Below are 144,179 nucleotides of genomic sequence, written 5' to 3'. Positions count from 1 at the left end.
CCCCATCAATAGGGACCTGTCATGATGGCCTTGCTGGTAGGACTGAAGGCCATTGAGGCCCTGTATGGGGGCAGTATGGTGCCCTTTGGGCACTGCCAGCCTGGCACTGCCCTGCAGCTCCCTGTCAGTGACCACTAAGCATCAAACCCTGAAAAAGGTGCAGAACCTGAAGGGAATAGGGCATAAGGTGGAGGCAGGTGGGGATGCTGCGCTCTCTGCAACTCTTGCGTGTGGGGGGTGGGGGGGATAATCGGTCTGTGTGGGTGTGATTGGCCAATCTGTGTGGGGGATGGTGGGGTGATCAGTCTGTGCGGCGGGAGGCATGGGGGTTCAGCCAGTCTATGCAAAGGGAGGAGTGATTCCCGTGGAGGGCAGCAAAAGCAAGGGCCGGGAGGGGAGAAATTGGCCAAGGAGCCCAGCTTTATCTGTGGGAAAGTGACAGAAAGATCTCTCAGAGAGATCTGCACATGTGCAATGGCACCCTCTGCTGCAGCTGCCAGCTTTCAGTGAGTTTAGGCCACGCCTCCTCCCCCTGCTAGCCAGAAACAGATCTTGCTTCACATTTCCTCAGTGAGGTAAGATTCAATTTTTAACTCACCCAAAATAACTGTACAATTCTATCCTGTTTTCCTGCTCGTTCAACACTTCGAATTTTTTGATAAGATTGCCCCATATGTTATTTCATTGGAGGAAGATTGCAGAACCTTGCAGTACATAGGGGTCTGGGTGTCCTGACTTTGCAAGGCAAGGGTTCAAGTTCCAACCCAGAGACCTGAACACACAATCCAGGGTCAACAGTGCAATGATGATGGAATGCTGCACTGTTGAAATGGTAAACTGTACCCCCCTAAGGATCTTTACCCACTCAGATGGACATCTTTTAAAGAAGGTCAGAGGAGTTCTCCTGGTGTGTGGCTAGTGTCAATAACCAATATCCTTAAAACTGATGATGTAGTCATTATCTCACGTTTGTTTGTAAAACTTTGGCATATGCAAATTGGTTACCTTGAACTCCTACATGAGAACAATGAGTACACTGCAAAGGTATTTCATTGGCTCTGAAGCTCTTTAGAATAATCCAATGATATGGTGGATGCTAGCTAAATGCAGATTCTTTCTTCCTTTCTTCTGAGTGATGAGCTACTATCACAAGAAATGTTTCATTTTCAGTAAGTGAAAAAGAATGCTGAAGCATCACTTGGAACCAGCAGAATATATAGCTGAATTTGCAGATAACTGTCTTCACTGTTTTCTGACTACAATCTTGTCACATGGTTGCTGTTGATTCAAAAGCAATAGTGAATCCATTGAGATGGAGCATCTGCTTGCAAGATTGCAAAGCACCCATTGAATGTTGGCATGATTCCCAAAGCAGGAATGTCAATGCACTGGCACACTAGAGAATGAACACAATGTCAGAGCATTCATGCCAACGGGACCATAGTCTAGTTGGGCCAATTGGAGGGTTCTATCATGAGATTTGTTTGACTTTGCAGGAAGGGAACTGAGTTGGTAATTAGGAAATGACAACTACCCCACACTGAAGGACAAGACAGGAAGTATGTGGAAATGCAGGTAGAAGCTTGAGACAAAGTCAGGTGATAAATGTTCCTGGCATTAGAATGGGGACAATTCTTCTCAAGTTCATTAGAAGATTGGCCCGGTTGAGATACCAGGACCAGCACTCAGATCCTGCGCAGACCAGTTGGAAGGGATATTCACAGACACCTTTAACCTCTCCTTATACCAACCTGAGGTCTCTATTTGTTTCAAGAAGACAACCATCATCCTAATACCATAGAAAATCTAGGCAGTGTACCTTAATGACTATCATCTGGTGGCTCTGACAACAATCAGTATGAAATGCTTTGGAAGGTTAGTCATGGCACGAATCAATTCTGGATTGCCTGGATCTACTACAGTTCGCCTATTGCCACAACAGGTCCACACTCAACAAAGACACCCATGTCAGACTCCTATTTATTGACTATAGCTCAGTCTTCAACACCATTATCCTGACAAAACTCATGTCCAAATTCCATGACCTGGGACTTGGCTCCTCCCTCTGTTTCAGACCGCAAACAATAAGGATGGGCAACAACACCTCCTCCACAATCAAACTCAACACCAGTGTCCCACAAGGCTGTGTCTTCACCCCTTTACTATACTCCTTATACACTTATGACTGTGAGGCCAAATGCTCTTCCAACTCGATTTTCAAGTTCGCTGATGACGCCACCCATTTGGTGCAGATCTTGAACAATGATGGGATGGAGTACAGAAAAGAGATAGAGAATCTGGTGAACTGGTGCGAGGGAGATAGTCTTCCTTCTATTGAGGGAGGACTATCTCCCTTAATGTCAACAAAATGAAGGAGATAGCCATCGACTTCAGGAAGCATTGTAGAGAACGTACCCTTGTCAACATCAACGGGAACAAAATGGAAATAGTCGAGAGCTTCAAATTTCTAGGTGTCCAGATCACCAACAACCTGTCCTAGTTCTTCCATGCCAATGCCATAGTTAAGAAAGCCCACAAATGCTCGACTTTCTCAGGAGACTAAGGAAATTTGGCATGTCCACTATGAATCTTACTAACTTTTACAGATGCACCATATAAAGCATTCTTTCTGGTTGTATCACAGCTTGGTGTGGCTCCTGGTCTCTCCAGGTCTGCAAGAAACTACAAAGAGTTGTGAACAAAGCCCAGTCCATCATGCAAACCAGCCTCTCATCCATTGACTATGCCTCGGAAAAACATTTCCCGCACACTTAGAAAAGCAGCCAGCATAATTAAGGACCACACGCACCCCAGACGTACTCTCTTCCACCTTCTTCAATTGGGAAAAAGGTACAAAAGGTCACTTACCAACCGACTCAAGAACAGCTTCTTCCCTGCTGCCGTCAGACTTTTGAATGGACTTACCTCATATAAGTTGATCTTTCTCTACACCCTTGCTAAGGCTGTAACAATACATTCTACACTCTCTCCTTTCCTTCTCTATGAACAGTATGCTTTTTCTATACAGCACACAAGAAATGATACTTTTCACTGCATATCAATACATGTCACAATAATAAATCAAATGAAAAAAATCAAAGACTCTGGGCAAAATCTCATCAAAAATGGCTGACCTACCTTACATTAAGTTGATCTTTCTCTACACCCTGGCTATGACTGCAACACTACATTCTGCACTCTTTTCTTTCCTTTTCTATGTACGGTATGCTTTGCCTGTATAGCGCGCAAGAAACAATACTTTTCACTGCACACCAACACATGTGACAAAAATAAATCAAATCAAAGAAAATGGGGCACTGGTTCAGCCATTGGGCGACACCCACGTATCAAATATGAAAGGGCAGGGTGACATGACAAAGTTAAAACTAACCAATTCAAACAACCTTCAAGGTCATAACAATTGCTTCCCAGAGTGGACGAGTTGTCTCATGTGGAAAGATTGGACAAGCTAGGCTTGTATCCACTGGGATTTAGCAGAGTAAGGGGCGACCTGGTTGAACCATACAAGATCCTGACAGGATGGGTGTGGACAGGATGTTTCTACTTACTGGAGCAAATAAAACTAGGGTCGCCATATAAAAATAAGAACTCACCCATTTAAAATAGGGATGAGGAGAACTGTTTTCTCATGGGGGATGTGAGTTTTTGGAACTCTTTCTGAACAGGTTAGGAAAGCAGAGTCTTTGAATATTTTAAGTCAGAGGTGGATAGATTATTGTTAAGCAAGGAGGTGATAGGTTATTGGGGGTAGGCAAGATGCAGATTTCAGATTACTATCAGGTCAACTATGATCCTATTAAATGGTGGAGCAGGCTCAGTGGGTCAAATGGCCTATTCCTGCTCCTTTTTTGCATGTTTGCACAAAAGGCACTAGTAGTTTCCAATAGTCTCTAGCTCCAGATTAAAGGATTGGAGGACTGCTAACCTTGCTGTATTGTTTAAAAAGGGAGATGGGATAGACTGAGTATTTATAGACCAGTTTGTCTAACATCAGCTGTGCACCAAATTATTGAAAAAAAATTCTGTGGGACAGTATTAATCATCATTTAGGTTAATCAAGAACAGTCAGTACAGAATTGTGAACGGAAGTTATTATCTGACAAATTTGATTGGATGTTTTGAGGAGGTAACAAGGTGAGTTCCATGACAGTGGTGTATTTAATGTAGTCTTCCATATGGAAAACTGGTCAGAAAATTTAAAAAACTCATGGAAGCCAAGGGGAAGTGTAAAGTTAGGTCTAAAATTAGTTCAACGTCGGTGTTTGCTCCTCATGGTACACATCGATAGTTAGGTTTAAATGTTGGGCACACAATTAGGAAGTTTCCAGATTGTATATAAAATTAGCTATATGTTGGATAGAGAAGAAAGCTGTAGACTGCAGGAAGGTATCAATGGATTGGTCAGAAAAATAGCAAATAAAATTCAGTTTGGAGACAATATGAGATAATGTTAGGGGCACAGCAAGTTCTGACCCAAGTCTGTCAGGGCCCATAGCCTTTGCCATATCCAGTGCTTTCAGCCATTTCTTGATATCATGTGGGGTGAATCGAATTGGTTGAGGACTGACATCTGTGATGCTCAGGACTTCAAGAGGAGGCTGAGATGGATCATCCACTCGGCACTTATGGCTAAAGATTGTTGCAAATGCACTGATGTGCTGGGTTTCTCCATCATTGAGGAACGGGATATTTCTGGAGCCTCCTCCTCCAGTGACTTGTTAACTGTCCACCACCATTCATGACTGGAGCTTAGATCTGGAATTGTTTAGCTTGCCCCTCTCTGCCCCTATATACTACCATTGTCCCTATTTACACTCAGGTAATTAAAGTCCCCCATTAAAACTACTCTATAATGTTGCATCTTTCTGTAACTTCCATGCAAATTTGTTGTTCCACACCCTTTGCAGTAGTTGCTGATCTACAGACCACACCAAGTAATGTAATTGCATCTTTTTGTTTTTTAGCCAATTTGATTCTGTTCTTGAACCCTCTGGGACATCCTCTTTTTGTCAGCATTGCAATGCTCTCCAAAACCATTTGGTTCCACTGGTCGGCGCAACATCGAGGGCCGAAGGGCCTGTACCGCGCTGTGATGTTCTATGTTCTATCTCCTCTCCTCCTTTTCTTTCTGCCCTAGCTTTCCTGACCACCTTTTATCCAGGAACATTTAACAACTAGTCTCGCCCTTTCTTGAGCCAGATCTCTGTTATCGCCACAGCACCTTAATTTCACATCGCAATCTGCACCTGTAACTCGCCTATGCTATTTCGACATCATTACTTTCTCTCTTACTCCGCCTCCACCTATTAACTTGCTATTCTCTATTTCTAGTGCTATTTGTCTCTCCCAGTATTATGTGCATTTGCTTTATCCTCTAATAATCTCTCCAGATTCCTACACCCCTGCTGAGTTAGTCAAAAGCCCCCACAATGAACATTTATCACTATTTATTGCTTATTTTATATGAACCTTAATCCCAGGAAAGCGGCTTTGGCAATATATACCTGACTACATTCTCCAAGGAGGATATGAATTTCTGCCTAGCTGATTTAAGTTTGGATAAGGAAAAATATAGTTTTGTATTGTTTCCATTTACTCATTATGGCTCAACCTCCTCACTAAACTAAGCCAGTTATTCAACTCAAAAGGTCTGACATCCCAAACTTTCTTTAACTTCAGAGATTTGAACTGACCCACTGTAATATTCCAGTATTTCTGCTTTAATTCCAGATTCCTAGTATCTTTGGGGGCTTTATTTATCTCATTATTGTCACTTTAGTAAATCTTGCCAGCAAACCTGCACTTGTTGACTTCATACAGTCTACAATAACCACTGCTATTAAAGCTGATGTATAAAGTATGATTTATTATGACTTATTGATTTTTGGGGAGGTTTGCATGTAAAATTATGTGTCAACAGGGATTCGGTTGCGTAGGCCCCTGCTGAAGACAACATTTACTGTTACAGTTCATTGAAAGGATCTCGTGCGGTCTCAGCATTCAGTAGGGCCAGACTCATCTTTATTTAACAGTCATAACTATGAAATGTGCAGCTTGAAAGATTTAAGTACAATGCAGCAGAGGGCAGTCTTCTCAGATTGCTGGCTTATTCTAGAATGTCGAGGAAAATCCCAAAGTTAACCACCATTTTGTTCGACTTGCATTATCCCTGGTCTAGAAATATTTAATGGCATGTGACATGACAGAAATGTTAAAAGGATACTCATACTGTTGCACTAAGACACAGTTTTGTTGTAAACATATCTTTAAAGAGCTCTAATTGTCTCCTCGAGCCAACACTACCAAGCGGAAACTTTCATAAGAATTGCTTGACTATCACCAGGGCTACACTAATGTTTGACACTGCCTCACTGTGAAAGGCACGCCGTAGCCAAAGACAAATTGTGGAGGGCGATGATTAATTATTGATGGCTGTGCGTTTTTTTTATCCCGCCATACAAATCAGTGGCGTTATATCATCGGCTCACAGATAAAATATGACATTGGGAAATGATGGAAAGACAGTTCTGTTATGGACTGACCCATTAATCGTCTCCCAGTGTGAAGGTCCTATTTGATTTATAAAGCTGAACTTGTGGTTTTTAAACGTTGAAACAGTTTGGAGACATTTAGCCGATACTGCTGAAGCAGAAGCATTGCAGGAGAGCAGTTTGTCATGGCCCTCCTACTCTTAATAGCAGAAAAATTGAGAGTTGATTCCTAAGGCACATGACACATAAATCATTGACATATAATGCTGTGAGCTAAATTGCTGTGTTTCCTGCAGGTGGACTCCGAAGGGGGAACATCAGGACTCCACAATATTTTTAGCTGAAGGATTTTGATTTAGCTTAAGAGATTACTTTCATACTGTGTACATTGGGATTTTTGTTGTCTCATTGATTCTGAAATTTTCCAATATTCCCAACTCAGATATTCTAAGGTAATTATCTTTTAACCTTGAAAGTACATGTAAGGCTCCAAGGTTTAGATATGCTTTTTGACTGGCTTTTTCCAGAGATTTCAGGTTACGTGAATAAGTAAAGTAATATGCATGAGATTTGTTCAATAAAACTAACAGTATAATGAAGCTTTTGCTACCCTCACTGAGGGAATTAGCCCTTTGGATATGAAATTTCCTCGTTCTTCGAACTAAATATAATTTTAGCAAATAAGTGACTTCTGAAGCAATCTAATGTGGCTGATTATAAAGCGGAATAATTTTAATACTGTTTGTATTGTGATTTGATGAAGAACTACTGCTGAGTTCTCTCAGATGATTAAAGTCAATCATTACAGATAAGACAATTGCATAAAAGATAAATCATTAAAGAATATCCTGGTGGTGATGGAGACACCGATTTCACAGTGACTTGGTCACTGGCTCAAATTCCACTCCTGGATGCCACTTGGATCAATCTTTGTTTATTCTGATTGTTCTATCTCCTTGGTCAATGATTTTTGCAGTGGGCAGGGTTGGACTGTGGGGTGGTGGAGCGGGAACGCGGATTATGTGGGATGTGAAATGAAGCAATTTGACACTTTTGGTAAATATGAGTCTGTTGCTTGAGCAGAGATCTGTTGGTGTCAGGAATCATAGAATCTCTATAGTGCAGAAGGAGGCCATTCAGCCCATTGAACCTGTACCACCAACAATCTCATCCAGGATCTATCCCTGTTATCCCTCATATTTACTTTGCTAATCCCCCTGACACTAAGGGACAATTTAGCATAGCCAATCAGCCTAACCCGCGCATCTTTTGAGTGTGAGAGGAAACTGGAGCACCTGAAGGAAAGCCACACAGACATGGGGAGAATCACACAAGGTTGGAATTGGACCCGGCTCCGTGATGCTGTGAGGCAGCAGTGCTAACCACCGTGTCGCCCATGGCGTGGATGAATTTGTCGATCACGTTCACCTTCTGAAGCTGATGTTTGGAAAGGTAAATCTTGGAACAATTTTGACAGTGATGGTGTTAAAAATATGTTTCATTAGATTTCGGCCACTTGGGACCAATTATTGCCTGAGTATGGGAAAACCTGACCTGCACACTTCCAGCTCTTGCAAGATGGCACACTCGACAAGTGTGATTTTACAATACAATTTTTGTCTTTTTACGTGGGGTCAGGTTCACAGCTCATTTTGCAAGCTGCAATGGAGTGTGTGAGGAATGTGGGTGTGCAGGCTGGCTGCTTCTCCAACACCCTGCCTATGTCATCTCCATGCCACCATGCCAGGCCCATACCACCTCACATTCCCCATGTCATCTCCCTGCACTGCCTCCACTCGACTTACCCGCCCCTCCCACCACACCCTCCACCATCATTACCATGCGCCACTCTGCCAGAATGAACTACTCACAGACGTCAGAAGCTAAACAGTAGCAATTGGAATTATTTTAAAGTAACTGGGAAACCATTAAGCTTCTAAAAATCTAAGAAAACCCTGAATTCAACTCTATTATTGCTAGTGGACCAAAAAAACCTAAGGGAAAAATGTTGTAATTCTTTAAATGCCTATTTGGAAGCAAACAAGAGACAACATCAAAGACAAATTGTTTTAACAGTTCTTGGATCAATAGGTCTACCTGTTAAGCTGAGGCTTTTGAAAGTCAGCCAACCATTCATATTGGAACAACTGTTACATCAAAAGCTTCCAGCTCCACTGACAGAACAGATATGCATTTCAATTTCAAAACAAAGTGTCTGTCAATCAAAGGAAGGAGAACAGGTGTCAACAATTTATTCAAGAGCAGGTTTAAAAAAAAGTCAGATCTTCCATTGCGCAATAACGTGGCAGCAGACTATAATTTTGCAAAACACGTTTTACTACCTTATGGTATTTTCTCAGTTGGAAAAATACTGTAATGCATGTGAACAATTAAACAATGCTGATCAATGTAAAGATTAGCTTATATAGAATCATAGAATCCTACGGTGCAGAAGGAGGCCATTTGGCCCATTGAGTCTGCACCAATCACAATCCCACCCAAGTCCTATCCCCACAACCCCATGCATTTACCCTAGCTAGTTCCCTTACACTAAAGGGCAATTTAGCATGACCAATCCACCTTCTCTGCATATCTTTGGATTACCTTGGCAGGATAGATCTTATGATGAATCATTGCATTAAAAACTCATCTACATTACAATGCAGCACTTTATGGTGACATTTGAAGATGTCAACACACTAACCTTTCAGAATGTTCCCTATTTCTCAGCAGGCTTTCTACTTTTTCCCTATTTCTCAGCAGGCTTTCGATTTTTTTCACAAACTCTCAAATCTGTTGTACTTTTTGGGCTACCAAGACCATGAGACAGAAATGGTATGTGGGAGGAAATTCAATTTTTTGCCCCCACACCTCTCCTACTTAAAATGGGGAACCCAATCTCAGTGAGGGAGGGTGTGTGTTTTGCGTACTAGGCTTTCCTGCCCCATAAACAGCCCAAATGACTGTGGTTTGGGTCGAGAATGTGAAGGAATGTTAAATTTCCTCCAAAGAGTGGCCATTCAGATGAAATTTGACCCTTGGGCTGGAATGCCAGTGGGATTTTCCCATCCCACTGCAGTGAATGGAGATTTGATTGGTGCCAAATTCTCCGACTTCACTGCAGGAGGAGTGTGGCGTGAATGGCCGCTAAAATCACGCTCATAGTCTTTGTCGGACAGCATGTTTTTTGGCTCACAAAATGGCATTTTATTAACGTGACTGTTTTAATAGTGAAATGAATATTGTCTTGCTTTGAACTTTTAGAAAGCTGCTGGCTTTTCTTTACCAAATACCACATACACCACATATGAAAAAGTAATAAAGTGTAATGCCAAACTTATCCATATGAATAAATGAAGAAGGGAAATTGCACTATAATATGGAGCACATCAGTATTTTCATGGCTCAAAGGTCTGATAAAATTTTAATAGCTCCAATTTGGTTCAGTCTGTTAAATTACACAAATCCATAACAATTCGTGCTAAGAAACGTGCTGGCTAATGAACCATGAACAATGCTTTGATGCAGGTTTTGTATCCTAGAAGATAAAACAGTAAAAGCTACTGTAGAGTTATTTGTAATCTAAATCGTTCCCAGCAATTAGCCTTCAAAAGCATGCCATGTTAGAATGATCTATGCTTCTTCATATTGTGCACCTGTAATAAGCAAAATCTGCATTGGAATTTTTATGTAAGCTTTTAACTGGCTTGTAAATATACTTTATGGGTCTCGGTGGATGTTGTCCCCCCCTCCCACCGTAACCTATAGCTCCATGGCCTCTACCCTCCTTATCCCGGTAGTGTCCTTCAGCCCTACAGCTCAAGAGATCTCTACGCTCCTCCAATTGTAGCCCCTTGCTCAGTTTTGATTTCCATTCTTTCCACCATTGCAGGCTATGGCTTCATCAGACAATCCCAAAGCTCTAGAATTCCTTCCCTAAACTTCTCCATCTCTCTGCCTCTTCCTTCTTCTTTTAAGGTGCTCCTGTCTGGTCAAACATTTGGACACTGTTCTAATATCACTTTATGAGATTCTGTGTCAAATGCCACCTGATAACGAACCTCTGGAGGACGTTAGAACATTTCACTGTATTACCGCACTATATAAACGTGAATTGGCACTGTTGTTGCGTTAAATTAAGAGTAGGAATGAACAGGAAGACCTTGCTATTAAACACCACAAGAAAGGTAGGAAGAGGTCATAATCTGGGAAAGGTGAGGATGTCCTTGGTATCTGCTGTTGTCCTGGGAGACATTGGCATACTGTTGCTGTGAGGCAGCAGTGCTAACCAGTATGCCACTGTGCCGCCCCGTATCCACTCTAACATTATTTTTCTTCCTTCTTGCTCCCTTGGTGATTGTCTCAGCAAACATTTCCAGATTTCTTTTACAGTTTGTCCTCACTGGAAGGGAATGCACAGTAACAACCTGACAAAAGAAGGTTCCACATGTGCAGTATTCTGCAGATCACCTCTGAACTTTGGAGACTGCAACAGTTTTCCAGTTTCAGCCAGAACCTATGCTGCTCATTCACATTAAAAGCTGGCGACCAGTCAGCTAAATGAACGTAACAGTCAATGAGCCCATCCAACTTCCATTTGCAAACATACCATTGGGAAAACCCTGAAATGTTTCCCTTCAATGAAGAAGCATCTCAATTCATGGCTGTGAACAAGGCTGGTATCACAATATATACTATTAGAATAAGAAATGCATGCTACTTCTACCAATATCTCACTAATAAACAGCAAGTCGAAACTAAGAAAGTACACAGTGTGCTATTGGGAACATTATTTAGGTCATTTAGTCTCTTACTGGTACACTCTGTGCACTTTTTTTTCAACTAGGCATCACCCACATCATTATGAAAACAGAGGCTACAAGGTTCGGATCTCCCCATTTTCAGTATGAAATCCAGCCAGTCACCACATTTAGGTGCATTTGTGACAGGCAATGCCACATAGGAAATTTCATGTTGTTGTTAAAAAAAAGCTGCTTGGGTAATTCTCTCTTGAATATAACTGGCTTTGAATGCACTCTAGCTGAAGGAACATTGTTCAGAAAACTTTTAAAAAATTACAAATCGATATGTGTTATTCAGCTTCAAGCCATTGCAAGATGGGGTGGCATGGTAGCACAGTGGTTAGCACTGCTGCTTCACAGCTGTAGGGATCTGGGTTCAATTCCTGGCTCGGGTCACTGTCTGTGTGGAGTTTGCACATTCTCCTCGTGTCTGCGTGGGTTTCCTCCAGGTGCTCCGGTTTACTCCCACAGTCCAAAGATGTGCAGGTTAGGTTGATTGGCCATGCTAAAAATTGTCCCTTAGTGTCCTGAGATGTATAGGTTAGAGGGATTAGTGGGTAAATGTGTGGGGATAGGGCCTGGGTGGGATTGTGGTCGGTGCAGACTCGATGGGCCAAAGGGCCAGTTTCTGCACTGTAGGGTTCTATGTTAAATCCTTGAGTTTGTGCGACAAACATTAGTAGGATAACTAGCAGCAAGTAGTGTGGATTCTTCTAAACAATATTTGTTTGATTCATTTTAGGCCTTGTACTTAAACCCCAAGGTCACTCGCTTCCCATACATTTTTTTAAGGTTGTTTACAGTTTTGAAGTCCATGTGCATAGCTTCAATAATTGGTTTCATAAAGGAAAGATTAAAAGAAAGCATGTTTTGCATGAATGAACCTAAATGCATTTGCAACAGCACTTGGCGATGCATGTCAAAAGATGTAACTATTTTAAAAGGTTATAAGCCAACTCCAAACTTAGCTGGCCAAGTTTGAATCAACTCCCTGAAATTCAGATGAGCTCATTTTTGGGTTATATTTGTTCTTTTAAAAAAATGTATTTAATGGCCCTGACCATGACCATACACTTTTCATTGCTCTAAGTACCCAGATTACAGGACTGCAGTTCTCTGTTGTTCATTACCTTATACATGGGCTAATGTTTCACTTAGTATTGGATGATGCATTCCATCTAAACACTTCTTACTAGAACATCAGTTCATTGCAGTGTTATAATCCCCAATTGGCACCATCGTAAGAAAGAATGTCATTAACTTTCAAATGGAAACATGTAATACTGCCAGTGCAATCTCTCCAAAATGGAGCACTGAATGAAGAAAGCAACACGACCCCAAAGAAATTACCACAATAAAATCCGCAAAAATGTGAAATAAGTCCAATCTTTACAAATGTGTGCCCCTTAAAAACAGTGTCCCTCCACTTAATAGCAGCACGAAGTATTAAAAGCTTCACGTTGCTCCACCAGGAGTTTGAGTGTTCCTGATAGAACAACCCAGCTGTTTCCAATAGCAACAGCAGCTTTTTGAAAAACAAGCTGCAATAGTCTGTGTTCATGTCAGTGTTCAGTGACAACATACATGCCTGTCTATTGTGACACATTTGCTTACAAGTAAGAAAATAAACTACTTTGGGACTTTGATGTGTTCTGATACTAAGATTAAGTTCTTTATCAAAGTAAGTGTTGATGCAATGAAACCTTTCTCCTTACATAATACTGTGCATGAAACATGCTGAAAACTTCAGTGATGTTGTAAATATATTATTTCTCGTAATGAAATTATTCTACATCAATTTATTTCATTGCACTCTCATCCCTGCTTCTGTCATATAATGATAACTTCAAAGATCTTAATCAACAGTTGAGGTATCAAGGAGAAATTCTTACTAGCTTGAGAAATGCACGTTGGCAGGATTTCTTACTCCAAGTGCAAATACACAAAATTAAAATGATAATACAGTTCTGTCTTCAATGAACATGTTTTGTGATGGCTTCAAAACAAGAGCTGACAAAAAGATGATAAAATTATACATAAAGATGATGCAGTAGAAAGAGCTGTCTAAAAACATTATCTTGATTCTTGAGTCCTGGTACATGAATCACTCATTTAGAGGAATATCTCTTCATTTACCAAGAGTATTTCCTCACACTGCAATTGACAGTTTGTTTTATAAGCATCCCTGCATCTAAGCATAACTGTGTGGATAAAACTAATGAAACTAGTTCACTGGAGGAGTACCTACAGCTGAGTAATATCCCCCTCAATCACTCCTTGTTCAGCATCCATCAGATTTTAGAATCTGATGTAGCAGATGAAATCCAACTGAAACACGTTACTTTGTTTTGAATAAACTTTTAAAAAGTTTTCAACTATATGTCCAATTCAGTCAGTTTGCAAGAAATGTTGATCATGAATTTGTTGATGCAACATCAAAAAATAATTGTGCCATTACATGCAGTTTTGTGTAACAAGCGCCTTAAAGTATAAGCCATCTGTATCTAAATGTATTAAAGCATGTTTAAAATCTATGTATATACAAGCTAAATTGGTGTAAATGAAACGTTATTCAATTTGCGTAAAGAAAAATAAGATGATGGAACCGTGCATGTCCAAAAGGATATTGACTATGTTTTATATCTATATTTAGAGTTGCCCACATTTTGTTTTTAAACTAAACATACTTCTTTCAAAAGACACTCACACATCATACTTTGATATAAATAGATTGCTACAAACCAAAATATATGGGTGGTTTCTCCTCTTCGGGGATGACAAACCTCAAGGGAAGAACTCATCCTATCAACCAAAGGAAAAACAAGGATTTAATTATGTTTGAGTAGATGCCTGAGGTGAAAGAAGTGCATGGCTAGATTGGACCATTTAACCAATAAACTCTAAACAAGTTTAAAAAATAGCCAGTTTACAACCACATGATGTGATAAAATAACTAAATTTAAGGTTGATTGATTATCATTCCCTGTTTTGACAACTGCCATGATCATAATTTTTAGAAGTGCATTGTTATTCATTCCATTTAAACTTTATAATAATGTTACTTAAATAACATAACTAGTATTGTGCTACCTACAAATGACTGTTTTTACAGTTAAAAATGTAAAGAATTATTGTCATGAAATAAAGAAATGATAAGTGTTGCAACAGAAGAAACAAGTTGCTATGCAAGGACTTGAAAATTATAGCTTTAAGCATGACCAGAAAAACACAACCTTTGAGTAAGAAAATCAGGGTATAAGCAATTTTTTTCACAAAATCTCTTGGAGCTGAAGTTCTCATTGGCACACAATCATCTTTTCCATCATGTAATTTTCCAAAATGATAGGCTATGAAAGTGAAATCTCAAATTTTAATTAAATAACTAGGCACAAATGATAGGGTACAGAGAATATCTCTGCTCGTCCTAATCGCTAGCAAAACAAATCACAAAAAATTGCTTAGGTGGTTGAAACACATTTAGTTAAATCCTAAAGAGTTAATTTTATTTAAAAACGAGGGCAAGTGCCAACTTTATCAGCTTTCAGGCACAGCATTTAAATACCACCACAGATGCTGAGGTGTTAAACCTAACAAACAGGCAGATGTGGTTTCCAACAAAGTATCCATCAGCCTTAAGCTTCCAGTTATCTTTCAAAGAAATGCCTGCTGAGAGGGTTAGCAAATCTGAACTCCATCTTTAACCTTTCCTACAGTGTGTTTAGCCTTTAGGAACTACTGTTCCAGAGGTGATGGTGTTAAGCACTCCCTCTGTATCTGCTGGCTCGCTATGATAACCTGGGGTTACAGCACAGTGTCTGACAAATATGTTTCTATTGTGGATAGCACCTGACAGCTGTTTAGTGGGTTTATTCATCACCTCACATCATGTTCCAGTCTGCGATTTTACCTATTTGCCCTTCTTTTGTGTAAAGTGCCTGTACGTTTATCTCCAAAAGCACAGAGTGAACAGTAAGCATTAAAAAAGTGCTTAAGTCCTGCGCCTTCAAAAATTTGTCCATATGCCTGCGAACATCACTTTGGTACTTCATTGATAAGACAAATGTTCTTCAAAGTGAAGATTTATATGTCTTGAGTGATGTTATACTTCATTGCAATTTCTGGTACGTTGCATTATGCAAAGTATATTTTAACTTTCTGGACACTAGTTTTCAGCTGGTTAGAATGTTATTTAAGTAACATTATTATAAAGTTTAAATGAAATGAATAACAATGCACTTCTAAAACTATGATCATGGCAGTTGTCAAAACAGGGATTGATAATCAATCAACATTAAATGTAGTTATTTTATCACATTATGTCACTGTAAACCGGCTAATTTTCCATCAAGTTTTCTTTTCAAGTTAACCAGCATAAAGATAAAAAGTAAATAGCTGATACTGAAGTATTTGAACCAAAATTATTGTCTATTCTGGAAAATTACAAGCATCTCATGTTATAAAATTTTATAATGGAGCTTTAAACATTGTTATTGCAAGCTACACATCTTTCACCCACAACTCCCCCTGCATGCCCCAACCATAAATAAACAACTCAAGTGTTCCGCATTACAATTATTTGACATTGGAACATGAACACAGAACTCTTTTATCAGCCAGACAAGACTTTTAAAATAAACTTTCATCTTTATGAGTAACTATGTAGTCAAAATGGTGTTTCTGGAAAATGGATGAAAAACTTCCAGACACTTGATCAAATGCTCCCCCTACCTCTTTGTGGAGTCAATTATCCAATACATGATAGTCAGAATCTATGTACTCCGTGATTTATGAGGCTTTTCCTCAGGTTTGGCTGCTCCTGTTGTTTGACGCTATCAGCTGATTTACCCTTGACCCACTAATGCTTCTTATAAACGGCTACATTCTTGTCCCTCAGGTTTTTTTTGCTAATGGTTCCAGGTCTCTCTCATCATTGGACTGCCATCAGACCTCAGGAATGGCTTGGCTTTCATCCTGCTATTTCTTAATGAACTATTCCCTAATGGCGACGAGGGGATTTTTCACAGTAACTTCATTGCAGTGTTAATATAAGCCTACTTGCGACATTAATAGATAAACTTAAACATAAACTTCAACTAATTGTTCCAACTCAAGTTTTCTCGGTATTATCCCTGAACCCATCGCTCTTCTTCATCAGTTTCTAGCTGCTGGTGTTATTCTCAGCTCAGAGCTTTGCACTAAGGGTGGTTGATTTTGTCCTGAAGTTTCTGAAAAACATTAGTTGATCTTGTCCTGCATTTTCTCACTAAGATTCAAACGCTGGTTGACATTGTTCTGTGATATTTTTGCTCAAAGTCACTCACTGATTGCTTTAATTCGGTACTTTAATTGTTTTCTAGCATCAGCTCCCTGAATAGTCTTAATCTTGAGAACAATTGTGGCAATGAAACCTGTAACAAGAGATCATTTTTTTAAAAGTTCTTGGTGGCATACAAGTTCAGGATGCTTGACGTGAAACAGTTGAACAGAACAGCAGACAGGAGCAAATATCAACTGGCCAACTGTCAGTGAATCACCATCCATACAAAAACAAGGCAGGAGATTTGCAATCGCTTTGCAGTCACGTAAATCAGGCATTGACAATTCTTCATGAAGTTAAACAAGGAAATTTGAGATATGCAGTCATAACCTAAGCTGATCTCATTTGTGATGTTTTAACACGGTGGTTCATTTGGGACAAATCCTAACAACTATAGAAACCAAACACTGGTACTTCGGACTGAAAACAGAAAATGCTGGAAAATCTCAGCAGGTCTGACAACTTCTGTGGAGAGAGAATGGAGCCAACATTTCAAGGGGCATCCTAACTCAAAGCATTAACTTTATTCTCTCGCCACTGATGCTGTTAGATTTGCTGAGATTTTCCCAGCATTTTCTGTTTTTGTTTCAGATTCCAGTAACCGCAGTATTTTGCCTTTAAGCCAATATTTAGCAGGTATTTGTCAGTAGGTAGTTCTGTGTAATGGTAACAAGTGTGTACTTGTATCAATCTTTTAATAACCCCTTCCTCTTTCCTGATTAGCAGTTCAATCAGTGATCTGTACTGTATATAACAAAATTATATCTGATAATATTTGGTGAGCACATACGAAATGCTAATTGAATACTGAGCTCTTTTTCTGCATGGGGAATTTGTCGACTTTTATTGTGTGCTAACTACTTGTGCAACTGAGGTACATTTGAAATAATCACCCCAACGCCATGGGGTGTAAATTATTTAAAAGGTAGCTCCCTATTCCCAGATTATAACCAGCCCTTCATTACTTCACAATTGTCTTTCATATATTCCGGATGAGAATGAGAAATTTGTGATTTTGTGTTTGAATGGCTATGCCTCTTTCTACTCTCACATTTGCTTTGTATTTTTGTTTTCCTGCACTTTGGCAAGCTGCCATGAACCAGGCTGTTAACGGCAGGGATCATCTGCAGTACAGTGAGTTATTACACAGTCAAAATATTCACTTGAATTGTACAATTGTATTCCTATCATTTTCAAAGTCTTGGGCAAAAATCCCCTGTTAACCTGCCTAGTTACCATTCATTAAAAAATGACCAGCCGGTACAGTGGTTAGCACTGCTGCCTCACAGCACCAGGGACTTGGATTCAATTCTGGTCTTGGATGATTGTCTGTCTGTGTGGAGTTTACACATTCTCCATGTGTCTGCATGGGCTTGCTCTAGTGCTCCTATTTCCTCCCACATTCCAAAGATATGCATGTTAGAATGATTGGCCATGCTAAATGGCCCCTTACTGTCAGGGGGATTAGCAGGTAAATGCGTGAGGTTTCAGGGATAGGGCCTGGGTGGGAATATTATCAGTGCAAGCTCAGCAGACCAAATGGACTCCTTTCGCACTGTCAGGATTCTGTGACTCTATGAAAAGGCAGTGTTACACTTCCAGCTGCTGGAGTCCAACACCCTTCCTTTATTCATTCACTGACTTGCCCTCCAATCCAGATATACTCATTCATGAAGGCTTAATTAGTGAGTAAGATGGGAATATTTTAAGATGATACATTTAGTGCCAATGAGCAGAATTAGCTAGTAGTCAATGAGAAGGTGCAGCCTCGAGTGGAAACAACTGAGGGTCAAAGAGACACTGATCATAGGAACCAGACTCTCAAGCAAACAAAGGTACTGACACATGCATCTCATGTGCGTGTAATAGAGAAAGTTTCTATCCATGTCATGAATAAGTGCTTACAACTCACGTATTCAGGTCCATAAGGGAAGTTTGCAGGGTCATGTTGGTGACCGCAGAGCATGTGGCAGTCTAGGAGCGATCTGCAACAAAAGGTGTCAGGGGAGGATCTTAAGATACAGACATGGCATTCTGAATAGCAGCTGTGACTGCTTGCTCAGATGAAGGTAATCTTAACAGTACAATTTCCCAGATCTTCAGGGATTTGATTTGGACCATGCCATCGTGAACCCATATCCAATTTAGGTGGGAACACAAGATGTTGTTGTTCTTCCAACCTTGAGGCTGTTTTCATTAGGAGAAAGGGGATTAGGAATAATTGGATAGAAGTAAAATTATGAAAGGGGTGTGACAGAGTAGATAGAGGCAGGCTGTTTCCAGTCATGAAGATTCTAAAACAGTGAAACATAGAAATGGGATTAAATGCAGTAGAGTTAGCAAAGAGCATATGGGAAATTGTTTACCCAGAGGGTGCTGATCCTTGAATGCATTATCAGACATGGGGCGAAATCTTACCAAAAAATGGCAGAGTGTTGGTTCCTGCGAGAAATCCGACGTGTTTCTCTCCAGAGAAACTGGCCATTTTCTATCCAAATCTTAAAACACTCTGCCAGAAAAAATCAAGGGCATGTGTTTCACGCTGCCATACAGGGCAGTGAGGCCTCAACACACCGGCAAAGACTGGCTGCACTGACAGTAAACCACCCCCATCCCCCACCACCGCCACACCACCCTCCACCCCCTGAACACCAGCCTACCACAGTGGTCTCTGGTGGTCTCCCTATCCCTGTTCCCCTCCACCAATTGAAACCAGTATTCACTCCGCCTGCTCCCCCGCCCACTTCTCCCCCGTGATCATTGCCCCCTTCCCCCAAGCAGTGCCCCCACAGTCAGGGTTGGCAGCCCCTGCCCAAATGGCCATCACTGGTATCCCTTGTTCCCTGCTCCCCCATCTGCTCTGGCCCATCGCCACATACAATTGAATCCCCTGCCACAGGAGACTCTCACTAGAGCCCACCCCTGGTAACACCCCAGGTACAGGTTGGCACTGCCAGGTTGGCATGGGCATGATGTAGTGGCAATGCCAACCTGTGCCAAGGGCCAGTGCCGGGGTGCTTTGCCAGGCCACTACCTGGCCATGTGCCTCTCCCCCAGGAACTTACACCAACAGGGGAGTCCCCCCCACCTCCCCTGCAAACCGACAGGTTCACATCTGGGTGAACCTGCTGTGAACCAATATTGAAATGTATTTAAATGAATGTAAATCTGGCTGATGCCCATTATGGGCTGAATTTGCTAACATCATGGGCGGGGAGCTAGAAAAATGTGAAATTGCACTCTCACAAATGACTTTTGGACCTTGAGCTCCGCCAGTATTCACATGGACAGTGAGCCCCCTTCATGAGTTAAACAGAGATCCTGTCAACATGTAGGAATAAGCTCACTAGCTTATTGAATGAGAGAATAAAAGGATAATGGAATAAGGTAGACATATGAAACATTGCTCACATAAAAGCTGCGCACCAACATGGACTAGGGCTTGAAAGATCTTTGTCATGTGTAGCTTCTGTGATCACTTCCGATATGAGCAGTTTGCAACTTTAATGGCCAGCAACCCTTGCAAGCAGGAGATAGAAATTTGTTTGAAAGCAGATCCTTCAGAGCTGTAAGTTTGACTGAGACATGCCTCACCTCAATGTCAAAGACTCTAGTGATCTGCATTGCGACTCTAGAATCACGCAACTGACCTGTCAGGAAAGACCACGTAGAAAGAAAAGTTTAGAAGCAAGGGTTAACGTGGTTTTAGGCACAATTGGCCTGTCAACTTTCTGGCTCCCCAGAGCCAGATTTTGGTGGGGTGGATACCCCAAATATGCTTTGGGAAATCCCCCTTGGAAGTTCCCCGGCTAGGATTTACCCAGTAATTGTCCAGAAATGTTAACTTCCCTTGGACAATTGCATTGCACTGGGAATCATCCAGTAGAGCAATTGGAATCATTAACTTGAGATGATTCAGCCAGTTTTACACTCATACTTATTCTGAAAGAGTTAGAAGGTTAAAAAAAAGCACTGCTAACTTCAGTGCAGCTATTTTAAAGACCCAAACTGAATCCCGCACAAGACATCCCACATACCCAGGGAACCTCTCACACCTACCACCCACCAATTAAGCACACCATCCCCCATGATATTCTCCATCCACAAGAGATTCTCCCACACCAATCCAACTCCCTCAGCCCAGCCGGATCCGACCTTCCACCAACTTGACCACCCACAACATGAATGACCCTCGACTCAAGTCCCCGAACCCAATTTACATCTCTTTGATGTCCGATTCCCTCAACGATGTCTGAAATTGCCCCAATCTCACATGTCCATTCCCCCGCATGTCCAAACCTCCCTCTCCCCATCATCCATCTCTGTCCCGATGTATGAAACCCCTATACTCTCATGTCAAAATCCCCCCACGTCTGAACTCCCCACATGCCCCTATATCAGACTTCCTCTCCGACATCTAAATCCTCCCTGCAATGTCCAAACCTCCTCACTCCACGTCTCAACTCCTCAACCCCTAATATCCGACTTCTTCACCAATGTCCAAATTTCTAATGCTGTTTAAAAGGAGCATGTCTTTCTGCTCTGTGCTTCTTTTACACTTTCCCACTGCAGCTGCAAGGTTTGCACCTTGCACATCCTGAGTCTGGAAGATTGGACGAGACAGGACCTTAAGAATTTAAGTGCAGGTAAGTCGATACAGTGTGGTAATCCACCACTGCCGCACCAAGGAAGAGCTGTGGCACATTTTGTTTTATTCTTTCATGACATGTAAACATTGGCATTTGATGTCCATCATATAGAAAGCGAAACTTATATTTGTCAACCATAACATGCAGACATTTATTACTTGTGACTGTGCTGTGACAGAATATACTCTTCCAGAAAAGGGCAATATTAAAAGTGTTGGGGAACAGCGATTGGATGTTGCAGAGGGTTTTAAATGTGTTAGTAATTACTGAAAGAAGTTGGTATAACCTAGCATCTCAATCAAGCAAAACATTGGGTTATTGTGAATCATCTCATGACTTTCCCTGGGAACCGCTGCAATATTTGGTGATGGTAGGCCTATTCCTACTTTACTGTAGTCAGTTTAAGTTACATGTGGAAGGGTTAAGCCACTTTGTAATGTATAATTGTGCAGAACACAGCAGGCAACAACTATTCTTCATACCTTGCTGAACTACATTGAAAATACCTGAAACAAGACCTCATTAACCATGTGATTTTTTCGAATGACCTTACCTTAACTGTTGTCCCTCAATAAGTGTAAATGTTATTAGCTAAGGATGCTGGTTATTTCCCTGGTTTACAATCAACTATCCTGATATAAGATTTTGGCTTTTCATTGCAGAGGTGGTTCATTGACAAAGCAATGCCAAAAAAACTGTGGACCTTTTCCATGGCTGGGATTTTCCAGTGCCACTGAAGTGGACGGAGCTTTGGCTGGGGTGTCAAATTCTTCATTCCCACTTGCAGCTTGATGGCTATGGATAGAAAATCCTGCTCCAAGTGCCTGACTGACAGGCAATGTGCTGCAAAACTGAGTGATTGAAATGACACACTAGCTCCACGTTAATTAAACATCTTCTGGTATAAGCCACTCTCCTGGCTTATACCAGAAGATGTTCTCAAACGGACCTTTCAAGGCTCTGAGTGCGATCAATCACATTCTTGCTGCATTGGAGGGAAACCAGTTAATTGATAAAAGTCGGTTGTTGTCTCCCTGCTTTTTTGGATCCCTCGAGAACACAGTGAGTTGAGATGCCTACCTTAGCAGAGCATCTGTCGTCTCCTTGATACAATGGGTGCATTTCTGTGCTGTTGACTGATGTGACTTGAAGTTACCTGAGGTAGCCCAGAAGGATTCAGTTTAACGTGATTGATTTGCAGGGATCATTTTCCTTATTATTTCCCAACCTCGCACCACTTTTCTCACTTTGTTCGACTGTATGACTAATTGGCATATTTCTGAAGCCAACACTCATGAGCTAGCTCCCCTCCCTCGCTTTCACACCCACCCTCCCACTTGAATCAGTCCCCTTAAAACAAGTTTCATTGATTACTCCATCCAATTGCCTTTCTAAGAGATGTAAAAGACACCTTCTGAGGGCACATATGTGAACATCAGTCAAGTCTGCTGTTGAATCTCATGGCCCTCTAGGCTGTGAGTCAGATGTTGAGATGTTACAGCTATCAGACCACCCATAAAAACTTTATTGAACAAATGCCTTAAATGCTGCTGCTGTGACTTATTGGTCTTTAACCTATCATTACATATTTAGGCTAAATTCTAGGATGCCTCCAACATTGTCAGTTCTATTTGTCAGTGCTGATCACCCCACCGTCTGTACTGTTATACTGTAATCGATCGAGAAATTAAGGAGTATAAGGCTGATTCGCTTTTTAAATGGAAATTTTCCAGTGACTCATAAAATAGATCCGGGCCTCAGGCTCCATGGATGAATGCCCAGTCACACCCCTGATTGTCAGTATTCCTCTCCTCTCTCGTTTTTCTCTTGTTCTTTACTGAATTTGAGAGGAACGATTTACTCTCAGTAAAGCCCAACTTAAACCTGAGGTCTAGCCTATGCGGAATTGCTTCCAGCTCCCTCTGTTGTTGCTTAACTCCATCAGTATGAATTTTCTAAGGGAAACACCATTAATTGTCCTTCCTTTGCACAGCACCTGGCATGCCAGCAGACTTTGACTGCAAGAATAAACTCTGGTGATGTGTGAAATGGCATCTACCTGGATTCAAGCAAGCAAGCACTAGAGAACAAAAAACATTTCAAAGTTCTCTCTGTGTACTGAATTCATTCTGAAATGGTGCTCAGAAAATCTGAGGGAACTTGTAAAGACATTTTACTGCAAGGATGGCCATCTTAACTTGCAGCTAAATGAAACATGACTGTGTAAAATGTTTGCATTTGTGTTCTGTTGTTCTCATCCAATATATGACTTATTTATGCCCAGGTTTGTTCTGATGTGTCAAATATAAAGTTGTTGTTGTCAGTTTCGATGTGGTAAGTTCTTGTGATTTTAGCACCCTATTCACAAATCTAAGCATTATTTCTAAATACCTGAATAGCATCCAATGTGGCTCAGCAGTAGCACTGCCTCCTCTCTATCAAAGGCTCGAGCGGATAAGCTGGACTAACACTCCAGCACTGAGTTGAGGGAGTGCTGTGCAATCAGAAGTGCCATTCTTCAGATGAAACATCAAGCCATGGCTCTGTCCCCCCTATCAAATCCCATGGAATTATTCAAAGAGAAAGCCAGGAAGTTCTTCCCAGTATTCTGGCCAATATTTATCATTCAATCAATATTACTAAAACAGAATCTGTAGAATTTATCACATTGCTGTCTGTGGGAGTTTCTTTTCTAATCCTCTTCCCAAATCTAATGGTGCACTAAGGCTGAATTTCATCTGCTTCCATAGTCGGTCATTCCTGGAACAGATTGCTCGTCTGTTGCTAGAGGCTTATAATTTGAGGGATACCACTCTGCATCAAGGCGACCAGGAGTCTCTCTCACTCTTGCCATAGGCACCTTGGAATGTTTTCGAGGTTGATACTCAATCCATTTGAGCCATGTTACAAACGTACCATCTTTGATCTGGGGTAGGATTCAAACTCAAAGCTTCTGGCTCGGGGGCAGGAACGCTACCCACTGCACCACCACACCGCTGTGGGAGCTTGCTATGCGCAAATTGGCTAATAGCTCTTAAATCACATAAAATGATAAAAGTACTTAATTGTTGTAAAGACATTTGGTGCATTCTGAATTTGTGAAAGGCAGTAACAATGCAACTATCTCTTTTATGAGGCATTGGTATATTAATTTGGTATCATTGAGTGTTTTCTGTTAATATTTTAACTAAACCTGACAAATAAAAAGAAAATACAAAAATACAAGCTGCCCAACACAGATATAATGGGCCTGGTGATGATTTTCTTAGTGGACAATTGTATACACAGAAAATATGCATTTATCTTCTATGACCGTCATCATGAGTTTATTATCTCAAATCATTTTGACATTTAATTCAAGCCCCGTAAAAGTTTAATAAATGAAGCTGGCACTACCCATACGTTTGGTTCTGGTATTATTTATCAGCATAATGCAGAAGCATTCACTACATACTGAGAGCACCCTCTTACATTTAAGGAATGCATGATACAATGAATGAAGACCAAAAGTATAATAAAACAATCGCCTGATAATTTTAGTAAACGCTAATGACTGAATTTGTTCTATTATTTCATGAAGTACACAGCACAGTGAGGAAATTAAATAATAATTTTGGTCACAACCTATCTAAATCAGATTTATCATCGATGTGAACCTTAAACCTGTTGTCAAAGATTCATGCAGTGTCTTTTTTTTTAAACTTCGTTTTAGTTTATCAGTTTTTATTTCCTGCAGGTGCTGATTTTCTAAGCGATTTGATCCGAGCGTGCTTGTGCTTTATATAAATCTTTTGTACTGTCACTGATGTTGACTTCCTCAGAAATACCATCATATTTCAAAGACAGGACACTTGAAATAAGTCAAAAATCTTTCTTCTCATTTCAGTCTACCGAACTCTAACCCAGACCGTGGCAACAGCTCTCAGAATGTTATCTTTGATGGACAGGATTAAGAAAAATCCCTGTTCCTTGGTGAATTTCAAACACTGGAGAACAATGATGCAAGCTATGACTGAATTAATGAGATACTGCCGACTGGCAGGCAGGAACTGGCTTTACATAAACCTGATTAGCCTTCTCTTGCACTCTCTCAGAACATAGGAAAGACATGGGCTGCAAAGATCAGCAACAAAAGCACATATTCTCACTTTTATTAGTTTGATAGAAAAAGAGACTGCTTTTCACTGGGTACTAATTAAAGGATTTAGAGTTCTTTCATCTGATTGGCTGGGTACGTCCCTTGTTTCAAGCTCTTACTATGGAATCAGTTGGCACCTGGGAGCAAAAACAGTTATTCTAATGATGTTGACTTTCCAACAGCTCAAATTTTATTTCACTTCATTTTTTATCCCAGTCTGCCGTGATCTATTTTAATGGACATGCAAATCTGAGTTTAAATTGCTTCTGCCATGGTTTCATTAGAAGTAATAATTTATCTGACTGATATTGACTTTTCAGTAACTGAATATATATTTCCCTTTTACTTTTTAAACAATCGTGCTGCACTTCAAAGGCCCATGCTAATGAGCAGTGCGTGGTAGAGGGAATACTTTGACTTCCCTTATTTAATTAAAACGTCATTGTGCTTTTAATTTTCACTTTAGGCATAGTTTTTGATTACTTTGTTCCGCAGCCATTTCTTTCGGGGGAGGGTGGTGGGGGGGAAGAAAAACGGGGAATTAAATCTGAAATATGTGAAATTGGGAAAAAGAAATCTCAGAATAATAAGTAATCTCATCAACATTATCATAGGTGATTTCTCTAGCTTGGAGGACAATTCAAAGCATGAATATAATTATATAATAGAATATAATTATGGATTGAATCTCTACCAGGGTCTTTCAATTTGCCCGCTGCAACTTTGATGGAGACCTACTGAAATTGGCAAAGGCACTGCTTCTCTCTCTCTCTCTACTACCCCCACCCCCCACCCACTTGGCTGGCATTCTCACAGAAGAACCATGCCCAGCCTTCCACCCCCTCCCCCCCTGCAGAACATCACTCCCCTGTTTCATTTCTATCCTTCACTGTGTCGCTTTCATCATTTGAAATATTGTGCCTGCTCTATTAAAAATGAAACATGTTAAATCTATTTTCTTAACCTGGACCACCCATTCTTGACAATAGTCATTTTGAAATCTTGTGTTGTAATAAATATTTACCCTTGCTTAGGTAGGCACAGAGTTGCCTTTCTAAAAGGTCTGGCTAAAGAAAATTTCACAATCATGCCCCAACATTAGGAACGTGAATAATAGAATATAAAAATGAGACATAGATATTCGCATATCACGCAGTTTCCAACAGGCACACTTTCTCTCAACGTTCCTGTACAAGCTATTTACATAGGCATTAAGGATTCCTGCTTCAAATCTCGTGCTGGTACTGTGAAGATTTTCATTGCCAATTTCTGCTTCAAAAACTTCTTTAAAAAAGTCTTTTGAACAACTTATTCTTTATGCAATAGAGGTTCTTTTGCTTGTAATGTGCACATAAGAATGTGAGATGTGATAAGCCAGTGCATGAGTAATGAAATTCTTTTGACACATGCATCGTGATAAAAGTTTTTCTTTTCTCTAGGAACTGAAGACTATTGCTTTTGTATGATCATTCAGCTTAAATATTTGAGGTACCTCTGTTTTAACAGAGGTTTTGGGTGCATTATCATGTGAAACATTCAAGATTAGATTCTTACTCATCGTGAGCTGTAAGCTAGAGGATATTTTCATTTATTTAACTACTTCAAAAAAAGAGTTAGGTTAAAAATGGCAATATCTATGTACAGATGTTTAAGATTTGATTTTCTTAAACTATATTTATCACATCCCATGATATATATTGAAAATACATACTTTGGCAGATGTGACAGCCTTACTTAATTTACAGAATGTAATTACTAACCTTAATGAATCGGCATGGTAAAAAGCTATCTAGAAAGACAAATCTGCTCAATTTTTTGATGTAATATAGCTTAGATTCTGTTTTTTATATAAATTTTTACATGCTCCACTTGGACAGCCACCTACAGATCATACCAATGTTATTACTTACTTATGCAACCAGCTTTAGAATCATTTGCTTTTTTTCAAACCATCCCCATTGGAGCCAACGGCCTACGGCAAGAACTCCACTGCCTCTTACTTAATTGCTTCTTAAACCTAACAGTGAATTACATTAAGTGTAATTTCATTGCCGTCAGATCTCAGTGAGTTAGCAGCAGACAGAGGTGCCACGTTTGCCACAGGAGCTCTTTTTTTCTCTCTGGTTCATTGGCTACATCCGGGTGGGATGTGTTTCTCCTAAAGTAATCCAGGAGAATCTCTCCTTTGAAGAGGAACAGATGTAGATTTACATATCTGGAGGACTCTTGGCCTCTGATGAGATTAACTTGAGTTTTAAAACCCTACTGGAAGGTGCATATTTAATAAACCCCCTAAAGCAAACCTCTGTGTGACAGCAAGCCCTGAGAGACTGGGGCAGAGAGGAGAAAGGGAGGAGATGTAATCATATGCATTGTGGCAGCATCATAATCAACACTGAAATTAGGCCAACAACAGTGACAACTAACAGACGCTGTGCATTTTCAATAAATCAATGAATATATAAACCGTGGAGAAAAGATGGAACTTTCGTTCGCTGATACCAATAACAGTTATTCTTCTGATATGATGCAGGTTGTGGTAGTTATGTAAGTAATTGGTAGCAGACTTAGTTTGAAATATTTGGATTATGTTTATGAATCTGGAGGAATATTAAAGCTATTTCACATTCAATGAAAGGCGGAGGGGAACATTTTTTTTAAAAAAGATTTATGGCATCAAAAAGTTTTAACCCCTTCAGAACTGTTTTCTAATTTTACAAATTTCATTTTCATCCTATTTTCATTAGGCAAACAAAATCAGTTAATATCTATTTATTATGAGTGAAGTTTATTATAGACACACTTTTTAAAATTCAGTCTTCTGGTACAGATTACAAAATTGTAGGCTTGTAATTATTGATTTTGTATAGAATCATACACTGCAGAAAGTGGCCATTGGCCCATGAGCCTGTTGTCAACAAGCTGTTGTCAGTGCAATCTATCAACCCCACGTATTTATCTCGCTAATCCCCCTGACACTAAGGGACAATTTACTGTGGCCAATCCAGCTAAACCTGCACATCTTTGGACTGTGGGAGGAAACCAGAGCACTCAGAGGTAACCCACACAGACACAGGGAGAACGTGCAAACTTCGCATAGACAGTCACCTGAGGTGGGATTTGAATCCAGGTGAGACAGCAGTGCTAACCATTGTGCCACTGTGTTGCCGACGGATTGAGAGCCAAGGTTTTGCTCAGAAATACTGTCTCAGACATCAAGTGGTTAAAATATGCTGCCAGATCAAATATAATGCTAGACATCTGGGACAAGCAGTAAGTAGCCAAAAATCCTACTGCAGCGCTAAAGTATTTGGTAGACATAGATTAAAACAATGACATACATAGCAAAAACTTCTCATAATATATTTGCTCATAGTGTTCATTTCATCAGCATTTTACCCGAATGGTCTGGTCTATTTATATAATTAGTGGGGGATACTTCGCCTGCTTAATACTTCCATCTGCCAGACACCTTTGTGGAAATCAACACCAACTCATCTCCATTTCTTGAATAGATACTTTGCAACAGTTAACGGAAAAGTTTTAATATTATAATAGTACAGACTGTCACTTTCTTATGGTCAACTGCAGACTATCTGCAGACTATCGGACCTGGATTCGATCCCCGGCTCGGGACACTGTCTGTGTGGAGTTTGCACATTCTCCCCGTGTCTGCATGAGTTTCCTCCGGGTGCTCTGGTTTCCTCCCACAGTCCAAAGATGTGTGGGTTAGGTTGATTGGCTATGCTAAAATTGCCCCTTACTGCCCTGGGATGTGTAGGTTAGAGGGATTAGCGGGTAAATGTGTAGGGATATGGGGATAAGGTCTGGGTGGGATTGTGGTTGGTGCAGACTCGATGGGCCGAAGCGCCTGTTTCTGCACTGTAGGGTTCTATGATTCTGTCCTTTGCGAGATATCCAGGTGTAAATTTTCAGACCTTTCTAAAGTCAGGAATGGTGACAGTGGAGGCATGGGAGAGGTTGGGGTGAGGGGTGGTTGTTGGTGGTCAGAAGCAGCCTAAAAACACAGGAGTCAGGTAGTAAGTCAATTTCAAGTGATTGATACCTGCACTGGTAATTATCTCTGGGATGAGGGAGGGCAGTTCAGGAATTCTGCTCCATACCCTAGTAAGGCTAACTAAAACAATCGAAACGCTCATTAACAGCTTGTCAGAGGTTCAAGTTCAGTTTTTAAAAAGCTGGACAGGTTGTTGCATCAACAGAAATAGATCATCTGAAGGGAGGCAGATACCAATTGGGGAGCCGGTCATAGCTTCCCCAACACTTCGCAACAATTGAACTGTCCAACGGATTTCTGTAATTGCAATTTTGGTACATGGACCAATTGGATAGTGCTCTCCAATATCCTCATGCAAGGGTCTCAGCCAATGTCATAGTCTGCTTGCTCTCCATAACACTGGGAAGGTGTGAACCTTGAGGAAGGTGAGGCCCCAGAAGGAGACAGCTCTCCGGGAAGGAGGAGGAGCAGGAGGAAAGGAGGAGAAAGTCAAAGGAAACAGAGGGAGATAATACCAAACAAAGAGCTGCCCGTGCTGCGCAATGGAGTGACTTTCCCATGCCACCCTCTGGGAAAAGGAACCCCCTTCTTTCCCTCATGGCCTCCAGCAGTAAATCCAGTTCAGCATCCATGACATGAGAGACCGCTCGGCTCCAGGTGCCAGACATCCGGCTCCCCTGTGACATTTCACTTCCCGCTGCTGCAAAGTGAAAGCATTGATCCAATCAGCAGATTTCTCCCTTCGGACAACTAACAGTCTCAATGATGGCTGCTCTGTTTTCATCCTCATCAGTACAGTTCATCTGAACTACTTCCATTCCCTGCAGGCTCTATTAGGATGGCAAACTCATCGCAACATTGGACAACATCTTTTACGTACAAAAATCTGAACTTTAATCAGTTTCCACTTAGGGGTAGATTCCTGACCCCTAGTGATTAGATCATAAATGCTCATTCTAAAGTGCACATTATGATAATATTGTGCCTTTATGAAATGTATTTGTGTCTTGTTTCTTATGCAGGATTTTTTTAACAGTCTGTTCTATTCATTCAGTGGTGCTTTGTCTATAACTGGCAGCCCCTGTTGATAGTGCAGAAGCAGAATTGATCCTAATTATTAAAGTGTTTATTTTAATCTGGACGAATGCATTCTGTTGTATTAGTGTTTTCCCTGGGGTTTTTCAGAGTGGGACTTGATTTGGTTGATTGACAGGAAAAGAATCATGTGACTAGATAGGACTAAGCTTACACAGAGAAACAAGTGCTTGATGCTAGGAATTATTTGTGAGACGTAGCTCTCTGTGTGCCTCAAGTCAGAATTTTACCAGCAAGCCCACCCCGATTCCAGGGACGGGTGAGTCTTGGAGAATGGCATTCTCTGTTGGTCTCGGGTGGGATTGTATGAAGCTCAGGCAGATATGCCAGTAAAATTCCACCCTCTGTTTCCCTCTCTCTAGATTTTGAGACTGGGATCTGCCAGGAAAAAAAAGTGTCTTTTTATGAAGTTTTGCTATTTGAAGATAGAACTTTCTCTGGAGGCTGCTGAATGGATATTGGAAAACATGTATTGTTCCACATTTCTGTCCAGAGGAGTAAAAAGGTTGGAAATGTAGCATCTATGTATGCATATCTGTTTTTGTGCTAACTGATTATTTAGAGGGATTTGTGTCTGTGGGGATACTGCTTAAATTGGAACTATAGAGCTAGCTAGTTATTAAGAATTATACTTTGTCGTGTTTAATTATTCCAATTAGCATAAATTACGCTAATTCTATTATATTTTAACTGTATTGTTAAATTTTGTTTTAATAAAAACTCCCTAGTGGGTTAATAGAATCACACTTGAAGCGAAATACCTTAAGCTTGTACAAATAGCAAAATAAAAGAATGTTGGGGTCTAGGTTAATTTCATAATATACCTTAGAGTTTCTGCTCTGGTCTGTAGCAATATTATGTATCAATGTCAAATATTCTGTCTCTTAATAAGCCTAATGATACCACTAAATGGGTTAATTTATCCACATGGTGTTGCTGACATGCCCAGGAAATTTTGTTCATTTTTAGTTGCCCTTGAGAAGATGGTTGTGAGTTGCTTCCTTGAGTCACTGCAATTCTATGGTGAAGATACTCCCATAGTGCTGTTAGGTAGAGAGTTCCAGACTCTTGAGCAGTGATGAGGAAAGAATGGTGATGTTTGTCTAAATGAGGTTAGTGTATGACTGAAGGACAAACCTGAAAGTTGTGATATGTCCATGCACCTCTGCCCTTGTCCTTCTAGATAGTAAAGACCACAGCTGTGGGAGATGCTGTTGGAGAGATCTTGATGAATTGCTGCAGTCCATCTTGATGGTACACACTGTATACCAGTGTATATGAGTTGCTGGTGGAGTTAATGATTAGGCTGGGTGATTGGTACTGATCAAGCAGGCACAATGGCCAACAAACTCCCTTTAATTCATTGAAAATTGTCAAATATTCAGAGGAAGCCTGTGCGATGCGAAAGGACCCTAGCACAGCAGTGGGATTGCTTCTGAGGGAGAAACATGACAAGAATCACAGTGCTGGTTTTTACTCCTATTGCAACAATATTGTGGCCCAGTTGTTTTGAACAATAATAATGACCCCCAGATTGTTTTTTCTTAATCTCAGTTCTTTCCATTTGGGATTGGCCATACCAGACAAAATGTCTGCCCAATGTTTCTCCTTGTGCAGAGTGTGAGCATTGGTATTTCATTTGTATTTCTTGTTGTTTGTATGGCGACAGTTGGAGGGCTGACCAGATTGTAAAATGCCAATAGCTTTGGCGAGACAGAAATAGTTCTGATTTGTCTTTTTGGAAGGTCGGTGTGCAGTCTTTTTATCTTGCAGATGTTCCTCTGTACAGGAATTTAACCATTACAGATCATGGCTGGGATTCTCCCAGCCTGCTGCACTGCTCGTGTAGGGCAGCAGACTGGGAGACATCAGCTTTAGTGGGACTCGTAGCCAATGTGCGGTCAATCACGAGTCCCCCAGGGTCTTTCTTTCTGCATAATAGCTCCGTGCTGGAAATCAGCGCAGGGATTATTAACATACTGAGATTTCTCCAGATCCACTTGAGTCCTCCTCCCACCCCCAACACCAGTGGGGTTTACAACTGCTCCCCATCAATAAAGTACAGGCTTACTCACCCCACTGGTGTGGACAGAGGCAATTGAGGCCCCCGAGAGGTCAAAAACATGGGCAGTGTCAGTGTCAGTCAAACAGGACCAGAAGGGACCAGGGCATACAGGGTGCAGGGCCTACTGCAGGGTGGGTAGTGGTGGGGGGACCTGCTGCCACCCTGCAATGGGATCAGCGAAGGGGCAATTGTGGCTGGCCATGGGGGGAGGGGTATCAGGGATGGCCAATGGGAACATGGTCGGAACTGGCCATGGAGGAGGATGGAATTGGGCTGACAGGGAGGACAGGGTTGGCCGTGGGGTGGGGAGGTGGGGAAACCTGGACTGGCCTTGGGGGTATCTGGTAGGCCAACAATCAGCGGGGGGGTGGTGGCTTGAGAAGGCTAGTGATTGGGAGGGTGGTCAGGAGGCCGGCGATCGGAAGGGGGAGGCAGCGATCAGGGTGTGGGGAACCTGGGAAAATATCAGAAGGCCAGCAATCAGGAGGGTGGGATGGGGGGTGGGTGGGGGTACACATGCGCCGATCTCCCCACTGACAAGTCGGAACCTGGCCTGACCAGTAGGATGAGGGATGAGTCCCTGCCTCCCCCCCACCCCCAACACACCCCACCACCCCCCCACCCTCACCTCCCCCCACCCCATCCCACCACCACCTCCCCCCTGGTGCCCCCCCATTCCCCCACCTACTGGCATGAATCCCCCTGAGCTGCACAGACTGTCAGAGATTCAGGTATGGATGCTCAAATTCCTGCCTGTTGGGCATTTGATTTTTTTGAGGGGAGAATCCCATCTATATTTTTCATCTAGGTCATTGTTCTTCTCTAATCTGAGCAAATTTGATTTTAATTTCAACTGATTTGCAACAACGAAGCATCAAATTTATGAGAGGCAATTTGATGGTGTTTCATGGTAACTTATGATGTGAAGATGTCGACATTGGAATGGGTTGGGCACAATAAGAAGTTTCACAACAACCGATTAAATTTCAACAGGCTTGTTGAGAAACACAAGCTTTCAGAGCCCTGCTCCTTCCTCAGGTGAGTCTGTTGAAGGAGCAGCGCTCCAAAAGCTCGTGATTCCAAATAAACCTGTTGGACGTTAACATGGTAACTTGTGACATGATATGATACTGTGAGATCCACAGCTAAAGTTACTTATTTTGGTGGGCAACGAGAAGGAAATAAATGCAAGGTTGGACAGAATGTTTCAGGTCAAAATGCTTTAAAAATTAAAACAATTAATTAAAAATCAACAGAAGATTTAGCAAGTGAAGTTAGAATGTATTCGGGGAAAGCATAAACATACTTAATTTGTATTGTTGAGGGACACTTAGTTTAATGCAAAATCTGTTTTACTTTTTATACCATGAAAAGAATCAAATAAAGATAAAGCTCCTGGTGCAATCTTGCAGTCAATTGTATTTTTATTGTTGGATTTACCTTTCTTTTGGTTTGATTATCTCTTGCATGTAGGTTTTATTTCGAGAGGGCTTCAGTTGCTTAGGAACTATTTCCAAGAAAGAGGAAATAAAAGTCAACTGACTTCCAGCAGTTTCAACTTAATCTGGGTTGGGCTTGATTTCACTGCACAGAATTGCCCGAAATGTGGCATTCATGGAAGCAATCTCACATCTGTGAGTTAATGAATAGCACTTTCTGCGCATGCAGAGGGTGCATTTAGTCATCCGACTTTTGAGTTTCTGCTGTATTCCTTGAGCAATAATGGAAAAGCATAACATTGCCATAGAGTAATGTAGCATCTGTCCTGAGAGGGCATTAGATCAAACGGAGATCAATATCAGTGCTGTGATTGGCTAAAAATGCATTGTAAAACCCCAGAGTGCTCACTAAGAATGTTGCTTTGGAACCTTTAATTATGCCAATTTAGTTTCAACATGATCGATGGGAATAATGAACCTGTAATAAATGAATCATGTGTCAGGGTTATTGTTTGAATGCTCTGCTTCACCTTGTACTAAAATCATTATTGTCCCAGTAATATCTTCAATGTCTCACTCCTTGTGCAATTATATAATTACTGGGTACAAAGTTTGCATTCAGTAGATGTAATCATTCATGTTAATTTTTCAAACAACAATAGTGTCTGAAAGAGTAAAGAATGTCTTCTGTTATGACTTGAGTGAGTTGGGTTTTGAGGTATTGGGAAAGAGAGATTCATTCTGAAGGCGCTGGTGAGCCAATGGCCTAAATTTTCCTGTCAATCATAGAAGCGCCATAGTGCAGAAGGAGGTCATTCAGCCCATCGAGCCTGCACTGGCTACTACCCTACCCAGGCCCTATCCCAGTAACAGTACATATTTACCTACCAGCCAATCAACCTAACCCCACGTCTTTGGATTGTGGGAGGAAACGGGAGCACCCGGAGGAAACCCACGCAGACGGGGAGAACGTGCAAACTTCACACAGTCAGTGACCCACGGTCGGAATTGAACCCAGGTCCCTGGAGGCAGCAGTGCTAATCACTGTGCCACCGTGCCATCCAGTGAGGCTAACAGCACTCAATGTCATTTATGCACAAATTGCTGGGGTGAGAGAGAAATGTGATTAAACATGAAAACCCAGAAACTGCAATCCAGGATGTTTTACTAGCTGCATGAAATCTGCATCTCCCTGCCTGCCTCATCAGTGAAATCCAATGAATGGTGTGAATTTCTGTCACTCCGGATATGGCCTTTGTCAATTTTGACGTTTGTCAATTTCTGTCCTAGTACCCTTTATAATAGCATAATTAATGTTAATTGTGTCAAATAGCTTCTCTGGTACTGAAAATTAACTATTGTGTATTGCGGAGGATTCACCTTCTTGGACTTGTTCCTATTATGAAATGGTGCATATATATCAATATTCACGATATTAAAAAGCTAAAGTCACCATAGTCATTGATGACCTAAGCTGCTCTCCCCTTTGAGAGGGAGAGCTGACTGGTGGTGATTTAACCTGAGGATCACCAGACCTCAGGTGAGCAGCAAGGTTGAGAAGGCGGGGCCTTCATGAAATTGAAGTATGGGAATTGAACCCAGGCATCACAAACCAGTCAAATTAGCTAAACTGCCCCCCATTCACTGTACATTGTCCACATGATGGACTTAATATAAATCATGTACAATGTCGAGGTACATATGGAAATAGTCCAGTGGTTTTAATATTCTGAGGTTTAATTGGAACCATGTTTAACAACAGCTTGCATTTCTATCGTACTTTTACTGTAATAAGACGATTTACAGGAGCTTTATCGAACAAAATTTGATACTGAGACATGGAAAAATAAGTTTTAGGGAACATCTTAAAGGATCTTAAAGGAGCAGAGGCGCCTCAGTGCGGAAATGGGAAATAAAGGAAAAGAAAACATAGAGGTGATAGGCAGCAGCCAAAATGGACAAATGAATGAAAACAGAAAATCTCAAGTTATATACATGTGGTTACTTCTCAGAATTTGTGTAGCTATGTTCCGGTAATAAATAAGGCAAGGGGAGAAGGGGCAAATAAAATGGCACCTTCAAACCCATACAGGTAAGCAGACAGTTGTGCATCTCATTCTCCCATTCCAGTGTACTTAATAAATCCTGAAATAAGGCTAGATTAAGAGTGACTGGAATTTCCTGGGGTTTCTTGGTGGTGAGGTTGGGGTGGGTTGCGAGGGGTGGGGGGGCGGGGATGTAGAGGATGGGAAATCCCATTGACAGCGGTGGGATTGGAAGATCCTACTGCTGACCAATGGCGGGCCACCTTTGCTGCTGGGAAACATACTGCACACTGTGTGGAAAATCCCACCAATTGTGTCAGTTTCTGGATAGAGCAGAAGCGGCAATGAATAATGACATGTCTCAACTTGATCAAATAAGACAGCAAATGCATTGATGCCAATTTGAGGACCGTTTATGCTAAATCATTTGTATCACTTAAGACTCAGTCCAAACTACTATATTTAAAAAAAACTCTTTCACGGGATGCAAGAATCGCTAGCCAGGTCAGCATTTTATTACCTGATCCCGAATTGCCTTTGAGAAGATGATGGTATGCTGCCTTCTTGAACCACTGCAGTCTATATGGTGTAGGTACAGCCAGAGTGCTGTTAGGGAGGAAGCTCCAGAATTTTGACCCAGTGACAGTGAAAGAACAGTGATATCTTTTCAAGTCAGGATGATATGAGGCTTGGAAGGGAACTTGAAAGAGGTGTTGTTCATCTCTAATTGCTTTTGAGGAGGAGGTAGTGAGCTGCTCACATTGTAGTCTGTGTGGCACACTTCAAATGCTTTTCAGCAGCGTGTTGGAGGATTTTAACCCAATGATGATGAAGGAGTGTTAATATATTTCCATGCCAGGACAGAGTATCACTTGGGGGAAACTTGCAGCTGATGGTGTTTCTATGTGCCAGCTACCCTTTTCTTTTAGGTAGGCTTGTAGGTTTTGAAGGTGCTTTTAAAGCAGCTTGGGCAAGTTGGGAGAGATATACTCCTTTAATTACAGCAGAGCTCTCTTCTCTTAATCAACTGATATCAAGAAATCATTAATCAGCACCTACACAGATAAGCAGCATCTCAGTCGGACTTTCAATTCACTGATCACTGAAGATATCTGAAAATCTGCACCAACTCTGACAAAATATTTTACCCAGGCCCTATCCCCTACCCTTCTGACAGTTCAGAACACCATCTATACTGCCCTGGAATCTCAGCTGAAATTTTGAGATTAAGCTCAGAAGTAGGGTTAAACCATGACTTTCTGATTCATGGGCAATTGCAAATGAAACATATTGACAAAAGGAATGAGTAAAATATTAGACAAGATAATGAACAGATAATGCATGTATCCTAAGAGCTTTTACTTTGTACTAAAGTGAAGGCAGATCCTTCAAGATAATTGGACGTAATATTTTCCATCTTCTGCGAAGACTGGCATAGAATCGTAGAATCCCTACAATACAGAAGGAAACCATTTGGCCCATCGAGTCTGTACTGACCAAAATCCCACCCAGGCCCTATTCTCATAACCCCACACATTTGCCCTGCTAATACCCATGATGAGGGTCAATTTTAGCACAGCCAATCCACCTAACCTGCACATCTTTGGACTGTGGGAAGAAACCGCAGCACCTGGAGGAAACTTACGCAGACACAGGGAGAAAGTGCAAACTCCACGCCCACAATGACCAAGGCTGGAATCAAACCTGGGTTCCTGGCACTTTGAGGCAGCAGTGCAAACAACTGGGCCACCGTGCCACCCATATATGGCATTTTCCTTGAGGAACTGTACTTTAAGAACTCCTTGACAGCCAAAAGATTCAACTGATAATGTGTTCAAAACTATTAGAAGGTTCATAGTGAGTTATCACTGTCAACATCAACTCAATCTACTATATCATGCATAAAGAAAGAATGTGACAGTAAACCACTAGAGTGATGCAAGAGGAATTGCTATTTGCAACAGAAATTTGTACGGGTTGTGCTTATTTTTTCAGGTGTAAAATAAGTGCAAAACATACCAATTTAATGGTGGAACAGCTTACAATCCAAGTAGAAGTCCCATTGATAAATTTATGGAGTCCTATTCTTAAGTATTCCAAAGGATGCCATAAATAAGCGTTAGCTTTCTTAAATGTGTAAGCAGGTGCTTAATGTCTCTCAAGTATCCCCATCCAGAAATTAGTCGGTAACGAGAGAGGCAATTGTCTAGCCTCCTCAACTCAGAGGTCTTCAGCAACCTCTGACAAAACATGTGTTTTTTAAAAAAAAATGAGTTGTTACCAACAGCAATTCTGAAGATCAGGAGGAGAGGGAGTGTTCTAGGAAGAAGTCTCACAACACCAGGTTAAAGTCCAACAGGTTTATTTGGTAGCAAAAGCCACTAGCTTTCAGGGTGCTCGGTGCACTTTCGTCAGGTGAGTGGGATTTCAGTTCACAAACAGGGCATATAAAGACACAAACTCAATTTATAAAATAATGGCTGGAATGTGAGACTTTATAGGTAATCAAGTCTTAAAGGTACAGACAATGTGAGTGTAGAGAGTGTTAAGCACAGGTTAAAGAGATGTGTATTGTCTCCAAACAGGACAGTTAGTGAGATTTTGCAAGCCCAGGCAAGTCGTGAGGGTTACAGATAGTTACAAGAACCCAAGATCCTGGTTGAGGCCATCTTCATGTGTGCAGAACTTGGCTATCAGTCCCTGCTCAGCAACTCTGCATTGTCATGTGATGTGAAGTCCTCCTTGGAGAATGCTTATCTGAAGATCAGAAGCTGAATGCCCGTGACCGCTGAAGTGTTAGTCGAGCGTTGTTCATTCATCCTGTGGATTTGCTCAGATGAAGAGGATCATAACAGACACCTCCAGACACTGAGAGATGCCCTCATAAGGACTGAATATGGCGCTCAACTCATCGATCGACAGTTCCAATGCACCACAGCGAAAAACTGCACTGACTTCCTCAAAAGACAAACACGGGACACGGTGAACAGAGTACTCTTCATCGTCCTGTACTTGTTCGGAACGGAGAAGCTATGATATGTGGAGTCTTCAACATGTCATTGATGAAGACGAGCATCTCGCCAAGGCCATCCCCACACCCCCACTTCTTGCTTTCAAACAACAGCTCAACCACAAACAGACCATTGTCCGCAGCAAACTACCCAGCCTTTAGGAGAACAGTGACCATGGCACCACACAACCCTGCCACAGCAACCTCTGCAAGACATGCTAGATCATCAACACTGATGCCATCATCTCACGTGAGAACACCATCCACCAGGTACACGATACGTACTCTTGCAACTCGGCCAATGTTGTCTACCTGATATGCTGCAGGACAGGATGTCCTGAGGCATGGTACATTGGGGAGACCATGCAGAAACTACGACAACGGATGAATGAACACTGCGCGACAATCACCAGGCAAGAGTGTTCTCTTCCTGTTGGGGAACACTTCAGTGGACACGGGCATTCGGCCTCTGATCTTCGGGTAAACGTTCTCCAAGGTGGCCTTCATGACACACGACATTGCAGAGTTTCTGAGCAGAGACTGATAACGAAGTTCCGCACACATGAAGACAGCCTCAACTGGGATCTTGGGTTCATGTCACACTATCTGTAATCCCCATGACTTAATTGGGCTTGCAAAATCTCACTAACTGTCCTGTCAGGAGACAATACACATCTCTTTAGCCTGTGCTTAACGCTCTCTCCAATCACCTTGTCTGTGCCTTTAAGACTTGATTACTTGTAGAGACTCGCATTCCAACCATTACTTTGTAAATTGAGTTTATGTCTTTATATGCCCTGCTTGTGAACAGAACTCCCATTCACCTGATGAAGGAGCAGCGAGCGTTCCAAAAACTAGTGGCGTTTGCTACCAAATAAACTTGTTGGACTTTAACCTGGTGTTGTGAGACTTCTTATTGCTTTTATCCCAGTCTAACGCTGGCATCATGGATTCCACAGGAGTCATGATTGCACTGCTACCCCATGCCAAGTATGCTGATGAGGCCCAAGGCCCAACTCCCATCAATCCTCTCAGTATCTTCTGCCTACTCGTTGTACAGCACTAAGCATGGGTCCAGACCAAATTCACCACTTTGTTCTAATCCCAGTGGTTGTGAATCTACAGCAGATAACAATATCATTAACTGAAGCACTTGTGAATTTCCCGTTATTCTGACATGAAGATAGTTTAAAAGTATGAGAATGGTGAAGTCGTGACTATAGGAACACAGGTCAAGTTGAAAGCTATGGCAATTATAGTGAATGATCATTCCCCATCCACTGATTTATGATTACATTGTCTTTGTTAACCTAATGAGCTTAAAGGACGGTAATCTTCCTTGTGTTATACCAGTTGTTTATCTTTGACAACAGGTGATGAGCTAAAGATATGTTTAAACTACAGAGCTGAAGGCAGATTTTATTACACCCATTAAAATAACTTCATTCATGTCACCACTAATATGAACATTCAGCATTTCAAATTCTTGACAGGGTGTTAACTTTCAATTCTGCCACATATAGAACGAATAAAAATTTCAGCAGTTGTGACATCTAGAAAGCACATAATGAGGGATACAATAAGTTTTGTGTTAAAAATTGAGGTACGGTGCTTATTAAAGCACAAGGTAACTCAAAAATCCCTAGTACCAACATGGAACCTATAGAATCATTTATCATAGCTGTTAGCAAGTGGGTCAAGTTTAAAAAAAGATACATAATTTTACTTCAAGGTGTTTATTTTTACTTCATCTGTTGAGAGCTGTAGTTTTGCTTTTGCTCTGGACATGTTTTTCGGTTCAGTATTTTGAAAATTAGAAATTTCTCTTCAAACGATTCCGCAAAGAATGGCTGACTTGCAAGATTATAAATGAATTATAAGGAAATCACAAGCTCATTTCTTATTCATCCAGAAATAGCCCCACTTCAGCTTTCAATTGTCCTTAAATGATTTCAGGGTTTTCACCTCTACTATCTGATCTAGAGGTCGATTCGGTGTTGCCCAGCCAGTCAAATTTTGAAACTTCCTCATGTGGATTCTAGTCAATGTTGCCATAATGGAGCTCTTCCACTAGTTAAATGCATGACCTTTCCCATAATCTCATGAGAGCATCTTATCGTTCTTTAAACGTATAAATTTATTCCTCCGTCGAGATAAATGGCCATAATGAGAAATAACTCATAATTTGCTGATTTAAGAACTGGAAAAGGCAATAAAAGTGTTCTGAAATATTACAAAATAGCCGATCCGTATTCATTATGTCCTTACAAGGCCACTTAGGATGTGAATCAACATCCTTCAGACAAAAGAAGTGAATTATACATCTGCTGTGTAAAGGGAACAGATAAGAGCATCTCATCAAGAAGAGCTACACAACTTCCTGTTATGCTCCCGAATGTCAACATTAATTACATTGAAGCTAGTTCTGCGTAGCACACATCCCAGCAAAATTTTTTCAGACAGACAGGATTAGATTTATTTAGACCATTCTTTATGCAAAGGCCTGCTGAGTGTTCTGACTGAATCAGAATATGGCACCATGAAGCTCAAAAGAATACCTTAACTGTAACAATATGTTGTACTGTAATTCCCTTCTGTTAAATTGTCAGTAGGGAATGTGAAGCCTATATTTTTAATAAGGGTGGACTCAACATTTTTGATAGTGATTTTTAATACTCAGTGGAAAGTACAATTTTTCAACCACAACAGACTCCGTAATCTCTCCTCACGTACACAGTATTAATAACTGGCAATCACTTGTGATGTATGTAAAATATTGTCACAGTTTTACTGTTGGACCCTAAGGATTGCACTGGTGTTTCAGCTTTAAAAGTAGTAATAAGATCTTAATGAACGCTGTTTGTAGACAGAATGTTACAGGAAATGTCCGCTGGATGTACATAATTTACAATGTTCAACTTTACAAATGCATAGATTGTCGGCATCTCTGGGATATGTGTACTTTCCACATGTTTGAGAGGATAAACAACATAAGATATAGATATTTACACCTTCCCCAGTCCATCTCCTATGCATGTGCATGGAAGTCATGTGTAGCATTCTAGTGAAAGGGAGTTGGAGATCAGAATAATTGAATAAAGTTGTGCAGAGATATTCCAGTCCCATTTTAAAGTTTCATATTTTTCTTTACTTTTATACCATGCTTTAACAAAACCTACAACAATTTTGGCAGTAGAGATGTAGGATTGATTGCATCATGGACATCATAGTTTTAAGTGAGTAAAACAAAACTCAATCGCTACAGTGCTACCACTGGCAATTGCAGCATGGCACTTCCTCCATGAAAAGTTTACATATCACCTGCTTCTATCATATATGTGATGTGGCGGTGCCAGCATTGGACTTGAGTGGGCACAGTAAAGTCTCACAACACTAAATTAAAGTCAGGTGAGTGAGGAGCAATGCTCCAAAAGCTCGTGATTCCAAATAAAATTGTTGGACTTTAACCTGGTGTTGTGAGACTTCTTACTGTGCCCATCCCAGTCCAACGCCAGCATCTCCATATCATGGTTACCATCGACATCACAAACTGTTGGCTCAAAGTGGAAAGTATCTCCAAGAAGATCACGCATGTCAACATGGACATCAAATTTCTACACCTACTCGCATAATGAAGGAGCAGCGCTCCGGAAGCTCGTGATTCCATATTGTTGGACTTTAACCTCGTGTTGTGAGACTTAGAATCGTAGAATCCTAAAGTGCAGAAGGAGGTCATTCAGCCCATTGAGTCTGCACTGACTAGAATACCACCAGGTCTTATGCCCATAACCCCATGCATTTACCCTAAATAGTCCCCCTGACACTGAGGGGCAATTTAGCATGGCCGATCTATCTAACCTGTACATCTTTGGGCTTTGGGGAGGAAACTGGAGCACCCGAGGAAACTCACACAGACATGGGCAGAATGTGCAAACTCCACAGAGTGACCCAAGCTGGGAATTGAACCCAGGTCCCTGGCATTGTGAGGCAGAAGTGCTAACCACTGTGCCACCATGCTGCCCAGGTATGAGCTATAATTAAAGGCTGGAAAATTAGGGTTGTTTTCTCTGAAACAGTGGAGGCTGAGGGGAGACCTGTAGGAAGTCTATAAAATTATGACAGGAATAGAATAAATGTCTAAAACTGTGCAGGGCGGGGGGGGGGGGGGGGGGCGTGGTTCACTTAAGGTGAAGGGAAAAGTTGAAAGGAGATATTAGAGGGAAGTTACTTACACAGTAAGTGGTAGGTGTCTAGAACGCGCTACCAAGGGTGGTGATGGAACAGATACAATAGAGGCATTTAAGGGGCTTGTAGATAAGTAAATGAATATGCAAGCAATAGGAGGATATGGACCAAGGGCAGGCAGAAGGCGTTCGTTTAATTTAAAGTTTATTTATTATTGTCACAATAATACTGAAATGAGGTTTGAAAATCCCCTAGTTGCCACACTCCTGGGCCTGTTCAGATACACTGAGAAAGGATTTAGCACCGAACTTGCATGTCTTTTAGTCCTTATCATACATGTGGACATAGAAATATGGGATGGGTAAAGTTCAAAGGCAAGAACTGCACATGGATATAGGTTTTAGTTTATATATTACAGAATGAGAGAAGGAGAGAGATGGATAGCACGCATTGGGAATTTATGAAAATGTTTCACATTGGAATTCCAAACCTTACCACTTGCATGTTGCAACCAGATTAGAGTTTCAATACCCAAAACTGATGCATTTTGTGAATTAACATTCATTAAAATGTATCTTTTCTCTACTGAACACAATTTCATTAGTAGTCATCCCATAAACTATGTTCAGAGAACCACATTTATTTTTAATGTGGTGGAAGCTGTTCAATGGGACCAACAGTATGTATACTAATTAATTGACTGTAATTTTTTCTTAAAAGTAAAACGTGAATTTTTGCACTGTCGGAAGTGAGGGATGTTGAAGATTCCTCTACTCTTCCCCTACAATGTGGTCATCGCTATTTGATGTTTCAACTGGTCGAAATTATGAGCACTTTTAATGTGGAGCTGGGCTTACTTAGATCTGAATGAAGAACGTCAAAATCTTGGATTGTTTTTGCATCTGCTTTCAGAGCTAACATAGCCATGCAGTACATCAGAAACCACCTGCACGATGCAATCTTTTGCCATAACAAATCACTGGACTCTTACTGATTTTGGATAATAATTTCACAATTGATTTCCCAAATACAAATCATATGAGCACATGAAGTAGGAGCCGGAGTTGGCCATTCAGCACCTGCTTCACCATTTGATGAGACCATGACTGATCTGATTGTTCCTGTGACTCCACTTTCCTGTCTACTCCCATACCCTTTAACTCTCTCTTGGCAGTCATGAATCTATCCAATTCAGCCTTAAAAATATTCAGTGACCTCCCCTACCTCCACTGATCTCCAGGGAAGAGAATTCCCCAGTCAAAAGACCCCATGAGAGAAAAGATTTTTCCTCATCTCTGTCTCAAATGGGTTGGATGTAGTAGCGCCATCACCTGACTGTTCTGCTGACATATTGCCTCCAGCAATCTCTTTACACTAACATTTGTGGCTGCACCTTCAGCCATCTACACTCCAAGTTCTGCAATTCTCACCCTAAACCTTTCAATCCTTCAACTTCTCTCTTCTCCTTTACGATGCCCTTCAAATTTATGTTTTTGACCTTGCTTGTGGTCAGCCCTCTTAAAGTTTCTTCCTTCGGCTCAGCATTCCTTTCTTTGTCCAATTATGGGGGTGATTCTTCTGAAAATATTCTAAATGTCAAATTCACGTGTAAACTAGAGTAAATCATGCTGGTTTTTCGGTGGGAGTTTAAAAATGAATCTCTCACACTCTGTGCACTGCAGAGTACACTAGTGTAAATCATGTTAAAAATCAGGGGATGGGGCCTACTCCCTATGGAGAGGCCAGCAGCGTAGCACTGAGCAGGTCACTGCGAATGTGCTGATCTGTCAGCTCCAGGACTGGTGCATGTGCAGTGACCCCAGTCTGCCAGCCTCTCAGTTGCTGGCCAGATCGATCACTAGCCAGATCCACGCCCCTGTATCATCAGCCCTCCATCCCACCAACCTCCCCCCCCCATACCCTCCAACCCTCCCCACGGCTTATTCACTGGCACCCAAACCTGCCCGGGCATAGCCTCAAACCCCAGCTTCCAGCAGTCTTGATTTCTCCCCTCCCTCCCTTAGTGATCCCCCCTCCTGCAGTGCTGACACACCCCCTGCAACCTTGACTCCCCCCCACCACCACCCCCTGCAGCAAGATCCCACCCCCCTGGTCATCCAGATGGCCAGCTATGATCGCAGGCCTACCTCCAACCCCCACTGATCCTGACTACAGAGTTCAACAGGACCGCTGCCACTGATCTCCCAGGATCATGCCCCTGCCTCAATATATTTAAATTACCTGCTGCAACACAGAGCTGACAGTGCCGGAAATCCACCGGTGGGAGAGCCACTCAGGGCTGGACGCTCAGTGCAGATTGTGTTAATCCGGCGCTGCTTAAGTCACCCGATCCGTTGCGCTAAAAAGTCAGTGTGGCGGGATGGGAGAATCGCCCCCTATGTGTCTTAAGACATTTTTCTACATTGTCTATCATTTAAATGCCAGTTGCGGAAAATTATTCGCCCTTCTTGATAACTTGTCACCTCCGACGTGAAAGAAATTTGCTCGATAACACTTGATCTGTAGCCAGAAAAAGATGGCCATTCACTTTTGTTTCTGTTAGCACAGGACATGATGAGAAAATCGTTCCTGATCCGGATCTCCATATCATCAGATGCACAAATGCTGAGTCATCTAAATATATTGATATTATCAAAGTTAACACAAATTGTATGGGCTGCAGGATTGACACTTGTGCAGAAGGAGCATTAAAGTTGAAGATGTCCTTCTGAGTGAAAGAATTTAGAGGATTGTGATAAACAACCACAATATCGTGACAATTTGAGACATGAAACAAACATGTATTAAAAGCATATGACATAGAGGGGATTGCTGGAGCAAAATAAGCCATCAATTTCCAACAACTGTAGTCACATCATTTTAATAAATTGATCAATTTTTTCTTAATAATTCACTAGTGATACAGAACCTACTTGAAGCAAATTGCTATCCATTATTAATATTGCACTGCCTACTGGTGATATGGTTGAGTGCTGTGTATTTCAAAGACTCTTCTTTTGAAAGTCGACACAAAAATATATCATTAGTAGTTTGGTTGGTGTCCATAAAATTCTTTTGGATTGTGCGTGCGTTTGTGGGCCCATGAATATCAGTCCGTGCTTAGCTCCCCAAAGATGGGCAGGGAAGGTTGCAGTATGATTGGACTTTCATCTCTGAATCCTCTGTTTTGTGAGGTACGGTATCAAATTTATTCCTACTCGTTGCTTTGAATCTTGCTCAGGACTTTTACCCCTCCTTCTGATTTGATGTTCTTTGAAGAGGTTTACTCGTGTCACAGGTCCACAGGCCCACAGATGTTGCCCACTCTCGAAGATTCCATTCAACTGATATTTCTTATTTGTAAACCTTGACAATGAAAATTACCAGGCTATTCGATTGCATGGGATCATAATCAGGTCCAATCCTCTCCTTGCCCGGTGGGTGTATGCACAGAAACTAATCATAGAAACCCTACAGTGTCTTTAATACGGAGATAGATAGGTTCTAGATTAACAAGGGGATCAAAGGCCATAGGGAAAAGGCAGGAGAACCAAGGTGAGAAAAATATCAGCCATGATTGAATGGTGGAGCAGACTTGATGGGCCAACTGGCCTAATTCTGCTCCTATGTCTTATGGTCTTAGGAGGCCATTCAGCCCATCGAGCCTGCACTAATAACAATCCCACCTAGGCCCTATTCCCATAACCCCACATGTTTACCCTACAAATCCCTCTAACCTACGCATCCCAGGACAATAAATGGCAATTTAGTATGGCCAATGCACCTAACCTGCACATCTTTGGACTGTGGGAGGAAACTGGAGCACCCAGAGGAAATCCACACAGACATGGGGAGAACGTGCAAACTCTACGCATACAGTGACCCAAGTCGGGAATCGAATCCAGGTCCCTGGAGCTGTGAGGCAGTAGTACTAACCACAGTGCCACTGCGCTGCCACTGCTGGCGCTGTTCGTCACTAATTGCTAGATGGCAATCAGAAACAAGAACTCAGGATGTTTTCTGTTTATACCTTTAGGTGGCACAGTGGTTAGCACTCCTGCCTCACAGTGCCAGGGACCTGGGTTCAATTCCCAGCTTGGATCACTGTCCGTGCAGAGTCTCAACGTTCTCCCTGTCTCTGTGTGGATTTGCTCTGGGTGCTCTAGTTTTCTCCCACAGTCCAAAAGACATGCTGGTTAGGTGCATTGGCCATGTTAAATTTTCCCTCGTTGTACCCGAACAAACGGTGGAGTGTGGCGATTAGGGGATTTTCACAGTAACATCACTGCAGTGTTAGTGTAAGCTTAATTGTGACACTAATAAATGAACTTAAACTTAAAACTTTCCATACTGTTTTTGGCATCCCTACTATCTCAGTAACTTAGATGAATTGACATATTCTTGAGTCGGGGTGGGGAGAGAGAGAGAGAGAGAGAGACAGAGTGCTTTTACATTTGCAATTTACTTACTGGGTTTCAGTCCCTCTTTGAGGCATGTCACTCAGAATCTGATAAGATCCCTTTAAGAATCTATCCCTTACATATTTACATCTCTGTGTGCTGAGGTATTAATTTTTTGATCAACCAGCCAGATTAGGTCAATGTCGAGTCTGTCAGTCAAGAATTAACAATTCGTCAGGAAGTCTGGATATTTGCAACTGAAATGCTTTGAAGTAACAAGTGGCAAACAAATCCTCTTTAGTGCCCCAAGGTGTTAATAATACTTCATTCAGACATAGATTTAATAATCTTCTATTGTGTACTTGGAATGAAGTACGTATCTCTGCTATTTTTGCTTTTCCAATTTATTTTTAAGTTGACAATAATACAATTTAGTAATTTTGAACTTAACAACTGGATATTCCATATAAAATTAAAGCTGTCCATAAAAATACCTCATTTAAAATTGGTTGGAATTACTTCATGCATTTACATTAAGTAAAGACTTATTTGTCTGTTAGTGCGTCTTAGATGAACTGAGGCTTTGTGCATCCAAATGATATATTTGTGCTATAATCAAAGCATCTGTATTTGCTAGCATTGAAATTAATGTACAGGGGTATATTTTCTGCTCAGAGTTGAACTGCTTAGATCACAATTCAAGTTTTTGATATTTAAAAATTGTACAATCACAGATGTAAAATCTTTCATGTAAGCAGGCAACGTAATACAGTGTAATCTTTTTTCCATTTAAAAATATTTCTTGATGTATTTTAAGAGTGGAAACCTCATCCACTTTATTAATACAGCTGCATATCCATTCATCGAAAAAAAACATTTTTAGTAAGAGTTCCCAGTCCTCCAACTGTAAGTAACCTGATTTAAAATCACTGAAAATTACATTAAAAAGCTCTGTTGAACCATTTATTGCCTACACTGCATCATGAAAACACGCTTTATACCAAAAAAAACAGATCTTTGAATCTACTGGTCAAAACCCCTAATGGAGTTGAGCTTATAGCTAAAGATATAGCCACGTCTGCGAGGGGGAATTCTTAATGTGGGGAGAACATACGGCAGGGAAGCCCACTAATCGTATTTAAATTTATTAAAATGTATTGAAATGAGCTCATTATGTCATCGATGCAGGGCAGCGAAAATCGAAATATGGGATCTCACCAGCGAAAATCTCCTTTTCTGATATTTGTGAGATTTTGCTCCCATATCGCCATATGCACTCGTGACAAACACGAGCACAACATTGTCCCGATGAGTGAGATTTGAAGAACCATCATCCGCCAATACATTCAGAGGAAATTTACAATACTTTCCTGGAGCTGTGACTAGCATTAGGGGCAAGACCTAATCCAATGTATTTAATCTAAAAACAGGATAAAAAGATTTTGGAATGCACAAATAGAAGTGGTTTTGGGTGTAACTCATGAAAATTCCTGAATCTTTTGCACAGGTTTGGCCAGTTCTGTGCGGAATGTGTTGATATCACTGTGTGATGTCTAGCCTGGAGTGTTTCAAACGTGCCCAGGGACCCCTGAGAATTTTTAACCATGTTTTATTTCATTTAGTGTCAAACCCAATAGTGCAAGGATGACTTGACCTGCGAGTCTCACATTGTTAGGCTCCAGAATCACATCAGCCATCATTTCTGGAATTGAAATTTTTGCAGTTAAAAAGTCAAACTGAACTCACAGTGATCTAGGGTTGTAATGTTAATGCAACCTTGCACTGTTGCCTTCTGGCAAGTCTCTTTACATGATGCTTGTTTTACAACATGGCAATTGTCCCTCTTTTGGCTTCCAACAGACTAGAAAATCTAATGTTTGGAGCCTGTCCTTAACCAGACAAGACCACAATTTGCTGTGCAAATCCAGCAGAAAATACAAAAGAGGCAAGTGAAGAATTTTGAGTAGTTTTTATGTGCAGTAGCTTTAAAATTTATTCAGATGGAGTGCAGAAATAAATCAAGTTTAATTTCAAAACAAGATACCCTTGTTGCCTATATTCCAGAAGTTGCAATGTGTAAAAGAAACCACACTGAATGAGAAGATCCCGTGTCTGGCTTCTTGGCTAACAAGATATTAAACTATCAGTATTTTATTAGATTACAATATGCCAGAGCAGCAACATGATATCCAGAATGCCGAAAGTATTTATTCACTACACAAGCAATCAAACTGATAGAGCAAAAATAGAAAATTCAAAGTTCAGAGCGTCTCAGAAATAGAGGGCAATGGGTGAAAGATGGATAAGTGAACCACTTATGTTCTTGCATTATGAAATCTTTATTTATCACAATGCACAATTTCAGAACCAATCAGACCTGCCCTAATATGAATCTTAAATGCTCATAGATACTTAATCTTCTTGTTCCTCCATCAGAAGGATAACCTTCAAGACTGGCTGATGATCTGAAAGACCCTCAATTAACGTTGGAGAAGATGTTCCCTCAGATGCACTCACGTTGCGTCCTTGCTCTGCACCTTGCACCATCTCTGAGATAGGCACTATGGTGGGCTTGAGCACTCCAGCAAAGGTGGCTTCACACACTGGGGAAGGCAAGTCACATTGACTTGAGGAGCTGTCAGAGTTCTATTAATCAGAGGAATGTTGAAGACAAGGACGATGCTGTCCCCCAGGCAGGTGATGAGCCTCTGGAGTCATCCATTAGGCAACAAAAGCTGAATATCCAGTGGAATCAATAGCTCCCTAAATCCTTGGGAAGCATGAAATAACCTCTCTGGAATGCTCTGCTTGGCTGTCCTCATCTGTCTTGAATGGTATGAAGGTGCTGACTCTTCTGAACAGTGTATCCATCACAAGCTTCATGCTGCTGTGCGCTACAGATTATGACACACTGCACAGATCACCAACAGGGCAAGAATCTGAGACATTAAAAATTGAGGGCGGCAATCACTTTCAACACCATTGGTACTGGCTGCCAAGCTACACAGTTGGATGCAACCTTGGGTTCTATCCTCTCACAGATTGATGCCACTGTCTCCCTTACAAGGCAGATCCTTCTTCAGTACTGCACTTGTCATCTCAAGATAGCTGGATCTAACATTTAGATGGGGGATTGATACCTCCTCCTGCCCCTTCCTTGCAGGGCTTGCTGGCCTTCAACACCTTCAGATTGTACTTGCTTGGTCTTGGCAGATTCTATGACAGATATCTGTGGACAGCTGACCTCCTGTCCCTTCTTACCCTCACCTCCTCATCTGAGAAGTGCCTCCAGCTGAAAAAATAATGCCCATTTTTCACCTGCTGTGCAGGTGGTTCTACCTTGATGACAATGTGGCTAGGCTGCGAAAGTGTATACAATGATTTAAACCTCCAAACTTACATAAGAAATGAGAGAATGGTTCACTAATGAAACAGGACTGTCTAGACTTTGTCCTCCTACCTCCTCACTCTTCCATTTCTCCTGAGCCTTATATCCCACCCTGGATGGAGAAAGTGTAAAATGTGCAATCCTGCTTGCCCATTTTCCCCATGTATCAACTATAAAAATGCATGGGACTCTCAAAATTGAAGTGTATTGCCCCTTTAATTAACTTAATTGGTTTCCAACAACCCGCCAAGTTCGCACAGTGTAATGTCGCGATGTGGCATGATGATATCAGGAACACTTCCCGATGGCATCACACTCTACTTCATGTGACGTTGGGAGTGACGTGTACCCGTAAGGGTAATGGAAAATTCGGGCCCATATTTTAAATGTTGTGAAGAGGAATCTTAGGGTAAAATAAATACTTATTTGCAATCACCCTGGTTGTGTCTTGTTGGGAATTGCACAACAAGGAAGTTGGTCTGCGCTGCTTAAAAGTCCTGGAGCTTTGTCTTTGGGTGTAATCAGTAATATGGATGTAAATTGCATCCAAAGTTGTGCTGGCTTTGAGGGGTTTATGCTCTAGTTTCTGGTCAAACTCACTTGCATATTGCCACATGTAAAATCAATCATGAACCAGCTCAACTAGGCAGTATTTTAGAATGCATTTATTTTTCATTTTGTTTCAAAGATTTTTTTCATATATTTAAGAGTGGCAACTTGATGCAGCTTGAATAATACAGCTGAAAATTGGTTTATTACAGAAATTAGCATTTACCATGTTCCTCATAGCATCTGAGTGTAATATAATTTAACAAAATAACTGAAAATGACTTCTAAAAATCATCCAAACCCATGTACTCATCATATTGGTTTATGGTTATGAATTTCAGTGTAAATTAAAAATATACTATGTTCAAAATCAAAACATGCCTATTAGTATTATTTGTATTTTCCATCCTTTTTTTCATGCATGGGATGTGGGCATCACTGGCTTGGCCAACATTTATTGCCCACTCCTAACCTCCCTGTTTTTAAACCCCATCCCTCTAGCAATGAAGGACAAAATTCCATTTGCCTTCTTAAATACTTGCTGCGCCTGCAAACCAACTTTTTGCAATTCATGCATAAGGACACCTAAGTCCTCTGCTTCGCAGCATCCTTCAATATTATGTCATTTAAATAATAGTCCATTTTGCTGATATTTCTACCAAAATGGATGACCTCACATTTACCAACATCGTACTCCATCTGCCAGGCTTTTACCCACTCATTTAAACTACCTATTTTATCCCTCTGCAGGCTTTCGGTGTCCTCTGCACATTTTGCTCTACCACTCATCTTAGTGTTATCTGTGAATTTTGACACACTACACTTGGTCCCCAACTCCAAATCATCTATGTAAATTGTAAACAACTGTGGTCCCTACACTGATCCCTGAGGCACACCACTAGTTATTAATCACCAACCAGAAGAACACCCATTTACCCCCACACTTTGCTTTCTGTTAGTTAACCAAATCTCTATCCATGCTAATACATTACCCGTAATGCCATGTACCTTTATCTTATGCAGCAACCTTTACTGCGGCACCTTGTCGAATGCCTTCTGGAAATCCAGATACACCACACCCATCGGTTCCCCGTTCTCTACCGCACTTGTGATGTCCTCAAAGAATTCCAGTAAATTAGTTGAACATGACCTGCCTTTCATGAACCCATGTTGTGTCTTCCCAATGAGACAATTTCTATCCGAATGTCTCAGAGAGCATTGAAGAGGTCATCACATTGCTGTGGCCACATATAGACCAAACAAGGTAAGAACAGTAGGTTTCCTTCCCTGAAAGACATTAGTGACAGCATTACCCCAGTCCAACGCTGGCATCTCCACATCATGGACATTAGTGAACCAGATGGGTTTTTATGATGATCAACAATCATTTCATGGTCATCATTATACATTTAACTCCATTTTATTGGAACCAAATTTCACCATCTGTCAAGGTGGGATTTGAACCTGGGTCCCCAAAGCATTACCCTGGCTCTCTGGATTACTGGAACCGTCTCAGTACCACGACACCACTGCCTCCTCCAGTGGGATCTTCCAGCCTCTCAAAGTTGACTTTTGCCTCCAGTTCCCCGGTTGCAGAAGGGGCGAGCATGCAAAATGTCATAGATTTTGATGGGACCCGAAGACCCCACCAATAGCCAATGACTCCAAGAAAACCCACCGTGGAGGGGAGCTGGAAAATTCCAGCCATTGTGCCTAAACAATGTTTAATTTTAAGAGCCTCCTTGAAGGCTTACTAATGAGTGTAGTTAGTGGAAACTTGCAATGTTGGTGAATTCGATCTGGGAATGTGGCCTGTTTCATGGGCCGAGCTGGCACTGAATGCAATCCTTTTCAAAATAACATGAAAACCCAAGCTTCACCAAGTGAAGCACAATTCAAATTCGACAATCTTTTATGTTACTTCGGATATATTGTGCCAAAAAAACTAGGGCAACATGCAGAACCCATGGACCCAAGTGTTTCATCGCCTCAATTTTGTTGCCGGAATATAAGCCAAGGGACAAAAGGATGACTTTTAAATGTTACAATGTGTAACACAATGATTGGAATGTTAACTGCAGCTAAGTTATAGGATCCTGCATTGAAAATTCCACGTGGTCACACAGGGTCCTTAATGGCTTTCGAAAGCATTTTCCCAGGATGTTGGAGGACAGGTTATATAATATTGAAACTTTAATGGTTTTCTGCAAAATTACTTCCAAATTCTGTAGCACGTGTCTATTTAAAGTGGTGTCAGGCGGGAGTATTTGCTGGACTCTGGATATATATCAACAACAATAAGGTGACAAAAAAAATCAGTTAATTAATGTGCAGTCATTTTGAAATGACACTTTATCCCCGATCCGGAGATAGAACATTGTATTCTTCTCAGTTCTGACAGAAAGTAAAGATGAAATATTAATGCCGGCTCGCTTCTTTGCTCTCGCCACGGAGAGGTGTTGGGAGACACTGCATTCCTGCAGCCAACTCTGCTTTAATTAATCAGGTCACTTTCTCTTTCAGCCTACCTCAGATGTTCTTCATCTCCACAGTGAACAACATATCTGAAAATTCAATCGAAAGCTGTCCAACTAATTTTCCCCACCAATCCATTGTTCCCTGTGAAGATCAACTCCTTTTGGCATTTGCTTTGAGCTTTTGGGTGTTACGCTATCTGTCTATTGATGCTGTGTTTGCTACCACTTAATGCTTCAGACCTCCAAAATAAAACAATGGAGGGTATTCATACTGGGCAGAGCTAAGCAGGTTACCTGATTCAGATACCAGTTAAAGCCACTCTGAGGTCATTTATAAATCAGTTATTAGTATTTGCAAGCTGTTTTGTGACTAATTTACATCTTTTTGACTGCCTTATTAGTGACAATTGAGAAACCCACTGGCATGCTTGATTTGTTTTCAGATTGTACATAATATATTAGCAACTTTGCATGGAGTTCTGTTTTTCTGCAGATCTCAATGAGTCTCATCATATTCTTCAGAACAATAGACCATATTTTTCACCATTTTCTGGGAACTATTTTTTTCTGTCTCAGTGGAGAACACCACAAATCAAAATCTTTTCCTTTGTTAAAATCTCTCAGCTTCAGAATTTCAAATTTTCAACAAAAAGAGCTCAGCTGAAACGAACAATGCAAAGTGTACACCTATTGAAAGATGTTAAGGAAACTGAATACAGAGGGCAGGTTGCCAAAGATAAGACTTAATTCGCTTCAAACAACAAAAAAAGATGTTGGCCAGAATTCCCTGGCCTTGCCCACAGGCTGGGATTCTCCAGTCCCGCTGCAGTCAATGGAGTTTCGGCAAATTCTTCATTCTCGCTGGCAGCGGTGGCGGGTGCAAACGAGATGGGAGAATCACAGTCAATGCTCTGACGTTAAATCTGTTAGTTGTACAGCAAGGTATGTTTGTCATCATAATCTAGAGTTCATAGATTGAGGACATCATGGAGTCACATCTATGCTGATGTATGGACTATATGCTTTTAAACATATGTAACATAAATGATCAGACCACGCATGTGTTAACTTTCAGCAGCTCTTAAATCTGGGGTGCAACATAGTGGATTAGCACATTGTCATGTCTGATTTGGGCTTGAATCCAGCCTGCACTGTGGCCATTAAAGTCTTTAGTTACACTGCCCTAATTGAATGATCACGAGCACTTTGCACAGAGGAACAAATGAGCAAATGACCGTAATGTAAAATTTCACTTAATTCGGGCCTAATTAGTGCTAAATTGGAGATCTTAATTGATCAAGGTGATCATTCTGAGAGATGGAAATGCCACGCTACTCTGTGGCAACGCCTGCTCCTCTGAGGTTGGAGCTTATTGAAATTTTGTTTCGGTAATGTCAATTCTAATGTCCCTGTAATTTTCTTCAATTAGGATCGCTGCAGCTAGGGAAAAGTTCTCTACTCCCTGGCACATTTTGAGAAGCACAGAATTCCCCCTCAGAAGAAATAAGCAAACTTTCCAGATCTGGTGTCTCAGTATTTTATGTTTGTTGTGCACTATCAGTTTATTTTTTGCTGCACACTGCATCGCGCTGAAGTGGTCAGACCAATGAACCTCACTACTCTACAAAAGTATTACAAAGAACAAGGAAAAGTACAGCCCAGGAACAGGCCCTTCAGCCCTCCAAGCCTGTGCTGATCATGATGCCCTAACTAAACTTAAAAAAAAACTTCTACCCTTACTCGATGCATATTCCTCTATGCCCTTACCTTGGAATGTTATTTCCATATTTCCTATGTAGGGGAAAGCATACTGGCCTAGATTTTACATCTGGGGTGCACCTGATGTTGAAGCAGGTGTGAAACCTTCTCCTGCCTGAGACTGCGTTGTTAACACGATACTATGCTGGCTGGTCAGTGATCCAGTGTGAAACACGTTCAGTGAAAGACTGATTGCTGCTGGGAAGGGAGGAAGGAGGGAGGGCACTGAGAAAAGGAACATGTGAGCTGACAGTTCCCGTGGAATGCGGGTTACAGGGTCAACGGCAGGGTTCTGAGGAGTGTAGAGGAACAGAGAGATCCTGGGGTTCATATCCACAGGTCTCTGAAGGCTGCCACTCAAAAGGCTTATAGTGTGTTTGCATTTATTAACAGGGCGTTTGAGTTTAAGAGTCGTGGGGTTATGCTGCAACTATACAGGGCCTTGGTGAGACCACATTTGAAATATTGTGTGCTGTTCTGGTCACCTCACTATAAGAAGAATGTGGCAGCATTGGAGAGAGTGCAGAGGAGATTTACTAGGATGCTGCCTTGTTTGAAGGGTAGGTCTTATGAGGAAAGGTTGAGGGAGCTGGGGCTTTTCTCTTTAGAGCGGAGGAGGATGAGAGGCGACTTAATAGAAGTTTATAAGATGATGAGGGAGATTAATAGAGTGGACGTTCAGAGACTATTTCCTTGGGTGGATGTAGCTGTTAGTAGGGAGCATAATTATAACGTTCATGGTGGGAGATATAGGAGGGATGTCCGAGGTAGGTTCTTTACTCAGAGGGTGGTTGGGGTGTGGAATGCACTCCATGCTGTGATAGTGGAGTCGGACACTTTAAGAACTTTCAAGAGGATATTGGATAGGCACATGGAGCACCCCAGAACGATAGGGAATGGGATAGTTTGATCTTGGGTTTAGACAAAGCTCAGCACAACATCGAGGGCCAAAGGGCCTGTACTGTGCTGTACTGTTCTATGTGTGCCCTCTCAGGGGGACAGTCATTACGAAGCTGTCTGAAAGAGATGCTGAAACTTAAAAAATACATATCAGCAGAAAAACTGTGCCACGGGCAACACAACCTTACACAGACCTCAGTCATCGGATGCATTTGTTAATTTTATCTGAGTCCTGACCTTTCATCTTGCCTTGGATCGAGGCTGCAGCTTAAGCGCAAAGGCTGCTTTGCTAACCGGCCAGCCTGCAACCGTAAAAACTCACGGGCAAAGTAAAATCCCAAGCAATTACTGCTTAATTAATTTAAATTGGTTTCTTCATTGTCTGCAGGCATGCTTCATAGAATCATAGAATGCCTACAGTGCAGAAGGAGTCCATTCGGCTCATCAAGTTTACACAATCAACAATCCCATCCAGGCTTTATCCCCGTAACCCAAAGTATTTGCCCTGCTAATCCTCCTGACACTAAGGGTCAATTTCTCATGGCCAACCAGCCTAATCCGCACATCCTTGGAGAGTGGGAGGAAACCGGAGCACCCAAAGGAAACCCACACAGATACAAGGAGAATGTACAAACTCCACATAGACAGGGACCCGAGGCTGGAATTGAACCCGAGTCCCTGGCAGTGTGAGGCAGCAGTGCTAACCACTGTGCCACTGTGTCGCCCATGAGCAGGTCCCTTTGGGCGGGTGCCTGCCCAAGCAACATAAAATTCTGACCACTGAGCTCAGTGTAGCAAATCAGCAACATATCAGATTAATAAAGAAGCGATGGAGTTCTTATGCATCAAGAAGCACAATCCTTTCTGGCCGAAATGCATAGAACACTATCGCTTACAACTTAATTGATATGATATACAATTATTACCAATGATCTATCACTGTCCCTCATAACAACTCAGGTCGCATTAAAGCAGAAAAGAGATTTGCAATATTTATTCATCTTGTGAGGAATAGCACATTCTGAATGTTATAAGTTAGCAAAACACCTAATTTTTTTCAGTGTTGCCTCCAGCAGGAAAAGCGAGGGCAGCCCGTCAGCTGCCTTGCCAGATTTTCCCACCGCATTTTTAAACACGTTGGTAATAAACGGTTAATAGGCAGGTCACAAGACATCAGGCTAGTGGGGCGGGATGAATGAGGCCATCCCCACCAACCGCCTCGGCTCCGAACCGATTGGGGTGCCGTGGGTGTGGAAGAGAGGGGAAATTTCCCTACATGGGGAGAGTGATACAGTGGGGAGGCCCGGTAGGTATATGTAAATATACGTTCTTGAGGCTCCCAACCTTCCACGGCAGGAACACCATTACATCGTGGGAGAAGGGCAATCTCAATGGGAAATCCCAGTGATGTGAAGAATGTTTTGGGACTCCTGTTGGATCCTCTGTCCTAGCCGGCTTTCCAATGCATCAAAAACTGGGACAGAAAATGCCTCCTTGGTTTCAGCGAGGTTTCGAACCTGACACCAGAGCTGAAAGCCTATTCAATTTCAAACAGATAATCCCTAATATTAAACTTCCCCAATAGGATTGAACTGGACAAGTTCTGAAAAAAGTAGTTTCTTTCTCCTTTTGAGGTGAAAATGGTAACCTACATTTGGGAAGCCAGAAGTAGGGTGGGTCTGGATTTTGTAGTACCAGCAGTGGGGACATGTTTGACGGTGATAGATGGTTGGGTATGAATTGTATATCATCCCAATTAAGTTGGAAGTGATAAGGGGCAATTCTCCTATCCCGCTGCGCTGATGTTTTAGTGCAGCAGGCCAGGAAAATTGCGCGGGGGGTGATGCATCGGGTTCTCCTAAGCATTCGTGCCCCGCTAGGGTCAGCTAGCGCCGGATTTCCAGTGCGGTCTGCTCTGCGTCAGAGATTGACAGGGCTAGCATTTAAATGATGTTTTAAATATTTAAATGCTATTAGTGGGCTGAATCCTCCAGGCCCACCAGCCTCTCCAACCCTGCCGGAGTGTTTCAGTCCACTGGGGTTTAGAGTAGCTCCACACTTTCGGGGAGCTGGCGGTTTAACCTCGCTGGAGTGAAATGGGGGCAGTACAGGATGCAAGGGAAGCCCTGCAAATTCTGATGAATGCACACTGTTATTCACTAATCCAAAAGTTCTTCTCAGTGTGCCAATGATCACCAGCCCTCAGGGTTTGCTCCTTTAAACAGCAAGCATGAACCAAACTTGAGTTTGGGCTTAATACCCATTAATTCCGAATGAATACATTTTAAATTTTACACCTGCATTTCCAGACATAAGAGGCTTCTCTCAATTTGCAAATACTTACTGAAGAGACCCACACTATTTGAAAATTTAAATGGATTGCATTTCAACGTGGAGCTTTTTAAAAATCTCATTAATAAGTAAAATCTATGAATTTTTAGCAATGATTTATCAGACTTTTTAAATATCACTTCTAAAAAAGATTTAAAGTGATCAAAATTATTGAACTTTTTAAAAAATAAGTTTAAACTTTCAGTTATGCTCACAGTTTAATTTTCTATAATTCATTCTGTCTACCAAAACTGTGATTTTTCCAATGCCTTTTTACAGCATTAGCTGTTTTTTTTGGACAGTTTTTGTGGTTCAGTGACTGTAAGGCACTCCCACTGTTTGCCTTTTTGTCCACACCAGGTTGCACCGTTGGGCTTTGCTGTAACCCACACCAGGAGGAATCCTCCCTCAAGGCTGCCAAAATTCTCACTTCAGGGATCATAGTAGGTTTGTGTGGATGGCACAGTGGTTAGCACTGCTGCCTCACATCTCCAGGGACCTGTGTTTGATTCCTGGACTGGGTCACTGTCTGTGTGGAGTTTGCACATTCTCTCCTTGTCTGCGTAAGTTTCCTCCGGGTGCTCCAGTTTCCATCCACAGTCCAAATATATGTGAGTCAGGCTGATCGACTGTGCTGAATTGTCCCAAAATGTCCCGAGGTGTGTAGGTTAGAGGGATTAGTGAGGTAAATGTGTGGAGTTTGTGGGGATAGAGCCTAAGGTAGGATTGCTGTCGGTGCAAACTCAGTAGGCCGAAGGCCTCCTTCTGCCCTGTAGGGATTCTACGATTCTATGGACATCAATTCAAAGTTAGTGCCGTGTGCTGCTCAACACAAACTCCAGCAGCATCCCATCCAAACAATAGCATCACATTCGCTCAACAACGCATTCAAGCACCAGCCTGGAATTTTCTTCTCATGCCTAGAAGGGGATTTGAACACAGAACCTTCTAATTTTGAAGTGAAACAAAACCGGTCTCCTCTGTTAAAAGCAAAATACTGCAGATGCTGGAATCTGAAACAAAATGCTGGAAAATCTCAACTGGTCTGACAGCAGCTGTGGAGAGAGAATAAAGCCAAATGCTTTGAGTCTACATGACCCTTCATCAGAGCTCTGACGAAGCTCATCAGGGCTTTGACGAAGGAACGTCCTGATTTGAAACATTGGCTCTATTCTCGCTCCACAGCTGCTGTCAGGCTTGCTGAAATTTTCCGGCATTTTCTGTTTTAGTTTTAGGTTTCCTCTGTGCTAGCTGTAAGGATCCTAAATGAAGTTAACTTCAACAGTGTTAACGTAACCATAGTGAAGAATGTGCAGTTCAAAAACTAAGTTTAAGTTAATTTATTAGCATCACAGTGTGTACTATCTACAAGATGCATTGCAGCAATTCACCTAAGATCCTTAGAAAGCACCTTCCAAACCCACAACCACTTCCATCTAGAAAGTCAAGGGCAGCAGTTACATGGGAACACCACCACCTGCAAGTTCCCTCCAAGCCACTCACCTGACTTGGAAATATATCGCAGTTCCTTCGCAGTCAAAATCCTGGAATTCCCTCCCTAATGGCATTGTGGGTCAACCCACGGAACACAGACTGCAGCAATTTATGGATGCGACTCACCACCAACTTCTCAAGGGTAACTAGGGATGGGCAATAAATGTTGGCCAGTCAGCAATGTCCATTTCCAAGAGTGAATAAAAAACAGTAGGCTTACATTAACACTGCAGTGAAGTTGCTGTGAAAATCCCCTCTTTGCCACATTCTGGTGCCTGGTCAGGTACACTGAGGGAGAATTTAGCACAGCCAATGTACCTAGCCAGCAAGTCTTTCAGACTGTGGGAGGAAATTGGAGCACCCAGAGGAAACCCATGCAGACATAGGGAGAATGTGCAGACTCCACACATACAGTGACCCAAGCTGGGAATTGAACCCAGATCCCTGGGGCTGTGAGACAACAGTGCCACCGCGCTGCCAGTGCAAACTTTGACCTCAGACAAGGAAAGTGCAGATATTAAAGAATAAAAATTCATTTATTCAGTACAGAATGCCGCTATAAGGCCAAATCATACTGGAGGTGAAATTCATGGATGATACCGTATCATAAGCTTGCTTCGCAATGTACCAGATTCTACTATCCATCCATCTTGTGCTCCTGCCCAACACAATCAGTGGAGGGGGAAAGCAAATGCCGCTTTACAACAAAATGGATCTGGGACATTTGATACTGGATATAGAAAAAAGGCAGCATTGAATTTCACCTCCAGTATGATTTGGCCTCATAGCGGCATTCTGTACTGAATAGATGAACTTCTATTCCTGCTTCACATTGAATTGTGCAAACAAATACAGCTCAAATAATTATTTGGGGTGCACTGAAAGGGGTTAACATAATATTGAAGTAAATCCATTGTCGTGGCCCTGCTCTGATGTGTGGCCATGTTTTGTTTAGAGCTACTATTTTCTGTCTTCCTGAAAAAAAAGTCATTAAGTGTGACACACAGACTGAGTTTTACAGCGTTAATCTACAACAAGAAGCTGAAACCATTATTGGTCCACTATACAAAAAACATCCACAAATACTCCAAAGGATGATTTTACATTCTTTTTCGAACAGGTCTGATTAATTGGATTCTTTGTATCTGCAAATTGAAAGCGCACTATTACCTGGTTGTTCTTCAGAGCAGCAAACCACTTGGGATGTTGAAATTTGGACGCGAGCTGGGACATGACACACCAGAACTATTGTGTGTAGTGAACTGTGAAAACTCGTTCAGAGGAAAAACGCCACACATCCTTTATTTATTTGCAGTGAAATATTTATCTGTGACATGAGGCTTTGGTAATAGCTCATCCCTCTTTTCATCTCTCCAATGAATATAGACATCTTTAGAATGTGTGCTTAATATATCTCCCAAGTGAATAATTCAATTGTGCACACTTTGGAATGATGCTTTGCTGACCTAAAAGCCAAACTGTACTGGTGTTGCTTGAAAAAAAATCCACCCTTTGTTTAATCTCTACTTAAACAATCAAGGCTTGGCTAAATTGTTAATGTTTGGACTGCTAAATGCAAACTCAATCAACCCATAAACCCATGTAATGCTGCAATTTTATAACGGTTCTTGGAGACATTTCTGCTGCCAGTTTAATATCGTGCTGGGTGGCACAGTTGTTAGCACTGCTGCCTCACAGTACCAGGGACCCGGGTTTGATTCCTGGCTTGGGTCACTGTCTGTCTGGAGTTTGCACATTCTCCCCGTGTCTGCATGGGTTTCATATGGGCGTTCCAGTTTCCTCCCACAGTCCAAAGATGTGCGGGTTAGGTTGATTGGCCTGGTAAATTGATCCTTAGTGTCAGGGGAACTAGGAGGGTAAATAGGTGGGTTTACAGGGTTAGGGGCTGGGTGCGATTGTTGCCGGTGCAGACTCACCGTGCCAAATAGCGTCCTTCTTCTCTGTAGGGATTCTATGATTCTGCCATAGAGTCACAGAGTTTTATAGCATAGAATGAGGCTCTTTGGCCCATTGTATATGTGCCAGCCATCAAACATCTGTCTATTCTAGTCCCATTTTCCAGCACTTGATCCACAGCCTTGTACACAATGGAGTTTCAAGCGGTCCTCTAATTTCTTCTTCAATGTTGTGGGGGTTCCTGCCTCTACCCATCTGCAGCTGTCTGCGTTTAAAACACTACAATCAAATAATCAGAGAAATATATTTTAAATGAAGCTGGTTGTTCTAATGTACAGTCTTAAGACCATGGGTGGGATTTCCAGCCGTGCTCATCTCAAAACAGGAACATCCCACCCGATGACAACGGACTTTTGCACGAGCCCCCCGCCACCACCCCCTGGCCCGCTATGATTCCCGTGCCAGGCAGGTCGGGAAACTTTTGATACGTATGTCATAAAACATGTAAATTGTTTTAAAATGAAAATGCGCCTCCATGGGTTTCAACACAGCAGCTCCAAACCAACAGGTCAAAAACAGACTCCTTCTTATTATACCAGTGGTTTATATTCTTATCAACAACTCTAATGTTAATTGTAGAGACTCAACAAAAGCACCGCATGCCCCTCAAAAGGAGACTTTTCACCATCTTATGTAGGCCACTTGAAGCAAGTCCCAGCAGAAAAATAATTCAGTCCTTTTCTTTGAAACAAAATAATCCATTTGTGATCAGATCGCAACCTATTTGAGCCTATTATCAGTTTGCAGCTTTACTTAGTAATATAGCGCTCACTATTGTGTATCTTTCACATATTATATGCTTTCTTAATATTTTATTCTGGTATTGCGATTTATAATTTTTCATGGGAAGGAGGGAACCGATACGCTGAATTATGTTTCCAAATTACGACCTCACTCAGGCGATGCTCGTAAAAACCCGCCCGAGGCCCACGGAGAATTCCGCTCTGTGAGCTCCAGTTCTGGAGCAGGCGTGCCAGTAAAATTCTGGCAGATATGTTTTTAAAGAATGGGAGAATGATATCTTTTGAAGCAGTCCACTTGTGCTGGATTAAACCCCCATATTCATCAGTGTACATTGATTCAAATCCATCAAAGATTAATGGGATAAAAATCTCCTTTACTTTTCTGGCTTTCCATCCATCCTTTAGGATGTGAGTTTGAACAGTCGCAATCCAACTCAAAGTCCTGTTGACTCAGAAACAGCCTTTAGTTCAGCCAATAAATTCAAAATAGCTGAGGTACAAAATTGGAAGTCATACTGTAGCTGTAAATCTTTCTCTTCTAAAATCAGGTTTGATACATGAAATTGGAATTCAGTGGAAGGAGCCTTATTCTGTACCTGTATCTGGCAATGTTGCACTTGATCCGGGAGTCACTGAAGGTGAACCACATGCTCTAATTGGTGAGATATTCTATTCAACATGACAAACTCCAAGCTTGATAAGCACAAAAATTCGTGAAATATATACATTTGTTTTAACAGCTCGCATTCCACAAAACATCTACGCTTTTGAAATCTTAACAATATTCCAAAAATTAATCCCCAACATTATTATGAAAAGCTAGTTTAAAATAAAATCTGACAGTTCTGTGAGAAGTATCTCATTTCCTAAATAACAACAGTAACTTACATTCATGTAGCACCTGTAATGTAACAAAGCATTGTGCACGTGAGTCTCAATGCTTTCACAATATGCATTGGTATCTCACATTTAAATAAATGCAAATGGTGGATCACTGTAATGCAATTGTGACAATAATTAATCAGTATTTGAATGCCTTGTCTTGGAGCTTGTACACAAGATAAAAATAGAATAAAAGTATTGCTCTCCAGTTAAATGTGCCAATTCACTCAATAACATTTAATATTGACTCAATATATAAAAGCAAATTACTGCAGCTGCTGGAATCTGAAACCAAAAGAGAAAATGCTGGAAAATCTCAGCAGGTCTGGCAGCATCTGTAAGGAGAGAAAAGTGCTGGCATTTCAAGTCCAAATGACCCTTTGACAATGGGGGGACCTGCTGAGATTTTCCAGCATTTGTTCTTTTGGGGCTTTGACAAAGGGTCATCTGGACTTGAAACGTCAGCTCTTTTCTCTCCTTCCAGATGCTGCCAGACCTGCTGAGATATTCCAGCATTTTCTCTTTCGGTTCTCAATGTCTCATCTTTCTAAAATGCAGTGCTTTTGAAAACTGGCAACATCTACTTGAAACGAGAACAACCCATTATATTATTAAGTTTGAAGAACATATATTTCACCAGTTCTTATGTAGCAGTAATCATGTCCTCTATTTTATTCTTACTTAAAGCAAAGTTAAGTGTAATGAAAAATTCAATGGTATGCTGTTGGTGTTTGTGGTTAGTGTGTACTTCATCTCATCATAGAACAACAGGAATTTTACTTTTATTTGAATATTCTAAAACTCAATGATTCAAAAGTACATGTCTGTTAATTCTGCTGTTGATAGCCTGGCCTCAACACACTGATTTGCAGATTTTAAATCAGTGAAACATGATCAAACTTGACAAGATCATTATGAAGGCTAAACAATGTTTTCTTTTAACACCCATTTGTTTCAGCAAGAATATATTGAGATTCTTGAAATGTCAATGGAGGAGAAAGATTCTGGTGTATCTGCTTACATTATTTTGAACATCAGGCTCTTGGCAGGTCCCTGAACATCTTGTTCATGGGGATAGGTTATTGTGGTTTCCAAACATGAATCACTGACTCTTTATTTTACCATAAGAGCAACCCAAGCATCAGCAGAGTTGGTCTGTGGTAGTATGCTGTGTTTTTGCAGAAAATCAATAACTGTTTCTGTTTGGAGAGAGAAGCATAAAGGACAGCTAACTGTACCATATTGTAAGTGTTCTGCAACCAGTCACAGCACTTGTCTTATAACTGCAAATCCCTGCAAATTATTAAATAATAAATCACAAAGTAGAGCAAGCCTTGGTGGACAGAACATATTTCCCAGCAAAGCAGACAGAGACAAATAAATTATTTAGTCCTCAAGCAAAGATAAAACAACAGAGGGAAAGAAATGAGAAGTTCTGATTTTTTTTTGTTATCCGCTTTTCAAAATGGAATATGCTAGGGGTTTTATCGACAGATTGTTGGAAACTGCAATGGTCAATGACATGGTTTAACCAAGAGAAGAAGGTTCAGCCCTGAGTAGTGAGAATAAAAATATAATTGAAGGGCAACTTTGCAAAAGATTCTAACAGAGAGAAAGGTTAGCAAAAAAAAATGCCAGTTATTGCCAAATTGAAGAAAGATAAATGGGATTTAAGGCAAAACATAATTATGAAATTAATTTTTCCACCAGTGTCGTTTTGAAATAAAATGTGCGTAAAGAACCACAATTAATGACTTCCTAAACAAAATGCTTGCAAACTAGAAATTACTGTCCTAGTTTGCAAGCATTGTATGTGCATAATATTGGCCTGGTTTTAGGTTGCTCTCCTATTGCTAATCCATGTGATTCCAGTGAAACAAAATATTTTTTAAAGTTTATTTATTAGTGTCATAAGTAGGCTTGCAGTAACACTGCAATGAAGTTACTGTGAAAATCCCTTAGCTGCCACACTCTGGTGCTTGTTCAGGTACATTGAGGGGGAATTTAGCGTGGCTAATGCATGTAACCAATACAACCTAGTGTGGGATGAAACCAGAGCACCTGGAGAAAACTCATGCAGACACAGGGAGAAGGAGCAGGCTCCACAAAGACAGTCACCCAAGCCAGGAATCGAACCCGGGTCCTTGACGCTGTGAGACAGCAATGCTAACCACTATGTCACCCCGTGATCCTGAAATGGCTAAAGCTGGCATGACATAAACAATTCTATTTTTTGCTTTATCCATTCATTGGTCAAATTTTGCACCTTTACAATGGAGTGGAATGGAACCCTATGTTATAAGGTTCTATGTTCATGGCAAGATGGTCTAATTGCACTTTAGTGGATGAACAGAAATACAAACTCACAATAAGCTTTGCTCAAATAAGCTTCAGACTCTGCTCCTCTTCACATCAATAATAATGGATTCCAAGCCACTCCATTTAATTTTCCCTTTATTTTTTCTTACTATTTTAAATATTCAGAAAATACTCACTATGCAGTATTTTTAATGTAAATGTAATAAATTTTGCAACAGAATCCTGCACCTTTGCCACCTAAAGCTTCTTTCAGTAGAGGGAACAGCTGGGGAAATGTTCCTTTCTTGCATCAAATATAAATAACCTCGGGCTTACTTAAATAAACGTGAGAGTATATTCTATTAAATGTCGATTTCAAATGGTTTTTAAAATATTTAAAATTCCAAGATAGCGAGTGAACAAAAAGGCGCGAGTGTCCCTTCAAAAGCTGAAGGCTGATTAAGGCAGTAATGTCAGTAAAATTATGCATTTCGTCTGTGATGCAGACTTCAAGTGATAATCACTCTCTGCTCAAATAAATGTTGCAAGCGTTATTTAAGTTGTTGGCTTTTTACATTCTTCAATGGTAATTTGCGAAGCAAGATCTTAATATCACCTGATTGTGGTCATTTACAACACAGTCATCTAGCTGCTTCCTCGCCAATTGACTAAATCCACACAAAGAAATCCGCTCTGTGTGTGTGGAGCCCCTGAGGCTGATGTTGAAAGTGTTTTCTCAGATTATTTAATAGAACACGAGCCAATTATCTAACTTCAGTACATTTTATTGATTACTCTGTTAGCTATGACTGAATAGTCATTACATTTTTAACAGAAGCATTTTTAACAGCAAAGTAACTGTGAAATTATACTTTGAAAGCAGTGGAGAATTAATGATTGTTTTACACTTCTAACAAAAGTGCAGTTATTCTGCATTTTTGTAACTGATTGGCCAAATACTATAATTGAGCGTTATTACATGAATTGTAGAGTCACTGAACCCCTCCAGTGCAGAATGAGGCCATTCGCCCCATCAAATCTGCACCAACAACAATCCTATCCAGGTTCTATTCAGTAACCCAACATATTTGCCCTGCTAATCACCCTGACACTAAGGGACAATTTGCCATGGCCAGTCAACCTGACCCTCACATTTCTGGACAGTGGGAAGAAGCCGCAGCACCCAGAGGGAACCCATGTAGACTGGGAGAACGTGCAAACTCCACACGGACAGTCACCCAAGGACAGAATTGAACCCAGGTCCCTGGCACTGTGAAGCAGCAGTGCTCACTACTGTGCCACCAGATATCACTGAATCTACCTCATCAACCTTCTTGGCAAGCTTTCTCAGTTTCAGTAAACTTCACTATCATTTATAGATGCTTGTTCACTTAGCCTCATTCAAAATGACACCGTTCCTCCATAATGTCCATCTGATATAAATAGCATTGTTCACAAAGTCTAATATATTTTACCAAAACTAAATAATAGAGCAACATTATTTAATTTATAGGAATAATTTATTTTAAGATGATCCATATTCAACAACCAATTGAAACCCCAATCCTGCCCTTGAAATGTCATTTCCAAATAAGGGAAAGGTAAAGTCGCCATCGTCGCAGATGAGCGTTGACTGCTCTCCCCTTTGAGGGGGAGAACTGACTGGTGGAGATTTGACCTGAAGATTACCACACTCACTTGATTTATCCATCAGCTTTCCTTACAGCTTCTATTGCCAAGTTTACTGCTGGGATAGATAGTCTTTACACATATATCTGGTAGTCATATCATGCGTGGATCAATAGTAGATAATCAGACAGTGAGTAATGCAATGGAACAGACATCTCTCAAACATAGCTTTAAATCCAGTCAAGACTGATAGGATGAAATTGTGCTGTGTCTGCTGCCTGGAAGGATTCTACATGTACTGAATTTGGATATTCTGAATCTTGTTCATAAGAGAACAAAGCAGTGCAGCACAGAACTACCTCTAATCTAGTGTTAGTCGACAACCTCATTCAGCCAGGCTGCACAATGGTTGATGCAGCAAGTGGAGGCTTCAGGGAGAAATGTTCTTCAGAACCTTATAGTAAGTATCTTGTTGGAGACTCGTAGAGGGAATTTGATGCTGACATATTAAGATTACACCAGACAAGTAGAAATGTAGGACAAATTGAACTTCATTTTCTAAAATGTAAATATCCATATTGATAATTATCACTTGAAAAAACAATATTAGAATCATGGACCGGAATTTTACATTCCGCCTGCCTTGGGAATCGAGAGCAGGCGAGGAGCGAACCATGGAAAGGTATGTTGACATTGGGCACGATTTTAAGGTTTTGGGTGAGGCCAGAACATCCCTACAATGCAGAAAGAGCCCATTCGGCCCATTGAGTCTGCACTGACTCTTTGAAAGAACATTCCACCTAGGTCCTCCCCTCCATCCAATCCACACAACCATGCACAATTACCATAGCTAATCCACCTAACCTCCACATCTTTAGACACTAAGGGAAAATTTAGCATGGTTAATCCACCTAACCTGCACATCTTTGAATTTATGTCCCGCCTAACCATGATAAATCAGTCTATGAAGGTGATATGATTGGTTTCATTCTGAACATTGTATTCACTATGGTGCTCACTAAATTAGCATTATGTTAATAATGTCCACGCTATACTTCCAGCATTTGGTTTTCTCACATTGAAACAGTAGGTAGATGTACAAGTACTTCGTTAAGCTAAAAGACTGACTTGTTCATCAGGAACAAAATTTCTACTTTCTGCATGTGTAATATTCAGTTATGAGCAACATGGCTTATGAGTATTGACGCTTGCAAGACTTTGAAACATTGGAAGGACTGAGGATGAAAGGATGTTTTATCGGATATGTTGCAAACATTATTCCACACTGGAAGTTATATCTGTAGCATGTCCTTGACCTAAAATGTTCAATAAAATCATTTGCATTCCTTTGTTCATTTTTTTTTTGCTTTTTGCTTTTTTAAATTTGTTTTCTGGGTGAACAAGTGCATGTATTCTCTTTAGCTTCCAAAGCTGCCCATTTTCCTTAATTATTTCCAGGACATGGCATTCCAGGTAAGTTCTCTGACCTCTGTTCTTCACTTAAATGTGCATCAAGGTACTGAACATCTGCCATTTGTAAATGCGACAAGGCATCTTAACGTGGATCGGGTCTATCTTTCCATGTTTACACTATCACATGCACAGAATTCAAGCTCAAGGTATGCTTTTGTTTGACTAAATTGCTATTTTTGCAGTTTAGGTTTGGAATGAAGACATGCCAAAGCTAATACAGCATGAAGTAGTGAGAACTGAGAACTTGGCTAATCCTTTACAATGTGCATTAGTCCAATTATGAGAACTCTCTGGTGCCGACTATAACCTACTATAATCTTTGTCTGTTATATGATGTGCTCCTTTATCCCATTTTTCTTTCTGTTGTCACAGCTGTCTTAACTAGGGTGCCATCACCTTCCTGTTCCCTCAGCTCTTCCTGTGTGGTATGCTTTTCTTATAATTTACCCATCATTCTGTTATTTTGCTGCCACTTGCTCAAGACAATCATTCATTATTCCTTAGTGGAGAGCCAGCAAAAAAAAAATGCCGTTCTGAAACCTGTTATTTTAGAATCTCAACAGTTAGTCAGACAATGTTGAGCCTTAACTACTTTCCGCAGCGCTCTGTATATCTACATTTCATCAGGAAACTTTGTCTCGTGGGACCTTATCATCTCAAGGCACTCAGAATGCCATGAAAACATAAAACCCCATCTGCTCCATTTAATGATTTCTATTTGATGAATTTTTTCTATTCATGAAGGAAGATGTTACCACAGGGGATGGCCTGCAGCGCACTCTACCCTATTGCTTCTTCCAAGCCACGACTGATGATCGTCCAGCCGTTATCATCAAACCAACGGATACAGTACACAAAGTCATCAGTCATAAAAAGTCGACCATTGACTTCTGATTCTTTTTTTCTCTCTTCTCTTTTTTTGCATTCTGGATGATTGAATCGTATTTAATTAGATATTAGCGGATCAATCATTGCCAACAAGGACTTCTGTGTGGCATTACATCAGAGAGCAGAGAAAACATAAGGGAGCACCTTGGAAACTTAAACTGTACAACACTTGTAATATTAAAAGAAAGTTGTCAGATAAAACAAAGGAAGACTGTTTGCTTGTGGCTGTACATTGGCAGCTATGTTAACAAGTTCATACAGATGACATGAATTACCTAATCAGTGCATGACTATTCAAAAGCTAATACTTTGAGCAACCTTCAGGAAAAGCTCACAATCAAATATGTACAAAGGTTAGTTCAGGGCTCATGGCCTCTAGCTCTATGCTGCTGTCACCTTTTGAGGCATGTCAGGATCAATTTTCCCTAATAGATATCACTTAAGCTACATGATAATTGGCCCGTTGCTCTGTGTTGATTGAATAGCAGCCAGAGATTAAACTATACTCAACAGATGATGAACAAGACAAGGCATCAGAAACAAGCATGCAACTTTTTTTTCCACGATACTTTAAGCAGAATAACATTTGAATGGCAAATTAATGTTAGGAGCAAAATAAGTTAAAGCTGACAGTGATAATTCCAGCATCATTCTCACTCTGAATTTAATCTATTGGTCAGATCAATTCTACTCTACAAGCAATTGTATATAATACGCTTGCAGGGCTCCCAGCTTATATATAATATGTTTCGTTTACATTAGAACTGTTATTTATTTATTTGCACCATATTGATCCTTATTCCTTTTTACATCATGGCCCACACAGCACAAAGGGAGGCCATTCAGCCCAACATGCCTGTGCCAGTTCTTTAAAAGACCTCTCCAAATCGCCCCATTACGCTGCCCTTTCACCATTGCCCAATAAAAAAAATCTTCAAAAATGTTTCCAATTCCCTTTTGGAAAGAGATTCAGCAATTAGTCAGAGACGTGTGACAGAAAATATGAATCTCTTCAAAACATATAACAAATATTAAAACACATCACAATAAGATAAAATACTGCAGTTGCTGGAATCTGAAACAAAAACAGAAACTGTTAGAAAATCTCAGCAAGTCTAACAGCATCTGTGAAGACAGAATAGAGCCAACATTTTGAGTCAGGATGACCCTTCGTCCAACACATCACTTAGCTAAGTTTACTTGGATATATAACATGTAGAGCGTCAAGGCAGCATTTCCATTGTACTTGGGCTGTTGAGGTTTCAAGAGCTCCTGAAGGAAAATTATGCTTTAGTATCACTGAGTAGGATTTTCCAGACTGGCTCACCGCAAACCAGGAAATCACTCCCAAGGACCTTTCCATGAACTGCCCCTCGCCCACTCTGATTCCCATGGCAGGTGGGACGGTAAAATTTGCCCCAGTGTGTTGGGAAATGCTTAATATAGCAATGTATTAGACCACAACATCATTTGAGTGTTGGACACAGTTGGGCAGCTGAGGTAAGCGGTCCTTCTGTATAGGGTACATAGATGGTAAGTCTGGATTTTACCAGGTCAATACTAGAATCTAACCTCCTTCGGTTATTCTTGATCTCATCCTATTGTATGTATACTGCTACCACTGTACTTAATGGAAGGTCTCGTGGCAGTGTAGTAGCCTCACTATCTTTAGACCAGCACCTGTGGACCAATGTCAGGACTTGCTGGCCATGGATGGCATGTTCATAACACAGTCTACCATGTTACAGTTTGGTAATCCATCCACCACTTACCCCATTATTCCCCAAAGGGAAAAAGCATGTGTGTGAAGATATACTTTAGAAAAAAAACCTGCATTTACTAAGGCATCCTTCACTTGTCTTTGGAGCTGCATTCTCAGACTTCCATCACCAGTTCATCTTCTATGTGCCAGGGAAAGAAAATATTTGCATGAAGGTTTCAACTGTGTTAGTAAGACATAATTCTTGTTTTCACAGATGGGCTAAAATAGCTGTGGAGTTTGTAAGCCAAGAATTCTGTGACAGCTGCAACATCCTGGTGGATATGAAATTGGCCAGTTCACTTGTCTGTTTCAATTATTAACTGCTGTATTCATATTACTGTAATCACTGGGCTGGCAGAAATAGAGTCCGTGTCTATTTGACATGTGGCATCTTCAATGCTATTTAGCATCTTTTTTCCAGGTACCTCCAGGTTTAACTATTCTGTACAAGTTTTACCTCCACCAGTGTTACCAATTTTCATGATGTGGAGCACTTGCATCTCTTATGCCATGTTAGATACATGAAGATATATCTTGTTTTAACACTTTGGTGGGGTGATTCTCTGACTTTGCCATGCCGTTATTAGATTGCCCCTGTCCTGGAGAATAGCCTGGCACAAAACAATTTGCAATTCTCCTGGTCTCTTTCTAATTGTGTGCCCATTCTCGCCCAGAAAATGTGAGAACATGATTAGAATGAGATTGACTGCATTTCAATCTCATTAGAGAAATTGGCACATGATCCACCCCTTCCCAGAATGCACCAAACTCTCTGGCATGATGTCAGACTGGCACAAATTGCTACAGCTCCTATAACTTGGGGTTCTGATGGGTGAGTGAGCGAATGAGTGAGTGAGGAGGTGAGTACTACTCTGCACCAACCTCCAGGGTGGAGCCGTAGTGTTGGGTGGGAAGGAAGCCTCCATGGTGGAGCTTGGGGAGGGTCGGGCTGGGCCAGCGGTCCTCAGGTTAGGCGTCGCCGCTGGGCTGGTGTTGTGTGCCCAGGTCCGCTGAAAGATGCGCAAAGAGTTGCAGAGGTTGAGGTCAAATCCCACCAATATCGCACCCTCCACTCTGCCTCCTGTTGGCCAGGAAGACTCAGTGATTTAGCACAGACATCCCATCCCAAGCCTACTAACAATCACAAGCACCTAGTAGCTGTTACCCCAATCAAGGAAGCTCAGCGGGTGTTAATAGATCTCACACTGCATGAACTCTACTCCCTACAATTGGCACCAGTCACGAGGAAGTCAGAAGTGCACTTCCCACCAACTGTCTGACCTGCGTGCCATGTCTGGAAGATATTTTGCACCATTCACCCAGGTAGTTGCATGTAGGTGTATATGGCATGGGTTCCTCATTCTTCTCACAGACGGCCTCACATTCAATGCAATTGCCAGAGCACTGAATCCAGGCTGTCACATGCTGCCACCAATGGCTCGTGATATCAGGGGTCCCTAAACCGTGGCCGGAGGGGGAATGAATCGGTCATCGGCAGGGATGGATGGGGGGCAACTCTTTGCAGCACACCAGTGAATTTACAACTGCACTGGGGGTGCAGAAGGCATCACGCCACATCACAAGAAGAGCGTCTTCTTGACGCTCGTAAGGAATCATGGGCAGTGCTCATGGCCACTGAGGCAATGATGTGGTGATAATCTGCAGCCATTCAAGGTGGAGCATGGCACAATAGATGGTGTCAGTTTGCCAGGGTTCTATGCATGAGGACACAGGCTACTGGGAGGGACCTACAGGCTCGGACGGATAACTTTATTGACTGTTTCTCCCTCTCTCACCATCTACTCCACCCCTCGTGGGGGACATGGGCAACCCGCTGAGGTCACGGCTGATTACATCAGTGCAAGGCCGAAGAATGAGGCGGAATCTCATAGAATCATAAAATCCTACAGTGCGGAAAGAGGCCATTCGGCCCATTGAGTCTGCATCAATCTCAGTCCCACCCAGGACCTACCCTCATAACCCCACATACTTACCCTACCTTTCTCCCCCAACAGGCAATTTAGCATGGCCAAGCAACATAACCCGCGCATCTTTGGACTGTGGGAAAAAACTGGAGCACCCAGAGGAAACCCATGCAGACACAGGGAGAATGTGCAAACTCCACACAGACAATGACCCAAGACTGGGAATCGAACCCAGATTGTTGACACTGTGAAGCAGCAGCGCTAACCACCGTGCCACCCCAACTCGCTTCATTGAGGCCCAAGCTGCCACCCAGTCTAAATAGGCTGCTCCTACGATTTACGCTTCATGCCTCAATGAGCGGGATGTGGCTATGAGGCTTGCTGTGAGAAATGAGTCTTAATCTTATGTGGCCTACCGCTACATCGAAGCACATCCTCATAATGCACATCAGAGATGGAAATGATAAGTAAGTTCCTCTGGGGTTGGGCCGTAATCTCAAGCCCCTCTGCAATCACCTGCTGTGTCTGCAGGGGAGGTAGGGGATGCACCATCTCCAGAGGGTCCGGCCTCATCCAGTGTTGCTCACGCAGTAGAACCCACATGGGTAAGTGTAAGCGGATATCTGGGCAAAAGGACACTTACTTGAGAAAGGACTAGATGGATCAAGGTTAACTGGATTCTCACCTCTATGGTGCACCCCAGCATCACAGTCATTCACAGCCCTGTCAGGTGGCTCCCTGGGAGACCCACGGCACATTCTTCAGGATCTGGAGTTTGGGAGTGCCACTGCCCCTCTCCTCCCACTCTCTTCAGTTGTGTGCCATCTTCTCCTGTGGAGGCATAAGGGGATGATTGAGAGCTTGATGACTGGTGGGCACTGGTGGGGGAGTGGGGGAGAGGTGATGGAATGGCACTGTGGTGATGGAACAGCACTGTGCCTCGACATGCAGGGATCGTGAGTGGGTGTGCTGGGGGGGTGTTTGAGGAGGATGCTGGGTGGTCAGATGCTGGACACACACAGGTTATCATGGAATGGCTCGAGGTGGACGTTCCAGTGTGACAGACGGGATTGCTGCCAGGACAAGGCGGATGGACACACACGCCTGCAGCCTGAAAGAGGTCATTCATTTTCTTGCAGCACTGGGCACCACTCCTCAGTGCCAGGTGGCGGGCACTGACTGCAGCAGCCACTCCTTCCCAGGCTGCACTGATATGTCTGCTGTCTACCCTCACGGGGGTTTAGTGTGGCCTCTCTTCCACTGTGTCCAGCAGCTGTCTGAGGTCTCCCTCAGAGAACCAGGGGGGGCTGGTCTCTGTGGTGCCATCTTGCTGAGTACAGTCGAAGTATTTAAGAGCAGTTCCTCCATGTTAACAGCACGCTGTCACGGTCACCTCTGCTGATGCACACGCCTGGAGACTTCATTATGACGGTTTTTTTATTCATTCATGGGATGTGGGCATTGCTGGTTGGGCCAACATTTATTGCCCATCCCTGAGGATATGTTAAAGTCAAGCACATTGCTGTGGCTCTGGAGTCACATGTCAGCCAGACCAGGTAAAGACGGCGGATTTCCTTCCCTAAAGGACATTGGTGAACCAGGTAAGTTTTTCTGACAAGTCATTATTAGACTTTTAATTCCAGATTTACATTAAATTTAAATTTCACCATCTGCCATGGTGGGATTTGAACCTGGATTCCCAAAACATTACCCTGGATCTCTAGTTCAGTGACAATACCACTATCACAGTCTCTCCACTATTCACATGACGGCTCTTTCAGTGCAGTAAGTGTTGGTGAATTGCGATGTGGAGCACACCAATAAGACCGGTGCAGATCAACTCCTGTTTTCTCACTGTTATGACACTTGGAAAGTATTTCGGGGGAATTCCATACTTATCCGTCAAATGACCCCGATGCTCTGGTCCTGAGCACTGAGGCATAGATTGCACTGAGGCTGGGTGGGCCAAGAAAGTCATAGGGAGGGATCAATGCGGCAGGGAGAATCCCCTTTGGGATTACTCTCAATCCCACAATGATATTAGCATATTTAAATCCTCATTTAAATACGCTGTGTCAGTTTTCAACCGGATTCTCATTGTTCCCCGGATGCATCGACCCTTGGGGGCAATGAGAACATCAGTCGTGATGGCCATGCCAGGGTAACTTTGATGCCATGAAGCCCCCAGGTGATTGGGAAAATGACTAGGTAGTGCCCTGGCAGTGCCCCATGACACCCTGACAGTGGCAGTACCAAAGGGGGAGGGTCTGAAGGGGGGCATGTGTGGGTTCCTGAAGGGCATGAGGGGAGAGGGGATAAAGGAGGGGGCTTGAAGGGGAGCTTGAAGGGGAGCCTTTGGTGACCCCCATAGTGGGATATCAGTCACTTGGGGAAAGTTTCTAGTACCAGCAAGGGTTGGGGGAGATTGACGGTATTGGGTGGGGGGGGGGTCTTAGCCAGCAAGTAGGATAGCGGGACACCCTTCAAAAAGGGCACCCCAAATTCCGAGGAGCTGGACTTGCCGGCACCTTTCGGTCCCTATTGTGAGAATCTCCCCAGGCTCCAAATAAATCCTAAGCATAGATGAATTGTGAACTGAATTGCACCTGGCCCTCCCAAAGGGAATCTCACTGATCTTCCTGCTTGGGGCAACACATGTGGGAGAACTCTGTTCAAAGTTTAAACTACTTTTTTTAAACTTGGTTTTGTCTTAATAGCATATTTCACCAATTTGGAAATGACAAATTCGATGCAGTGCAAAGTTCTAAACTATGGTCAACTTTCTAATTATTATTATTTTTATTATTATTATTTCCTATATGCAGCAAACATTGCAGTTAACATTCCATCTGTTCTGCCCCAATTCATATTACTGCCTTTCACATTTCATATCCAATTGAAGGAGTGGATCTAGTTAATGCAAAGGCCCTGCAAAAAAAAGCAGCATTGTTCACAGTATTTCTAGTGTTTCCTCACTAGATTTTAGATTTGTCCTTGCACTCAGTCAAACAAAGCTATTCAGCATGAATAGGGAAGAGCTTGACTAGACAGAATCAGATTAAATTGGGCTGAAATAAATCTCATGACAGATTCCAAAGCAGGCTTACCCAAAATCTTGAAGGAACGTGAAGGTTATCTCAGTAAAGTTAAAGATCAAGGAAAAAAAGTCAGGTGAGATTCTTAAAGGTTAGGTCATTTGGATCCGAATTTACCCCAGCAACTGACATGTGATGCATTACTTTGTGGGGTTCGGCAGCTGGGGACAGGGGTGGGGGACCGGCCCACATAATGCCTACGGGTGAAGAGAAGCTGATAACATTTGTGTCCAGGGCCTTGAATAAACCCAAAAATAATTATGTACAGATAGAGAAAGAAGCACTTGGAATCATTTTTGAAATGGAACGTTTCTCCTGTATGGGAAGAAATTCACTTTTTTGATGGAACATCATCCACCCTCAGCAATTTTTGAACCGCATACCTGGATTCCACCACTGTCAGTGAGCAGGATGCAAAAGTGGGCATTGCTGTTGTCAGCTCACATATACAAGATCAAGTATCGTCAGTCAAAACCTTCATGGGAACGCAGATGCCAGCTTGTGTGTTAACATTTTCTAGATAAAACTCTTTGTGTGCCTACACTCCTGAAAACTGTATGTTTAATTTTAAAACCACCACATAAAATCCTATTCTTTTCTCCAGTTTTTATGTGGTGGTGTTTATAGATGTTAGTGTTGCTTTGGGCTGCAGATGTGGTGAAGACATGTTCGTAGACATAACCTCGCCCTCACCAATCTACCTGTTGCAGATAGTATTGGTAAGAGTAACCACCGCACAGTCCTCGTGGAGATGTCTTTACATTGGGTCCGAATGTAATTTAAGTTTATTTACTTGGTTCGACCCGCAAGAACTGTCTTCACATTGGGGATAATCTTCATCATGTTGTGTGGGATACGTTTTGAATTGATCTGCAACTCAAAGCTGGGCATCCATGAGGTGCTTTGGACCAAGTGCAGCAGCAGAACTGTATGCAAACACAACCTGTAATCTCATGGCCTGGCTTATCCCCACTCTACAATTACTATCAAGCCAGGGGGTAAACCCTGGTTCAATGAGGAGTGCCAGAAATCTTTCCAGGAACAGTAACAGACATATTAAAAATCAACACAGGAATACTTACATGCCAAACTGCTTAAGCAGCAAGTAATGGACAAAACAAAGCAATTCCACAACCAGATCGGATAAAAACTCAGCAATCCTGGCATATTCAGTCATGGATGCTGATGGATAGTTAATCAACAAACTGGACAGGGAAGCTCCACAAATATCCCCATCTTCAATGATGGGGGAGCCCAGCGCATCTCAAAATACAAGGCTGAAGCATTTGTAGCTATCTTCAGCCAGAAGTGCTGAGTGGATGGTCCATCTCGGCCTCCTTCTGAGATCCCCAGCCTAACAGAAACCAGTTGTCGGTCAATTCAATTTGCTCTTTGTGGTATCAAGAAATGGCTGAAGGCACAGGAAACTGCAAAGCTTATGTGCCATGGTAACATTCCAGCAATCGTACTAAAGAATTGCACTCCAGAACTTGCCATACACCTCGCCAAATTGTTCCAGCAGACTGACAACACTGGCATTTACCTGGCAAGATGAAAAATAGTCCAGGAATGTCCTGTCCACAAAAAACAGAACAAATACACCCCAGCCAATTACAGTCCTAATAGTCTATTCATGATTGTAAGCAAAGTGACGGAACGTGCCGTCAACACTGCTATCAAAGAGCACTTACTCAGCAATAACCTGGTCCCTAATGCTCAGTTAGGGTTTTGCATTGGTGATTCGTGGGACCATCCAGGGCTGGCACCTTTGTGTAGGAAGAATAATTATGCCTCTTCTTTCAGTAACTCCATTAAAGCACGTTGATTTTGTCCAGAGATAGCGCATAATTTGAATATTTTACTTTATTTAGTTATGATCGTAACAAGTTTGCCAGTCATAAGAACATAAGAACATAAGAAATAGGAGCAGGAGTAGGCCATCTAGCCCTTCGAGCCTGCCCGGCCATTCAATAAGATCATGGCTGATCTGAAGTGGATCAGTTCCACTTTCCCGCTCTCTCCTCATAACCCTTAATTTCCCTGTCTATCAAAAACCTATCTACCTGTGACTTAAATATATTTAGCGAGGTAGCCTCCACCACTTCGACGGGCAGAGAATTCCAGAGATTCACCACCCTTTGAGTGAAGAAGTTCCTCCTCAACTCTGATCTAAAATCCTTTACTTGCAGCATCTATAACCACAATTTCTGTGATTTGTTTAGTTGTGCCAAGGGTGACCCACTGTAAGCTGCCAAATTTCCAACATACGCTGAGGTATAAACACAAACTAGGTGGCCTACTTGGATTGTTTGCCTGCCAGTCAAGAATACAATAGGTGTTGATATACTTCTAGTACATCAAATACAGCTAGTCTCTGCTTATTATAACAGTAGCACTCACGGTAAAATGTTTGGCCTGGGGCATTAAGAGGATATAATGATAAAAGTGAAGAAAGCTTGAGATGGTCACAACAACTTTGCCACACACCTTTAATCATAGTTTGAGCAAAAAGTTTGTTTGACAAACAGGGGTACTGTTTACAGCTCATGCCAAGTACCTGTGGGAGAGCTGCGTACTGCATGTCTATTAGCACACTTCTCTGCTAGAAATCCTAATGTCCTATTGTACTCAGGGCTGTAGGTGCAAGCTAACACTTTTATATTATCGTAACTACAGCAATGAATTTGAAAATGAATTGCAAAGACATAAAGGCCTGTACTTAACAAGTAGTGGTTGATATGAAGAAATCCTGGATATTAAAATACTTGTGCAGTAGCATGGTGGCACAATGGTTAGTACTGCTGCCTCAGAATGCCAGGGACCCGGGTTCAATTCCTGCCTCCGGTCACTGTCAGAGTGGACTTTGCGCATTTTCCCTGTCTGTGTGGGTTTTCTTTGGGTGCTCCAGTTTTCTCTTGCTGTCCAAAGATAGGCGGATTAGGTTGATTGGCCATGTTCAATTAACCAAAATGGCAGGGGGATTAGCAGGGTAAATATGAGCGGTTACAAGAATAGGGTCTGGGTGGGATAGTGGTCGATGCAGACTCAATGGGCTGAATGGTCTCCTTCTGAACTGTAAGGATTCCATGATTTTATGTGCATTTACGATTCACCTGTCAGCCATGTTCAGTTAGTCACACTCGCCTTTCGGAAGGCTATGGGTTCAGCTCCAGGGCATGAGCACAAAAATCTGGGTCAACAGTCCATTGTAGGTAGTACTGTGGGAGTGCTGCACTGTTGAAGTTGCCTTCATTCAGATGATACACAAACCTATGTCCTATCCTCTTCTGTGGATATAAAAGCAGAGGACTTCTCCCCAGCTTGCAGGCTAGGATGGTTGTCCCTCAATCTTAACATTATCATAATGCTGTTTATGAGAGCTTGCTATGCGGAAATCGGCTGCAGCATTTCCTACACTATAACAGCGGCTACATTTAAAAGTACTTCATTCACTCTAGATTGTTTGGAAATATCCTAATGTTGTGAAAGGCATTGTATTAATGCATGTCTTCCTTTTCCCTCTGTGTGAGTTCCAGTGTTGGGTGTGAGGGAGGGCTGTTGTTCCTCAGTGAGGGGCAGGGGAAGGGATTGCTCCATCGTGCTGTGTTCTGTCAAAGGGGGGTGTTGTATCGGGATGTTCCAGGAGGGTGGTGGAGTGACAGGTGTTAGGGTGGGATGGTGTTGGCAGGAGGTGAGTTTAGGGATTGTGATGGTGGGTATTTGGGAGTTGGGGGGTGTTCTGTATTTCGCATTTAAAGTTTTTGTACCAGGCATCCTGCAACTGAAATCCAAGCCACCAGAGTTATGTCGTGGGACCCACCCCTTCACTTTGTGTCAGCTATCAGTCGAATGTTATGGTGGAGAAAGCCACCATTGAGGCCAATGGCTTCCATGCTGTTTTTCCCTTCCGCTGCACCACTCTGCAGAAAAATGGGAAAAATCTGCCACTGCTTCTACCTGAAGTTTGTAGTGAAATGATTGTTGATGATTAATTTATTTTGGATCTGACCAAAGCAGATTTGCACTTTGTGTACTACATTACTGCGGAATGATGCAAGTGGCAATAAATTTCATGGGTAAACAATAGATCCAACCTGACAACATCTTTGAATCATAAAATACCAGAATACTCAGACGCATTAATGCCACAGTTGAAGTATGTTTAAGGACCACACACCCTAGCATTAAGCAAGGGTATTGAGTAGCAATTATGTCTTTGCTCCGTGGAGAATTCATTTTGCAACAGTAATGGGATGGCGGTGGAAATGGAGGTGGACTCTGAAGGCTGAGGATTATCCCTTTCAGAAAATGTACCAGCCAAGAACCGACTCCTGGGCATTGGATAGAACAACAGCAGCTGCATTGTTTTATCTCAGTGGAGATTTACTCACTGATGCTTGCAATCATTTACACTCTGACCAGAACCACATTTTTGATTGGCAGTGGTTTACCTGTGAACATTTGGCTCGATTTGCCTCCTTGCATCTTGTCTTCAGAGAAGTTAACTAAAGAGTCCAACATATCTGACAACAACACTGATATCATAGTTGCATTATGGAGCCTGCATCCACCAACAGCCTCTCCCGCCTGGCGTAGTTGTTCTTACATTAACAATTTATCCTTTAACTCACTTCCTCCAAATAAAATGTGTTGCTATGTCAGTTCATATATAGATCCCAAGTATACCTGTTTCTTGTGGGTTGTGTGAAACATTCTTTGTTCCAGTCCAACGTAGCTCTTCAGCCCCCCATCTCCCACAGGGCCCTCTCCCCCCACCTCATTTACTATCCAGTACATCAATGATATGTATCATTGCTGTTTCCTAGTCTCAATCTGAACTTCAACATTTCTTCAACCTCTCTTTCAATTTTCCATCTTCCCTCATTTTCAAATAATCCATCTTTGACTCTTTCCTTCCTTCCTGAACTCATTGCTTTCCACAAATGCTGCTAAACCTGCTGAGTTGTTCCAGCCTTTTTTACTTCCATTTCAGAATTCCAGCATCCATGACATCTTCACTTAGGTTTGGATTGTGTTGTCCATTCCTTAGTTCAAACATCGACAAAAGATCTGAACTCAAGTCAGCATTTGACAGAGTGCAGTTTCAAGGAATCCCAGTGAAACTGAAGCCAATAGGAATCAGGAGGTAAACTCTCCAGTGATTAAGATCATTACTAGCATAAAGTAAGATGCATATGGCTGTTGGAGATCAATCATCTCAGTCCCAGGACATCACTGCAAGAGCTTCTAAGGGCTTTGTTCCAACCTCCTTCAGCTGTTTAATCAATGACCTTTCCTCCATCATAAGGTCAGATGTGGGAATGTTCGCTGATGATTGTTCAGTGTTCAGTATTGTTCATGACTTCAAATACTGAAGTAACCTGTGCCCAGTAACATTTGTGTCAGACAAGTGTCCAGACAATGACCGTCCTCAGGACCTGATATTATGCATCCCAGGGCGTAGAAAAAGATTGCCAGAGAGATAGAAGATGCATTGGTGATCATCTTCCCAAATTCTATAGATTCTGGAATGATTCCTGAACATTGGAAGGCAGCAAATGTCACCTCACTATTTAAGAGAGAACACAGGGAACTGCACACCTGTTAACTTTATTTCGGTAGTCGGCAAAATGCTAGGATCTATTACAATGGATGTGATAAATATACACTTGGACAATCATGACCTGATTGGGCACAGTCAACTTAGATTTATGAATGGGAAATCATGTTTGACAAACTTGTTGGATATTTGGACGTTTATTAGCATAATTAAAGCACATGGGATAGGAGGCAATGTACTGGCATGCATTAAGAATTGTCTAAGAGGCAGAAAGCAGAGACTAAGAAAAAACAGATCATTCTCATGTTGGCAGGCTGTGCTAGTGGGGTGCCACATGGATCAGTACTTGGGCCCCTGCTATTCACAATATATATAAATGATCTGGATGTGTGGACCAAATGTAACACTTCCAATTCTGTGAATGATACAAAGCTGGACAGAAAAGTGTGCTGACTTGAATTTGATTTATTATTATCATAGGTATTAGTACACAATGAAAAGTATTGTTTCTTGTGCACTCTTCAGACGAAGCATACCGTACATAAATGAGAGGAAATGAGAGGGTGCAGAATGTCGTGTTACAATCATAACTAGGATATTGAGAAAGATCAACTTAATACGAGGTAGGTCCATTCAGAAGACTGATGGCAGCAGGGAAGAATCTGTTCTTGGTATGTGACCTCAGACTTACGTATCTTTTCCCTGATGGAAGAAAGTGGAAGAGAGTATGTCCGGGGTGCATGGGGTCCTTGATTATGCTGGCTACTTTTCCAAGGGACATGTAGACAGAGTCAATGGATGGGAGGCTGGTTTTGCGCGATGCTACCAGGGGACTTGTGAAAAATGTGAAAAAATGTGTGGTGATCCACTTTGGTCGAAGGAACTGTGGCCAAATGGGCCACCTAAAATGGCAATTTAAAGAGCACACTGGGATAATTGGACAAGCACTGAAACAGCAGGCTGCAGCTTAAAAGACAGAAATGAATAGGCTGCAGCTCAGATGACTAAATACATGGGAAATAGGCCATCCAAAGACAATGGACATTCTGTGGTCAAACAGACTTGTTTACCAGATAAAGGGGAGCCTTAACCCCTTATTTCAGAGGGAGGTATGTAACATACGTGCCTCCAGCACCTGCAGGCATGGCTTTAGTGTACACACCCAGAGATCAGAGTAGCAGCACCTGACTGGACTCTTATCAATCAGGATGATCAAGCCCTGATCGATTAATTGACAAGAATCAGGAGACCACCCATAAAGGACATGAAACCAAGGAGGGATTAAAAAGTGTTGCACAACAGAAGAAGCTCTCTCTCTCTGACCCCAGGAATGAGCAACAACAATGGTGACTATTGCCAGCAACAACCAGCATGAGGGAAGCCACCACACTCAAGAAGGAAAGAAGTCCAGCGCCAGAGAATCAGAGCAGACCAAAGAACCAGACTACACAGAGGACCCCAGATTCTAGCACACAGATAAAGGCCAATATCTGCCTGAGTATTTACCAGTCATGCAAAAGTTAAGTCAAGGTCTAGTATTGGACTTGAACTTTATTATTTCACTAAGATAACTTATTGTTGATTGGGTGGATGATTATTAATTGTAACAGTAAATAAATGTTGTTGTACTAATAAGAAGTCTACTCACAATTCTTTGTCCACCGTTTAAGGGTTAAAACAGACTGTGAGGCAGGCACAACAGAACAGATGTGCAGAGTATTTCCTAAATGGTAAGAAATGAGAAAGTTTTGATGTGCAAAGGGACCTGGATGTCCTTGTCCATAAGTCACTGAAGACCAACAAGCAGGTGCAGCAAACAATTGGGAAGGCAAATGGGATGTTAACCTTTATCAAAAGTGGATTTGATTCCTGGCATGGTGAAGTCTTGCTTCAATTGTATAAAAGCTTAGTTAGCTTTCACCTGGGGCCACTGCCATTCTCCCACAATGGTTGGAGAACAGACTGATGGATTGTTGTGATGCTCTGGAAATTCCAGTGAAAAGTGGTATCCAGGGGACCAATGGCAACAGTCTGAGTCTGCAAGGCAGCAGCTTGAGCTTCAATTGTAACATTCAAACCTCTGGTTTCTGCTGCAATGCAGACTGTGACATTGGTCTTCAGATGATGTATCACGATGGGTTTCACTGGAGTGCAACGGAGGTGACCACCCAATGCTTGTTGGAAAGGATATAGTCCAAGCGCTATACAAAGCCCCATGCCAAGCTGGTTGGATTCATTCATGCTCCACTGCACACAGTCCTTTTGTAAGGCGCCAAGTATTTACTTATGTTCACTCATTAACATTCTTCGGCAGACCACTCACCAAAGTCCTCATCTAATTCCTCTGCAGCAGAACAAGTCTGCAATGCTCCCTCCAGTGACGTGGCTCCAGTGCTATTCTTTCATCTTGCCCTGCTCTTTATGAGCATTTGTCGAGTGTCTCACCATGTGCAGATCCTTCCTCTATCCTAGGTTGTTAAATATGGGCAGTTTTGGTTTGCATCTGGTGGCTATGCATTTATGATCAAACAATTGTGTCTCTTCGCCTTCTTCCACTTTCATAGAATTATAGGATCCCTGCAGTGTAGGGGAAGTTCATCTGGCCCATTGAATCACACCCATTCTCTGAAAGAATATCTTACCCAGGCCCTATCCCTGTAACCCCACACATTTACCATGGTTAATCCATTTAACCTACACACTTTGGGACACTAGGGCAATTTAGCATGGCCAATTCATCTAACCTGTTCATCTTTGGACTTGAAACTGGAACCCAGTTCTCAGGTAAATCTAAAGGGCAAGAATTGGGTTATAATGAAGGAAGGGCAGCAGACAGTAAAAATAATCATGTGAGTTTGAAAAGATTGTGGGAAGAAGGAGAAGTGGGATGAAAGGAAGAGGATTATGTACACTGATGCCCTCATTATCAATCACTCCAGCCTCAGCCGAGGACATGGAGGTTTAGAACATAAGGCCCTTTGTCCACTTCTTGTTCTTTCCTGTTGCCTCCTGTTACAAACCACCTCCTGCAAGACTGAATGGACTCTGTCATTGTGTGTCCATCTTTATTTGGGTGGTGTGGCAGTCACAATTGAAAAACTCCCATTATGTGCATGTTAAGAATTGTGGATGTGAGGCTTACAATAGAGCACAATATGGAGTGTGGCATATGAATGTTATAAGAACATAAGAACATAAGAAATAGGAGCAGGAGTAGGCCATCTAGCCCTTCGAGCCTTCCCCGCCATTCAATAAGATCATGGCTGATCTGAAGTGGCTCAGTTCCACATTCCCGCCCTTTCCCCATAACCCTTAATCCCCTCTCTTATCAAAAACCCATCAACCCGCGTCTTAAAAATATTTAGCAAGGTAGCCTCCACCACTTCAACGGGCAGAGAATTCCAGAGATTCACCACCCTTTGAGTGAAGAAGTTCCTCCTCAACTCCGTTCTAAACCGCCCCCCCTTCCTGATTGATTGTTAGGTGGATGATTTAGTTGCAAAGAATTTAACAGTACCTGAGGCCAGAGATACATTTGCAATTTGAAAATTGAACTGACTTACCTTGATAACTCATATCAGGTTATTAAACTTCTTTCCAAAGTATATTTAGGATCTTAGAACAGCATTCTGAAATGGACCTCTGCCACTATCTCTTCTCGCTACCTTCTGAGATCAGGGGCACTTCCTGATCCCCTGCAGACACAGGATGGGGTAGAGTTAATGCCTTGACTGCAATTGTGATCATAGAATCCCTACAGTACAGAAGGAAGACATTTGGCCCATTGAGTCTGCACCGACAACAATCCACCCTATCCCCCTAAAGGCACGGATTTACTCTGCTAGTCTCTGTAACACTATGGGGGAATTTACCATGGCCAATCAAACTAACCTGCACATCTTTGGACTGTGGAAGGAAACAGGAGCACCTGGAGTAAGCCCATGCAGACAAGGGAAGAACGTGCAAATCCCACACAGACAGTCACCCAAGGCCGGAATTGAACCTGGGTCCCTGTCACTGTGAAGCAGCAGTGCTAACCATTGTGTCACCATGCCGCTCCTGTGATTCCAGTATAAATGGCACCCAAACATTTGACAAGTGCTTTCTCTCCTGAGCTTCTGCTCAAACAAATTTGCATACTCCTGAAATAAAAACAGAGCATGCTGGAAAGACTCAGCAACACCATCAACATTCCTTTTGTCTCATGTCCATGACATCTTTGTCAATCTTTTCTGACATTGCACCTATCTCTGATTTTCTATTCCGTTCCACCTTCTCCATTCACTTCTTCCACAATATAAACCATTTGGGCAGCAGAGTGACACAGTGGTTAGCACTGCTGCTTCATAGCACCAGGGTCCCAGGTTCAATTCTTGCCTTGGGTGACTGTTTGTGTGGAGTTTGCACGTTTTCCCCATGTCTGTGTGAGTTTCCTCCCACACTCCAAAGATGTGTGGGTTAGGTTGACTGGCTACGTTACATTGACCCGAGCGTCAGGGGGATTAGCAGGGTAAGTGCATGGAGTTGCAGGAACAGGGCCTGGGTGGGATTGTGGTTGTATAGACCCAATAAACCGAATGGCCTCCTTCTGCACTGTAGGGATTCTATAAATCCATCACAGCTTGTCAGGATTTTCCAACTATGCTTGCCTCAAAACTGGAAAATCCTGCCTGAGGTCAGCAGACTTTTGCATGGTCCACCCCTCGCACACAACAATTCCTGTGGCAGGCAAATGGAAAAGTTCCCCCATTATCTCTGTTTCTTTCTTCACAGATGCTGCCCAGGTTGGCTGAGACATTTTCTGTTCTCACTGTCTATCGTTGAACCCATGTTTGTCATCTCTCTATGAAATCTTGGACACAGGTGTCTACCCAGGATATGTGCTGCTGCTAAGTGATTGGTATATGTATGTGCAATTATGTTTTGCTATATTAAACACAATCTAGCTAGTCGTTTAGCTGAGCCTCCTCTGTTTCAGCTGTATTACTACAGTTAGTTGGAGTGAAAATATTTTATAATAATATATTTTTGATTCTTTCACAAGATGTGGATGTCACACACTTAATTGCCCTTGAGAAGGCAATGATGAGCTGCTTTCTTGAACCACTGCAGTCCGTGTAGCGCAAGTGCACCCATAAGACTGTTACAGAGGGACTTCCAGGATTTTGACCCAGAAATTGTGAAAAAACATCAATATAGTCAGCATGGTGTGTGGTGCGGAAGGGAACTTGGAGGTGGTAATGTTTGCATGCATCTGGTGCCCTTGATCTTCCAGATGGTAGAGGCCACAGGTTTGGAAGATGCTGTTGAAGGAGTCTTGGTGAGTTGCTTCAATGTATTTTGTAGATGGTACACACTGCTGCCACTGTGCATTGATGCTGGAGGGAGTGCATGCAAAAGGTGATGGATGGGGTGCCACGGTTGATTGTCCTCGATGGTGTTGAACTTCTTGAGTGTTGGTGGAGCTGCATTTATTCAGGCAAGTGAAAAATATAAGAACATAAGAAATAGGAGCAAGAGTAGGCCATCTAGCCCTTCGAGCCTGCCCCGCCATTCAATAAGATCATGGCTGATCTGAAGTGGATCAGTTCCACTTTCCCGCTTTCTCCCCATAACCCTTAATTCCCTTGTCTGTCAAAAACCTATCTACCCGTGACTTAAATATATTTAGCAAGGTAGCCTCCACCACTTCAATGGGCAGAGAATTCCAGAGATTCACCACCCTTTGAATGAAGAAGTTCCTCCTCAACTCCGTTCTAAACTGACCCCCCTTTACCTGGAGGCTGGGCCCTCTAGGCCTGCTGTCCTTTCTGAGCGGGAAGAATTTCTCTACCTCTACCCTATCCATTCCTTTCATTATCTTATACGTCTCTATAAGATCCCCCCTCATCCTTCTAAACTCCAACGAATACAGACCCAGTCTATTTAGTCTCTCTTCATAGTCCAACCCCCTCATCTCCAGTATCAGCCTAGTAAACCTCCTCTGCACTCCCTCCAAGGCCAAAACATTCTTGAGCAAATGCGGCGACCAAAACTGCACACAGTACTCCAGCTGCGGCCTCACCAGTGCCCTGTACAGTTGCAGCAAGACCTCCCTGCTTTTATATTCTATCCCCCTCGCTATAAAGGCCAACATTCCATTCGCCTTCTTGATCACCTGCTGCACCTGCAGACTGGGTTTTTGCGACTCGTGCACAAGGACCCCCAGGTCCCTCTGCACCGTAGCATGCTGCAGCTTTTTGCCCTTTAAATAGTAATCCCTCCTACTATTATTCCTGCCAAAGTGGATAACCTCATACTTGCTAACATTATACTCCATCTGCCAGGTCCTCGCCCACTTGCTCAGTCTATCCAGACCCCTCTGCAGACTTTCCACACCCTCTGCACAATTTGCTTTTCCACTCATCTTCATGTCATCAGCAAATTTCGTCACCCTACACTCAGCCCCCTCCTCCAGATCATCTATGTAAATGGTAAATAGCTGGGGCCCCAGCACCGATCCCTGCGGCACTCCACTAGTCACCAACCACCAATCAGAATAGCACCCATTGATACCAATATCCCATTACGCTCCTGACCTGTGTCTTGTAGATGCTGGACGTGCTTTGGGAGTCAGGTGGTGAGTTACTCTATGCAGAATTGCCAGCCTCTGACCTACTCTTATAGCCACTCTAACGTGGCTTGTCCAGTTTGTGGTCAATATTAGCCCACAGGATGTGGATAGTTGGGAATTCAGATGAGTTTGCCATTAACTATCAAGGGAGATGGTTGGATTCTCTCTTGTTGTGATTAACATTGTGCATTCATCCACCAACATCCCTATTGGTGAAAGTCAGTGATGAAACAGCTGAAGACTGTTGGGCCTAGGGCATTACCCTGAAGAACTCCTGCAGTGATGTCCTGGGGATGAGATGATTGACCTGCAACACCCACAACCATCCTTCTTTTTATGAATCCAACCAGTGGAGATATTTCCCATGATTTCCATTGATGCCAGTTTTGCTGGGTCTCCTTGATACCAACTTGGCCAAACGCTGCCTTGATGTCAAGGGCAGTCGCTCTCACCTCATCTCTGGACTTCAGCCCATTTGTCTGTGTTTAGACCAAGGCTGTAAGAAAGTCATGAGCTGAGTGGCCTGCATGGAACCCAAACTGAGCATCAACGAGCAGGTTATGGCAAGTACCACTTGAAAACACTGTTGATAATGACTTCCATTTTGCTAATAACCAAGAGTAGACTGATGGGGTGGTAATTGGCCACTTTTTGGACAGGACATACTGGGCAATTTTCCACATTGCCAGGTAGATGCCAGTGTTGTAAATGTATTGGAACACGTTGGCTCGGTTAGATTTGGAGTACATCTTCAATACTATTGCCAGAATGTTGTCATTACCCATAGCCTTTGTAGTATGCAGTGCTTTCAGCTATTTCTTGATATCAGGTGGACTGAAGATTAGCAGTGTGATACCCCTCCAATCACCTTTAAGTGCCTGTTACAATATGGAAACTTCCTGAATGAAGGTGACAAATGGCATCCTGTGTCACTGTGATAATGGCGAACAATTCTGCTAAAGTTGTCTGCAACTCTTAGTATAATTCATCACATCTTCTCCAATGGTTCTCTTCTGTCAGGCAACTGGGTGGGATCAACCTTGCTTCAGCCAATTCCTATTTATCCAGTCATAGTCAGACAATTACTTTCAATGTCCCCTCTCTTACTCCAGCGCTTTTACCTTTGTTCTACAAGGATCTATTTTTGCCTGCCTCCAATTTATCATTTACATGCTGCCCTTTGGTGCTATTATCTGAAAACATAATGTTCCACATGTACACTGTTGATAGCCAACTTTATCACACGGCCAGCTCTTTCAACCCCTCTGCTGATTTTGATTTGTCAAACCACTTGTCCAGTATTGGATGAACAAAAATCTCCTTCAGCTAACTATTGATTTGACAAAGTCATTGCCTTAGGTTTCAAATTCCATTCTCTAGCCACTGACTCGATCTCTCTTCCTAGCAACTACCCGAGGCTATTTTACAAGATCCAGAGTCCTATTTTACTGAGTTGAACTTCCAAACCCGTACCCTCACCTTTACCAAGGTCATTTGCTTCTATTTCCATATCCATTCCTGTCTCGGCTTATCTGTATTTCATGTATTTGCTAACCATAGGCATGAATATTCTAGTTCTCTCCTTGCCAGTCTCACATTTTTTATGCATCAAAAACTTGACCTTATCCACAACTTTGCCAGTTCCCAACTTGCACCAAGTGCTATTCACCCATCATCTTTACATTCACTGACCTAGATTTGCTTCCAATCTAGGAAACCCTTACATTTAAAAATTGTTTCCCTCAATTGGAAGTCACTCAATTTCCTTGGCCCTGTCTGATTCTTCCCTCCTGCAGCTCTACATCCTTCTGAGATCTCTCTGCTGCTCCAATTCTGACCTTTTGAGCATTCTTGATTTTAGTTCTCCGCGACTGGTGGCAATGCCTTCAGCTGCCAAGGCCCTCAGCTCTGGAATTCCCTCTCTAAACATATCCACCTCCCTACATCTCTTTGCTTCTTTAAGACACACATTAAAACCTACTTTTCTGTCATCTTGTCTAAAATCTCTTGATACGGCTCACTGTCAAATTCTGACAATCTGACAACTCTCCAAGAAGAACTTTGCTATGTTAAAAGTGTTGTCATAGACTTGCTTTCACTGTAGACATAAATGGTGACACAGATGCAAATCCCATAAAAGGCCAGAAATGAGAAATGCAGCCAAGGGAGTTGGTTTGTTCTGAGTATATAAGCTGCAATTATTTTACATGCATTCAATGATCCCTGGATGACTTTGTCATCATAGTGATGAGTTGAGCTTAAGAATGTTGTAGGCTTTCAATTGATGTGGTTACTGTCAGAGGGAGTATTCTGTAGCAGGGAAAAGGACGTACTGAAAAGGTGCTTCTGTGAGCAAGCTCCAGACGTAAGTGTGTTGCTATCAACTAGTGTTGTGTAGTTGGGTGCTCAGGAGTAGCACCGAGATCTGTTTGATATGTCTAAGCCTGTCAGGTTTCAGGGTAGTCCTGGGGAGCTGAGAAGGTGGCAGATCACTGGCTCCACGCTAGAAAGAGTTAGGGCTCAGAAGCAGCCCTGGGAGTCATTAATAGCTTGATGCTGCTGGGGAGATTGAAGTATGGTAAAATGCAGAGACAGTGACAACCCAGTGAAGCTAACTGGCTAATAGAGAGCTGAAATTATGCTGGTTAGTAGAGGCTGGAATGCAGACTCAGAAATCCAGAGGAATGTAATCCAGTGAGATGACCTTGAAACCTTGGGAAGTGCAGTCATTTGAGGCAGTCCAAGTTGAAGTGGCTTTGAAGGAATTCCAAGACTTAATCTTTGTAAGTGAATGGTTAGAGGCCCTTGTGAGGGAGGTAGAATTTCAATGAAATTGATTGACCCATTGGGCAAAATTCTCCCAGCCTGATGTTCTATTCACCACTTTGCTGGGCAGGCTGGTTCCTGAACTTCATTTCCATGTCTTCACTGGACAACACGGAGCTGCTAGACTCATGGCTCCTCCTGTATCCCTGTCTCAGTTTGCTACTATGCCTGAAGTTGAGGAGTACAGGGGTCTCCTTCCCCAACTGGTGTCACACACACTGTCTATTTGGACAGTGCTGTAGACTAATGCAGCCACTGCAACAAAAGGTCTGAAATTTGACCGGGGGGGTGGAGTGCGAGGTGAAGAGTAGGGCAGGGGGAGGGGGTGCTGCGCAAGCAGGGAGGGGTAGGAAAAGGGCTCACAACAGCAAGCAGAGGGGCAAGGAGGAATGCTAGATCCTGACAAGGCTGCATGAAAAACTCACAAACAAGAGGGTCAAAGGGATACCACAGTGCTTGTGGGACGGGATGAATGAAGACTCCAGAGACAGTGGATAGAGGTCCAAGGGAGTTACAGGCACCTCACAGGCCTTTGGGTTCCTGACATCCTGCATGGTCTGGTGAAGGCAGGCTGGGGAAGTGATATGAGTGTGCTTGACTGGTATTTAAAAATGGCGTCAGGACCTCTGAACCTGTCAGCTGAGGGTGGGCTGATGAATCAGTCAAACAGAAGCCTCTGAAATACCCTAATGGCATCATCATCAAATCACATGATCAGTTCTTAAAGCAACTTGCCCACTTTTTAAAATATATAACAGCTGTGCAGGGGGGAATGGGCCAAATATTAGCCACGGTCTCCTTTAAGATGCATGTGTGCACAGCTGTACAGCATTCTTAAAACAACCACACGTTGCAACAAAGAAACCTTGGAGGGAACACTGACCAGCACTCTTGCATCAGAGAAGAACTCTTAAAGCAAGAGTCTAAATTTGCAGGACATGTGTTTCATACAAAGGATAGTATGTTAAATCTTGTTCATTTGTGAAGTATGTGTTTAATTACACATTTGCACAAATAAAGACAAGAAATGGGAACAGACTTATCATTTTCTCAAGAGTACACCACAAAACTGCCCACAGATTACTCATGATTTGATACCAAATCAATAGCCTGAGTTAGAGTGTTTATAAAGGTAGTGAGTGCTCTTCTGAAACTTGGATTAAGGTATAATGACAAAGAATTTCTCTGATTGCTTTGTGTAGCAAAATCAAAACATATACATTGAAAATGCATTTATGATGTTGGACATTGCATCCAGAAGAATTATTCCCCACGTTAGCCACAAATAGGCAAATAGGATGGCACGGTGTTGCAGTGGTCAGCACTGTTGCCTCACAGTGCCAGGGATCCAGGTTCAATTCCTGCCACTGTCTGTGCGGAGTTTGCATGTTCTCCCCCTGTCTGTGGGTTTCCTCCAGGTGTTCCAGTTTCCTCCCACAGTCCAAAGATGCATGGGTTAAATTGGTTGGCCATTCTAAATTGTCCCTTAGTGTCAGGGGGGACTTGCAGGGTAAATGGGGTACGGGGATGGGGCCTGGGTGGGATTATTGATGATGCAGGCTCGATGGGCTGAATGGCCTCCTTCCGCAGTGGAGGGATGCTATGATTCTTTACTTTTTTCCTATGCTATACCTGCTAGATGCTGATTGAGAGCAAAAGTGGTTCACTACCCCAAATGAAATCCTCTCCTTGATGAACACAAGAAAGTTGTGACTATGTGAGTGATTTTCAGTATTTTAATCGCTTTTCCGAGCAGAAGCATGTACTGTGAATTTGTGACTGTTGAAAGCACCACGCAAGCTTAATCTAGCCAAAAGCTGAGTGAGTTCGGCTTAACCACTGTCTTCCTTCAATAGACGACACGGGGATGTTCCCAGAAATGAATTTATCGGAAATGATGAGGAAATGGCGAGATCAGTACCTCCACCATCACATTGGAAAGATTAAATTGTACTTTAGAAGATCAGCTGACTTTCCTCTTTGTCAACAGGCCAAACCCAGTCCCAGAATGCTCGTGATGTCTCCCTACACAGAGACAGTAAAGTTGAATGTCTGCCAGCCGTGCTAGTTCATTGCTGCCACCAAGCCTAAACTTTATTTCTTTCCAGCGGTCTCACCACACCCATAAGCCACAATGGGAAAATTCCACTTCTGTGATTTTGAACTTTGCATGTTCTAGTCAAATATTTTCAGATGGGAATGTGTGACAAATGCTCTGTCATTCTACATGCTGTTTAATCTTCCTCACACAGGCACAGAGTTGTACTTTATTAAGTCATAACAAACACAAAAGCATCACAGAGAGCTGGGAAATTAAGTAAGGCAGATACTAATCTTTTAACTTTGGGACTTGAGTTCAAATTAAGTTGAGACTGATTGCCTCTGTCCACTGCCTCTATATAAAGTTGATAAACCAATCCCACCAAAATTGCCCACCAAAAGTTTATTCATAAGTATCATACTTACTTTAACACTTCAATGAAGATGCTGTGAAAATCCCCTAGTCACCACACTCCAGTGCCTGTTCAAGTACACTAAGGGAGAATTTAGCATGGCCAATGCACCTAACCAGCATGTTTTTTGGACTGTGGGAGGAAACTGGAGCACTCAAAGGAAACCCATGTAGACACGGGGAGAAGGGCAGACTCCGCGCAGACAGTGTTCCAACCCAGGAATCGAACCCGGGTCCTTGGTGCTGTGAGGCGGCAGTGCTAACCACTGTGCCGCTGTACTACCCAGATTCCTGTTGGGCATGACCCTAAACGCCAAACTGTCCCAGTTTTTCAGAAATTGGTAATCTCATTGAAGTCATGGAATGGTTATGGCAGCAACTAGAATAACAATTTGAGTCATGCAGTATAGAGCATCCTTCTGAAATTAGGGCATGTTGTAGGAGGAGAATAGAAGGAACTTTACAGCTGAGTATGTCCTATATGACCCAAGAGTGCTAAATGCTGATATAGAGTGCCTGAAACAGGAATTGTTCCTTTCCTGAGCATGAATGTCCCTAATCTGATAAACACAAAGAGAGAAGAAAAATACATTAAGCTTAAACTCCCCATTTTCTCACTAAAAATCTGCAGCATTTGAGCGTTTAATGACCAAGAGAAGTAAAACCAAATTAGGGTAATATAAAAAATAAGTATGGGTAACCTAACATTATGAATCCATTCAACAGTATGCAATGTACAACTTATGCTCTATAAGGAAAGACTTAAATTACATCAAAGTTGAATTGGCTCTGTTTGGCTTGAGTTGTGCCAACCTCTGCAAAATGACTAAATCGTTTCAAATGAAAAACCAAAGTATATTTAAAGAAGCCATTACCAGAACACTCTAAATATGATTTATTTGTGTTCCAAATTAATTTGAAACAAATTTTTGTGTCAGTAGACATTTTTTGTAACGTTGGCATGGCTGATGACAATGCTGGAACAAATAGCTTTGGAGAAATTACCGATTGAATTAAAGGAGCACCACCTTCACAAAAACATTTTGCCAATTTTTATTTGTTGGGCAGGGGGTGGGAAGGGAGGCCATCAGCGATGTTCCCTCACTGCTGCATAGTCACGCAACCCAATTCTCCCAGAAAGCACAAGTTGCCCCTTTAAGTTATTCTGTGACGATACCGATGCAAAAATATTAAAAGGAGCTGCACACTTAAATAAATTATTCTGCCATGTCTAGTGAAGGCATGTCCTATTCATAACTTAAAACATGGGTTGTGTTCCCGTAGAGGCTCCTGGAACTCTCCTTTACATTTTAAAGCTTGACACTGATGAATCGCTAAGATGGCTGCCAAGATTCAAGTGACCTTTACTTATTCAACATAGACTATCTCAAGCTTCCAGAAAATTCTACTTAAGTAATTCTGGGTGAGGGCTGCCTACAGGACATAGTATAATGAATATTTGTGGAATTCATACTGACTTTTGTTCAAAGTTTGCCTCAAACTCAGTGGCCAGAACCCTACCCCCTTGCCCACCATGTAATCGGTGCAGGCAAGTGTCTGACAATGGAAATTTCTGTTGACCTTGGGCAGGAATTTCTGGTCTCATCCAAGAGAGGTCATGAAATCCCACTCTGAGTCAATAAATCTGTAGACTTCCTATCACCTAGAACAATGCTTCACAAAAGCGAGCCAAAGAGCTTCATAATCTACAGGGAGATCACCATATATCTCCTACTGCATAGTTTTATCTTTGGACCCCCAAATCATTCTGATTAGATAATACCAGTGTTGATCATGTGATCAAAACTGACAGGACATAAGTTTTGATATAAAGACTCAGAGCTAAGCAGTCTGCAGAAGAACACTGCTGGCACTAACTGCAAACTCTGTGCCATCTTTGCCTTTTAAGAACGAGGAAGCTGTAAAGTCTTTGAAAAGCCACCCGATCTGATTCCAAAACTCCAAGTTTGCCTGCAAAGAAATTTGATTTTCTGATAAAAAATGCCATAAGTGTCATGACTGGCACAACATTCACCTCTTTGTAGGAATCATGCACCGATCCAGATATCTGACTTTTAGACCCATCAAAACTGCAAGTCAGAAGTGGAAAAAAAACTTGTCTTTAGCAGGCCCACACCAAATGATCTCCAACAACAAGCTAAACTCCTGAACTGTTGACTAGCCTTTCAGTTTAACACTGTAGAAGTTCACTATCTTCTTTAATTTTATTACTCTTGAGTGTGTATGATCTCATGATTAAGTCTGTTTGGGGTGTGTCTGAATAAATAAGTTTTATTTTTAAACATAGGAAAGTCTGTTGCTGTCTCTTTAAATTGACCACATGCTACAGAAGGCTTAGAAACACACACATGTATGTTTCCAAAACGATAACACACATTGTGGACAGTAAGGGAAGGGAATTGTGCGTCTCGGTTCATTTCTGCTTCACTGTCCATCACACGCCCGTATAACCTGCAGAGGCTTGTGGGAACATTGGCTATCAGTAATTTACATTAAAGTGCCACATGGAAAAGGGACCATTATTTGTTCTGACTTGCCTTGTATGAAGATGAATGCTCAACTTTACAAGATGGTTATGTTTTAGAATATCCCCTTTAACTTAAGGTGAAACAGAATATTCTGAAAAGGGTGATAAACATCTGAGTTCAGAGAAATGTGATCACATTGCCATAGGGAGAGAACTGAAACAGAGATTCACTGAGGATGGTTCGCCAGCAATCTTTTCACAGTATCTCACAGAGAAAAGGACAGCTGTTCTTTGAGAGGCAGAGACAAAGAAGCAGCTGGACAGCAGCTTTCCTATGGTTCTTTCCATTTTTGTGCTACCAACCAAGCAGGATGCTGACAAGAGTTTGGTTTCTGTTCAGAAGAAAGGAAACAAAACGGAAGGGGTTCTTGGAGATTTAATGAATAAAGAATCACCTAAGGTGTGCCTTGCTGGGAATAATCAGATATGGAATAATTGAACAGTGACTGGAATGATTCCCGAAAGGCACTGGAAGATTCAACCTGGCATGGAAGGGAGAAGTAAACTTACTGCAGAGCTGGGAATGACTGCAGGAAAATTCCCATAATACTGTATATCAGCCAAAAGTTAGGTGTTATGTAAAAGTGCTTCATAAGAGGTATTACAGTTGCATTAATTAGTTTATGTGAAAGTACCCTTTATTTAGTTTGATTTATTAGCAACCTGTTTGAGGACTGTTTGATCTTTGACGATCTTAGTTTGTTTGTTACAGTCAAAGTCTGAAATGGTGAAACCTTGTCCTATGGTTCTTTTCATCCATTGCTAGGCAAGTTATCTCTTTTTAAGTTGTTGGTCTCTGCATGATCATAATAATGTCAAGATTTATGATGAAATGAAAAGCAGTTGCCAAGTTACATAGTCGAGGTTGAGCATTTGAATTAATGTATACCAATGTCAACTTTCACGATCCATTCACTGTGCTTCTCCTAACTGGTGCCAGCAGCTTCTATTGTTTAAGCAAAGAGAGTCATAAAATCAATTAAAACAAGTTTAAAAAAGATATTGGGTGGAATTTTCCTTCTTTTTGTCCAAAAAGGTATTTAACCCGCTGCCAGGTTTTCGTGTCATATTATCCAACACTTACAGTCCATGTCATCAGCTACATCAGCCTTCCATAGATCGGGAGACAATTTTAAAAGAAAACTCGATCTAACAGAAGCTAAAATTTAAACAGAGATACATACCCCCAACCCTCCTTCCACATACATGGTAAACGCCTTCCCCTCGCCCCGCCACGGACACAGGAAACCCTCCCCCCATGCATGGAAAACCCTTATACACAGAAAGCCCCCGTACACAGAGATCCCCCTCCATGGACACTGCAAACCACCTCCCCAATCCCCCTACACGTACGGAAAAGCCCCACCGCCACCCATGGACACTAGGAATCCTGTTCCCCACTCCCATGGACCATTCCAGAGGATGCTCTTCCTGACACTGTCTGGGTACTGTCCAGTCATGTCCTTCACCCCAAAGGGCTGCACTTACTTTTGTTCCCCTGGTGGATCTCCTTTGTTTGGTTCATGTTGTTCCAGATCTGTTGTAAATAATGCCAACATAATGTCACATCGGCGAGGGAGTGGGGAGGATCCGAATGTGGCTGGATGGTACATTGGCGAAGTCTGCTAATGATATTAAAACGTATTTAAATAGGGTTCCAGTCACTTCATAGTGAGACCCCCATTGCAGTACTAGCAGGGGTAAGGATGTTCATGTTACGAGAACTTGCTGGTGTGAATTTTGCTTCTGGCATCACCTGAGATTTTGCAGCATTTACGTCTGTGGAGAATGGTGGCTAAAAATCCCAGCCATTTGTCTTTGCAATCATTTTGATCTTTAAAAACAGTACAGTATTAAGATTTCTTTTAAAAACAGGGACATTATTAGCAATGATTTGTCATTTAAAATGCATACAATTAATTAAAATAGGTAGAAAGGAAGGCTTTTGGCACAGTCCATAAGTGGACGCCGTGAACCCCATTTTTGTTATTATTGCAAGATGTTCAGCATTATAGCTGAAACTTAAACAAGATCCAATTTCTGGATCCTGATTTATTTGTTCTTCTTTACTTATTACCTGATTATTTGTTATAAATTTATCAAAATATGTTACATGGAAAGACACATTCATCCAACACTTGGTAGCTCATTAAGAATACTTTGAGCTCAGCGCCTTTGAAATTCTTGCTCTCATCAATTATTCACTTTCAGGTGTAAATCTAAATAGTCGAGTGACATTTTGACACAAATTATATTTACTTCAATTATGTTGCTCCTTTCAAAGAGCATTTTAATTTCGAGAATAAGAACTACACCAAAAACATTGGCACCGTATTTTTTCAGGCCTAAAAGAATGTGCCAGTAAAAACAATTAGAACAGTCACAACATTTATGGCAGGATTTTACTGACCTTGTACTGGTGGTGAGATTGGAGACACTGGACCTGGTAAAATGGAGTGGGTCATGTGGCAGCATGGTGGCACAGTGGTTAGCACTGCTGCCTCACAGTGTCAGGGACCTGGGTTCAATTCTCGGCTTGTGTCACTCTCTGTGCAGAATCTGCACATTCTCTCCAGGTGCTCCGGTTTCCTCCCTCAGTCCAAAGATTTGGGGATTAGGTGGATTGGCCGTGCTAAATTGTCCCTTAGTCTCAGGGGGACTAACATAGGATTGTGGGCGGGCCTGTGTGGAATTGTGGATGGTGCAGACTCGATGGGCCAAATAGCTTCCTTCTGCACTGTAGGATTCTATGAAACTAAGAAGGAAGTCTCATGGTTGCAGAAGGCACTGCCCAGCTGAGAGCGTGTACCATCAGACTTTACTACATGGAGACATCCAATGTCTGTAAATTAAGATTGTTTCTGTCTGGGCAGATGGTGATGGAGCTGTGTGGAGAACTGACAGAAAGAGTTGAGGCCATTGCAGTCTGCTGCCTTTCTTGCTCTGGTGAATTAGATGGCTATGGCCTGTGTTCTTTGGATACCTGAGTCCTGCAAGGGGCTGGCACATTTGGGACCAGTTGTATCTGTGAATGGGTCATCTCAGTCACTGGGCCAGCACACATAACATTGGTGTCACCTCCAAAGGCCCCATTTGCCCTCCCCTGGATGTCTGGAGTGGTTTTCATAAATTGCAATAAATCTCCAATGCAAAATTCACCTCTCAACAGTTGACTAACAATTTACTCATGACACCCAAAATATTGTATTCTGGAGTACTCATGTATTATTGTTAATGTATTGATGACTAATACTTTTGAATTACTGCACAAACATATTTCTGCTGACTTTAAATACTTCCAGGAATTTGTATTTCCATACTCATGCTGAAAGCTAAAGACTGGGATCTTTCTGGCCCCATCCACTGCAGGATCTGAAATTCATGCCAGAAGTCAATGCATCTTTGGCTGTTCCATCAAATTTTCCACCCTGCTGATGATGAGACTGGAAAATCCTAGTCAACGGGTGGGATTTTTCTCCCTCTCCGCAGCATAGTTTTGGCAGCAGAAGGCAGCGTGCCCCAAGCTGGTGGTGGGTTCCACCATTGTCTATATGGTTTCCTATTGAATGTACCCTTCACCACCGGGAAACCTGTGACAGGGCTGCATCATTGGCAGAACCGTAAGATCTCGCTGGCATGAATGGCAGCATGATTCTGGTGAATGTCTCTACCGTCCTTATTAACTTCATAACTAGGCAGCTAAATGCATTACTGTACTAGCCCACATTATGTTATAGGATCATATAGGATATAAGAAACAGAATCAGGCCATTCGGTCCAACCAGCCCATGCCGATGTTTATGCTCCACTTGAGTCTCCTCCCATTTTTTGTACCTAAATCTACCATTGTTCCCCTTTCTTTCTCATATGCTTGTCTCACTTTGCTATAAATGGTTCTGTACGATTTGCTTCAGCCATTCCCAGTGATGGCAAGCTTCACATTCTCACCATTCTTTTGGTGAAGAAGTTTATTTCCAAATTCTGTGTTGAATTTCCTGGTGGCTGTTTTATATTGATGACCTTTAGTTACACTTTTCCCCACAAGGGAAAATAGTCCCTCTGTATCCACCCTATCCAAACCTTTCATAATCTTAAAGACCCCAATTAGGTTAGCTCTCAGCCTTTTCTTTACAAGAGAAAAAAGATCCAACCTGTCAACGCTTCCTTGATATGTAACCCCACATATATCTGATTTCATCCTCATAAATCTTCTCTGCACCTCCTCCAGTGTCTCTATATGCTTTCTTAATATAGTAAACAGAACTTCACTCAGTACTCTACCAGGCTCGCTGCAAGTTTATACATACCTCCTTTTCAATTTATCCCTCTAGAAATAAAGGCTAGAATTTTACCACCTCATCCATCCTGATTCCGGGGCAGCCAAGACTCGCAGAATGGAAATCTCCATTGGTCGCGGGTGGGATTTTATGATCTCGCCCAGGTGGGGCTATAAAACCCTGCCCAAAGTCTAGTTCTTGGATTGTTTGTTTACTGGCCTTGCTAATCTTTGGCTCATCTTTTAGTGATTAATATTCTTGTGCTCCAAGGTTTCTTTGTTCCTCTACCCACCCAGACTTCCACGTAATAAGTGACATTCCTATTCTTCCTACCAATGTACTACCTCACCCTGATCATGTTAACTTCATCTGGCAATTACCTGTCAATTCTGTGAGTTTATTGATGTCAGACTGTAATTTAGTCCTCCTCAATGTCAGCCATCCCCTTCCAATTTGGTGTCTTCTGCAAATTTAGAAATAGTATTTTGATTCTAGCATCCAAATTGTAACTAGTGAACAGGAGTGGTGCAAGTACCAATCCTTGTGAGATACCATTTCCCACCTTCTGCCACTCAGGAAAATATTTGTTATTCCCACTGTCTGCTTTCTCTCTTGTAACCAGCTAGTAATCCATTTTGCAACTTGCTTTCTGACTCCACATTCTCCGACCATATTCATTCATTTATTATGACTTATTGAGGTGAAAATCCAGATAAATTGCATCTACAGCATCACCATTGTTTACACTCTTTGTCACCTCCTCCAAAAAGTTCAATTAAGTTGGTCAGCAAGATTTTCCATTTCAAACTCCTTGCTGACCATTCATTACCATATTTCTTATTTCTATTGTTCTAATAAAATGTCTGCAAAGTTTTTATGAAGTGTTTGTGTTAATCTTTACTGTAGTCAAATATAACTCTCATAATTTTCTTACAGAATGGTGTGTCATTGGCTCTCACTAGTGATGCTTTGCATGTTTTCCTATTTGCTTTAATTTCAAATTCAGAAGTTGTATTGTTTGCAGGATTGAATAGAAATAGACAACATCAATATTTGTCTTTTAATCCTTTTACTAGCATAAACCTATATGGCAGTTGCACAAAATACACCAGGGATAATAGTCATCTATAGTGACGTAACAGAACTCCATTCTGTTTCAAGTTGTAAAAATGCTGTCTTGTAAACCTCCATATAAGCCTTTAGCTAGATCAAGCATTGTTACTGTGATAGATATGGGCTCCATCCTGCATCATATTTTGACCAGGAAATTTGGCTGCACAGTCCTGACGTTTCAGTGCGATGAATGTTGTTCTGCTTGTAAAATGGCAACTACACTGCGCAGGTGCATTTCTCGTGCTAGTCATGAGGGAAGCCATTTTGGTGAAGGCATTAACGTATGTACAGGTAGTGTCCATTGGAAGTATATAGAGTAGGTGTGCAAGTTCAGACTGCCACTTAAACTCAGATTGCTACCATCCTGGCTGCGAATATTACTGTTCAAAGGGGTTTGCAGTGTAGCAGTCCAGCAATCTGACCTCTACTACATTGTTAGGATTACTGAGGCAGTGCCCTGGGAAAATGGGAATGGCTCCATGAAGCATAGCACCAATGCCTGCTCTCAGAATGACAGCAATTCCACAATGCCAGACCACCAGTTTCCTCACTGTTGCTGTTCAGCCAGTCTCTCCGTGCCAAGATGGCACAGTCTGAAGTCAGGCCTTCTTGGGCTAACATTGTCCTGCAAGGCCAACTGCAGTCAATGTTCCTGATGATGAGCTGCCTTTCACATTATTATGGTTTTTATTTTTACATTGTTACCAAACAGATACCGTGATGGTCAATAAAAGAGGGAAGACAAAGGGTAGAATTATCCCATTATGACATGAAGTGCCGTGGCAGGAATGGGAACGGGAACATCGGGCGTTTGCTGCTGTGGAAGCCGGTTGGAAAACACACCAAATCTTCCAGCCCCAACCACATTCATTATAAACCTAGGTATTTCACGCTGTATTCAGTGATGAGGGCAGGCCTGGATAGTGCATAGTTGGCCGTTGTGTCTGGGTGCCATATTGAAAAGGGGCCCAACATCACTGATGTGCTATTGAAGAAAGGAAGTGAACTTCCTAAAAATGAAGCAACATCTCCAGAGGCATCCCAAGACTGGAAGATGGATCACCTCCAGGCTACATGATCTGGATGCTCCACTTATGAGTGCACCCTCGACCCATTGCTGAGCAGTTCCCGGGTCCAAGCATGTGAGTGATCTCCTTCCTGAACTCTGGAGGCAGCCCCAGGCCTCACTCATGTGTCCTGACATCTGCACACTATGTTGTTCCAAACGTGCTGGCATTGCAAAGAATCTGGCATGGGGTTGATGATTCTGATCAGGCCTCCATCTACATCCATTAATAGAGTTCCCACCAGCCTCTGGTGGGTTTTCCAACCTGCCACAACAGACACCAGTGGAAGATCCCAGTGTAAATTCATTCTGGGCCATATTCTGCCCCACACCCATCATCAAACACGACAGCGGGGGCTTGGGAAATTTTCATCGGACGTTTGGGATTGTTGGTGAATAAGAAATTGGGTTTGAGTTCACTGATACTGCAGTTGAAGGAATCAACCCCAACAATGCTCTCTTCCTCCACCTTCTCCAGCTTCTTAGTCTTTTCATTCTCCTTTTTTCCCAGGTGGTTACCACATAGCTTGTGGCAAGAGTTACACCTTGATGATGGTATGAAAAGAACACAGCAAACCATCCCAGACATTGATATGTGCTCTGCCGAGTACTGCAGAACCTCTCTAGTATGGTTCAGGCAGCAAAAACATTGTTTCACCACCGCAATGAACTCCTCTATCATACTTTATATGGCAGGAGAGCTTTTATTATATACATGCAGCCCACTTGTGTGTGGGTTGCACACCAGAATCATGGAGGATAGCCCTTGTTGCTCAATGATCACCCATTGATTGGTTTTGATGGCTCAGATGGGATAAACAGGCTGAAGCTACCATGACTGCTGCCAGGATAACCAGACATTGATCTGCAGGAGCCACGGCCAATGTGGAATCTATTTCACTTCAGGCACAGAGCAGAATTGACATGAGGCACCTGAAAAATGATATGCAAGCAGTCAGTGGCACCCTGCACCAGAGAGAAGCACCAATTCTCACAAAGCCGTGTACATAGAGTATAAATAATAAGTGGTATCACCCTCCCACCTCCCCTCCGACCTCACCTCCACCCTGGTTTAGACAATGCCAACTCTGGTCTCTAAATATTGAAATGTAGAATGAGAAATCACGGATGTGTGCCGAGCCCCCATCGGCTCCAGTGAATCGAAGTTCCAACCAAGCATTGTAAATAGGATATTACTTGCTTGAAAATCATGCTGCCCCAGATATGCGCCTCTTTTATGAATAAATTATAAGCAGCAAAAAGCGCCAATCAAATTCCTCATTAATTTTGCAAGCTAGCCTTCATAAAGCAGAAGATACACGAGAAAGAACCAATCAAGTCGCTTCAACTATTTTAACAATTTTGGTTGATTTCTTTCAGTGGTCGCATTCTTTCCTGAGGCACTTTAATTAAACTGAAAAACATTTGATTTTTAACATGAGGAATATACAAGACTGAAATAATTCACAAATAAAAACTCACCACACCACAAAAGTGTGCAGTAAGATTTGCTTCTGGGTACTTGTCTTTTTTGTGAAGGGATTTTAGTTGGATCCCTTTACCTTCCAACCTATCCCAGGGTTACATGTCTCTGGCCTCCTGCCTGAAGATCCTCAATGCATTTTGTGGCTTCCGTGCATGCTCAATGTGGATATGATTCCTGTGGGTGACACAACAGGAGATCCCCTTCCAATGATCAATAATTAAAAAATAGAAAAAACATTTAGAGACTGCCTTTTAGCAATGAGATTGTACTTCTGTCCCAAGAGTTTCAATGTGATCATTCTTATAAGTATTTTCACATATTAGTAAAAATGACACATTTGGCAAAATAAGTTCACAAAAATCCTACAGTGCAGAAGGAGGCCATTTGGCCCATCAAGCCTGCCCCAACAACAATCCCACTCAGGCTCTATCCCTGTAACCCCGCATATTTATCCTGTTAATCCCCGTGACATTAAGGGGCAATTATCATGGCCAAACCATCTACCCGAAGCACCTTTGGATTGTGGGAGGAAATCAGAGCATCCAGAGGAAACCCACACAGACATGGGGAGAATGTGCAGACTCCACACAGACAATGACCCAAGCTCAGACTTGAACCTGGGGCCCTGGCGCTGCTAGGCACCAGTGCTAACCACTCTGCCACCCACTGTTCACTGAATAGGATTTCAATTGCTTTTGTTGAATGACGATTCATAAATTTTCCTTTCAAATGATCTATATGTTCTTCTCAAAATATAAGTTAGCAACTCTTGTCATAGTGTTTGCCAAATGATGTACATTACTATGATATTAAGAATATAATAACAGTGCTCTGTCATATTTGAAGTATTGTGTTTAGTTTTACTCGCACCTGCTTACAGAGAGAGCACCCAGCATTCATTATTATCCTGCTGTTATGCAGTAAGTAAAATCAACAACTTCTGCTCACCACATCTATGCAGTTTAATAGTGGAAATTAGGAAGAGCCTGTCTGGGTGGTCCTGCTTCTCCTGAAGCTACAGTGCACAGGTATCTCGCCAAGAAACTCAGCAATCAATCACATGAAATGGTGTGAATTGGTAGCAATTACATTGTAGATACCAACTAAACACACCAGGAAAAATCAGGACTTGTCAATTTGAAAATAAATGAAGTTTGAATGTCACAATAATTTTTTATTACTTTCAAACAATCTCTCTGAAAATGCACCTTTGAAATGTTTTTTTTTGTAATTTGTTATAATTATTGTTGGAGATGTTAACATTATTGCTTGATTTAACTTTTTCTTTCAGTCCAAATTATCCCATTTAACCCCATCATTCTTTCTTTTTATTTGGCTTCCTATATGTGGTTTAACTTCCAATTCAATGCTCCACCCTGAGTTGGGGTGGCACAGTGGTTAACACTGCTTCCTCGCAGCACCAGGGACCTGGGTTCAATTCCCAGCTTGGGTCACTGTTTGTGTGGAGTTTGCATGTTCTCCCCATCTCTGTGTGGGTTTCCTCCCAAAGACATGCTGGTTAAGTGCATTAGCCATGCTAAATTCTCCCTCAGTGTACCTGAACAGATGCCGGAGTGTGGCAACTAGGTTACTTTCGCCGTGTTCATTGCGGTGTTAATGTAAGCCTACTTGTGACTAATAAATAAACTTTTGAGCTTTCTGATTCGGATTCCATTTGGAATCTTGCTACCTCTGAAATGTTTCTGAAAGCAAGTTCCCCAACCCCGCTGATGTCAGCTAGCTGTGAAGCGTCGCCATCTTCCAGAAAATGGCCAACAGAAAATACGTCCCCTTGTTTGACGATAGTGAGAGAATTTGGGGACCCAATCAAAGGGGCCAATGCTGTAGATGACAGACAGCCCCTTAAAGCGAGGTGGGCACTGCAGGCGCATGTAGGCACCTCAAAATGGAGGTGCTGTCTGCAGCATTTTGAATATTTAAGCACAGCTGTCAAGCCACCATTATGGTTGGAAACACCTCCACAGGACTGCTCATATTCACAGCTGTGGACCTCTGATCCCCATGGCTCTGTGCTGGAGCGATTGATAGGAAGCACTGACTCCCAGTCCACCTCCAGCCCTGCCTGTCTCAGTGAGAATTCTTCAATCTGGTTAGTTAAAGAAATACACTCTTGCCCTGTTCACACATATCCCCTGTGACATAAGAGGACTCTAAAGACTTCCTGATGTTCAACACCCATAGGTTGCCACTCAAGAAGCCTGTGGACAACTGAAAGTGGAATGAGCGCAGGAAAACATTTGCTGAACACTAACTACAAGACCAATCTTTGGCCAATGTTCAGAAAGGAACCATTTTTTCAACTTTATTTATTAATGTCACAAGTAGGCTTACATTAACACTGCAATGAAGTTACTGTGAAAAATCTCCTAGTCACCATACTCTGGTGCCTGCCTGGGTACACTGAGAGAGAATTTAACATGACCCACGCACTAACCAGCACATCTTTCAGATAGTGAGAGCAAACTAGAGCACCCAAAGGAAACCCATGCAGACACAAGGAGAACGTGCAGACTCTGCACAGTCATCCAAGCCAGGAATTCAACTCAGGTCCCTGGTGCGATGAGGCAGCAGTGCTGATCACTGTGCCATACATGAATGTTGCTGGATCTTATATCAATTCAGAAACATGAATAACCTTTGTCCTGGGTTGTGAAAGGAATATAGAAGAGTGCAGAGATGTAATTCAAATTTTTAAAAGTTATGAATCAAGTTGCAATCCCAGTACTGTGCATGTTGCCTCAGCTTTCTCAATCAGAGCCACCTACATAACTTGCTCTTCAGGAATGGAAATTGTTTAGTTTGATATTCACATTCAGCAGAAAATAAAGGCATTGTGAGGGATACTCTAGGGTGGCACGGTGGCACAGTGGTTAGCACTGCTGCCTCACAGTGCCAGGGACCCAGGTTCAATTCCTGGCTTGGGTCACTGTCTGTATGGAGTTTGCACATTCCCCCCATGTCCACGTGGGTATCTTCTGAGTGCTCTAGTTTTCTCCCAAGTACAAAGATGTGCGGCTTAAGTGGATTGGCCATGTTAAATTTCCCCTCAGTGTTGGGGGACTAGCTAGGGTAAATGAATGGCATTATGGGGATAGGGCCTGGGTGGGATTGTGTTTGGTGCAGACTCGATGGGCCTTCTGGCCTCCATCTGCACTATAGGATTCGATAATCAAGAACTGGAGCCAAGTGAGAGCAAGATGAAAATTGCCTGTCCTGACTACAGACAGAATGAACTTTTTTCTAGCTCATAAGATGTAATGGGTCTTTCAAGGAAAAATGACACCAAAGGAGTATTATAAGGAACTTTCATGTCAATCTACATTACGTAAGCTTTTTTAGTTAACATCATGCTGCACCATATAAGCATCTATGTGAAGATGTCCCTGAAATTTGTGTAGCTCTGCCACTTTAGAACTGCAACTATTGAGAATATTGTTGCTACCTATTTCTGTCCCTGGTAGCCGAGTCCCATTTTTACAACAGCACATTATACGAAGGCAGCTGTGATAAATTTGATACCTGATTTATCGTTCCATCTTGAACAGAGAACATAGACAAAGTGCACCAATTTAAACATTTTAAAACAATTTTATAGTTGGAAAAATTTCATCCTCGGGACAGAGAAACTTTAAAGAAAATCAATAAGATAAATAACACTAGCAGAGTTTAGCACTGCTACATCAGGATGGCAATTTTGCACGTGCGTTTGCACTCAAAGGTGACATGGGCACAAAATCTCATCAGAATCAGAAATGGGCGGGAATCTCATTTGAAGAGATTTTAATAAATTTAAATACAAGTAAAGGGCTGCCCCACAATATGATCCTAGATGGCACCGGAGCGTGGTAATCTCTTGCAAGCTGTGCCCTCTAATTCTATCTTTCACTGTCATTTGATACTTTTGAAAGACTATTCTAACTCCTAGCTATAATTGGAACACTACATTATGCACCCTGTCCTTCTCTATGAGCAGTATGCTTTGTCTGCAAAGCATGCAAGAAACAATACTTTTCACTGTACACTCATGCATGTAACAATAATAAATCAAATCAAATCAAATCAAAATTAAATAATCTGCCCTCTTCGCTGACATGACGGTGTGTGGGTAAGGTTTACAACTGCTTTTGAAAAACATGAAACGGCTGATGAGACCCACTCAGGAAGTATTGCCCCTGTGGGGAGAGGCCCATGCAGTGCCCTAGAGCTGACCCCTGGCAGAGCCAACCTGGGGCAGGCTCCCCTTTTCCCTTATCCGTGGCTGGGGTGGATGGGAGAGGTTGCCTCGTTGCATGTTGGGTGGGAGGGGAGGTTCCCCTTCTCAGTGGGGCAGGGGGATTGCCCCAGTGCCTGTGAGGGGGGTTGGGGACTTCCCTTGTCCGTTGGGGAGGTGTCCCAAGGGTTGTTGCGGGGCAGGCTTCCCCTTGTCGCTTGAAGAGGGAGGTTTCCCCAGTGCTTGTGGGGGGGTTGGGGACTTCCCTTATCTGTTGCGGGGATGCCCCAAGGGTTGTTGGGGGTTAGCTTTCCCCTTGTCCCTTGGAGAGGGAGGTTTCTCCAGTGCTTGTGGGGGGTTGGAGACTTCCCTTATCTGTTGGGGGGATGCCCCAGGGGTTGTTGGGGGTTAGGTTTCCCCTTGTCCCTTTGAGAGGGGGGGGTTCCCCAGTGTTTGTGGCAGAGGAAAGATGGGGGGTGCTATTTATTTCAGCACAGATATGGACACTCATTAAAAATGGCATCCCAATCTCTGTGGAGCTGGTGAGGCTCTACACTGCCTCAGCAGCGTGACAGTGGAAACCATGCCCCCAAAATTTTTGTGCAAAGAGTGCCAGAAAATCTGGAGAGAAAACGTGACAGTGCAACTGGAGAACTGCATGCTAATTTCCTCACTTCAGTTAGTACTCTGTGCCCAGAGTGCAAACCTCCACCCCAGGTTTAAGCTCAGAACTGTATTCCTTGTCAATGAATGTGTTTACTAGCAGTGTATCCAGCCCACTACTCCAGATTCAATTGTTCCCTTTGCAATTTTGAAATGTTAATAGTTACAGAATTGAACTGAACTTAATCACTGCCTTATTAAATTAACAGACCAAACAAAAATTCAGGAGATTAGTCAATTGGACAAGAGTAGAAAGTAAACCAGTAAGTTTAAGGTTATTTATTAATGCCACAAGTAGACTTACATGAATGCTTCAACTAAGTTACTGTGAAAATTCCCTAGTCGTCAAACTCTGGTGTCTGTTTGGGTACACTGAGGGACATCTTAGCGTGGCTGATGCACCTAACCAGCACGCCTTTCGGAATGTGGGAAGAAACCAGAGCACCCAGGGGAAACCCATGCAGATATGGGGGGAATGTGCAAACGCCACACTGACTGTGACCCAAGGCCAGAATCAGACCCGAACCACTGACACTATGAGGCAGTAGTGCTAACCACTGTGACAAAGTGCCCCCATTTTATTAATAAGACAGGCATTAAATCACCGAATACATGTGTGGCAAACTTCTGATTTCACTCATTTCAGCCATGTGAGCAGCTGAGTGGATCTTGAGCCCTTCCTCAAAAGCAAAGAGAAAACCAATGGTTATCATTCCCCACCCATCGCCATGTATATCTTAATATCCATCTCAACAGCAGAAGTAGTACTTGTGCCAGACTTCCAAACAGGGAAATTAAAAATCAAATTGAAATGAAAGGATAAGAATACATTCACAAACAGATGCACACATTTGGTTTCATGCATTGCATAATCACAATGTGTTCAGAATTATTAGTTTATGGAACTTTCCTCACTCAGGATAAGTGCTTGGTTATTTATTTTAATTACATCTCTTGAGAGTTCTGCTATTACTAGTTAAGAGCTAACACAGTCACTGGCAATCAAGTCTGATGTTGATAATCGTCAATTCTCTTCTGGCTGAAATGCTGACATTTGTCCCTTTCTACAATACCACTGAATGAAGAAGCAGAACCAGTCATTCCTTATTGTAAACTTCATGGATCCATGTTTATTCAAGTTGCATTCAATGCTAGTTCAAATTTAGTATCTATACCAAGAAACATTTTCCACATCGACCACATGTGTTCTCTGTTTATCAAAAACAAATAAGTAAAGTGGTAGACCAGCACAATATTTGAATGCTTCAGGGCAAAGCTTTAAATTTCTTGGACTTGTACCTCGTGTGGTAGAACTCTGCTGTGCCTTTAAAGCCAGGGGCTTGGTTGGCGCAGTTGGCTGTATTGTGAAGTGAAGCAAGGCCAACAGCGTGTGTTCAATTCCCTACCGGCTGAAGTTATCCATGAAGGCCCCACCTTCTCAACTTTGTCACTCGCCTGAGGTGTTGTGACCACTCATCATCACCACCCAGCTCCCTCTTAATGGGCAGGGCAGCTTCTGGAACGATAGCAGGGCACACACATCTTTAAAGCCATTTAAGAGATCTGGAATGATTTCTGTCAATAGGAGCATTGAGCTTTGTGGTTTTCTGCTGGGTTCCCACAGCATTACAAAATCTTTGTTTATGAACAAGAGAATTCTAGCTTGCTTCATATTTGTAACCACATTGTCATTACCACTGATACTGTATCAACTATGATAATTACCACTGTGACTTAAAGTTAAATAGACCAGACATTTGTCTGGTCTAAGGGGAAGGTTGCCAAGTTGGCTCAGGCTGCTTGATGAAATTAGGTTCACTGTATTCATCTTGGCTTGATTTGGCTCACTTTCATGTTAAATGTGAAAGAATTTGTGTGGTTAGGACAGAATGTGTTTTTGGTGCTGAAGGAGATAAAAGTCCACTGTCGTACATTTGCCCAAACAGCAAAAACATGAAAATTATTTACATCAGTTACTATGAAAACGGAGGCATCTGGTGAAAATTTAAAGATGTGATCCAGGCTGGTTAAGCAAGGGTGTGAATGGAATCAAAAGTAACAAGCCAAGCTTTGGAGAAGTAGGTCAGTTTGTGTAAACTGCTAATTTGCCAGTGATCTATCAAAGACTCAGTTTTCACTGACTTCCTAAACAATGCCTTGGCGCATCACTTTCTGAGCTGCATTCTATTCCCATCGCAATAGAAGTTGGCTTCACCAATGCTGACAGCACCTTTAATGGTCGGTTTACTAATACTGCCTTAATTCTCTATATTCATAAACAAGCAAAGATACTTAAGCACAAGATACCCTAATGAAAAATGTTAAGACTGGTGAACTGTTAAATGTTTACAGTTTGACTATGATACAGATTAACTATAAGGAAACATTCCCTCTTCTCAGTTGGCATCCAGTTGGCCACATTATGGGCAACCTTGTGCAGTGAAATAATTTCCACTAAGAATGCAGTTGGGACAGCGCAAATTCATTTTACTGACAGTTGTCAAAGAGAAGCATTTGTCAATCAATATAGGCTTCACAAGAAGCCAATCCCTGGAAAGTCACAAAGGGCCTGATTTTACCCTCAAGTTGCACCCGTTTTCATGTACAAAAACCTGGTAAAGTCAGGTGTGAGGCAAGTAGCGTGATCCATGCCCTCCTCTGCACCTTTACCAAGAGCCGAAAATGCAACTAAATTGACTTACTGGACTGCACGCCCAAACTTGCTAGCACTTCCCTCCCTTACCACCATGTTCTCCCATCCGGAAGAGCAGACATGGTCCACAAAGATCCAATTTGGGCGCTCCAGCTTCTGAGGAGGTAGGTTCAGAGCTTCCAGAGGTTCTCTGATTCAGATCAGTAGTGGGGAAGGGAGGGAAGTGAGTCAGATGGCTCTCTGGCGTGGGAGGGGGAGAGGGAGGTGGATTAGATGGCTCTGGTAGGGGAGACATGGGGGGCGGGGCAGGTGGTGTCCGCTGCCACTCTGCATGTAATCGGTGGGGGGGCAAGGGGGTCCACTGCCACTCTACGTGTGATCGTTGGGAGAGAAGGGGGAGGGGCCTGTGATTCATCTGGGTAGTGGCGGGGTGGAGAGATTAGGAGGTCAATTATGTTGTGGGGGCAGGGAAATGGCTGTGGGGACCAGGGGAAAACATTATCCAGCCCAGGAATGATTTGGCAGGGGGGGGCTTCTCTATCATTTTTCCTGTGCATGCGCAATTGGAGGTGCCGATTGGAGCTGCAGTGTTTTGGGCACATTAAGTCCCACCCATGGGCTTCTGCAGCGTGATTCGGAATTGCTGATTTTGTTCAGGCAGAGTGCTTATGGGGGTGCCTGAAAACTGGTGTAGAAGTCGAATCTGGAACATTCCCAGATTCAAGTCTGTCCAGCACTTCAAATCAAAATGGTAAAATAAGGCCCATAGTTTAAATCAATTGGCCACTATTTCTTTTATTCTGTGACCAAATTGTATCATTCTCTATAGTACAGCCTGAGAATAAATAAACACTCATATGAATAAACTTGGATTTGAAATAAAAATAGAAGAAGTTTTATACCGAGGGAAAGGTAGAATATCAGCCATGGAAATTGAAATAATTCCTCAGAGGCTGGTGTCACTTCACTAGATTTTCTTTATTTGTAAGCTTATCCCTACTCCTAAGAGGCTTCAGATAAAAAGTCAGAATTTGTAGTATCAGTAGAGATGACACTCCTCTGTACATATATATATATATATACAAGTGAGACTCCCTGATTGGGCAGCCAATCAGTACCTCAACCAGGGAGCTCATACTCCAAGGGGCCAACTTCATGGGTCTCATTGAGTGTTCATAGGAATATACACAGAGCAGTAGTATCTTAGTTGCAGGAACATTATACATGATTGAGTTACCACCATTGCTCAATCAGTGAGGCCTCTCAATCATACAAGAAGACAATAACTTGCATTTACATTGTTCCTCTAATGTAGTAAAATGCACCAAGTGCTTCGTAAGAGTATTTCATTTGACCTTGAGACTCATAAGAAGTTGTTAAGATAGGTGTGCATAGGCTTGGTCAAAGAAGCAGGTTTCAAGGAAAGGAGGAGAAAGGAAGATAGTTGGAGAGACTTAGAAAAGGAATGGAAGAGCTTAGGTAGATGGAGGAATGGCCAGTAATGAGGGGGGCAGGGTCATTGAAAATTGGGAATGTGCAAAAGAACAGAAGTGCAGAGGTCATGGAGGGTTGTCATTCTGAAAGAAATTGCAGAGGAGAGAAGTTATGTAGAGATTTGAAATCACAGATCAGAAATTTAAAAGCAGATCAGGAGCTCAAGAACTTCATGCAATGAATTACAAGTGCTGAAATAATTACCATGATTATGATGGCACCCATTCTGTGCCTGATTGCTAACATACTGCCACGAGATTAATTGCACGCTAATTTGTTTTTTTTTTAGTTGCTGTGATTAGTGAAGGAATATTGGCTAACACTGTTGTGAAAGTTGTTTGCTTTTTTTCAAAAGCTATCATATTTCCGAGAGAATCATGTGAACAAGTCACTGGAACATCAATTTGTCAAGTCAACTGATTCAATGCGGATTTGTATTCAATGCAGAGTTGTATCTTAATGCTGTCGACCAGTTTTTGCACTGGCTGGAAAAACTTTAAAGTGACTCCATAAAGACATACTCTGTTCCTCAAAGCTCCAAACAGTAACCATTTATTTGGTGCTACTATTGACTTTAAAGAGTTCAGGAGGACCACACATGGCAGCAATAATTAAGCCTGATTACTGGTCTGGACAGGGGAAACTAGACAATCAAGAGCCCAGCTTGCTGACAGCCACGTTTTTAGATGGCTCAAATTCCAGCAACAAGACATTGAATGTATTGTCAAAGGTCAAAATCATATCTTGGAGGTGTACAGTATTTTGAAAGCCAGCAGGGTTAACTTTTTTTTAAACTAAAAATTTGAAGATGCTTGTCTTGGTGTTGGCAGCAGAAAACTACAAATACTTCAATCAGTGTGTTTAGGTGGTTAGTAATCTTGTAACACTTTGTAATGTGGTATGTGACAAAGATTGTAATAACTGTGACAAAGAAGAAATCTTTCATCCTCCCTGGCTCTTTAATAAATCCCCCAGCGGCTGTAGTATAGTGGTATTGTCACTTGGCCAATAACCCAGAGACCCGGGATAATTCTCTGGGGACCTGGGTTTGAATCCCGCCATATAGCAGAATTTAAATTCAATAAAAAAATCTGGATTAAAAGTCAAATGTCATAAAAACCCATCTGGCTCACTAATTTCCTATGGGGAAGGAAATCTGTTGTCCATACCTAACCTGGCTTACATGTGACTCCAGACCAACAGTAATCTGGTTAACTCTTAAATGACAGGTTAGCCAAGAGCCTAACCAACAAAGCCCACATCCCTTGAACGAATAATAAAAAAAAAGAATGAACTGTTTGACTGCAAAGAGTAACCAGAAGCAAAATGCTGGCATATGTAAATTATTTTAAACAGAAGTAACCCAAGGGAAGAAGAACATCTGGTACGATTGCTGGGATGCTTTCAACTTAAGTTATCCACTGCTAATAGCAGATCAAGGGAAGAACTCGGCATCAATCTACAGATTGACTTACATACTCACTCCACCAATGGAGCATCCCAAAGAAACATTGAAAGGACCATTAGCTAGCCTGATTAAAAAGGAAATACAGTAAAACACATTTTGTATCAAATGTATTTTTTCCAAGGCACAATCTAGTACTTGACACAGAGGTGGAACCCTTGTTTGGCCTCACCAGGTGCACCTCTATGGACCCTACGCAAGGTAACTCCAAGAGCGGGGAAGTGGGAGTTCCTGCTTTAGGTAATCTCTGATCCTCTTACATGAATGTTCATGGGGCAGAAGGAAATTTCACCAAGTACCTCCAACGTAAAGGCAGAACTTAGCATATCTGGGTACTAGTGTAATTTAAGACACTTTCAGGGCTTTCCTATTGGAAATTAACATAGAAAATAACAACTGAAATAGGCCATTTGGCCCTTTGAGCCTATTCCATCATTCATTTTGATCATGGCTAATCATCAAAATCAACGTCCTAATCCTGTCTTCTCCCCACTTCTATTGATCCCTTTAACCCTAAGAACTATACCTAATTTCTTCTTGAAATCACACAATGTTTTGGTCTCAACTACTTTCTGTGGTAGTGAATTCCACAGATTCACCACTCCCTGGATGAAGAAATTTCTCCTCACCTTAGTCCTAAAAGGTTTACCCCTTATCCTTAAACTATGACCTCTATTTCTGAACTCCCCCACTACAGAGAACATTTTTCTGAATCTACCCTGTCTAACCCTATTGAGTTTAAGTTCCTATGAGATCCCTTTTCATTCTTCTAAACTTCAGTGAATATAATCCTAACCGATTTAGTCTGTCCTCATATGACAGATCTGCCTTCCCAGAAATCAGCCTGGTAAACCTTCGCTGCACTCCCTCGATCACAAGGATACCCTTCCTCAGGTAAGGACACCAAAACTGGACAAAAAACTCCATTGGTGTGGCTCACCAATGCTCGGTATAATTGCAGTAAAACATCCCTGTCCCTGTACTCAAATCCTCTCACTATGAAGGCCAACATACCATTTGCCTTCTTTACTGCCTGCTGCATCTGAATGTTTACTTTCAGCGACTGATGCACAACGGCATCAAGATCTTATTGAGTATACACCCCTCTCAATTTACACCCATTCAAATAATAATCTGCCTTTCTATTTTGCTACCAAATTGGATAACCTCACATTTATTCACATTATACTGCATCTGCCATGCATATGCCCACCCACTCAGCCTGTCCAAATCACCCTCCCACCCAAATTTGTATCATCTGCAAATCTGAAGATAATACATTTAGTTCCCTCTTCCAAATCGTTACTGTATAATGTAAACATTTGTTGGAGTGGTAGTGTATTTACTGGGCCCATTCCTCCAAATGTACGCTGGTGACCTTAAAATGTAAAAAAGATCAAAGTTAAATCAAACTAGAAATTAAATTTAATCTCAAGAAAAATTAAAAAAAATAGAAATAATTTGTTTTCGCAATGAATAGTCTTCTTTTGTTTAGATATTTTTGTCATTAATTTCTTGAGGCTGTACTTCAATGTAAATACATTCTGGCATTCAAATCTATTCTTTTAAGTAATTGCTCTATCAAATAATCAATTGTGCCTTGAGTTGTTGGTACAACAACATGTTGTACGTAAAATTAAATGCTTAATTAAATTGCATAAATAAATGATGTTTTATGTCCATCAAAATACATTAATTGCTTTAGCAATCACACCCCTCCAACTGACCTCCAGCACTCAAAGGATTCCAGGTAGTTCATTAGCATTTTCGTATTTGAATGCAGTCTATTGATCAAGGCTTTACTAGCTTCACAATTGGATTCTTATTGTTCTCATAAAAATGTTAACTGATAATTATCTTGTTTACAAACACTGAGATGACCTCAAGGCCAGGCCTCTTCCTGCCTCCCATGGCAAATATTACATGAAAGCCTCTTTTCAAACACTGCATGTCTGGCCAAGTTGAGTCTTGGTCCCACTAATTTGAGTCCTGTGCTGGAACAGTGTGATAATTAAGCATAACCGGTTGAGCCCGGCCACCAGCAAATATAACACACCAACCCTTCATTTAGCTTCAAGACTGGGATCTATGCCAGTAGCATTGTTTGGATGAATTACACCAGAACTAACCATAGATGTTTAGTAATGAGGTCCAACATATATTCTTATTTGTGCTGGATTGTGTGTCCCCATGCCCCCACCCCCAACAATTTTCAGGATCTGAAGCAGTTCTCACCATTTACTTTTTTGTTTGTCTTTTCACTGCTATTGGCCAGGTTTTCAAGTAAAGGAAGACAAATGCCAGGAAGGCAGGATAGCTATTCCCCAGTCATGTTGAGAATATGCCTTCCACAAGTTGGAGGTGGTTCCTAGGTATTTGGATAGGAAGGAAATATATATATATTAGCCTTCAGTTGCCTGCACTTATTCTCTGGGGAAGCATGGCATAGGTAATATCTTGTTGGAGGATCATGACAATGTTGTAAGTGGTTAAGTATTGACCTGGCAAATACTACAATGCAGTTAATAAGACAGAATCTAGCGGCAGCCGATTCACGCTGGGCGTCTGAACCTTCGTGCACCTTCCAGCGCCAGATTTCCAAAGCTATCAGCTCCACGCTGGAAATTGATGGGGAGCTGCATAATGTACGAAGAAGGTAATTAAAATATATTTTAAATAGCATTAGCGGGCCCAGGAATGAATATCTCTGGCCCACTAGCCCGCCCCCACCCTCCACTACCCCCACCCCCACTCCACACTCCCCATCCTCCCATCAGGAGTGGTTCAGCAGGGCTCCCCACTTGCGGGGAGTTGGCAGCCCAACTCTACTGGAGTTAAGTGGGGGGGGGGGGGGGGGGCAATCGAGGTCACCCAAAGGGTTAGCTACCAGTGAGGGTGCCCCCCTTGGGCATTTCCAGCTTGGCAGTTCCAGCCTGGGCTGCCTGGCACTGCCCAAGAGGCAAAGTGCCAATACCCAGGAGGCATCTTGGCACTGCCGCCTGGGCATCGGGCATGAACAAGGAGGTGGGGCCTGATGGGGACAGGGCCTGATCGGGGAGGGGCCTGTGGGGGTGATCAGTGAGGGTGGGGGGGATCCTGCTGCCACTCTGCATTTGGGCTGAATGATAGAGGGAGGGAGGCCAGCGAGTGGGGCCGACCATCGAGGGTTTGCGGTGGGGGGTTAAGCTTAATGATGGGGTCAGGGCCGCAGTTGGTTGGAATGGCTGATGTGGAGGGTTGGGACTGTGGGAGGGGCTGGGGCTGCCATGTGGTGGGGGGAAGACCCATGGGGGAGGGATCGGGAGATCGCAGCTGCTGGGGTGGGAGTGGGGTCAAGACTGGCCTGGGCATATTTGAAGGGTAGGTGATCGGGCTGTGGGGTGGCAGCAATCGGGGGGGCCGGCAGACAGGAGCCATTGTGCATGCACTGATCTCAGTGCTGACAGATCAGTACATGTGCAGTGGCTCGCTCAGCGCTGTGCTGCTGGCCTCTCCAGCGGGAATAGACCCCACTCCTGATTTTCAATGTAGTTTACATTAATGCACTCCATTGTGCACATGGTGCAGGAGGTTCTTTTTTAAACTCCCACTGAAAGAAACAATGGGATCTATTCCAGTTTTTACGCAAATTCGACAGTTTGAATTTTTTTGGGAGATTCGCCCCCATAACATGCTTTAATGTTTGGCGGATCCTGGTGTCTAATTTGAATGAATAATAAGGTTGCCATTTTGATAAAGATTTTTGTCAGTTCCTCGAAATTATTGTGAACGAATATATCAGTGCATAAGGTGAAGAGGTGACTGACGTAAAGTGTCCAGACATAAAATCAGTTTCAATTTCTGTCATTTCTTGAATCCTTTCTAAAATGTTTATGACACCTGAATCACAATTTAGATGAACTGTCATGTGGACAAAACCTACGTGATAACTCATTCTTGACTGTCCGAGTTTAGTCTTACAAATATGTAGATTTACCCTCTGAAACACACCAACATGGCTTAGTATCTCAAGTGGAGTCTTAAAACCTGCGTAATGTTCAATGGGGAAGCCACAGCTTTGGTCACCAATGGACAATTCCAATGACTAATTGTTTCTGTTGTTCTGTGGGGTACCTTAGTTTGAGGCAGGTTTGAATTAATAGGGCTTTGCACAAAATTCAATGAATAACTTCTATTGGCAGCATTTCTCAGATCCTAAGATCACAGATTATCTCCAGATTAACTGACATTTTTATCATGCCATCTATGTAAAACAATTTTAATTGGGAGAGTAAGAAGTCTCACAAGACCAGGTTAAAGTCCAACAGGTTTATTTGGAATCATGAGCTTTCAGCTTTCCTTCATCAGGCGAGTGAAGAGTTGGGTTCACAAACACAGCATTTATTGACAGAGACACAATTGCAAGATAATGATTGGAATACAAGTCTTGACAGGTAATCAACTCTTTACAGGTACAGGCAATGCGAGTCGAGAGAAGGGTTAAAGAGGTGTGAATTGCCTCAAGCCAGGACAATTAGTAGGATTTTGCAAGCCCAAGCCAAATGGTGGGGTTACATGTAGTGTGACATGAACACAAGATCCTGGTTCAGGCCATTCTCATGCGATCAGCTTCTGCTCGTTGGTTCTGTGTTGTTGTGTGTCTTGAAGTGCCTTGTCTCCATCATCCACCTCATCTCTTCTCCACATCCACCCTACAAGATTGATTTTTGTAGGATTCCATTCCTACATTTCAAACGCAGACTGTGCACTGTCTCCAATCAAACACCTCAAGGTTTCAACCTAGGAATATGCATCCTTTGTTCAACATGAAGGAGGTATATCATATGACATCCTCCAAGCCGAGCTGTAATGTTATTGGATAAAACTGAACTAAGGCAATTCCTATATGAACTCCAATGGGAACAGAACTCTAGGCAGCATCCTGTGCAGTTTACCATCAAGCCAGTTGCAGCAGAAGGAACTCTGGCCCTCACTAAACCTGCCAACTGGTGGAACCTCATAACTTGTGCCTCCTGTGTTGCATGCCTTACTATTTCATGGAAGTCTTGTTTTGCAAAGATGAAGCATTCTAAAATCAGTCAACATTCCTCATGGCTGTATATGTGTAAAAATAAACCAATCCCTATTATTTCATCTTACCTCAAGTTTCCTGTGCAAGATATTGATGGAAGATTGGAACTTTTTGAAGTTCAAGGGATTTGGGAAGTTATACCATGATTTATAAAGGGGGACCTCGGAATCCAAAGATGCCTTTCTGTGTATGGAAGGGTGGGAAATAGGGACATCAGAGCAGCTTAAAGCGACCTATCTCCCATCCACATGCAGTGCACACACATATACACACACATATGCGCACACACAGGCACACGCACACACAAATACACATGCGCACGCACACACACACACACACACACACACACACGCCCACGACATGCATGGACACAAACATACATACAGACACAAAGATACACACAAACACACATTTCTGATGGGTCGAGTTATTTTTAAAATCTCTGTCTGTGACACTTGGATAATCAAAATCAGTAGATAGGGTTCAACTTGCAAGCTGGATGTAGTTACAGAGAGAGAGAGAAGGAACCCATTCAGATTCCTGTTCCTTAGGCATCTCAGTTGCTTGTGCTGTTCAACAGGGAAAATAGATGCTTAAACACGCAAAGTGTTGGCCTGTCACACAACCTTTTCTCTCAATACTCAGTCACCCAAATATGGCCGTGACTAGTGTATTCCGGTTACTGTGATTAAATCATGACAGAGAATTCCTATCTCATTTATTGTTCCATTGTCCGAGTGATCATATCTAATGGTTTATTTCCACCAAGTTGGGTACCCAGGTGATTGTCAGAATGCTTTATTAATGGAATAGGAGCTGGCCCCCAATCATTTCTTTCAAAGCAATTGTTCATGGTGTGGCATCAAAGCCAGTTTATCTCCATTTGAATCATTTTTGGTTGTCAAAGGTACAGTGACGTATATGTGGAGCCGTCTTTGACTGTGATCCCAAGTTAATGGAATGTGACTTTAGTCTTTTCTCTTAAAATGTTCATTGGTGATTTTGAGCCAATAAATTCGAAAATTTTTTTTACTATTAACTATTGCTTCACAACAACAAGGCATTGGCTTTCTCCCAGTGAAAATTCCTTGGAAGTATGCAGAGCAAAGCAGATCATGACATTGACTTGTGTATAACGCTGATTTAACTTGGTGATGCCAGTTTGGAGCTTAGTAATCCATCTAATGCCCTCTCTTAACCTCATTCAGCTGAACAGACTTCAACAGCAGGAATAAGCCCTTGGCCCCACAACCTCACTAACACCGTACAAAGGGATCTTGATAGACTTTTGGATACTAAAGGCATCAAGGGGTATGGGGTATTACCAATATAGATGTATTTGCGGTAGGGCCAATTAGTCTAGGTGGCTAGTATGTAGTTCAGAATAACATCAGCAGTATAGCTGTGATTCTCATTCTGGCTGACTTTGGGTCTGCCACCTCACTTTGCCCTGAGAGTGGAAGATAATGGCAAACTGTTCTTTATGCCTATGTTTAATAACCTTCATACCTCCATTTGTTAGTGTCCTGAACCAGAACCCCAAGGTAAATTATGAAAATCAGACTAGACCCTAACAATTTTTCAATTTTGTGTAAATGTGAGGATAGGATGCTTCACTCCAGGAGTAATTCCAATGACAAATTAGAAACCTTTTACCAAAACAAGCCTTATTTGTAGAACAGTTTAAATATAATTATAACAAAGCAAACAGCTCAACTATTAATAATTGAGTAATACTTAAAAAATGAAATGAAACAACTTCAATTTCTAACTTATCACTGTTTCAGTTCAAAATAAGAAACATCCTTCTCACAGACTTAAGAGAAACATTTTAAATATAGTTAGAAATCAGAAATATACTTACTATAATCAGAGTAGATAGCCTTGAGTTTTCAGAGAGATATAGAGCTTTCAGAAGTCTGTAAAATTCTTCTAACTTCAACCAGAACAGCCAAACTCCAACTCCTTACTTAAAAACTATTTTTCCTGCTATAGATCCAGCTCTGTTCATTAACCACATCATCAGTCAGTCACTCCAATTTGAAATGCCAGGGGAACTTAAGTAAACAAAGATCCATTAACTCTACTTAACAGAGGTAACGGTTGCAAGGCTGAAGTGAGTCATTATCCTGCTCTCCTAATACCTGAGCTGTATTCCCTCCAGACATACCAGCTACCAGCAAAAAAAAACTCAATTTCAAAGTATTCTCATGAAATATGAAAAACATATTTGCTTCTCTGCACACTTTCATCAGAATACCACATAGCTTTCAAGTCCTTATATTACCTAATGTGCTTCTAGGTTCCTCTTCCTGATGTGCAACGTGAATATAAATGCAATTTCCAGATGTTTCAGCAAGAGTTCTAAGTCATGTCATGTCAGATTCCTTGGAATGCCATTTTGAATATCTCTGCTCACCCCTACAGCCAAACCAAATAAAAATCTGCTGGTACAAGAAAAGTGATACCTCTCTGTTTCTTGGTGTGAAACTAGCCAATTCCCTGCAACAAAACTGGGCCATTAATTTCAAATCAAAAAGTCACAGAAGCAAACAGCAGCAACATGTCAACTGGAGGCAAATGAATAGACAGTGGTTAGAGCTTGGGAAGGCCATGAAGCCCCCTGCAGATGTAAGGGTTGGCATATGTAAGAGTTAGAAGACCAAGTGTTGCCTGGGGAAATCAATGAATTGAAGAATAAATGATATTGACAAAAAGCTATACCAAATTTTTTAACTGCGTCTCAATAAAATTGTTTTTACATCGCAGTTAAATTGCATTTCTGGCCTTCACAGTAATGTAATTTAATAACTAGAAACTTATTTGGCTTCTTTCACTGGTTGCACTGTGGAAGTTAAGTAGCTTTCCACTACACTTTAAGTGGGGGAAAACCAGCAGCTTAAATTCACTCCTCCAGTGATACACAAGCTTTCACTTCACATGAAGGTTGTTGTCACCTTGAGGGAGCTACCATTGGTGTTACATTTCCATTATCGGAAAATGTTTAATTCTTTTAAATTATGAACTTTCACACCTCGGATTCTCATGGGGCTGGAGTTTCTGTGGGTTTAGTGCCATTTTGATGGCTTTTAGATTTTTCAGGTCCTAAAATTTTCATGTACAGTAGAATGCCATTTGTTCAATGACATTTGGTTCTCATTCCAGCACAGCAATGTGACATTGCACTAAAAGTGGACTTAGATTAATGTATGTTGAAAAATTTGTTTTTGCTGGCCTACTCATTATGGTCATGAATACATGTTTGTGTCATGACTCATTGAGCAGTGGTTATGATGTCAATGCTGACACAAAAAGCTCATGTAAAATTTAGGCCTCAGTCTGTTAGGTTAGACCTTCTGTTTTTGAAGCAGCGATGATGTAATGTTTATGTAATCAAGTTGAAGGATGTTAGTAGGAATGAAACATTTTTCACTTCAGGTACAAAGTGTCAGCATTAAATATTCTCAGGGCAAGTATAGCACAATTAGCTGCAAATTTAAACATGCTCTTCACTTCCCCAGCAACTTTACTTCAGCCCTGACCCTTAAAGACTACCCACTACTTTATCAATCTGACCTTTTTCTTAGCTTTTACCCCAGCTATCCTCTGTGCTGGTTTAAGCAGAAACTGCTGACTCTTCTGAAATAAGGACTGGTTTGTGCTGTGTAACTAAGCCAGGAAAGAACAACTTCAGATGATTAGCAGCACCCCACCTTAGCCCCTTTGTTTTCGTTTCATTTCATTTTTAACTGTTCTCTACCTTTTGTTTCTTTATTGTCTTTCTTTATTTTTCTTCCCCCCTATTTTATCTTTCCCTCTATTTTATCCCCCTTTCTGTACCTTTTCTTCCCTTTCCCCCCTTTTCTCAATTTTACCTTTCTCCCATCCATTCCACCCACCCCCACCCCCCAAACAGCACCCCCCCCCCCCACATCTTCATCTGTTACAGCTTGCCCTCTGATTTCAGTTTCTCTGCCATTTGCCCATTCACACCTTTTACTCTTTCTATGGGCTGCCATTAGCAGCCTTTCCCCTTGCTTTATGACTCATTTTTCATTCCCTCATCCTGCAGTATATGTGTGCCTCCCACTTTCTGTGCCTTTTAGCAAAGGGTCATCTGGATTCGAAACGTCACCTCTTTTCTCTCCTTACAGATGCTGCCAGGCCTGCTGAGATTTTTCAGCATCCTCTCTTTTGGTTTCAGATTCCAGCATCCGCAGTAATTTACTTTTATTAGAACTGGATTTGGGACTTACAAGATTAATATAATGTATATATGACACCTGCATGGGACAAGAATATTTGGTCATGGTAACAATTACTTCAAACTGGGTTTATACATGCAGATGCTAGGCAGGAATCATAGCAGGCGGGGTGGGGGCGGGGGGGTGGGTGGGTGGGGGGTGCGGCAGACCAAGCAAGGGCCTGTTGAAATTGGATGGGAGTTTCTGGCCTTGGAGTGAGCACAGCTGGAAAATCCTGCCCTCTGTGTGCATCTAATGCTATTGATCTTATCTTGTGATGACTATAGTTTTTTATCTTGAGGACAAGTATGTCAAAAAAAAGGGAATATTGTTGTAATCTACGAATCGAAGGTTTTAAGGGGAGCCAATAGGGTACATGGAGTGAAACTGCTTGAGAAGTCCAGGACGAAGGGCACAGTTTAAACTGCAGAAGCTATTGGCTGGCTTAGTGATTAATGCACACGCTAAAACTATTTAAAATTAGAGACATTTCAGGAATGAAATTAGGCAACACCTCGACACACAAGACTGTTAAAATTCTGGAACTCTCTTCCACAAATGGTATTTGATCTTAAATCAATTGTAAATTTTAATTCAGAGATTAATAGATTTTTGTTAACTATAAATATTAAAGGGGGGGTGGCTTGTAAAGACGGGTATATAATGTTAAGTAGCAAGTCAACAATGATCACATCGAATGATAGAACTGGCTTGAAGAGCGAAATGGCCTCCTCCTGTGACTGTTGTAAAGCCAGAAAATGATTGAAAACAATTGTTTTGGGCAGGAGCACTTTTTAAGAAATTACATAGATAAAGAGCCGTATCTGAAAATAATTGTAGTGAATATATCAAGCTGTTAATTTTTGATTTGATTTATTTAATCTGATTTATTATTGTCACATGTATTGGTACACAGTGAAAAGTATTGTTTCTTGCACACTGTCCAGATAAAGCATTCCGTTCATAAAATGCAAATGGTAGAAGGAAAGGAGAGGGTGCAGTAAAGGGTTTAAAAGAATTAGAGTACAGTTTTAAAAGCATAGAAGGAGAGTAAAAGATAGGATTAGAGGGTATGCCGGGGACAGCTTGCAAGAAGTTGCCACGGTCTGGCGCCATTTTGGATCATCTTTAAAAATCCGTCCCTTGCACTGATATTTGTGAAAAACAATTATCGCAGCTTGTCAAATGCAAACTTCAGGGGAGTTTTTTTTCCCAAAGAATACAGACAGAGGTATTAAAATTGCATAGGGCTCTCCAGGTTTCCTATTGCGACATTGGCAGGACTTCAGTGGGGCTACCAGAGAAATGGCTACTGACGTCCAATCCTAGAGGCTTCCAATAAACGCTATCAAAGCTGGGTTTGACATTGAAAGGAGTCGGAGGACCTATGTTACTACAATCAGAGAAATCTGTGGATTCAGCAATTTTCAACATGTCTGCTGTGTGATGTCATTGACAGGACTCAGCACTGAATCCTGGGAAGTGATCTGAAAGCAGTTCAATTCTGCAGACACCTGCTATTTGGTTTTCGTACTGGCTGCAATAGAAAGTGTGTTTTAAAATCAAATCAAAGAATTTGAATGTTCAGATGGTCCAGTTAGCTGCCTTTACATTTTTAATCTCAGTAAAGCACTTATATAGTTGTTTAGTTGTTTAACTAGTAGTTAAACATAGGGCCCAGATATAGATCAAGGCCTAGGCAGCGCTAGTAATATCTTCATGTAACTGTGTTCACCTAGAACCCTAGTCATTCTCAATACCTTGCTTAGCATAGATATAGAGACAGATCCCCTAAGGTCTACATTGAGACCTTCAACATATATGATGACAGCAGAATGTAAGACACCATGACAACTTTAACTTGCTTTCTAACAACCTTTAACATTTAAGAGACCATTTTCAAATACTTTCTTAAACCAGAACACACAGCCTTACCTCCAATCCAATAAGCTGAATCTGAACTGAAGTTTTATCACATTAATGTCAACTGGTGTGCTTGCATCCGTAATTGCACAATTTATATATTTGGCCCAGTGTATCAAGTAGATGAATAGACATACCGTGTAAACAGAAGGTCAAACTAAGTTTGAATCAATTGAATTCAGTTCCATTACTAATCTGGTGAAAGCCACAAATTCCAACAAATGTTTCATGTTGTTTAAAAGCTCTACATTAAGCACAGCCAGATATTGAATATTGTGTCTTTAAGACATTTATTATGAAAGGTACAGCAGTGTTGTTCGTTTCTTCCACAGATTGATTGAGTGCTGGTTCTTGCATTAGCTGTGTGCACTTTATAAAAGTTGCTTTCATTCTGAGGTCATAACCTGTGAAACACTTTGTAAATGTTTTCAAAATCAAGAAACTGTGAAGTACAGTTCCTAATGAATGACTTTGATGCTGGACTTTAGTTTTTCTTTTCAGCAGTTTGGGCCTGTGGAAGGAAGTTGGAAGGGTTTATGCTGAGTAGGGAAGCAAGTGTTTCTGTATGCCAAGGCACAGCGTTAATCAATATCTTAGTGGCTGATTCCACCACATGGCCCAATAGTCTTTCCTCATTCCATCCTAAATTTACTTATCTTTTGGGAACAGTAGTTGGGACATGACAATTGGCCTAATTGTTTTCAAATCCCCACAAGTTGCACCTCCCTATCTCTGTAAATTCCTCACAATCCTCTAAGGTAGCTGCACTTCTCTAATTCTGGCCTCTTGTGTGCATCCCCACTTTAAATTGCTCCACCATTGATGTTTTCGGTTGTCTAGGCCCATCTGGAATACCATGCCGACACCTCTCCAACTCTCCACCTCCTTTGTTACTTTTAAGACACTCATCAAAATCTAACTCTTTGACCACAGGCTTTTTGGTCATCAGTTGTAGTATCGCTTTACGTGGCTCAGCGACGTTCTGTGTTTTACGATGTTCATGTGAAGTACCTTGGAATATTTCATTACATTGAAAGGTGCAATATAAATACACACTACTGTTGTTGTAATTACTGAAGGCTAAGCAATGGATAAGAGATCAGTCAAGATTTCTGCTCCCAGCAGTCATTGATTAGTCCCTGTTGGGAAGTTCATGATCAAAATGTAGCCACCGTTCACATCAGCAGGATTTTACCCTCCCAGTGCTGTGAACAGAGATTTGACAGGGTCCCAAGTTCTCCGACCTGGCTGCAGCAGAAATGTGGCATGAATGGCTGATAAAATCACACTCCATGTGTTTGGAAATTTGGGGCGGGATTTTCCGTCTGCGCTCGTCCCCAAGACCGTAAATTTCCGACCAAGGTCAGGAATTACATGGTCCTCTCCTGCCCACTACGATTCCTGTGGCGGGCGGGATGGGAAAATCCCCCCTTGGTGAGAGCAAGGTTAGGCTCAGTTATTGATTCCAGGCTCCTTGGTCAAGGCTGAGTACTTCATGTAGGCTTACAGAAGAAGAATGAACGCTGGAATTGGGAGCCAGTGGCCGCAGACTTACTCAGGAAAACGTTGTAATTTGGAATTTGCTTAAGCACCAAAGCCCAGTGTTGAACTCTTCATTAATGAGATTTACCACGGAAACCAAATACTCCAGGTTCAGAATGCACACACCAGGCGTCTCTGCGTAACGAAATGTCTTCTGAAGGTTAGGAAATTGGACTCCTAAATAGTCAGGCCTCCTGTGATGATTTGAAATGTAATCATGTGCAGATATACAATGTATGACACTTAGCTCCTAGCCCTTTACACATAAATTACCCAAGTAATTCCAAGTGACAGGAAATTTCTCAAAAGGTTTTGTTGTCTAAACTTTTAAGCTCCTTCTTCTATAGAATCCCAGATATTTCCATTTTATCATTCTATTTCCTCTCCAGTGATGTCCCTGGTCACATGCCTTGGGAAGTATATTAGAGGATGCTTACTTAACACCATGAAGTCTTCAGTGTTTCTTCTGGAGGCACAGAGAATATAGCAGACCTCTAATTAAAATGCTGTGGATCTACATCAATGCAGGAATTTCACCTGTGCATTGCACAGCAGCCTGCGGTCATCCATGTATTTCATTTAAAAAAAGGCTAGGAATCCAAGAATCATAGACGAGTTAATTTAACATTTTTTAGTGGAGAAAATGCTTGAAGGCATTTTCCACGATACTATCTATATTCAGTTAAAGAGATACCAGAGCAGGCAAATGCCATGGTTTTAAAAGCAATCAGTCATGCCTCAATATCTGCAGGAATTCTTTAAGGAAGCGGTTCAATTGGTGAACAAAGGATATCCGGTGGATGTAATATACTCAGATTTTCCGCAGACATTTGACAAGGTTCTACATCAGAAGTCTCTCAAAAAGATAATGATGCATGGAAGAAATGTTACATTAACTAAATAGACTGATAATAAGTTTGCCAATTTGAGTGAATGATAAATGTACATTGCTTTAAGAGCAGTGACTTGCAGATTATTCTTTTAAGCTCTTTGCTGTGAGCACAATTCACAACATAGAACATAGAACATAGAACATAGAACATTACAGCGCAGAACAGGCCCTTCGGCCCACGATGTTGCGCCGACCAGTTACAAAAACAATGACCCACTAGCCTATACCAATCCCTTTTCGTCCATAAACCTATCCAGAGATCTCTTAAACGCCCCCAAACTAGACGCATTTACAACTGCAGCAGGCAGGGCATTCCAATCCCTCACCACCCGCTGGGTAAAGAACCTACCCCTGACATCCGTCCTGTAGCTACCCCCCCTTAATTTAAAGCCATGCCCCCTCGTGCTAGCTTTCTCCATCCGAGGAAAAAGGCTATCACTATCCACCCTATCTAAACCTCTAATCATCTTATATGTTTCAATAAGATCCCCTCTTAGCCGCCTTCTTTCCAACGAAAACAACCCTAAATCCCTCAGTCTCTCCTCATAGGACCTCCCCACCATACCAGGCAACATCCTAGTAAACCTCCTCTGCACCCTCTCCAACGCCTCCACATCCTTCTTGTAATGCGGGGACCAGAACTGCACACAGTACTCCAAGTGCGGCCGCACTAGAGTAGTGTACAGTTGCAACATTACACTGCGACTCCTAAATTCAATCCCCCTACCAATAAACGCCAAGACACCGTACGCCTTCTTAACAACCTTATCTACTTGATTCCCAACTTTCAGGGATCTATGTACACACACACCTAGATCCCTCTGTTCATCCACACTATTCAAAGTCCTCCCGTTAGCCCTATACTCGACACATCTGTTGCTCCTACCAAAGTGAATTACCTCACACTTCTCCGCATTAAATTCCATCCGCCACCTCTCGGCCCAGCTCTGCAACCTATCTAAGTCTCCCTGCAGACTATGACACCCTTCCTCACAATCTACCACACCTCCAATTTTGGTGTCATCAGCAAATTTACTAATCCACCCAACTATACCCTCATCCAGATCATTAATAAAAATTACAAACAACAGTGGCCCCAAAACAGATCCCTGAGGCACACCACTCGTAACTGTACTCCATGATGAATATTTACCATCCACCACCACCCTCTGTCTCCTATCTGATAGCCAATTCCTGATCCAACTTCCTAGATTACCCACAATCCCATACATCTGCATTTTCTGCAGAAGCCTACCATGGTGAACCTTATCGAACGCCTTACTAAAATCCATGTATACCACGTCAACTGCCTTACCCCCATCCACCTCTTTGGTCACCTTCTCAAAAAACTCAATAAGGTTAGTAAGGCACGACCTACCCGCTACAAAACCATGCTGACTATTTCTAATCAATTCATTACACTCTAAATAACTATAAATCCTATCCCTAATAATTTTTTCTAAAACCTTGCCCACAACAGAAGTAAGACTCACCGGTCTATAATTCCCGGCAAAGTCTCTGTTCCCCTTCTTAAACAATGGGACAACATTCGCTATCCTCCAATCCTCCGGGACTACACCAGAGACCAATGACGACCTGAAGATCTGAGCCAGAGGCTCTGCAATCACCTCTCTAGCCTCCCAGAGAATCCTAGGGTAGATCCCATCCGGACCAGGGGACTTATCTATTTTCAGCCCCTCAAGAATTTCCAGCACATCCCCTTTATCAACCGTAATACTGTCTATTTTACACCCCTGCAACCCAATGTCCTCCTCAGCTATATTCATGTCCCCCTGCGTGAACACCGAAGAGAAATATTGGTTCAATACTTCTCCAATCTCCTCCGGTTCCACACACAACTTCCCCCTGCTGTCTGTAACTGGCCCTAATCTTGCCCTGACCAACCTTCTGTTCTTGACATACCTATAGAACGCCTTAGGATTCTCCTTAATCCTATCAGCCAAAGTCTTCTTTGCAAAGAATTATTTTTTGTGATAGAAAACCCAGCGCAGACCCGCAAGCCGTATGTCCAGATAATCTTTGCATGGGCGCATAATGACAGTCAGGAAATTTCTCCATAATAATTGAAAGCTGAAGATTGACAAGTTGTGCTAAATGTGAACGACGCACTAAATACAGAAACTGAAATAAGTATTAAATAGATTCACGTCAACTGAAACAGAAGAAATGAGATTTGTGCCTCATTCCATCACAGTGTTGAGATCCAGAATTGGGTAAGACAGGACTGTCTCAGCCCCCTACCTGATTGTTATCTTTCTCTCTGCCCTACTGAGTTAAGTTTTCCCTGCTAATTATTTGGAAAGTTTACCTCCACACAAGATCAAACTTCTCAACCTATCAAGACCAAAAGTCAAAAAAAAATCATCAGAAAACTGTATGCTGAATTTGTTTTTTTTTAAGTTTATTTAGTGGGCTTACATTAACACTGCAATGAATTTACTCTGAAATTTCCCTAATTGCCTCACTCTGGCACCTGTTCGGGTACGCTGAGGGGGAATTTAACATGGCCAATGCACCTAACCAGCATGTCTTTCCGACTGTGAGAGGAAACTGGAGCACCCAGAAGAAACCCATGCAGACACGGGGAGAACGTGCAGACTCTGCACAGTGACCAGGAATCGAACCCAGATCCTTGGCACTGTGAGGCAGCAGTGATAACAACTGTACCACTGTGATGATACTGCACTTGTTGCCCAGACAGGAGATCCATTCCAAAGGCTCATAGATTATCTATCCATCTTGGTGTCATGTTTTACCTTGCTGTTACTGTCAAGAAAACAATAGTTTTGGGAGAGGGTTTTGTGGCTGTGATGTGACTCAACACACCACTGGAAGCTATCAACAAATTCTGTTACCCTGTATCTTTGGTGACAGACAACCTGTCTGTTGATGAAGAACTCCAGCACATGCGTTGGAAAGGCAGCCAGCAACTTTGACCAACTAACAAAACGAGCATGGAAAAGCAGCAACAAAACAGAAAAATGCTGGAAAGGGTCAGCAAGTCTGACAACATCTGTGGAGAGAGACAGTAGAGCCAACATTACAAATCTAGATGACCCTTCATCAGGGCAGAAAAATGGAAACTGACCTGTAGGATCTAGATGCTGGTGAAAAGCTCTATATCCTCAGCACATTGCAGCAAGCCTGAACAACTTGCATCTCCCAACATCATAGGCCCGGATCGTTGTCACAAAAATTTCAGAAGTGCCCAAAAATCACAAGTTCTGCCCGTAAGCATGCCATTTTCACAAGGGCAGGAATAAAGCTGGTTCACATTTTGCCCCTGCACAGTTTACGAAAGCTTACGAAAGGTTTGTGACCCCAAATTGTGCAGATTAGACCAGGTAAGGGCAGGGTCTGAATTTTGTGGATTTGTTTGTATAGCCAGGGTACCCTCATTGCAACTGGTTTTGGGATACCTTTGGGGGACGTCAGCTGTCCTTTGGTGGAGGTCAGGTGCCGTTTTGGGAAAGTCATGTACTCTTTGGAATGTTAAAATTATGCATGAAAGTGCATAAAATGTGCATAAACTCATTTAATGTCCTGCTCATATTGGTGAAAAGAGAATGCAGCCAATGTATCAAGTTTGGATGATCCTGCTGAGACTTTCCAGCACTTTCAGTTTTTGCATCTGCAATACTTTGCTTTTATCCATACGTATTGGAACTATCAATAAATCGATCAAAATCACCTGAAAAACTATCAAGAAGACTTGTCGTCTATCAAAAGCACCTATCAAAGAGAGCTGTCAAGCTGTAGAAACATTTAAAAGCCCTGTCCTTTAAATCTGATAAAAATGTCTGGAGTGTTAAAAAAAATCATTGCTTGCTATTTCACTCTGCCTGTCAACATACTCCCGAGGTACCAGCTTACTGCAATATGACTGATTCCACAATCATCCATTGCCACAGTAGGGTATTTCACAGTTTGGTAGTTATTAGTGGTTTTAGACTCTTTGAAGTCGGACTATAAATTCTAATGCTTTTGTTTAAGAGATTGTGCACCTCAATTAAATGTTTGTTATGACAATATTTTATGTAGTTGAAGGAATGTAAATGTATTAGGTAAGTTTTTATGAGCAAGAGCATTTCCTTCTCAACATCATGAAGTTTGCTGGATTTATATGGTGCAGTAGCAGCATCCCTGCCTCTGGGCAGGAAGCTCTGGGTTCAAGTCCCACATCAAGACTGATGACCATGGAAGGTGCGTTCATACCATAGCCAAACAGGTTGTTTATGAACCTGTAAATCCTTCCAATATGCCTAATGCCAATGGGAGAGTTTACTGGTCAGCCATCCTGCAGAAGGCAATGGCAAATCATTGCAGTACTTTGCCAAGCATAATCATGAACAAATCCAGTGGAAATCCATGAGTGTCATGGCATGGTACCTGAAAGAACAGGAGGAGTGAAGTGTGCAATAGAAACTTACATTCTTATCTCATCCCTGCATGGGTCCTAATGTCCACCCATTATGGATGTTGGGTCAGTTAGCATGGTAGGTGTAAGGACAAAGTGTGCTGGTTGGCAGGCATGGATTAGCAACAAGTTGGCTTAAGGGTTATAAAGGGCCATGAGGGTGGATGCTTGGAGAGTATGAGGGGCCAGGGGAGCGGCTATGTGGCTAAGATTCATGGAGCTCATGATGAGCCATGGGGATGACATATGGTGACTTGGCTTGATATGGATGGGGCTTGGGAAGTATGTGGGGAGGTGAAGAAGAAGGAGGTGGGGTGTGAGCTGGAGCAACATTTCATGTTTTATTCCTCTTTTTAAATGTCAGACACAGTGCCAGAGCCTGAGGCAGGTCTTCTATCCAGCCCATCTCCAAAGCCGGCATCCTCCTTGATACCTTTGGGGTCGTTTGTTCTAACCATTAATTTAGCACACTCCTCTCCACTCATTCCCCCCACCCCACCCTCAGCACCTCCCAGCACCTCAGGCCGAAAATTCAAACTGACATTTTGAAAAGTTGGGTATATGGAGCTGGGAATTCTCCTGACTCTGCGCACCCGACTGGCAGCTGGAAATCCAGACAGAATCAGGGAATTCCTTCTCCGAGAGACTAATAGAGCACCTAGGGCCCCAATTCGAGGACGATGTCAAAAGAGACATGAAAACCCTTGACACCAATCAGGAGTATACAAATAGTGACCCAAGCTGTGGGCAGGAGACAGGAGCTCACCACCACCATGACAATGGTCTCAGAAGCTCCAAAACAGACACCAGCCTTGCAAGTCAGGCATCAGCAGTGATCATCCCACATCACCAACAAAGAACAACTTCGCATGTAACACTTGTGCCAGACCATACCTTTCCATTACTGGTTTGATCAGCAATCAGAAAAATTGCAGCAGATAATCTTATCTGATGTCACCACATACTGGAGGCTGAATGCCCATCATCTTTCAGAGATGGCAGGATACCAACCATTACCAACAACATAAACTGAGGTCTTGGATCATGTCACATTTTGAGATTTTTACCAGTTTGCCCCTTAAGAAGCCTTTGATTTAACTTTCCACAAGTTACCAGTGTAAAGCTAGGTCCAGTTAACAAAGTTTTGATTTCAGCATACTTTTCTGGCTTGACGGAACTGGACAGCAGGTGATTTGGAAAGTTAATGTGCTTTCCGAAGGGCAAATCAATAGCCATTACACTTTTTTTTTGTAAAATACACTGGTGTAAAACTAATGGAAATCCATTGAGTCCAGTGGTCTAAAAAATGAGCTTTCAGGCAGAAGGTAACCTGGGGTTCAGGTTGGGGAGAGGGGGTGGCAGGAGCTGTTCTTGATCTCACTTTAATTGATAATAGTATCAGAAGTGATAAGATATCAAGGTCCCAACTGAGGAACCAGTTTATATCAACTAATTTGTAGGAGGCAATGGCCAAGTGGTATTATCACTAGACTATTAATCCAGAAATGTCTGGAGACCCAGGTTCAAATCCCACCGTGGCAATGGTGGAATTTGAATTCAATCAAAATAAATGGAACTAAGAATCTGCTGATGCCCATAAAGCCATTGTCGATTGTTGGAAAAGAACCATCTGGTTCATCAATGTTCTTTGGCAAAGAAAGTCTACCATCCTTAGCTGGTCTGGTCTACATGTGACTCCAGAGCCACAACAATGTGGTTGACTCTCAATTGCCCTCAGGCAACTCGGGATGGGTAATAAACACAGGCCAGCTAGTGATGCCCAGATCCCATGAATGAATTAAAAAAAAATTATTTCATGTAATGAGTTAATTGCTTCATGATGCGATGATGCCTGGCGAGGACAGTTGTCAGGATTCGGCCTTTCTTAGCTGATTGATTGTAACAAGGCGAGGTGTAATGTATGAGGGTTAAGGTGTTTACTCAGACTTGAATTCTAGGATGGACACATAACATTCCTGACATGCAATGCAAATGTCATCATGCCATATTGCGATATTTGAGGGGGGCTTGCTCGAATGAAACACTGCAAGCAGAAACCGCCTAATCCATCGACACAGAGTTTTACTCTGCAACTCCAGCGAGTTGCACCCAGCTATTTACTACATGGGGGGGTATTCATTGATTCAGGCTTCTGCTGCCATCTGGAGAGGAAGTCTCACCTCCGACAATGACCAACAGCACTCTGGAACTGCACCCAGACCCCAAAGACAATTGGAACTGGAGCCAGATTCGTTAAGTGGGGGAAGGTAGGAACACAGGAGGAAGAATGGGTCAGTCTCTTGAGCTTACTCTGCCATTTAATCAGATCATGGCTGACCTTCTACCTCAATGTTAACTTCCCTCACTATCCCCGCATCCTTGGATGTCATTGGCATCTAGAAATCTATCAACCTCAGAGGTAGATAATTCCAAAGATTCACCACTGAGGACATTTCTCTTCATCTCAGTCCTAAATGGTCTATCTCTTATTCTGAGATTGTGCCCTTTGGTTCCCCACAAAGGAGAAACATCCTTGCTGCATCCATCCTACTTAGCCCTGTAAGGATGTTGTAGATTTTGATCTCATTCTTTGAAACTTCAGAAAATGCAGGCTCCATTTCCTTAATCTCTCCTCCTGAGATAATCCTGCCATCCCAGGGATCAGTCTGGAGAGCATTGCTGCACTTGCTCTATACCAAGGAAACCAGAACTGGTGGTTTCACTAAGGTTCCCTATAAATGCAGCAAAACCTGCTTACTCCCGTACTCAATTCTTTTTACAACAAAGGTTGATATTCCATTTGCCTTTCTTATTGCTTGTTGCACGTGCATGCTAACTTTCAGTGACCCATAAACAAGGATATCTAGCTCCCTTTGGATCTCAACACTTCCCAGTCTCTCACCAATTAAAAAATTCTCTACATTTCTGTTTTTCCTACCAAAATGAAGAACTTCACATTTTTTCCCCATTATATTCATCAGCCATGTTCTTGTCAACTCAACTAGTCTGTTTAAATCTTCTCGAAGCCTCTTTGCATCTTCTTTACCGCTCAGATCCCACCAAGTTTTGTGTCATCGGAAAACTTGGAAATACCACATTTGATCCTCATGTCCAAATCGCTGATATACATTATGATTGGATGGAGCCCAAGCTCTGACCCTTGCAGCACTCCACTATTCATAGCCTGCCAACCTGAGAATGATTTGTTTATCCCTGCTCTCTGCTTCCTAGCCATCATCCTATCTTCAACCTATTCCACTTTATTTCCTCAAATTCCCTGGACTCTAATTATGCTTACAAACCTCCAGTGCGGGGGCCATATTGAAAGCCTTCTGAAAGGACATCACAGTGGCACAGTGGTTCGCACTGCTGCCTCACAGTGCTAGGGGCCCATGTTTGATTCCCAGCTTGGGTCACTGTCTGTGCAGAGTCTGCACGTTCTCCCTGTGCCTGCATACGTTTCCTCCCACAGTCCAAAAGACATGCTGGTTAGGCACATTGGCTGTGCAAAATTCTCCCTTAATGTACCTGAACAGGCATTGGAGTGTGGTGACTAAGGGATTTTCACAGTAACTTCATTGAACATAAGAACATAAGAAATAGGAGCAGGAGTAGGCCATCTAGCCCTTCGAGCCTGCCCCGCCATTCAATAAGATCATGGCTGATCTGTCGTGGCTCAGTTCCACTTTCCCGCCCTCTCCCCATAACCCTTAATCCCCTCTCTTATCAAAAACCCATCAACCTGCGTCTTAAAAATATTTAGCGAGGCAGCCTCCACCACTTCAACGGGCAGAGAATTCCAGAGATTCACCACCCTTTGAGTGAAGAAGTTCTTCCTCAACTCCGTTCTAAACCGCCCCCCCTTTATCTTGAGGCTGTGCCCCCTAGTTCTACTGTCTTTTTTGAGTGGGAAGAGTCTCTCCACCTCTATCCTATCCATCCCATTCATCATCTTATATGTCTCAATGAGATCTCCCCTCATTCTTCTAAACTCTAACGAGTACAAGCCTAGTTTATTCAGCCTCTCCTCATAGCTCAACCCCCTCAACTCCGACATCAGCCTAGTAAACCTCCTCTGCACTCCCTCCAAGGCCAAAATATCTTTGCGCAGGTGCAGCGCCCAAAACTGCACACAGTACTCCAGCTGCAGCCTCACCAATGCCCTATACAGCTGCAGCAAGACCTCCCTACTTTTATATTCAATCCCCCTCGCTATGAAGGCCAGCATCCCATTCGCCTTCCTGACCACCTGCTGCACCTGCAAGCTGGGTTTTTGCGACTCATGCACAAGGACCCCTAGGTCCCTCTGCACCGTCGCCTGCTGCAGTTTTTCGCCACGTAAGTAATAATCCTTCCTACCATTATTCCTACCAAAGTGGACTACCTCACACTTGCCAACATTAAATTCCATTTGCCATTTCCTGGCCCATTCGCCCAGCCTATCTAGATCCTTCTGCAGACTCTCCACACCCTCCGCACAATTTGCCGTTCCCCCAATCTTGGTGTCATCAGCAAATTTCGACACTCTACACTCGGTTCCCTCCTCCAGATCATCTATATAAATGGTAAATAGCTGAGGCCCCAGCACCAACCCCTGGGGCACTCCACTAAGTATTAATGTAAGCTTACTTGTAACACTAATAAATAAACTTTAAAAAACTCAACAGGATATTTGTCTGTTGCTAAGTGCTTGGCTGCTGAGAGAGGCAATTGGAAGATATACTCCGCTATAATAAATTCCTGGAAATTAAAAATAACTTCTATAAAACCAAACCAAGTAGAATATTATGAGGTAATGTGGGGGAGGGAGAAAGTGAGAATTTTTTTTTAAATTTTTGTATCAGATTATAAAATAATGCAGAGAAATCAGAGGCTTAGACACGAGTTAACACAATGGGAGAAAACTCACCAGAGTAACATTTCAGGGAGACGGTCAGGGATTATGAGGACTCTGGTTTCTGGAACCAAATGGCGGCTAAAGGGAATTCGAACTGTACTTTGAATAATCTCATGATTCTTCTCTATTCCACGTAATTGGTTGTTTATTTTTCAGCACGAGTTTCTAAAAGTTGCGATTATTTTTATATTTCCTGCTTGTCACTTGTCTTCATTTGTGCATTCCTGACTTTCTTAGTTACTGCCTTAGGAGTAAACCTTTTCAAACAATCAATCTGGAATTCTAAGTGATCTGTGTGATGCCTGAGGCTTAATGGACATTGTGTGCGCTAGGAAGTTCATTCACTTCTTTGAAGAGGGCTGATTTGCTATTTGGTTATGAGACTGATTGGATGGTATAGCGTCAAGATAATGAAATAATCAATTGAATGCAGCACTGCAGTTTTTTGAAAAAAATGGTATGTAATCTCTGGATTCAAGTGGTCAAGAGTTTTAAAATGTTAATGCCGCATTTGACTGTTAACTGGAATCTTCATAACTGTCCACAGGGATTCAAGAAGAATGCTTATGTTTCCTCTCCAAAAAATGTTCATCTGTAATAATTCAATTCATTCAGAAAATTAAATTAGAGAAAGTCTCAAACTTCCATAGTAAGGAATAAGCTCGAAACATTCAATGATCCTTCATCTTCCAAAGTCTCCCTGTTTTTTTTGTGTAAGTTGACACAAGAACATGGTGCGCCCAGAGGCAAGTGTAATAAGGATAGATGTCCTATGGTATTGAGTCTGAAAAGCTAACAGAATGGCTGCCAGTTGGCAAGCTTGGAGCTCTGCTGTACCTATTGCATGCTTCAGCAAACTTGGATCCGCTTATAACAGCTGTGTGTGGAAACTTCTACAATTTATTGTGCTTTTTATGTTCTTAATGATCGTCTGTTGCCAGTCAGTAGATGGCACTGAAGTGCAGCCCAATGTAGAACCACCCCCCACCCCCATCCCCCCCCCACCCCACACATGCTGATTTTTCTTTCCTTCCAACAGCCAGATACCTTCGCTGCATGCGTCTTATTCATATCAACCTAACCAAAATCAGCAAATTGCCACGTGAAGGAAACTTCACTGAGAATATCATCTGAAGCTGGATCTTTCATTACTTGTAAATGTATTCCCACTGATTTTAAGTTCACTTCAGTGAGGAATTATATAAGATTACATCCCCGACGTTTTGATCAGGCTGAGTTTTCTTTTTGGACACCTGACCTTGTTTAGTCTTTGATAAAAAATCCTGGGCATCGTAAAAATGTTTAGGTATCAAAGCAGTATTGACATAAGGGAACATTTTATGCATCAAACAGATGGCTGAGGAAGAAAAAGCTGGTTGGCATGATTAAATTTCAAAAACATTGGTACATCTTGTCACTTCATTAATTAAATGCTGTTTGCCATTAAATGAATATTGCAGCCTTTCATGCCCAAGGATATGTGTGATTTAGAAACAGTAAAAAAGCCTGTAAGTAATCGGCAGAATGCCTTTGGCCTCTATTAGTATTCAATATATTCAGATCCTGATAGAGTCTGCTCCACCTTTTACAAAGCATGCTAGGTTATCAAGAATAAAGCAAAATGTTGAAACGGATTGTGATGTCTCAAAAGGTTATGCAAAAAAGAAATGATATGAGGCTCATGCATCCAAATAGGAACCATAGAAGAAACCAAGTTCCAATAATTCATAAACATAAGGAGAAACTGAATTATTGTCTTAAAATCCTCAGTAGTTATTATACATATTTGTACTTGGAAAGGGCCATTTTTTGGTGTCCAGTATCAGGTTCAAGGACTATCAAGTTCCATCTAACATAGATCTAGTTTCTACAATACTGCCCAACAATGTGGCATTTTCATTTGTCACATATATTTATATATCATTATGGATTGAGTAAGTTTACCACATTTGTTCAAGTGTCACTGTATGTAACATAGAATGACTTGTATTCAAACAGTGCTTTTCATGACCTTTGGGCATCTCAAAGCACTTTACAGCCAATAAAGTATTTTTTGAAGAGTCTTCACTGTTGTAATAACTCCTCTGCTTAAGTTGTGTGCCCATTTTGAAAACCTATTTTGCTCAGCAGCCTTAGAGTAGCCAACAGAGAGAAGGTTGTCAAAACCATAGGAGGTTTGAATTCACTGCCAAGAGAGAAACAGCCATTTGATAATATATATCACAACCGTGGTATTATTGTTTTGGGACATAGATTACTGGTAAAGAGGCAGGCCTCCAAATTTGAAAAAATAAGCTCTCAATTAACCGAAAAGGAAGTATATCAATATTTAAAATATAGTTTCATTTTCTTCTACCCCTGTATTAGAATTAGATAGCAATGGCAATTTAGCTTTCGAAGACATTTCATGTGCATCTCAGCAACTGGACTCTTTGGTAATATTACCATAATATCAGAATCAGTTAACGTGGACTTCTGAAAAGCTAGAACTACAGAATGTAATATACTGAGAATGCTTAACACTGAATACTGATCAATTAGCAAAGAACAAAGTATTGACTGTCTGGACAAAAGAATGCTTAGATCTTGAATGGATTCTTTCGAATGAAATTGCATATAAATTCCACTCATCTCCTCATTAAAATCTGCACCAAAAATGTAAAAAAATGTAAAAACATGAAAAAAATCATGGCTATTAGCTATAGCTGCACAGTATCTGTATTGTAGGTGCTAAGGATATATTTTGGTTGCAAAATAATGTCTGGTTGCGGATTTATCGTGTGGCTAGTGCTGGATGTGTTCGGAAAATGAAGGGTAGACATAACATGATGTCAGTCAGTGTGTAATGCTGATTTGATACCAGTCAGCCTTCCAATTTCAGCTTCATCACTCCAGCTAACACCCTGCTTAAAATTTCACAACTGAATGTGTGTTCAGCAGCAGAACTGATCCCCACTGGGGCGACTTAAGGGGATCGTCAACTGCTTTCAGGTTAGCTGCTGATTGATATCTACGGGCCCAGGCTAAGTTAGTTATATGTTGAGTGCTTTGTTTGAGTGCTTTATTTCAATGCAGTGATGTTGACAGAGAATGGGTGTAACACTTGGTAAAGGCCATGGTTCTGACTTCAAGGGCTGTAATCAAGCCATTTGTTTCCAGTCATGGGTGTTGAACCAGACAGCCCGCTTGGGCCTGCAACAAGCAGAGGCAACACCAGAGCAGGACAAGCTACTTGAAGAGTAAGAGGGAGGGGGAGAGGGAAAAGGGGGCTCAACATTACACCACATCCACTCTTATCTCAAACCCCCTAAGGAACAACGTGTACAATGTCTCAATTTTGCAAAGGAAATCTGCCACCCTTAGCAGAGAGACCTGCAGCATCTGCACAGGGCAAATATAGCACTGTTAGTAGCTGTTAAGATAAGCATTGCAATGTATTTCTTCATGTTAGTGTCCTTTCAGGGTGAAATAGGTGATAACATCTTCTAGTTTACAACCCACTATTCTACATGGAAGTTGATTGACATTCTCTATACCAGAAGAAGGGAGTACATTGCATTTTCTCAGGCCAGAGAGAAGCAAGAATATCTTGTACATGTTTTGTCAGGATCATGAGTTCTCCCATGGTGCAAAGTGCCATTGACTGCATATATTTAGGGGTGCAACTCCATGAATATATAGTTGGGTGTGACCATGCTCAGTGAACCATGCAGATGAATGTCACTACCTTGGAAGCAGTCACATTAGGGGGATAGATAGGTCGGACGTTCAAAGACTATTTCCTGGGGTCGATGTAGCTGTTACTAGGGGGCATAACTTTCAGGTTCATGGTGGGAGATATAGAAGGGATGTCTGAGGTAGATTCTTTATTCAGAGAGTGGTTGGGGTGCGGAATGCACTGCCTGCTGTGATAGTGGAGTCGGACATTTTAGGAACATTCAAGCGGTTATTGGATTCGCACATGGAACACACCAGAATGATAGGGCATGGGATAGCTTGATCTTGGGTTCAGACATAGCTCAGCACTACATTGAGAGCTGAAGAGCCTGTACTGTGCTGTACTGTTCAACGTTCTATGTTCTATATTCAGTTAGAATACCTTTATCCTGCACCAATTGGCTTACCATCAAAGAGCCACTACTGGGAAACAAAGAGTTATCCACATATGGGGAGCTCACATATATTGACACTCAGGCTGTTGCCCATGTTCATAAAACACAGGAACCACCATACAGGCACACAAGGTGAAGGCAAATGGAAAGCTGGCTTTTATTTCAAGGGGGCCAAGAAGCAAAAGTAAAGAAGTGTTGCTGCAACTGTACAAGGCACTAGTAAGGCCACATTTAGAATACTGTGTACAGTTATGATCCCCTTATTTAAGGAAAGATTAATTATCATCAGAAGGAGTACAGAAGAGGTTTACTTGGATGATGCCTGGTCATGGAGGGACTTTCATATGAGGAAAGATTAAACAGATTGTGTCTGTACTCTTTGAAGTTCAGGAGAATGAGGGGTACGAGATTGAACCATACATGAATCATAGGGGTTAGACAGAGTAAATGTTGGGAGGATGTTTCCACTTGTGGGAATGTGTAGGACCTGAGGGAATTGTCACAGAATAAGGGGATGCTAATTTAAGATGGATCTGAGGAACAATTTCTTCTCTCAAAGAGCGAGAAACCTTTGGAATTACCTCAGAAATCTGCGGAGGCCAAGCCCTCGAACATTTTCAAGGCTGAGATTGATAGGTTTTTTATTAATGAAGGAATTAATGGTTACAGAGATAAGGCAGGAAAGTGGACTTAGTGTGAGTGTTAGATCAGACATGATCTTATTAAATGGTGGAGCAGACTATATCCACTGAATGGCCTACCCTTGTTCCTATTTTTTGGGATTGTATATCTTCATTTTGAGCTTCCACTGCAGCACTCAGAGTTAGTGTGTCTTTTATTTCTCCTGCAATGGAACTGGGACATCAGCCACAAGACATTGCATCATGTTTGTGTTTGTGGGTCCTCTCGGGGATTTGACAACCACTTCCCTGGTGGAAAGGATGGGCTTAATTTCTGCACAAAGCCACGCTGCTGGGCAGTGCAATGCTCTTTGACACTGATCGGAGGCTTTCTATAATGCACTGAGCATTTCAGTATGCATGCCAATTAGCCTCTTCCTGAAGGACATTTCGTCAGAGTTCTGACTTGATTCCGCTGTAACAGAACCAATCAATGAGCTTACTCTCAGGTAGCTGGCATTGCATTACCCTTCCCACTGCCCTGACTGCCACATGTACCCAATGACTCACATCAGGCAAATCCTATCTCTTTATTAACCTATAAGCGGACTCACAAAATCTGTATCTGAACCGGTAGCTGCAAGCATGATATCAAAAGTATTTTTTAAAATCATCTCTTGTTGCTCTTGTGCTTCATGCTTCTGGCCAGGTGACCATTCTGGATGATTTGAATGGGGAGAGTGATACAA

This window comes from Carcharhinus amblyrhynchos, chromosome 4 (genome assembly GCF_965287045.1).
Source record: "Carcharhinus amblyrhynchos chromosome 4, sCarAmb.v2.hapA, whole genome shotgun sequence".
NCBI classification, from domain to species: Eukaryota; Metazoa; Chordata; class Chondrichthyes; order Carcharhiniformes; family Carcharhinidae; genus Carcharhinus; species Carcharhinus amblyrhynchos.
Note: the sequence above shows the minus strand (reverse complement) of the source record.